This window comes from Netta rufina, assembly GCF_964035555.1.
Source record: "Netta rufina genome assembly, chromosome: 20".
NCBI classification, from domain to species: Eukaryota; Metazoa; Chordata; class Aves; order Anseriformes; family Anatidae; genus Netta; species Netta rufina.
Genome location: NC_140144.1, coordinates 400,087 through 544,265, shown reverse-complemented (window position 1 = coordinate 544,265; position 144,179 = coordinate 400,087).

Below are 144,179 nucleotides of genomic sequence, written 5' to 3'. Positions count from 1 at the left end.
TTGTACACCTCCGCATCCCATGTCTTGGGGGGGGGTGGGGGGAGTGGGACCGGTCTCTGAAGGGGCGGGTTGTGAGCTGCTTGTACACCTGTGTCAGGGGGAGGGTAGGGGGGTTGGCGGGGGTCGGGTCCGGGTCTTGGGCCAGTGTCTGGGTGGAGTCCAGTTCTTGGGAGGGGGTGGTGGGGTAGGAGCTGCTTGTTGGCAGTTGGGGTCTGCATCTGGGTGTGGTTGGTGCCTGCTTCTGTTGGCAGTTTGGGGCCTGCTTGTAGACTTGTGCAGCCTGGGTTTGGGGGCTTTTCTGTAACGTTTGGGGCCTGCATTTTTGCTTTGGGATGCATCTTGAGCTTTTGAGGCCTAGCAGTAGCATTTGGGGCCTGCATCTGGGGCTTTTCTGTTGCATTTTGGTTGCGTATTTGTGATTTGGGGCCTGTATCCAGGGTTTTGCCTTTTTTGTAGTTTCCATCTTTTTGTGTGTGTGTTTCGTTGTTGGTTGTCTGGGGTTAGGGGCAGTTTGGGGTTTGGATTAAGGTCAGTGTCATTAGCGTTAGGGGGTTGATAATAAGGGTTAGGGTTGTGGTTAGAGTTGTTAGGTTTAAGGGGAATAAGGACTTCAGGGTAAGGGGATCAAGGTTGTGGCAATAAAAATGTTGTTTTTGCGCAGTTACATCCTGTAGAGGGAAGGAAGGTGGTATTGAGATATGCTTGCAGTGATAAGACAGCTTAACAGTGTGAAATGAGTTCATCTGATTCGTGTCAATATGGACCAATGCTAGGGCCGCATGATATGATGAAAAGTCTGAGAAAACCAGAGTGGTTAATGTATATAGTTCTTGTATCTTGCAAAGGAATGGTCCAGCAATTCGGGTCAATAGGGGATAAGAGAACAAAGGGGTTTCAGAATAACTGCTAACTATTACAACTGTTGCATGGGACACTATGCAAGTGTCTGCCATCCAGCCAAGATGGACAAAGGAGAAGGACAAGAGAAAAGCCTGGGAGGAAGACTACGAGCCTTCAGTACGAGCGGCCCCCAGAGGGACCACCGGAGACTGATAACGCCTGCACCAGTGGGAGGGTTTGGATTCTGGGAACTAATTAGAATAACCCTGCCTTTTGTAGAAGTAGTAATGAATATGTATTAGCCTAGCAGCATAAAAGCCAGCCGCCTGATGTAACTTGTGTGCGTCTTGGTGGAGCAGAGACTCCTGGCGCACCCAGCGCTGCTTGCTTACCTCTATTCCTTTAATAAATCATAAACATTAATTGTAAGCCTATTTGGGACCCGGTCATTTATTACAAGTGGGCGCTCGTCCGGGAGGGCTTTGGTTCCTGATTTCTGGTTTGATCTAGGAGAGGCACCCCCACCATTTGGTGGCTGCTGTTTGAGTCAGGTCGGAACTAATGGCATCTTGAACCTGAATAAAGGTAAGCAAAGTTTCTGATTCTTTTTTTCAGCTCCCTTGCCAGCTGCAGCACTATATTTTGCCCGTAATTGTGTGTGTGAAGATCCGAACGAAGATGACGGAGTCGTAAGCATTTAAAGCGTATACCGGTCGGTTGGGTGGGGTTCGGTTGCCTGTGTGTGTAAGAGTGTGACTGAGATGGAACTTAGTTCCGAAGCAATTGTGAAGGTCTTCTAACCGCGTTTTCAATCTCCCACGAGGGACGTGGCCGGTGAAGGACCGAAGGGATTCCTATAGGATTTGTGGGTGTGTGATAGGTCCTCGACCCCCTGCAAGACACTCTTACTAAGGTAACCAAGGGCTGTGGGAATTGCCATAGTAAAATTTCTAGATGGGTCAGACAAAATCGAAGACCAGAGACCAGAAGAAAGGGAGCAAATTACCAGTCATACCACCAGAAAGTCCATTAGGAATAACGATTAGAAATTGGAATGATAGGGACCCCAGAAAAGGAAAAAGTAAATTAAAAATGGTCCAGTATTGTGTGACAGAATGGCCAAAGGAGCCTTTAAGACTACATGTCTTTTGGCCTGTTTTTGGATCCTTCGAAGACTGGATTTGCCAGGCCTTAAATATCCATGTTAATTCAAAGGAACCTTTTAGCCAGGAAGAAAGTGATTATGCAGAATTATGGATCAGGAGGACTTCACGTCCTTTTCCAGCCTCAATATTTACACTAAAAGCAGGTAAGAAATTTGAAGAACAAGAAGAACATGAAAAAGAAAAAGAAGATAAACATGAGCCGTTGGATAAGCTACCACCTCCATATCCTAACAATCCACTCCCGGCGGCTCCCCCTCCGGTGGCTGTGGTATCGCCACCAGTACCACCGTTGCCCCAGCTTCCACCACCAACAGCACCAGAATTAGACCGACCTCCGGCCGCATGCAGGAGAAGTAGGACGGACGTATCTGAGAGGGCTTCTCTATATCCCTTAAGGGAGGTAACTGGTGTATAACTGGTGCGCGTCTTGGTGGAGCAGAGACTCCCGGCATACCCAGCACTGTTTGCTTACCTCTATTCATTCAGTGAATTGTAAACTTTGATTGTAATCCTATTTGGGACTTTTATTTATTATAACAGACAACCTTGTAAAACGCAGACAACCAGAATCCTTACAGCAATTAGGTGGAAATCACGGCGTAAGAAACATTACCACCTCAAAGAGTAAAAACCTCAAAAGAAATGTGACTTGTAACAGGCCAGCAGCTGTGTATTTTCTGTGAAGCACCAGCTAGATTATGAACCTTGAATAGCACAGTTAAAGGGGAAACAGGGGAGGGTCCCGGTCCTCGGCAGAAAAAAAAAGTGTGTAAACCGTGTATGGAATTAGTATGCACCCTCCTGCTTGTGGGACACCCGCCATTGTAATCTCGAATAATAATGCTACTGTACTGAGATCCTCGACTCAGCCTATGCTATTTGCTACAGATTGATTCAGGGTTTTAAGGTTTCAGGGATTGGGCAGTAGGGTTGGGTTTCAGGGTAAGGGGTTTCAGGGTTTATGTTTAGGATTTTAAGGTTTTTAGGGTTGGAGTTTTAACAATGGTTAGGGTTTTAAGGATTTGGGGGTTAGGGTTTTAAGGGTTTCAGGGTTAGCGTGTTAGGGTATTAGAGTTTTTTGGGTTGTAGTGTTGATATGTTTTTTAGGGTTAGAGTCTTAAGGTTTTATTTTTGGTCAGTTATTTACGGTTAGGGTTTTAAGATCTTTTTTTTTTTTTTTTTTTTTTTTTTTCAGGTTAGGTTCTCCAGGGCCAGGGTTTTGAGTATCCTAATTTTGGGGGTTTGGATTTTGAGCATCTTAATTTTGGGGGTTAGGCTTTTGTGTGCCCTAATTTTTTGGGATCGGCTTTCAAGCATCCTAAGTAGTTGGGTTAGGGTTTTGAGCATCTTAATATTTTGGGTCTGGGTAATGAGCGTCCTCAGTTTTCAGGATAGGGTTCTGAGCATCTCAGTGTTTCCAGGATAGGGTTTTGAGCGTCCTAAGTTTTTGGGATAGGTCTTTGAGCTTCCTAATGTTTTCCGGATAGGGTTTGGAGCATCTTAATGTTTTGGGTTAGGGCTTTGAGCGCCCTGTTTTCGGGATAGGGTTTGGAGCGTCCTAGTGTTTTCGGGATAGGGTTTTGAGCGTCCAAAGTTTTTGGGTTTGGGTTTTGAGCATCCAAAGTGTTATAAGTTTCCCCCTTAATTAATTTTCAGAAAGCATTGTATTAATCATAAAAAGGAATTTATTGAGTAAGCAAACATCAAGCAAAACAGCACTGGGCAGCCGGGGAGTCTCAGCTCCGCCAACGGCACGCACCTCACGCCTGCCAGGGTCCCTTTTTATACCTTGCTAATTCCGGGATTACGCAGCACATCCTGGTATATTGTGTGACTGCGCGCACTCTTGCGCGCAAAAAAATTTTAAGAATTTAAGTCTCTTTAAAAAGAAAATTAAGCAAAAGAATTTTCATAGTGTGTAGGCAAGCATTATGCAGCTCCTTACTTCAGTAGGGAGCTTTCACAACTCCCGCTCCTCAAACAGAACTCCTTGTTTTTATAATACAAAAGACAATGAACAAACATTTATGGTGTATTACCCTAAGTTTTTGGGTTAGGGCTTTTTGCGTCTTAATGTTTTGGGGTTAGGGTTTGGAGCGCCCCAAGTTTTTGGGCTAGGGCTTTGAGCATTCCTAACGTTTTGGGTTGGGTTTGGGTTTTGAGCATCCCAAGATTTTGGGTTAGGGGTTTTAGGCATAGGTCTTCAGGGGTTTAGTGTGGTAAATAGTTTGGGTTAGGTCTGTAGGGGTTTCGAGGTTTTTTTGGATGTTAGGGCTTGAGGCTTTTTTTGTAAGGGCGGTGAGGGTTCCAGTGAGTGCTGGTAAATGCAGTTCTCGAGCACTCGGCCTGTGATTGGCCATGCTGGCTGTGCGGGGAATGCTGGTAGGTGTAGTTTTCCGGCACTGGGAGGCCATGTTGTGTGCCCAGAGCATGCCGGGAGATGTAGTTCTCGGGACTCCGGACTTCCGGGAGGCCATGTTGCGTACCCAGAGCATGCCGGGAAATGTAGTTGTCGGATTCGGGACTTCCGGGAGGCCATGTTGAATGCCCAGAGCATACCGGGAGATGTAGTTCTCGGGAACTAGGGTTAGGGTTAGGGGCTAGGGCTGGGGCTAGAGTTAGGGTTTCGGGTGAGGGTTGGGGTTGGGGGTTATTGTTAGGGTTAGTGGTTTAGGGTTAGGCTTAGAGGGTTATGGTTAGGGATAGGTTAGGGGTAGGTTTAGAGGGTTAGGGTAAGGGTTAGGGGTTGGGACTGTGGTTAGGCTTAGGGTAAGGGTTAGGGTGAGAGTATTAGGGTTAGGGTTCGGGTTCAGATTAGGGTAAGGGTAAGGGTTAGGGCAAAGGTAAGTGTTAGGGTAAGGCTAAGGGTAAGGCTTAGGGTGAGGCTAAGGCTTAGGGAAAGGGTTAGGTTTAGGGTAAGAATAAGGGTAAGCTAATGGTTAGGATAAGGGTAAGGGTTAGGGTAAAGGTTTTCATTTGTTAAAGCTGAAACGCAGTATGCAATCTGGGACGTCACAGCCAGAGCTGCCTATGGCAAGGTGAGAGAGGAAAAGATGGAGCAGATGTTCTACTCCTAGTTTTTTCTTTATACGTAAATAAAAGTTTGAGCTAATTCCAGTTGGAAGAGTTCCAATTACTTGCTTGGTCATAATGTCTTTTAATATTGAAAGCTGCAGCAAAAGCATGGGGATTTTTGCTTCTAGAAACACCCTAGTTCTCTTGTCTGCACTATGCATGCTTTTGAGCTAAAACTGATTAAAAAATGAAAAGAAAAATCACACACGCACAAAACAAAACAAAACAAAACACCACAGCTGCTGCTGCTCTCTTCCTACTTCCTTGTGCTTTGCCCCTACCCTTCCCAGGTGATTGGGTTTGGGTGCTAGAAGGGGCCAAATGGTATATGAGTCCCAGGCATCCCCTCAGAGAGCTCATTCTGCTTTGGGGTGTTTGTTTTTCCTTCGGTCAGTTGCAGGCTTCTTCAGGTGGATGAGAGTTTATGGACTGATGCGTTTCCAAGTAGCGAGGGGTACGCACATCTTATTGAGGTAACAGCTAGTAGGATGTGTTAGAATAAACTGATGTAGTACTTGGTGCCTTTATTGCATGCAGTTCGTTATCAGGTGAGTAACTGTTGCGAGTAACTGAAGTCAATGTTACTTGGTGTGTTTGCTATGCAGTGCCTGTGCGGACTATTGCACGAGACACAGCTTTCTGACATCTGTCCCAGCAACTACTAAATAAGGGGAGGGGAGAAGCTGAAGAACGACCAAAGGACAAAGCCTGGGAGGAAGACTACGAGCCTTCAGTGCGAGCGGCCCCCAGAGGGACCACCGGAGACTGATAACGCCTGCACCAGTGGGAGGGTTTGGATTCTGGGAACTAATTAGAATAACCCTGCCTTTTGTAGAAGTAGTAATGAATATGTATTAGCCTAGCAGCATAAAAGCCAGCCGCCTGATGTAACTTGTGTGCGTCTTGGTGGAGCAGAGACTCCTGGCGCACCCAGCGCTGCTTGCTTACCTCTATTCATTTAATAAATTGTAAATTTCAATTGCAATCCTATTTGGGACTCGGTCATTTATTACAAGTGGGACCTCCCGATGGGTGGAAGCTGTCGGGATAGCTCGGGATGCTGAGGCGTGGTGCTGCAAGGAGGTTGGTGGTCGGTGGCGCCCTGGGGCAGGCCGAATTGGGAGGGGGCGAGGCGGCGGGTGGTCGGTGGCTTCTGTGGAAAAGGCGCTTGTATGGGGGGCTGCGCATTCAGAGGAACCTTGACAGGCTGCAGATAGGGGCAGGCAGGAACCTTTTGAAGTTCAGGAGAGGGAAATGCCAAGCCCTACCCCTAGGGAGAAACACCTCTGTTTACCAGCACTGGCTAGCTCGATACTGAATAAGCATTTCTTCATGGAAGGAGTGCTTTGATATTAGAACAGGCTGCCCGGGGAAGTGGTAAGAGACCCGATCCTTAAAAGTATTGAAGAGACGTTCACATAGCCCGGGAGTCCGGCCTCCGGCAGGGCGGGAGCTGGCTCTTCCGAGCCCCTGTGCTCCGGTCTTGTGCGACGCGTTTGCAAGCAGCACCGGGTGCCGGGTCCGACATCGGCCGGTTCGGGGACGGCGATTCCGGGGCCGTCGGCTAGCGGGGGCCGGCTATCTCGTGTCCCGGGGATCCGAATTCAGGGGGCGTGGGGGCCGGCCGTGCAGTGAAGCGGGGGGCTGGCGTCCGCCGGCTTCCCAGAGAGCGGGCTTTCGGTGCCGTGCGGTTCGGTGGCCGGCCGTCCCGAAACCCTGGGCACCGGTCTTGTGCTAGACTCAGCGGGGTCCGGGGCCGAACTCGGCTTCTCGGGACCGGCGGTCCCGCTGTCCAGGTGTCCCGCCTCGGGCGGCGCGGGGCCGGCTGTCCCTAGCAGCTGGGCTCCCAAGAGCTTCTGGGCTCCCAAGCGTCGCCCAAGACCGGATCCCAGAGAATCGGGACGGCCGGCCACACCGCTGCGACTAGCACAAGCGTCTCCCGACAACGGAGCCCAGGGGCTTGCGAGGGTCAGATTCCGCGCCCCGGGATAGAGAAACGGGGAGCGCGGGTCGGCCGGCCACAGCTTCGCACGGGACCGAACCCCCTGTCTCCGAGACGGCCAGACCCCGAGCCGGCAGACAGCAGCCTCCCGCTTCACGGCACAGTCGGCCCCCAACCCGCCCGAGTTCTGATCGCCGGGACACGGGACAGCCGGCCGCGCCGCCCGAGGCCGGACACCTGGAGCCCGGGACCACCGTCCCTGACAAAGCCAAAGTCGGACCCGGACCCCGGTGCGGCTAGCACACGCGTCGCCCAGGACCGCAGCCTAGGACCTCGGGACGGTCGCATCCCGCGCCTCCGGCAGGAGCTACCCGGGAGGGCAGGACGGCCTGCCGCAGCTCCGCAAGAGACCGAACCTGCTGGATTCCGGGACGGCCAGAGCCCGAGCCGGTGGGCAGCAGCCTCCCGCTTCACGGCTCGGCAGGCACCCACGTCGCCCGACTTCGGACCCACGGGACAGCCGGCACCCGCGCCGCCGGAGGCCGGACACACGGGCCTCGGGACCACCGTCCCCGAGCATCCCGAGGTCGGACCCGGACCCCGTGTGTTGGTGCAGCAGTGCCAGACATGATAGATCTCCAGTACGAACTAGAGTCAAAGGCAGCCAAGTGGAATGCTATTATCGATACTGCTAATGCATTTTTCTCTATCCGTCTAGCAGCAGCATGCAGGCCACAATTTGCTTTCACTTGGAGGGGCATTCAGTATACTTGGAATCGACTGCCCCAGGGGTGGAAACACAGCCCTGCCATCTGCCATGGACTGATCCAGACGACACTGGAACAGGGGAACGCTCCTGAACACCTGCAGTATATCGATGATATCATCGTATGGGTTAACACAGCAGAAGAAGTTTTTGTGTCAGCTTGGCACATTCCTCTATATTGAGTGACTCGAAAGAGGAACTGACCATTGAGGCCATCACACAGGTTACCCATCAGTGTGAGAGCTGTGCTGCAATCAAACGAGCCATGAGGGTAAAGTCTCCCTGGAATAGGGGGAGATGGCTTGGATTTCGATATGGTGAGGTCTGGCAGATTGACTACATCGGACCACTACCACAAACCCACCAAGGCAAACGGTACATACTCACCATGGAAGAAGCAACTACTGGGTGGCTGGAAACATACCCTGTAAACCATGCCACGGCCCGAAACACTATCTTGGGCCTGGAAAGACAAGTGCTGTGGCGACATGGTCCACCAGAAAGAATTGAGTCCGACAATGGGAGTCACTTCCGAAACAATTTGGTCACTTTCTGGGCCAAGAGATGGGTGTATCTGGGCCATTGAATGGGTGTATCACATCCCTTATCACCCACAAGCCTCTGGGAAGGTTGAGAGGTACAATGGACTGTTAAAAACTATGCTGCGAGCATTGGGTGCTGCGACATGGAAACATTGGGATATAAATCTACCAGAGGCCACTTGGCTAGTTAACAACACGGGGTCTGAAAGCTGTGCTGGTCCTGCTGAAACAAAACCCCTACACACTGTGGGAGAAGGTAAAGTCCCTGTAGTGCATGTGGAGAAGTGGATGGGGAAGGCGGTGTGGGTTGCCCCTGCCATGGGAAAAGGCAAACCCATTCGTGGGATTGTCTTTGCCCAAGGTCCAGGGTATACCTGGTGGGTGATGCAGAAAGATGGGGATATCAAGTGTGTGTCTCAAGGAGATTTAACACTGGGAGAAAATTAATCTGTCATCCAAGTTATGTGTTGTAGGAGGACACTGCAGAACCAATGAAAGGTCAACTTTGCAAGGAACCAGGCAAGTGCAACAGTGATGTGAGCTAAGCTGGTGCTGGTGTCAAGAAAACCAACTTCGCCTGCCCTGAGTGACCACTTTGACAGATGATGGTGAAACAATCAACAGTTTTTATGAGCATTTTGGGTAAAGACCTATAAAATAAAGAGAAGTACAGACATGAAAATGCTTCAATGGACAGAAAACTATGGTGATGAGACCATCTATATACTAAACTGTACCTGATTGTGACACAAATGTTATGAAATAAGGGGTGGAAGTTGTGTTGGGTCTGTCTGAGCGGGAGTCACCTTTTCCCTGCAGCAGCCCGCACAGTGCTGTACTCTGCACTCGTAGCTGGAACAACACTGAAATCACTCCAGTGTTGTGTCTATTGCTGCATAGTGCTGGCACAGCATCAGGACTCCTTCCAAGTCCCCAAGAGCCAGGCACGGGTGCTGGCTGTCCCGTGTCCCGTGGGTCCGAACTCGGGCTGGGCTGCGTGAGGCACGACCATCACGCTTCCCAGGGCTCCGGTCTTTGGCGACGCATGTGCCAAGGGCACCGGGTTCCCGGTCCGACCTCGGGCGGCGCGGGGCTGGCTGATCCTATAATCTAGGCTCCGGTCTTTGCGATGCGTGTGCTGGACGCACCGGAGACCGTGTGTGACTTCGTGCGCTTCGGGGACGGCGATCCCGAGGCCCGTGTGTCCGGCCTCGGGCGGCGCGGGTGCCGGCTGTCCCGTGGGTCCGAAGTCGGGCGACGAACCGTGAGCCGAGCGATGAACCGTGAGCTTCACTGCCGAGCCGTGAAGCGGGAGGCTGCTGCCCACCGGCTCGGGCTCTGGCCGTCCCGGAATCCAGCAGGTTCGGTCTCTTGCGGAGCTGCGGCAGGCCGTCCTGCCCTCCCGGGTAGCTCCTGCCGGAGGCGCGGGATGCGACCGTCCCGAGGTCCTAGGCTGCGGTCCTGGGCGACCCGTGTGCTAGCCGCACCGGGGTCCGGGTCCGACTTTGGCTTTGTCAGGGACGGTGGTCCCGGGCTCCAGGTGTCCGGCCTCGGGCGGCGCGGCCGGCTGTCCCGTGTCCCGGCGATCAGAACTCGGGCGGGTTGGGGGCCGACTGTGCCGTGAAGCGGGAGGCTGCTGTCTGCCGGCTCGGGGTCTGGCCGTCTCGGAGACAGGGGTTCGGTCCCGTGCGAAGCTGTGGCCGGCCGACCCGCGCTCCCCGTTTCTCTATCCCGGGGCGCGGAATCTGACCCTCGCAAGCCCCTGGGCTCCGTTGTCGGGAGACGCTTGTGCTAGTCGCAGCGGTGTGGCCGGCCGTCCCGATTCTCTGGGATCCGGTCTTGGGCGACGCTTGGGAGCCCAGCAGCTCTTGGGAGCCCAGCTGCTAGGGACAGCCGGCCCCGCGCCGCCCGAGGCGGGACACCTGGACACCGGGACCGCCGGCCCCGAGAAGCCGAGATCGGCCCCGGACCCCGCTGAATCTAGCACAAGACCGGTGCCCAGGGTTTCGGGACGGCCGGCCACCGAACCGCACGGCACCGAAAGCCCGCTCTCTGGGAAGCCGGCGGACGCCAGCCCCCCGCTTCACTGCACGGCCGGCCCCCACGCCCCCTGAATTCGGATCCCCGGGACACGACATAGCCGGCCCCCGCTAGCCGACGGCCCCGGAATCGCCGTCCCCGAACCGGCCGATGTCGGACCCGGCACCCGGTGCTGCTTGCAAACGCGTCGCACAAGACCGGAGCACAGGGGCTCGGAAGAGCCAGCTCCCGCCCTGCCGGAGGCCGGACTCCCGGGCTATGTGAACGTCTCTTCAATACTTTTAAGGATCGGGTCTCTTACCACTTCCCCGGGCAGCCTGTTCTAATATCAAAGCACTCCTTCCATGAAGAAATGCTTATTCAGTATCGAGCTAGCCAGTGCTGGTAAACAGAGGTGTTTCTCCCTAGGGGTAGGGCTTGGCATTTCCCTCTCCTGAACTTCAAAAGGTTCCTGCCTGCCCCTATCTGCAGCCTGTCAAGGTTCCTCTGAATGCGCAGCCCCCCATACAAGCGCCTTTTCCACAGAAGCCACCGACCACCCGCCGCCTCGCCCCCTCCCAATTCGGCCTGCCCCAGGGCGCCACCGACCACCAACCTCCTTGCAGCACCACGCCTCAGCATCCCGAGCTATCCCGACAGCTTCCACCCATCGGGAGGTCCCACTTGTAATAAATGACCGAGTCCCAAATAGGATTGCAATTGAAATTTACAATTTATTAAATGAATAGAGGTAAGCAAGCAGCGCTGGGTGCGCCAGGAGTCTCTGCTCCACCAAGACGCACACAAGTTACATCAGGCGGCTGGTTTTTATGCTGCTAGGCTAATACATATTCATTACTACTTCTACAAAAGGCAGGGTTATTCTAATTAGTTCCCAGAATCCGAACCCTCCCACTGGTGCAGGCGTTATCAGTCTCCGGTGGTCCCTCTGGGGGCCGCTCGTACTGAAGGCTCGTAGTCTTCCTCCCAGGCTTTGTCCTTTGGTCGTTCTTCAGCTTCTCCCCTCCCCTTATTTAGTAGTTGCTGGGACAGATGTCAGAAAGCTGTGTCTCGTGCAATAGTCCACACAGGCACTGCATAGCAAACACACCAAGTAACATTGACTTCAGTTACTCGCAACAGTTACTCACCTGATAAAGAACTGCATGCAATAAAGGCACCAAGTACTACATCAGTTTATTCTAACAGATCCTACTAGCTGTTACCTCAAAAAGATGTGCGTACCCCTCGCTACTTGGAAACGCATCAGTCCATAAACTCTCATCCACCTGAAGAAGCCTGCAACTGACCGAAGGAAAAACAAACACCCCAAAGAGCAGCCCAAGCAGAATGAGCTCTCTGAGGGGATGCCTGGGACTCATATACCATTTGGCCTTGCCTAGCACCCAAACCCAATCACCTGGGAAGGGTAGGGGCAAAGCACAAGGAAGTAGGAAGAGAGCAGCAGCAGCTGTGGTGTGTGGTTTTTTTTTTTTTTTTTTGTGTGTGTGTGATTTTTCTTTTCATTTTTTAATCAGTTTTAGCTCAAAAGCATGCATAGTGCAGACAAGAGAACTAGGGTGTTTCTAGAAGCAAAAATCCCCATGCTTTTGCTGCAGCTTTCAATATTAAAAGACATTATGACCAAGCAAGTAATTGGAACTCTTCCAACCGGAATTAGCTCAAACTTTTATTTACGTATAAAGAAAAAACTAGGAGTAGAACATCTGCTCCATCTTTTCCTCTCTCACCTTGCCATAGGCAGCTCTGGCTGTGACGTCCCAGATTGCATACTGCGTTTCAGCTTTAACAAATGAAAACCTTTACCCTAACCCTTACCCTTATCCTAACCATTAGCTTACCCTTATTCTTACCCTAAACCTAACCCTTTCCCTAAGCCTTAGCCTCACCCTAAGCCTTACCCTTAGCCTTACCCTAACACTTACCTTTGCCCTAACCCTTACCCTTACCCTAATCTGAACCCGAACCCTAACCCTAATACTCTCACCCTAACCCTTACCCTAAGCCTAACCACAGTCCCAACCCCTAACCCTTACCCTAACCCTCTAAACCTACCCCTAACCTATCCCTAACCATAACCCTCTAAGCCTAACCCTAAACCACTAACCCTAACAATAACCCCCAACCCCAACCCTCACCCGAAACCCTAACTCTAGCCCCAGCCCTAGCCCCTAACCCTAACCCTAGTTCCCGAGAACTACATCTCCCGGTATGCTCTGGGCATTCAACATGGCCTCCCGGAAGTCCCGAATCCGACAACTACATTTCCCGGCATGCTCTGGGTACGCAACATGGCCTCCCGGAAGTCCGGAGTCCCAAGAACTACATCTCCCGGCATGCTCTGGGCACACAACATGGCCTCCCAGTGCCGGAAAACTACACCTACCAGCATTCCCCGCACAGCCAGCATGGCCAATCACAGGCCGAGTGCTCGAGAACTGCATTTACCAGCACTCACTGGAACCCTCACCGCCCTTACAAAAAAAGCCTCAAGCCCTAACATCCAAAAAAACCTCGAAACCCCTACAGACCTAACCCAAACTATTTACCACACTAAACCCCTGAAGACCTATGCCTAAAACCCCTAACCCAAAATCTTGGGATGCTCAAAACCCAAACCCAACCCAAAACGTTAGGAATGCTCAAAGCCCTAGCCCAAAAACTTGGGGCGCTCCAAACCCTAACCCCAAAACATTAAGACGCAAAAAGCCCTAACCCAAAAACTTAGGGTAATACACCATAAATGTTTGTTCATTGTCTTTTGTATTATAAAAACAAGGAGTTCTGTTTGAGGAGCGGGAGTTGTGAAAGCTCCCTACTGAAGTAAGGAGCTGCATAATGCTTGCCTACACACTATGAAAATTCTTTTGCTTAATTTTCTTTTTAAAGAGATTTAAATTCTTAAAAATTCTTTTGCGCGCAAGAGTGCGCGCAGTCACACAATATACCAGGATGTGCTGCGTAATCCCGGAATTAGCAAGGTATAAAAAGGGACCCTGGCAGGGGTGAGGTGCGTGCCGTTGGCGGAGCTGAGACTCCCCGGCTGCCCAGTGCTGTTTTGCTTGATGTTTGCTTACTCAATAAATTCCTTTCTATGATTAATACAATGCTCTCTGAAAATTAATTAAGGGGGCAACTTATAAAACTTTGGATGCTCAAAACCCAAACCCAAAAACTTTGGACGCTCAAAACCCTATCCCGAAAACACTAGGACGCTCCAAACCCTATCCCGAAAACACGACGCTCAAAGCCCTTACCCAAAAACATTAGGATGCTCCAAGCCCTAACCCAAAAACATTCGGACGCTCAAAACCCAAACCCAAAACATTAAGATGCTCCAAACCCTATCCGGAAAACATTAGGAAGCTCAAAGACCTATCCCAAAAACTTAGGACGCTCAAAACCCTATCCTGGAAACACTGAGATGCTCAGAACCCTATCCTGAAAATTTAGGACGCTCCAAACCCTAACCCAAAAACATTAGGACGCTCCAAACCCTATCCTGGAAACACTGAGATGCTCAGAACCCTATCCTGAAAACTGAGGATGCTCATTACCCAGACCCAAAATATTAAGATGCTCAAAACCCTAACCCAACTACTTAGGATGCTTGAAAGCCGATCCCAAAAAATTAGGGCACACAAAAGCCTAACCCCCAAAATTAAGATGCTCGAAATCCAAACCCCCAAAATTAGGATACTCAAAACCCTGGCCCTGGAGAACCTAACCTGAAAAAAAAAAAAAACAAAAAAAACCAAAAAAAAGATCTTAAAACCCTAACCGTAAATAACTGACCAAAAATAAAACCTTAAGACTCTAACCCTAAAAAACATATCAACACTACAACCCCAAAAACTCTAATACCCTAACACACTAACCCTGAAACCCTTAAAACCCTAACCCCCAAATCCTTAAAACCCTAACCGTTAAAACTCCAACCCTAAAAACCTTAAAATCCTAAACATAAACCCTGAAACCCCTTACCCTGAAACCCAACCCTAGTGCCCAATCCCTGAAACCTTAAAACCCTGAATCAATCTGTAGCAAATAGCATAGGCTGAGTCGAGGATCTCAGTACAGTAGCATTATTATTCGAGATTACAATGGCGGGTGTCCCACAAGCAGGAGGGTGCCTACTAATTCCATACACAGTTTATACACTTTTTTTTTCTGCCGAGGACCGGGACCCTCCCCTGTTTCCCCTTTAACTGTGCTATTCAAGGTTCATAATCTAGCTGGTGCTTCACAGAAAATACACAGCTGCTGGCCTGTTACAAGTCACATTTCTTTTGAGGTTTTTACTCTTTGAGGTGGTAATGTTTCTTACGCCGTGATTTCCACCTAATTGCTGTAAGGATTCTGGTTGTCTGCGTTTTACAAGGTTGTCTGTTATAATAAATAAAAGTCCCAAATAGGATTACAATCAAAGTTTACAATTCACTGAATGAATAGAGGTAAGCAAACAGTGCTGGGTATGCCGGGAGTCTCTGCTCCACCAAGACGCGCACCAGTTATACACCAGTTACCTCCCTTAAGGGATATAGAGAAGCCCTCTCAGATACGTCCGTCCTACTTCTCCTGCATGCTGCCGGAGGTCGGTCTAATTCTGGTGCTGTTGGTGGTGGAAGCTGGGGCAACGGTGGTACTGGTGGCGATACCACAGCCACCGGAGGGGGAGCCGCCGGGAGTGGATTGTTAGGATATGGAGGTGGTAGCTTATCCAACGGCTCACGTTTATCTTCTTTTTCTTTTTCATGTTCTTCTTGTTCTTCAAATTTCTTACCTGCTTTTAGTGTAAATATTGAGGCTGGAAAAGGACGTGAAGTCCTCCTGATCCATAATTCTGCATAATCACTTTCTTCCTGGCTAAAAGGTTCCTTTGAATTAACATGGATATTTAAGGCCTGGCAAATCCAGTCTTCGAAGGATCCAAAAACAGGCCAAAAGACATGTAGTCTTAAAGGCTCCTTTGGCCATTCTGTCACACAATACTGGACCATTTTTAATTTACTTTTTCCTTTTCTGGGGTCCCTATCATTCCAATTTCTAATCGTTATTCCTAATGGACTTTCTGGTGGTATGACTGGTAATTTGCTCCCTTTCTTCTGGTCTCTGGTCTTCGATTTTGTCTGACCCATCTAGAAATTTTACTATGGCAATTCCCACAGCCCTTGGTTACCTTAGTAAGAGTGTCTTGCAGGGGGTCGAGGACCTATCACACACCCACAAATCCTATAGGAATCCCTTCGGTCCTTCACCGGCCACGTCCCTCGTGGGAGATTGAAAACGCGGTTAGAAGACCTTCACAATTGCTTCGGAACTAAGTTCCATCTCAGTCACACTCTTACACACACAGGCAACCGAACCCCACCCAACCGACCGGTATACGCTTTAAATGCTTACGACTCCGTCATCTTCGTTCGGATCTTCACACACACAATTACGGGCAAAATATAGTGCTGCAGCTGGCAAGGGAGCTGAAAAAAAGAATCAGAAACTTTGCTTACCTTTATTCAGGTTCAAGATGCCATTAGTTCCGACCTGACTCAAACAGCAGCCACCAAATGGTGGGGGTGCCTCTCCTAGATCAAACCAGAAATCAGGAACCAAAGCCCTCCCGGACGAGCGCCCACTTGTAATAAATGACCGGGTCCCAAATAGGCTTACAATTAATGTTTATGATTTATTAAAGGAATAGAGGTAAGCAAGCAGCGCTGGGTGCGCCAGGAGTCTCTGCTCCACCAAGACGCACACAAGTTACATCAGGCGGCTGGCTTTTATGCTGCTAGGCTAATACATATTCATTACTACTTCTACAAAAGGCAGGGTTATTCTAATTAGTTCCCAGAATCCAAACCCTCCCACTGGTGCGGGCGTTATCAGTCTCCGGTGGTCCCTCTGGGGGCCGCTCGTACTGAAGGCTCGTAGTCTTCCTCCCAGGCTTTTCTCTTGTCCATCTCCTTTGTCCATCTTGGCTGGATGGCAGACACTTGCATAGTGTCCCATGCAACAGTTGTAATAGTTAGCAGTTATTCTGAAACCCCTTTGTTCTCTTATCCCCTATTGACCCGAATTGCTGGACCATTCCTTTGCAAGATACAAGAACTATATATATTAACCACTCTGGTTTTCTCAGACTTTTCATCATATCATGCGGCCCTAGCATTGGTCCATATTGACACGAATCAGATGAACTCATTTCACACTGTTAAGCTGTCTTATCACTGCAAGCATATCTCAATACCACCTTCCTTCCCTCTACAGGATGTAACTGCGCAAAAACAACATTTTTATTCCCACAACCTTGATCCCCTTACCCTGAAATCCTTATTCCCCTTAAACCTAACAACTCTAACCACAACCCTAACCCTTATTATCAACCCCCTAACGCTAATGACACTGACCTTAATCCAAACCCCAAACTGCCCCTAACCCCAGACAACCAACAACGAAACACACACACACAAAGATGGAAACTACAAAAAAGGCAAAACCCTGGATACAGGCCCCAAATCACAAATACGCAACCAAAATGCAACAGAAAAGCCCCAGATGCAGGCCCCAAATGCTACTGCTAGGGCTCAAAAGCTCAAGATGCATCCCAAAGCAAAAATGCAGGCCCCAAACGTTACAGAAAAGCCCCCAAACCCAGGCTGCACAAGTCTACAAGCAGGCCCCAAACTGCCAACAGAAGCAGGCACCAACCACACCCAGATGCAGACCCCAACTGCCAACAAGCAGCTCCTACCCCACCAACCCCTCCCAAGAACTGGACTCCACCCAGACACTGGCCCAAGACCCGGATCCGACCCCCGCCAACCTCCCTACCCTTCCCCCGACACAGGTGTACAAGCAGCTCACAACCCGCCCCTTCAGAGACCGGTCCCACTCCCCCCACCCCCCCCAAGACATGGGATGCGGAGGTGTACAACCAACTCCCAACTCCCTCCCCCTCAAAGGGAGGCCCCAAAGACCCCCAAATGGAGGCTCCTAGAGTGAACAAACACCTCCCAACTTCCCCAGGCACAGGCCCACCCCCCCCCCCCAAACACAGGCCACAAAGGTGTATAAACAGCCCAGACCCCCCTCCAAGACCATGGCCCCTATAGTGTACAAGCAGCTCCCAACCACTCACAGATGCAGGCCCCAACCCTTCTCAAAAGGGAGGCACCTAGAATGCATGAGCAACTCCCAACCCCCCTAAACCTAGGTCCAAAAGTGCACAAGCAGCTCCCAACCCCCCTCAAATACAGACCCCAAAAGTGTACAAGTAGCTCCCCACCAGAGACAGGACCCAAAGGTGTACAACCAGTTCCCAACACCCCTGAGACACAGGCCCCAACCACCCCCCCAGACACAGCGACCCAAATTCTACAAGCAGCTCCCAACCCCTGCCAGGCAGGCCCCCTACCCTATACAAGCAGCTCCCAACCCTCCCCCCACCCCCCGAGGGAGGCCCCCAAGCCCCCCACAAACACAGGCCCCTACAGTGTACAGGCAGCTCCCAGCCACCCCCAGATGCTGGCCCCAAAGTTGTACAAACAGCTCCCAGCCACCCTGCAGAAACAGATTCCTACATTGTACAAGCAGTTCTCAGCCCGCTAGACACAGGCCCTGACCCCCCACAGATGCAGGCCCCAAAGGTGTACAAGCAGCTCCCACCCCTCCCCCAGACGCAGGTCCCAAGCCCCCCCACAAAACACAGGCCCCTACAACCAGCACCCAACCCCTACCCCCGATGCCAGGCCCAAAGGTGTAGAAGCAGCTCCAAACCTCCTCCCTCAACCCAGGCTCCAACAGTGTACAAGCAGCTCCCAACCAACCCTCCCCTTGCCCCCCCCCCGACACAGGCTCCAAAGGAATACAAAGAGCTCCCACCCCTCCCCCAGATGCTGGTCTCAACCCCCCCCCGCCCCCAGAAGCAGGCCCCAAAGGTGTAGAGTCAGCTCCCAACCCCCTCAATGCTGGCCCCAAGGGTCTACAAGCAGCTCCCCCCTTGCCCCCAGATACCGGCCCCCAGACACAGACCCCAAAAGCCTAATCACAGGCCCTGAATTCTAGAGGCAGGCTCCAAAACCCAGGACAAAGCCCCAGTGGTTCGAGACAGGGCCCAAATCCCAGACACAGGCCCCAAACGCTAAACATATGCCAAAAAAAGTATTAGTGCTGGTGCCAAATGTTACAGACAGGCCCAAAAGCCCGAGATGCTCAAGGCTGAGACGTAACTTGGCTTTCTGAATTACTGGAAAGCAGCTTTCATTCTCAGATAATTGTGTGCAGGCTAGATAGGATGGGGCTTCAGGCACCTCTTCACCTGAGGAAACACACTGCCATCAGGCACCGCTGTGCCAGACAAGCTTGTTCTGCTAGAACACCCTACTCAGATGCACTGTGGCATTCAAGTGAACTGCTTTCATGCAAATATAACGACTGATGTGACAACCCACCTTGCCTGTGGCACCTGATGAACAGAAGAGTAAGCCACCGCAGCGCTTCAAAACCATCCCTGCACGTGCCGCTCCTTGTCGCTCTCTGGCCTTATCTCATATCCTTATCCACTTCTGTGGAGAGCCTGCCACGGCACCTGCAAAGCAAGACGGACACCTTTCATAGTCACCTTGTGCTACTTGGTCGTTCTGCTCCAACCCAGCTCATGACCAGCCCCTCTTCTTACACAGCTCTTCGGAGTGCAGTTTGCTCCTTTGAGCCTGTGCGCGACAACTGTGAAAGAAAAAGAAACGCATAGGCCGATGCAGCATCCAAAGACACAGCACAACTAGGTAAGTTACTCCCATCTGCTCCCTTACCTCTGCCGCTTACCAGCCCCCGAGGCAGATGCTTCAATCTACCCTCTTCAAACAGCTACAACACCTCTAAAAGACAAAGAGGGGATGCTTAGAGGAACAGTGAGACCTACAACACAACAACTGCTACATCTGTTCCTCACTCACCTTGCCAGAGGCAGCTCTGCGTGTGACGTCCCAGGTTGTACACTGCGTTACCTAACCCTTACCGTAACCCTTACCCTAACCCTTCTCACCCTTACCATTACCCAAATCCTTACCTTTACTTTTTCCTTACCCTTACTCTTTCCTTTAACCATAACCTTACCCTTACCCTATACCTTACTCCAACCCTTCCCCTTACCTTCCCCTTCCCCTTACACTTAACCTAACCCTTACCCTTCTGCTTCCCCTAAAACATATCCTAACACTTTCCCTTACCCTTACACTTACCCTAACCCTTTCTATTACCCTTACACTTACTCTTGCCCTAATCCTTGCTTGCACCCTTACACTTATCCTAACCCTTACCCATGCTCAAACCCTTACTCTAACCCTTACCCTGACCCGTACCCTTACCCTTACCCTTACCCTTAACCTAACCCTAAACCTTAAACCTTACCGTAAACCTTACCCTTTCTGCTACACTTACCCTTAGCCTAAATCTAAACCTTACACTTACCCTTAGCCTAACCCTTAACCTTTACCATTACCCATACCCTTATTCTTACCCTTACCGTAACCCTTACCTTTACACTTACAGTTACCATTAACCTTACCCTTACCCTAACACTTATCCTTAACCTAACCCTTACCCTAAACCTTACCCCAACCCTTACCCTGACCCTTACATTAACCCTAACCCTTACCCTAAACTTTACACTTACTCTTAACCTTAACCTTACCCTTAACCTTTAGCTAATACTAAATCTTACGTTTTTCTCACCCTAACCCTATAATTAACCATAACCATTACGCTAACACTTAACCTTACCCTTAAAATAAGCCATACAACAACACTTAAATGTACACTTAAGCTTAAACTTACCCTAGCAATTACTCGTACAATTAAAATATTAATTAATTAAATTAAAAAATTTTAATTTAAAATTAATTGAATTAAAAAATTAAAATACCCTTATCCTTATACCTTATCCTTAACCCTCACCCTTATCATTACCAATACCCTTACTCTTACACTTATTCTTATACATACAACTTACCCTTTTCCTAACACTTAACCCTAACCTAACTCTAACCCTAAACCTTACCTGAACCCTTTCCAGGACCCTTACATTAACCCTTACCCTTAACCTAAACCTTACACTTGCTCTTAACCTTAACCTTACTTACCTTTACGTTTTCCTCACACTAACCCTAAAATTAACCCTAACCATTACCCTAACAGTTACCCCTAACGTAACCCTTACTCTAACACTTACAGTGACCCGTACACTTACACATACCCTTACACTTACTCTTACCCTAACCCTTACCCTTACCATAACCCATACTCTAACACATACTTCTACCCGTACCCTTACCCTTACCGTTACCCTAACCCTTACCCTTACCTTACCCTATCCCTATCCCTTACCCTATCCCTTACCCTATCCCTTACCCTATCCCTTACCCTTAACCTAACCCTAAACCTTACCCTTATCCTAACACTTACCCTTACCGTAAACCTTACCCTTTCTGCTACACTTACCCTTAGCCTAAATCTAAACCTTACACTTACCCTTAGCCTAACCCTCACCCTTACCCTTACCCATACCCTTATTCTTACCCTTACCCTAACCCTTACCTTTACACTTACGGTTACCATTAACCTTACCCTTACCCTAACACTTACCCTTAACCTAACCCTTACCCTAAACCTTACCCCAACCCTTACCCTGACCCTTAAATTAACCCTAACCCTTACCCTAAACCTTACACTTACTCTTAACCTTAACCTTAGCTGTAACCTAATACTTACCCTTACGTTTCCCTCACCCTAACCCTAAAATTAACCCTAACCATTACCCTAACACTTAACCTTACCCTAACCCTAAAATGATTCGTACAATTACCCTTACCCTTACCCTTAACCTAAGCCGAAACCTTACAGTAAACCTTACCCTTTCTGCTACACTTACCCTTAGCCTAAATCTAAACCTTACACTTACCCCTACTGTAACCCTCACCCTTATCATTACCAATACCCTTACTCTTACCCTTACCCTAAGCCTTCTCCTTACACTTACTGTTACCTTTAACATTACCCTTACCCTAACACTTACACTTATCCTTATCCATGCCCTTACCCTTGCCCTAATCTTTACCCTTAACCTAACCCTAACCCTAAACTTTACCCCAATCTTTACCATGACCCTTACATTAACCTTAAACCTTACCCTAAAACTTACACTTACTCTTAACCTTAACCTTGCCCTTAACATTAACCTAATACTTACGCATACGTTTTCCTGACTTTAACCCTAAAACTAACCCTAACCCTAACCGTAACCCTTACCCTTACCCTAACCCTAACCGTAACTCTAACCCTTACTCTAACCCTTACCCTGACCCGTACCCTTACACTTACCCTTACCCTAACCCTTACCCTTACCCTTACCATAACCCATACCCTAACACGTACTTGTAGCCTTAACCTTACCGTTCCCCTTACCCTTACCTTTACTGTCTCCGTTACCCTTACACTTACACTTAACATAAACCTTAACCTTAACCTAAACCTTATCATAAGCCATACAACAACACTTACATGTACACTTACGCTTGCACTTACCCTAGCAATTACTCGTACAATTACCCTTAACCTTACTATTAAGCTAACCCTAAACCTTACCCTTATCCTAACACTTACCCTTATCCTAAACCTTACCCTTTCTGCTACACTTACCCTTTGCCTAATTCTAAACCTTACCCTAACCCTCACCCTTACCTAAATCTAACCATTACCCTAACCTTCACTCTTACCCTTACCATTATACTTACTTTTACCCTTAACCTAAACCTAACCCCAACCCTTACCCTGACCCTTACATTAACCCTAACCCTTACCCTAACCCTAACCCTAACCCTTACTCTAACCCTAACCCTTAACCTAAACCTTACACTTAATCTTAACTTTAACCTTACCCTTAAACTAATACATACCCTTACGTTTCCCTCACCATAACCCTAAAATTAACTGTAACCATTACCCTAACACTTATCCTTACCGAACCCTAACCCTAACCCTTACTCTAACTTTTACCCTGACCCGGACCCTTAGACTTCCCCTTCCCCTTCCCCTTACTCTTCCCCTTACCCTAACCCTTACCCTTACACTTACGGTTACCATTAACCTTACCCTTACCCTAACACTTACCCTTACCCTATCCCTTACACTTATCCTTATCCATACAACTTACGCCTACCCTAACACTTAACCTTAACCTAACCCTAACCCTAAACCTTACCTGAACCCTTACCCTGACCCTTACATTAACCCTTACCCTAAAACTTACACTTAACCTTAACCTTACCCTTAACCTTAACCTAATACTTACCCTTACTTTTCCCTCACCCTAACCCTAAAATTAACCCTAACCATTACCCCAACACTTACCCTTACCCTAACCCTTACCCTTACCATAACCCATACTCTAACACATACTTCTACCCGTACCCGTACCCTTACCATAACTCTTACCCTTACCCTTACCTTACCCTATCCCTATCCCTTACCCTTACCCTTACCCGATCCCATACCCTTAACCTAACCCTAAACCTTACCCTTATCCTAACACTTACCCTTACCGTAAACCTTACCCTTTCTGCTACACTTACCCTTAGCCTAAATCTATACCTTACACTTACCCTTAGCCTAACCCTCACCCTTACCATTACCCATACCCTTATTCTTATCCTTACCGTAACCCTTAGGGGGTAACGGATAGGGTAAGGGTAAGGGTAACGGTAAGGTTAAGGGTACAAATATGTGTTAGGGTATGGGTTATGGTATGGGTAAGAGTTATGGTAATGTAAGGGTAAGGGTGAGTGTAAGGGTATGGGTCAGGGTAAGGGTTAGAATAATGTTTAGGGTTAATTTTAGGGTTAGGGTGAGGGAAACGTAAGGGTAAGTATTCGGTTCAGGTAAGGGTAAGTGTAAGATTTAGATTTAGGCTAATGGTAAATGTAGCACAAAGGGTAAGGTTTATGATAAGGGTAAGTGTTTAGGGTAAGAGTAAGTGTAAGTGTATGTGTAAGGCTACGGGTCATTGTAAGGTTTAGAGTAAGGGTTAGGGTAAGGGTGTTAGGGTAATGGTTAGGGTAAATTTTAGGCTTATGGTGAGGGAAACGTAAGGGTAAGGATTAGGTTAAGGTTAAGGGTAAGGTTTAGGTTAAGAGTAAGTGTAAGGTTTAGGATAAGGGTTAGGGTTAATGTAAGGGTCAGGGTAAGGTTTAGGTTTAGAGTTAGGTTAAGTGTAAGTGTTAGGGTAAGGGTAAGTTGTATGGACAAGGATAATTGTAAGGGATAGGGTAAGGTTAAGGTTAATGATAACGGTAAAAGGAAGGGTAAGGGTTAGGGTAAGGGTAAGAATAAGGGTATGGGTAATGGTAAGGGTGAGGGTTAGGCTAAGGGTAAGTGTAAGGTTTAGATTTAGGCTAAGGGTAAGTGTAGGTTTAAGGTTTAGGGTTAGGTTAAGGGTAAGGGTAAGGGTACGGGTCAGGGTAAGGGTTAGAGTAAGGGTTTGAGCATGGGTAAGGGTAAGGGTTAGGATAAGTGTAAGGGTGCAAGCAAGGATTAGGGCAAGAGTAAGTGTACGGGTAATAGTAAGGGTTAGGGTAAGTGTAAGGGTAAGGGAAAGTGTTAGGATATGTTTTAGGGGAAGCAGAAGGGTAAGGGTTAGGTTAAGTGTAAGGGGAAGGGGAAGGTAAGGGGAAGGGTTGGAGTAAGGTATAGGGTAAGGGTAAGGTTATGGTTAAAGGAAAGAGTAAGGGTAAGGAAAAAGTAAAGGTAAGGATTTGGGTAATGGTAAGGGTGAGAAGGGTTAGGGTAAGGGTTACGGTAAGGGTTAGGTAACGCAGTGTACAACCTGGGACGTCACACGCAGAGCTGCCTCTGGCAGGTGAGTGAGGAACAGATGTAGCAGTTGTTGTGTTGTAGGTCTCACTGTTCCTCTAAGCATCCCCTCTTTGTCTTTTAGAGGTGTTGTAGCTGTTTGAAGAGGGTAGATTGAAGCATCTGCCTCGGGGGCTGGTAAGCGGCAGAGGTAAGGGAGCAGATGAGAGTAACTTACCTAGTTGTGCTGTGTCTTTGGATGCTGCATCGGCCTATGCGTTTCTTTTTCTTTCACAGGTGTCTCGCACAGGCTCAAAGGAGCAAACTGCACTCTGAAGAGCTGTGTAAGAAGAGGGGCTGGTCATGAGCTGGGTTGGAGCAGAACGACCAAGTAGCACAAGGTGACTATGAAAGGTGTCCGTCTTGCTTTGCAGGTGCCGTGGCAGGCTCTCCACAGAAGTGGATAAGGATATGAGATAAGGCCAGAGAGCGACAAGGAGCGGCACGTGCAGGGATGGTTTTGAAGCGCTGCGGTGGCTTACTCTTCTGTTCATCAGGTGCCACAGGCAAGGTGGGTTGTCACATCAGTCGTTATATTTGCATGAAAGCAGTTCACTTGAATGCCACAGTGCATCTGAGTAGGGTGTTCTAGCAGAACAAGCTTGTCTGGCACAGCGGTGCCTGATAGCAGTGTGTTTCCTCAGGTGAAGAGGTGCCTGAAGCCCCATCCTATCTAGCCTTGATTCAAAGATGGAAGCCGAAATTCCTTTAAGTGGTATATTCTTTATTGCAGCGCTGGATGCACGGGGGATCTCTCCACCTATCGTGCATACCCAAAGCAGAAAGCAGTCTTGAATTTATACAATCAATCTATCAATATTCTACAAGCACCTATATATATGCATTACCTGTCCCTGCCTTCCCTCGCTTCTCATGCTAATTAGCCTTTTGGCACCTTGCGCCTGCGCAGAACCTTCCAAGAATTGTGGGCAGGGGTCTTTGGGACATGGGCAGGGGTCTTTGGGAGGAAGACCCCAAGTCTTCCTCACAGTGTACTTTTCACCTTTGGTCAGGAATCTGCTGAATTGGCATGTTTCTTAATTGCAAGAGCTGGTTGTTGCTAATTCTCCCGTTTGTTGTATCTTTATAATGAATTCCAATGTCCAGTTTCGAGATTTATAGTCCTTACATTCGTTTCTCTGTCCTCCTGCCGCTTCCTTATCATGAGTTCCAGTGTCTTGTTTCGAGATATACAGTCCTTGTCTGGGGATTGTCCTTGCCTCCCCAATACCTCCTTAATCAATCCCCCCTTTTCTTTTCCCATGCAAATTCTTTTGCATCAGATACTTTCATTATTTACAGTAACACAACAAAGCAGGCATCTAAACAACATGCACACAAATATTCCTAACACTACTAATACGATTAGAGCAATGAATACTTGTTTCAACCATTGGAAATTGGGCAACCAGGAGGTTCACTTATTCCATAGTTCACTAAAACTCCATGAAAGATCATCTTTACTGATCTCATGTAGGATCCTTGTCTGCTTCCATATTTCTTCCAGGTCGGTAGAGATCCTTCCACTCTGATCTACATACATACAACAACTTGTGTTTATTACTGTACAGACTCCCCCTTGAGTGGCCAGTAACAAGTCTAGGGCCATCCGATTTTGTAATACTACCTGTGATAAACTAGATATCTCTTCTTGTTGAGCCTTTATAGCATCCAGAATTTTGTTTTCTAACTTCTCTATAATTGCAGAAATATTAACTATTGCCTTTTCCAATTCACTCACTCCTAACCATGGGATAAACCATCGCACAAAACTATGAAAAGGGGTGTGTCTCTCTACCAATGGATTGTTAATTTTTCATCTGATTCTCCGGATATGATTTCTCAAGTAACCTCGAGGCACTACATCATGTACTGTCATATTGGGGACTACCGCTCCAAGAGTGCAAGTTCCCTTCCAATTCTCAGGCAAGACCTTACGGGCTGTATCATTGCATAGCCAATAGCACCCTTTTCCTTCTGGAACCGTCCAGCTGGTTGAATTTGCCCAGCCGCTAGTCGTACTAATATCAATTGTTCAATTACAAGATGTCTGATTTCCCACATAAGTAGTATCCGTATTTATACAATGCTGTTTTCCTATACCCTTAGGCAGGTTACACCTTTGTACACATACATAATAGGATTCTAACGGCACGAAGCTACTCACTTCTAGTTCCAAAACTGCTTAATATTTTCGACCCCAAGATGTGTTTTCCCACAAATTAGTCCAAGATAAGTTTGCAGGCAAGGGAATCCCAATTAACGATACACCCTTATTCCCATGCTGTGGCACATGGGTGCATACCCAACAGTTCGTCTTCTGAGTTACTTGAGAAATTGTTTGTATTAAGGTCAGGTGTAAGTTCTCATCCCAAGTTGCCCACCCCAAATCCGAGAACCGCACCCCTGCAATCATTAGGATCTGGAAAACCGTAATTTTGTTGGTCCAATTGGAGTGGTGGTCCATATCCTCGCCGGGGCCTTCTTCACCCTTGAATTGTGGATCCAAGCTGCTTGCTTGATCTTCATGGCGGTGTGTGTTGTCAGTAATACTTGGTATGGTCCCATCCACTTTCCTTCCATTTTTCCTGCACGGGTTGTCCTGAAAAAGTCTTTATATATATATAATCCCCGAGCTTAAAGGGGTGGATTGGTTGATCCAACCCTCTAGCCCTGGTCCCTAAAACAAATTTATGTACTTTATTTAATTGTTTCTGAAGTTCAGTTATATAAGCATATAAATATTCTGATCCTAACTGCGTTAGGTCCTCTCCACTAAATAGAAATTGCTATGGCCTTGCATATAAGATTTTGAAGGGACTCAAATTTCCTTTTATTCTAGGTTTAACTCTAATTCCAAGTAATGCTAAAGGGAGGGATTGAGGCCATGACAAATTAGCTTCTTATCCAATTTTAGCTATTTATTGTTTAATTAAATGGTTCATTTTTTCTACCTGTCCACTTGCCTGTGGTCTATAAGGAGTATGCAGTTGCCAATCTATCTTTAGAATCTTACTTATCTGTTCTACCACTTGTGCACAAAAATGTGAAACTCTATCAGAAGACATTGCTACTAGAATCCCAAAGCATGGTATTATTTCATTTAACAAGACTTTAACCACTTCTCTTGCTTTGTTTGTTCGACAGGGAAAGGCTTCAGGCCTTCCTGAAAATGCGTCAGTCAGAACCAGTAAATAATGATACCCCCCTTTTCTAGGGAGTTCTGAAAAATCAATTTGCCACTGTTGCCCCGAATAATTCCCTTTACCGATTATTCCAAATTTTATTCTATCCTTGGTATTGGGGTTATTGTGTAAGCAAATGCTACATTGTTGAGTTACTTGTTTTATCATATCGTCCCACTAATGTCTGACTCAGGCTCTTATGCAGTGTGCCAGCTCCCCAATGCGTTTTATTGTGTTCTGTAAGAACTATGGGCCATGTCAAACTAGAGAGTATTAATATGTGATTATCTTTTAAATATACTCATCCATCTGGTTTCATTTTACCTTTCAAATCTTCAATTAATTTTAAGTCTTCTTTTGTATAATTTGGATATAGTTTGGATTTTACCGTCTGGTATCAAAGACAATGCCTTCACCTCAGTTATTTCAGCTGCCTGCTTAGCCTCTGCCAATCGATTTTCCAGTTTCAAAATCGGTGTTCCCCTTTTGGTGTCCCTGACAATGCATGATAGCTACCTTTTCTGGTTGTTTTACAGCCTCTAACAATTCTAAAATTTCTTCAGCATACTTTGTGTTTTCACTGAGCGGTCAGCAATCCAGGGTCTTTCCAAATTGCTCCATGAGCATGTACCACGCCGAATGTATATTTAGAATCTGTCCAAATATTTACCCTTTTTCCCGCTGCCAGTTCCAATGCTCTCGTGAGAGCAACTATCTCCGCCTTTTGAGCTGATGTTCCAGGGGGTAAAGGCTTAGACTCGATTACCTGCTGAGTAGTTGTTATAGCATATCCAGCTTTACGTTGTCTTTGCGTAACAAAACTGCTCCCATCCGTGAACCAAGTTTCTTCCGCATCTTCCATGGGCTCCTCCTTAAGGTCTGGTCGGCTGGAATACACAGTCTCTATAGTTTCTAAACAATCGTGAATCACAGGTTGTGCCGGAGCATCACTAAGAAAAGAGGCTAGATTCACAATCTTAATGATCACAATTTCCACGTCGTCCTGTTCTACCAATATTGCTTGATATTTCAAAATCATCAATTCTTGTTTAAGTTGTTTAAAGACTTTTTGTGCTTCTCCAGTCCAGACTAACTTTGACTGGTTAATCTTTATCAATTCACATAGAGGCTTTACCAATAGTCCATCATTATAAATCCAAAGGCGACACCAACCTGTCATTCCTAAAAAGGTTTGTAGCTCCTTTACCATTTGAGGTTCTGGAGTCCGGCAAATGACTTCCTTATGTTCAGTTCCTAGTTCTCGTTGTCCTTCCGAAATGTCAAATCCCAGATAGGTCACACTTTGTTGAGCCAGCTGGACTTTCTGTCAAGAGACTTGATATCCATTTAAACCCAGAAAATTAAGATGACTTATAGTCCATTGAATACAACTCCCTTTAGTCTCGGTAGCTATTAAGAGATCACCTACATATTGTAACAAAGCACCTTCAGTGTCCGGAGGTATCCATGTTTCGAGTTCCCTTGCTAATTGGTTTCCAAAAATAGTGGGGCTGTTCTTGAATCCTTGAGGTAGTAATGTCCACGTAAGCTGCGTCTGTCTGCCTGAATCGGGATTTTCCCATTCAAAGGCGAATAGGTTTTGGCTTTCTGTGGCTAAGCCTAGACAGAAGAAGGCATCTTTTAAATCCAGTACGGTAAACCAGACTTGACTATTCTTTAATTTAGTCAGCAAAGTATAAGGGTTTGCCACTACTGGATGTATATCCTCAGTGATTTTATTTATGGCCCTCAAATCCTGAACTAGCCTATAGCTTTTTCATCTGCCTTTTTAATTGGCAATATGGGTGCACTGTATTCTGATTCGCATTCAAGCAATAATCCATACTGTAAAAATTTATCAATTATCTCTTTAATTCCTTTCCTATCTTCTATCCTCAAAGGATATTACTTAACCTTAACGGGTTTCTCTCCTGGCTTTAATTTAATAAGTATTAAGGTCACATTTTTAGCTCTTCCAGGGACTTCGGTAGCCCAAACTCCTGGACATACTTGATCTGTGATCTCTAAAGCTATTTCACTTTTAGGGTCAGTTTGTATTAGTGCCAAGCTTAACACATTTATTAGTTGATCTTCTCCTGTTCTTAATTCCATTTTCCCTTTTTCAAAGACAATTTCTGCTCCTACTTGCTCTAATAAATCTCTACCTAAGAGTGCCCATGAGGAGCTAGGCATAGATAAAAACCTGTGTATGCCCCATTGTTTCCCTAACTTGTACTTCAAAGGTTCACAAAAATAAGCCTTTTCGGTTACACCTTGTCCTGGTTTCAGTTAGAACTGAGTTAATTTTCTTCCTAGTAGCTGGTAGAATGCTATGTTTTGGCTTAGGATGAGAAGAGTGCTGATAACACCCCGATGTTTTAATTGTTGCAGAGCAATGCTTATACCAAGCCAAGGACGTCTCAGCTTCTTGCTCTGTCCTGCCAACAGGCAGGCTGGGGGTGCAGTAAGAGCTGGGAGGGGACACACCCAGGACAGGTGACCCAAACTAGCCAAAGGGGTATTCCATAGCACCTGACGTCAGGCTAAACAATACATAGGGATGGCTAGCCAGGGGGAGGGGGCCGGACTGCTCGGGGTTAGGCTGGGCATCGGTCAGCGGGTGGTGAGCAATTGCATTGTGCATCACTTGTTTGTACACATTATTAGTAGTGGTACTATTATCATCATTGTATTATTATTATTATTATTATTATTATTATTATTATTATTATTATTATTATTATTATTATTATTATTATTATTATTATTATTTTCCATTATTATAATTATCCATTATTATAATTATCCAGATAATTATTATAATTATCCATTATAATTATCCAAATTATTATTATAATTATCCCTCATTATCCATGAAGAACTGGTTGGTGACCTGCTACTGCACTTAGATGTGCACAAGTCGATGGGGCCGGATGGGATCCACCCAAGGGTACTGAGGGAACTGGCAGAGGAGCTGGCCAAGCCACTGTCCATCATTTATCAACAGTCCTGGCTATCAGGGGAGGTTCCAATCGACTGGCGGCTAGGAAACGTGACGCCCATCTACAAGAAGGGCCGGAGGGCAGACCCGGGAAACTACAGGCCTGTCAGTTTGACCTCAGTGCCAGGAAAGCTCATGGAGCAGATCCTCCTGAGAGTCATCATGCAGCACTTGCAGGGGAAGCAGGCGATCAGGCCCAGTCAGCATGGCTTTATGAAAGGCAGGTCATGCCTGACGAACCTGATCTCCTTCTATGACAGAGTGACGCGCTGGGTGGATGAGGGAAAGGCTGTGGATGTGGTCTACATTGACTTCAGCAAGGCTTTTGACACCGTCTCTCACAGCATTCTCCTCAAGAAACTGGCTGCTCTCGGCTTGGACTGGCGCACGCTTTGTTGGGTTAGAAACTGGCTGGATAGCTGGGCCCAAAGAGTCGTGGTGAATGGAGCCAAGTCCAGTTGGAGGCCAGTCACTAGTGGCGTCCCCCAGGGCTCGGTGCTGGGGCCGGTCCTCTTTAATATCTTCATCGATGATCTGGACGAGGGCATTGAGTGCACCCTCAGTAAGTTCGCAGATGACACCAAGTTAGGTGCATGTGTCGATCTGCTCGAGGGTAGGAAGGCTCTGCAGGAGGATCTGGATAGGCTGCACCGATGGGCTGAGGTCAACTGCATGAAGTTCAACAAGGCCAAGTGCCGGGTCCTGCACCTGGGGCGCAATAACCCCAAGCAGAGCTACAGGCTGGGAGAGGAATGGTTGGAGAGCTGCCAGGCAGAGAAGAACCTGGGAGTGATGGTGGATAGTCGGCTGAATATGAGCCAGCAGTGTGCTCAGGTGGCCAAGAAGGCCAACGGCATCCTGGCTTGTATCAGGAACGGTGTGACCAGCAGGGCTAGGGAGGTGATTGTCCCCCTGTACTCAGCTGTGGTGAGGCCGCACCTCGAGTACTGTGTTCAGTTTTGGGCCCCTCGCTACAAGAAGGACATCGAGGTGCTTGAGCGGGTGCAGAGAAGGGCGACGAAGCTGGTGAGGGGCCTGGAGAACAAGTCCTACGAGGAGCGGCTGAGGGAGCTGGGCTTGTTCAGCCTGGAGAAGAGGAGGCTCAGGGGTGACCTTATCGCTCTTTTTAGGTACCTCAAGGGAGGCTGTAGCGAGGTGGGGGTTGGCCTGTTCTCCCACGTGCCTGGTGACAGGACGAGGGGGAATGGGCTTAAGTTGAGCCAGGGGAGTTTTAGGTTAGATGTTAGGAAGAACTTCTTCACTGAAAGGGTTGTGAGGCACTGGAACAGGCTGCCCAGGGAAGTGGTGGAGTCACCATCCCTGGAAGTCTTCAAAAGACGTTTAGATGTAGAGCTTAGGGATATGGTTTAGTGGAGGGCTGTTAGCATTAGGTTGGATGTTGGACTCGATGACCTTGAGGTCTCTTCCAACCTAGAAAATTCTGTGATTCTGTGATTATTATTATTATTATTATTATTATTCTTTTGTCTTATTAAACTGTCTTTATCTCAACTCACGGGCTTCACTTTCCATTTCTCTCCCCCGTCCCAGAGAGGGAGGGGGAGGGTGAGCGAACAGCTGCGTGGTGTTTAGCTGCCGGCCAGGTTAAACCACGACACACCTTTTACCCTAACATAATAATTCTGTGAAGGCATTAATGCTTGATTTAGAACTGAATACGTTGCCCCATAGCAATAAGAAATTTCACTTCCATTCCTCCCCTAGCTTCATTATAACCAGTGGAGGATCCGCTAGGGTAGATTCCCCAGGTCCCCGTTATTCCTGTTGAAATCAGGGGTTGATTACCCTAGGAAAAGGCTAGTCAATTTGTCCTCCAAAGCCAGGTCCAAACCGTTTTGTTTTATTTATTTATTTATTTATTTATTTATTTTCATTACATCTCAGAGTTGGTCCAAAAATTCCATAGGGCTTTCTTTTAGACCTTGTTGGAAGCATATTCTCAATTCCCAATTCATCCAGGTTTTAGTATTTACTTAACCGTTCATAATTTTCAGGATGATTCGGGTCTTAGTGGGGGTCGGTCAGGGGAATGCAATTGTCCACAGTTCCCTGAACGGTCCCATCAGCAATCCGAGCTCGCACATGAACTCAGGTTGTTTTAAGAGTTGACTGCTTTTCTGTTTCTGTGACAACTCTCTCGGACCGGACCGATCATGGTCCCTTTGCCCTAAAGGGCTAACACCCATGATTTTAAGATCTCTGCCTCGGGCAGAGGCAGAACTATTAACATTCCTACATCCTCTTTCCCTGCTCATTCAACTTCAAACACCTTTAACACTTTCAACAACCCTTTTAACACTTCCTTTATCTTTCTCCAGCCTGGACTTCTCTAATGCCAACATCAAAGGTTCAGTCAGGGGCCAACTTAATTCCGTACCTTTTCCCACCAAGATGCTGAAACATCAGTATACAACATTTCATCCTGTTCTGCTTCTCAAAAAACAACATTAACTGTAGCAAAATATTAGAGTTTAAAGTTCCATTTAGGGGCCACTTTTCTCCACATTCCAGCTTATAAAGCGGCCACCACTGATTACGATATTTTATCAATGTTTTCCTGTTCACACTTCCACCGGCAGATCCTCCAATATCCTTCCAGTGACTTAAAACACAGCCTAACACACTTTTCTTTAAAATTTCACTGCTTGTTTGCCCCCCCAGTTTCCAGTTTACACTTTCAGAATACACATGTTACTTACAAAAGCGTATCACAAAACGTATCACTCACAAAAATACGGGCACGCAATATCTTTCAGTTGCGATGTCACAAAACTACTATTACCAGCAATATTGCCAAAATCACAGTAACAATAGTCAGAGTCAAATTCCACATGCGATAAGTCAGAAAACCGAACTGTGTAACACCGTAACGATATCTTTCTTATAACAATGCCACGAACCTACTATTACCACCAGGAAAATAGCCAAAATCGCAGTAACAATAACCAGAGTTAAATACCATACTCCATGAGTCAGAAAACCGAAATAGACAACACAATTCCAGATGGACCTTAAAGCGAGCTCCTTCCTTAAGGTCCCCAAACATGTACTTATGGTGCTAACCACAAAGTATATACCAAACACTGCCTCGCAGAAGATCACCTTCTGACTTACAGACAGTTCCAGATGACCGGTCTACCAGAAAACCAAACCAGAATAAAGAATATACTCACTTACAATGATGGGGTCCTTGCCTGCCTCCACAGTGATCCGGTGAGTCGAGGAGTCCCTCCGGGAAATCCCGGGGGTACCCTAGGGAGTCCTGTTCCCAGCAGGTCCTGCAGTCTGGCAGAGAGGTTGTCCCGTCTGGGTCGCCAAATTGATTCAAAGATCGAAGCCGAAATTCCTTTAAGTGGTATATTCTTTATTGCAGCGCTGGATGCACGGGGGATCTCTCCACCTATCGTGCATACCCAAAGCAGAAAGCAGTCTTGAATTTATACAATCAATCTATCAATATTCTACAAGCACCTATACATATGCATTACTTATTTGTTGAGCCAGCTGGACTTTCTGTCAAGAGACTTGATATCCATTTAAACCCAGAAAATTAAGACGACTTATAGTCCATTGAATACAACTGCCTTTAGTCTCGGTAGCTATTAAGAGATCATCTACATATTGTAACAAAGCACCTTCAGTGTCCGGAGGTATCCATGTTTCGAGTTCCCTTGCTAATTGGTTTCCAAAAATAGTGGGGCTATTCTTGAATCCTTGAGGTAGTAATGTCCACGTAAGCTGCGTCTTTCTGCCTGAATCGGGATTTTCCCATTCAAAGGCAAATAGGTTTTGGCTTTCTGTGGCTAAGCCTAGGCAGAAGGAGGCATCTTTTAAATCCAGTACGGTAAACCAGACTTGACTATTCTTTAATTTAGTCAGCAAAGTATAAGGGTTTGCCACTACTGGATGTATATCCTCAGTGATTTTATTTATGGCCCTCAAATCCTGAACTAGCCTATAGCTTTTTCATCTGCCTTTTTAATTGGCAATATGGGTGCATTGTATTCTGATTCGCATTCAAGCAATAATCCATACTGTAAAAATTTATCAATTATCTCTTTAATTCCTTTCCTATCTTCTATCCTCAAAGGATATTACTTAACCTTAACGGGTTTCTCTCCTGGCTTTAATTTAATAAGTATTAAGGTCACATTTTTAGCTCTTCCAGGGACTTCGGTAGCCCAAACTCCTGGACATACTTGATCTGTGATCTCTAAAGCTATTTCACTTTTAGGGTCAGTTTGTATTAGTGCCAAGCTTAACACATTTATTAGTTGATCTTCTCCTGTTCTTAATTCCATTTTCCCTTTTTCAAAGACAATTTCTGCTCCTACTTGCTCTAATAAATCTCTACCTAAGAGTGCCCATGAGGAGCTAGGCATAGATAAAAACCTGTGTATGCCCCATTGTTTCCCTAACTTGTACTTCAAAGGTTCACAAAAATAAGCCTTTTTGGTTACACCTTGTCCTGGTTTCAGTTAGAACAGAGTTAATTTTCTTCCTAGTAGCTGGTAGAATGCTATGGTTTGGCTTAGGATGAGAAGAGTGCTGGTAACACCCCGATGTTTTAATTGTTGCAGAGCAATGCTTATACCAAGCCAAGGACGTCTCAGCTTCTTGCTCTGTCCTGCCAACAGGCAGGCTGGGGGTGCAGTAAGAGCTGGGAGGGGACACACCCAGGACAGGTGACCCAAACTAGCCAAAGGGGTATTCCATAGCACCTGACGTCAGGCTAAACAATACATAGGGGTGGCTAGTCAGGGGGAGGGGGCCGGACTGCTCGGGGTTAGGCTGGGCATCGGTCAGCGGGTGGTGAGCAATTGCATTGTGCATCACTTGTTTGTACACATTATTAGTAGTGGTACTATTATCATCATTGTATTATTATTATTATTATTATTATTATTATTATTATTATTATTATTATTATTATTTTTATTATTCTTTTGTCTTATTAAACTGTCTTTATCTCAACTCACGGGCTTCACTTTCCATTTCTCTCCCCCGTCCCAGAGAGGGAGGGGGAGGGTGAGCGAACAGCTGCATGGTGTTTAGCTGCCGGCAGGGTTAAACCACGACACACCTTTTACCCTAACATAATAATTCTGTGAAGGCATTAATGCTTGATTTAGAACTGAATACGTTGCCCCATAGCAATAAGAAATTTCACTTCCATTCCTCCCCTAGCTTCATTATAACCAGTGGAGGATCCGCTAGGGTAGATTCCCCAGGTCCCCGTTATTCCTGTTGAAATCAGGGGTTGATTACCCTAGGAAAAGGCTAGTCAATTTGTCCTCCAAAGCCAGGTCCAAACCGTTTTGTTTTATTTATTTATTTATTTATTTATTTATTTATTTTCATTACATCTCAGAGTTGGTCCAAAAATTCCATAGGGCTTTCTTTTAGACCTTGTTGGAAGCATATTCTCAATTCCCAATTCATCCAGGTTTTAGTATTTACTTAACCGTTCATAATTTTCAGGATGATTCGGGTCTTAGTGGGGGTCGGTCAGGGGAATGCAATTGTCCACAGTTCCCTGAACGGTCCCATCAGCAATCCGAGCTCGCACATGAACTCAGGTTGTTTTAAGAGTTGACTGCTTTTCTGTTTCTGTGATAACTCTCTCGGACCGGACCGATCATGGTCCCTTTGCCCTAAAGGGCTAACACCCCTGATTTTAAGATCTCTGCCTCGGGCAGAGGCAGAACTATTAACATTCCTACATCCTCTTTCCCTGCTCATTCAACTTCAAACACCTTTAACACTTTCAACAACCCTTTTAACACTTCCTTTATCTTTCTCCAGCCTGGACTTCTCTAATGCCAACATCAAAGGTTCAGTCAGGGGCCAACTTAATTCCGTACCTTTTCCCACCAAGATGCTGAAACATCAGTATACAACATTTCATCCTGTTCTGCTTCTCAAAAAACAACATTAACTGTAGCAAAATATTAGAGTTTAAAGTTCCATTTAGGGGCCACTTTTCTCCACATTCCAGCTTATAAAGCGGCCACCACTGATTACGATATTTTATCAATGTTTTCCTGTTCACACTTCCACCGGCAGATCCTCCAATATCCTTCCAGTGACTTAAAACACAGCCTGACACACTTTTCTTTAAAATTTCACTGCTTGTTTGCCCCCCCAGTTTCCAGTTTACACTTTCAGAATACACATGTTACTTACAAAAGCGTATCACAAAACGTATCACTCACAAAAATACGGGCACGCAATATCTTTCAGTTGCGATGTCACAAAACTACTATTACCAGCAATATTGCCAAAATCACAGTAACAATAGTCAGAGTCAAATTCCACATGCGATAAGTCAGAAAACCGAACTGTGTAACACCGTAACGATATCTTTCTTATAACAATGCCACGAACCTACTATTACCACCAGGAAAATAGCCAAAATCGCAGTAACAATAACCAGAGTTAAATACCATACTCCATGAGTCAGAAAACCGAAATAGACAACACAATTCCAGATGGACCTTAAAGCGAGCTCCTTCCTTAAGGTCCCCAAACATGTACTTATGGTGCTAACCACAAAGTATATACCAAACACTGCCTCGCAGAAGATCACCTTCTGACTCACAGACAGTTCCAGATGACCGGTCTACCAGAAAACCAAACCAGAATAAAGAATATACTCACTTACAATGATGGGGTCCTTGCCTGCCTCCACAGTGATCCGGTGAGTCGAGGAGTCCCTCCGGGAAATCCCGGGGGTACCCTAGGGAGTCCTGTTCCCAGCAGGTCCTGCAGTCTGGCAGAGAGGTTGTCCCGTCTGGGTCGCCAAATTGATTCAAAGATCGAAGCCGAAATTCCTTTAAGTGGTATATTCTTTATTGCAGCGCTGGATGCACGGGGGATCTCTCCACCTATCGTGCATACCCAAAGCAGAAAGCAGTCTTGAATTTATACAATCAATCTATCAATATTCTACAAGCACCTATACATATGCATTACCTATTTGTTGAGCCAGCTGGACTTTCTGTCAAGAGACTTGATATCCATTTAAACCCAGAAAATTAAGACGACTTATAGTCCATTGAATACAACTGCCTTTAGTCTCGGTAGCTATTAAGAGATCATCTACATATTGTAACAAAGCACCTTCAGTGTCCGGAGGTATCCATGTTTCGAGTTCCCTTGCTAATTGGTTTCCAAAAATAGTGGGGCTATTCTTGAATCCTTGAGGTAGTAATGTCCACGTAAGCTGCGTCTTTCTGCCTGAATCGGGATTTTCCCATTCAAAGGCGAATAGGTTTTGGCTTTCTGTGGCTAAGCCTAGGCAGAAGAAGGCATCTTTTAAATCCAGTACGGTAAACCAGACTTGACTATTCTTTAATTTAGTCAGCAAAGTATAAGGGTTTGCCACTACTGGATGTATATCCTCAGTGATTTTATTTATGGCCCTCAAATCCTGAACTAGCCTATAGCTTTTTCAGCTGCCTTTTTAATTGGCAATATGGGTGCATTGTATTCTGATTCGCATTCAAGCAATAATCCATACTGTAAAAATTTATCAATTATCTCTTTAATTCCTTTCCTATCTTCTATCCTCAAAGGATATTACTTAACCTTAACGGGTTTCTCTCCTGGCTTTAATTTAATAAGTATTAAGGTCACATTTTTAGCTCTTCCAGGGACTTCGGTAGCCCAAACTCCTGGACATACTTGATCTGTGATCTCTAAAGCTATTTCACTTTTAGGGTCAGTTTGTATTAGTGCCAAGCTTAACACATTTATTAGTTGATCTTCTCCTGTTCTTAATTCCATTTTCCCTTTTTCAAAGACAATTTCTGCTCCTACTTGCTCTAATAAATCTCTACCTAAGAGTGCCCATGAGGAGCTAGGCATAGATAAAAACCTGTGTATGCCCCATTGTTTCCCTAACTTGTACTTCAAAGGTTCACAAAAATAAGCCTTTTTGGTTACACCTTGTCCTGGTTTCAGTTAGAACAGAGTTAATTTTCTTCCTAGTAGCTGGTAGAATGCTATGTTTTGGCTTAGGATGAGAAGAGTGCTGGTAACACCCCGGTGTTTTAATTGTTGCAGAGCAATGCTTATACCAAGCCAAGGACGTCTCAGCTTCTTGCTCTGTCCTGCCAACAGGCAGGCTGGGGGTGCAGTAAGAGCTGGGAGGGGACACACCCAGGACAGGTGACCCAAACTAGCCAAAGGGGTATTCCATAGCACCTGACGTCAGGCTAAACAATACATAGGGGTGGCTAGCCAGGGGGAGGGGGCCGGACTGCTCGGGGTTAGGCTGGGCATCGGTCAGCGGGTGGTGAGCAATTGCATTGTGCATCACTTGTTTGTACACATTATTAGTAGTGGTACTATTATCATCATTGTATTATTATTATTATTATTATTATTATTATTATTATTATTATTATTATTATTATTATTATTATTCTTTTGTCTTATTAAACTGTCTTTATCTCAACTCACGGGCTTCACTTTCCATTTCTCTCCCCCGTCCCAGAGAGGGAGGGGGAGGGTGAGCGAACAGCTGCATGGTGTTTAGCTGCCGGCCGGGTTAAACCACGACACACCTTTTACCCTAACATAATAATTCTGTGAAGGCATTAATGCTTGATTTAGAACTGAATACGTTGCCCCATAGCAATAAGAAATTTCACTTCCATTCCTCCCCTAGCTTCATTATAACCAGTGGAGGATCCGCTAGGGTAGATTCCCCAGGTCCCCGTTATTCCTGTTGAAATCAGGGGTTGATTACCCTAGGAAAAGGCTAGTCAATTTGTCCTCCAAAGCCAGGTCCAAACCGTTTTGTTTTATTTATTTATTTATTTATTTATTTATTTATTTATTTTCATTACATCTCAGAGTTGGTCCAAAAATTCCATAGGGCTTTCTTTTAGACCTTGTTGGAAGCATATTCTCAATTCCCAATTCATCCAGGTTTTAGTATTTACTTAACCGTTCATAATTTTCAGGATGATTCGGGTCTTAGTGGGGGTCGGTCAGGGGAATGCAATTGTCCACAGTTCCCTGAACGGTCCCATCAGCAATCCGAGCTCGCACATGAACTCAGGTTGTTTTAAGAGTTGACTGCTTTTCTGTTTCTGTGATAACTCTCTCGGACCGGACCGATCATGGTCCCTTTGCCCTAAAGGGCTAACACCCATGATTTTAAGATCTCTGCCTCGGGCAGAGGCACAACTATTAACATTCCTACATCCTCTTTCCCTGCTCATTCAACTTCAAACACCTTTAACACTTTCAACAACCCTTTTAACACTTCCTTTATCTTTCTCCAGCCTGGACTTCTCTAATGCCAACATCAAAGGTTCAGTCAGGGGCCAACTTAATTCCGTACCTTTTCCCACCAAGATGCTGAAACATCAGTATACAACATTTCATCCTGTTCTGCTTCTCAAAAAACAACATTAACTGTAGCAAAATATTAGAGTTTAAAGTTCCATTTAGGGGCCACTTTTCTCCACATTCCAGCTTATAAAGCGGCCACCACTGATTACGATATTTTATCAATGTTTTCCTGTTCACACTTCCACCGGCAGATCCTCCAATATCCTTCCAGTGACTTAAAACACAGCCTGACACACTTTTCTTTAAAATTTCACTGCTTGTTTGCCCCCCCAGTTTCCAGTTTACACTTTCAGAATACACATGTTACTTACAAAAGCGTATCACAAAACGTATCACTCACAAAAATACGGGCACGCAATATCTTTCAGTTGCGATGTCACAAAACTACTATTACCAGCAATATTGCCAAAATCACAGTAACAATAGTCAGAGTCAAATTCCACATGCGATAAGTCAGAAAACCGAACTGTGTAACACCGTAACGATATCTTTCTTATAACAATGCCACGAACCTACTATTACCACCAGGAAAATAGCCAAAATCGCAGTAACAATAACCAGAGTTAAATACCATACTCCATGAGTCAGAAAACCGAAATAGACAACACAATTCCAGATGGACCTTAAAGCGAGCTCCTTCCTTAAGGTCCCCAAACATGTACTTATGGTGCTAACCACAAAGTATATACCAAACACTGCCTCGCAGAAGATCACCTTCTGACTCACAGACAGTTCCAGATGACCGGTCTACCAGAAAACCAAACCAGAATAAAGAATATACTCACTTACAATGATGGGGTCCTTGCCTGCCTCCACAGTGATCCGGTGAGTCGAGGAGTCCCTCCGGGAAATCCCGGGGGTACCCTAGGGAGTCCTGTTCCCAGCAGGTCCTGCAGTCTGGCAGAGAGGTTGTCCCGTCTGGGTCGCCAAATTGATTCAAAGATCGAAGCCGAAATTCCTTTAAGTGGTATATTCTTTATTGCAGCGCTGGATGCACGGGGGATCTCTCCACCTATCGTGCATACCCAAAGCAGAAAGCAGTCTTGAATTTATACAATCAATCTATCAATATTCTACAAGCACCTATACATATGCATTACCTATTTGTTGAGCCAGCTGGACTTTCTGTCAAGAGACTTGATATCCATTTAAACCCAGAAAATTAAGACGACTTATAGTCCATTGAATACAACTCCCTTTAGTCTCGGTAGCTATTAAGAGATCATCTACATATTGTAACAAAGCACCTTCAGTGTCCGGAGGTATCCATGTTTCGAGTTCCCTTGCTAATTGGTTTCCAAAAATAGTGGGGCTATTCTTGAATCCTTGAGGTAGTAATGTCCACGTAAGCTGCGTCTTTCTGCCTGAATCGGGATTTTCCCATTCAAAGGCGAATAGGTTTTGGCTTTCTGTGGCTAAGCCTAGGCAGAAGAAGGCATCTTTTAAATCCAGTACGGTAAACCAGACTTGACTATTCTTTAATTTAGTCAGCAAAGTATAAGGGTTTGCCACTACTGGATGTATATCCTCAGTGATTTTATTTATGGCCCTCAAATCCTGAACTAGCCTATAGCTTTTTCAGCTGCCTTTTTAATTGGCAATATGGGTGCATTGTATTCTGATTCGCATTCAAGCAATAATCCATACTGTAAAAATTTATCAATTATCTCTTTAATTCCTTTCCTATCTTCTATCCTCAAAGGATATTACTTAACCTTAACGGGTTTCTCTCCTGGCTTTAATTTAATAAGTATTAAGGTCACATTTTTAGCTCTTCCAGGGACTTCGGTAGCCCAAACTCCTGGACATACTTGATCTGTGATCTCTAAAGCTATTTCACTTTTAGGGTCAGTTTGTATTAGTGCCAAGCTTAACACATTTATTAGTTGATCTTCTCCTGTTCTTAATTCCATTTTCCCTTTTTCAAAGACAATTTCTGCTCCTACTTGCTCTAATAAATCTCTACCTAAGAGTGCCCATGAGGAGCTAGGCATAGATAAAAACCTGTGTATGCCCCATTGTTTCCCTAACTTGTACTTCAAAGGTTCACAAAAATAAGCCTTTTTGGTTACACCTTGTCCTGGTTTCAGTTAGAACAGAGTTAATTTTCTTCCTAGTAGCTGGTAGAATGCTATGGTTTGGCTTAGGATGAGAAGAGTGCTGGTAACACCCCGATGTTTTAATTGTTGCAGAGCAATGCTTATACCAAGCCAAGGACGTCTCAGCTTCTTGCTCTGTCCTGCCAACAGGCAGGCTGGGGGTGCAGTAAGAGCTGGGAGGGGACACACCCAGGACAGGTGACCCAAACTAGCCAAAGGGGTATTCCATAGCACCTGACGTCAGGCTAAACAATACATAGGGGTGGCTAGCCAGGGGGAGGGGGCCGGACTGCTCGGGGTTAGGCTGGGCATCGGTCAGCGGGTGGTGAGCAATTGCATTGTGCATCACTTGTTTGTACACATTATTAGTAGTGGTACTATTATCATCATTGTATTATTATTATTATTATTATTATTATTATTATTATTATTATTATTCTTTTGTCTTATTAAACTGTCTTTATCTCAACTCACGGGCTTCACTTTCCATTTCTCTCCCCCGTCCCAGAGAGGGAGGGGGAGGGGGAGCGAACAGCTGCATGGTGTTTAGCTGCCGGCCGGGTTAAACCACGACACACCTTTTACCCTAACATAATAATTCTGTGAAGGCATTAATGCTTGATTTAGAACTGAATACGTTGCCCCATAGCAATAAGAAATTTCACTTCCATTCCTCCCCTAGCTTCATTATAACCAGTGGAGGATCCGCTAGGGTAGATTCCCCAGGTCCCCGTTATTCCTGTTGAAATCAGGGGTTGATTACCCTAGGAAAAGGCTAGTCAATTTGTCCTCCAAAGCCAGGTCCAAACCGTTTTGTTTTATTTATTTATTTATTTATTTATTTATTTTCATTACATCTCAGAGTTGGTCCAAAAATTCCGTAGGGCTTTCTTTTAGACCTTGTTGGAAGCATGTTCTCAATTCCCAATTCATCCAGGTTTTAGTATTTACTTAACCGTTCATAATTTTCAGGATGATTCGGGTCTTAGTGGGGGTCGGTCAGGGGAATGCAATTGTCCACAGTTCCCTGAACGGTTCCATCAGCAATCCGAGCTCGCACATGAACTCAGGTTGTTTTAAGAGTTGACTGCTTTTCTGTTTCTGTGATAACTCTCTCGGACCGGACCGATCATGGTCCCTTTGCCCTAAAGGGCTAACACCCATGATTTTAAGATCTCTGCCTCGGGCAGAGGCAGAACTATTAACATTCCTACATCCTCTTTCCCTGCTCATTCAACTTCAAACACCTTTAACACTTTCAACAACCCTTTTAACACTTCCTTTATCTTTCTCCAGCCTGGACTTCTCTAATGCCAACATCAAAGGTTCAGTCAGGGGCCAACTTAATTCCGTACCTTTTCCCACCAAGATGCTGAAACATCAGTATACAACATTTCATCCTGTTCTGCTTCTCAAAAAACAACATTAACTGTAGCAAAATATTAGAGTTTAAAGTTCCATTTAGGGGCCACTTTTCTCCACATTCCAGCTTATAAAGCGGCCACCACTGATTACGATATTTTATCAATGTTTTCCTGTTCACACTTCCACCGGCAGATCCTCCAATATCCTTCCAGTGACTTAAAACACAGCCTGACACACTTTTCTTTAAAATTTCACTGCTTGTTTGCCCCCCCAGTTTCCAGTTTACACTTTCAGAATACACATGTTACTTACAAAAGCGTATCACAAAACGTATCACTCACAAAAATACGGGCACGCAATATCTTTCAGTTGCGATGTCACAAAACTACTATTACCAGCAATATTGCCAAAATCACAGTAACAATAGTCAGAGTCAAATTCCACATGCGATAAGTCAGAAAACCGAACTGTGTAACACCGTAACGATATCTTTCTTATAACAATGCCACGAACCTACTATTACCACCAGGAAAATAGCCAAAATCGCAGTAACAATAACCAGAGTTAAATACCATACTCCATGAGTCAGAAAACCGAAATAGACAACACAATTCCAGATGGACCTTAAAGCGAGCTCCTTCCTTAAGGTCCCCAAACATGTACTTATGGTGCTAACCACAAAGTATATACCAAACACTGCCTCGCAGAAGATCACCTTCTGACTTACAGACAGTTCCAGATGACCGGTCTACCAGAAAACCAAACCAGAATAAAGAATATACTCACTTACAATGATGGGGTCCTTGCCTGCCTCCACAGTGATCCGGTGAGTCGAGGAGTCCCTCCGGGAAATCCCGGGGGTACCCTAGGGAGTCCTGTTCCCAGCAGGTCCTGCAGTCTGGCAGAGAGGTTGTCCCGTCTGGGTCGCCAAATTGATTCAAAGATCGAAGCCGAAATTCCTTTAAGTGGTATATTCTTTATTGCAGTGCTGGATGCACGGGGGATCTCTCCACCTATCGTGCATACCCAAAGCAGAAAGCAGTCTTGAATTTATACAATCAATCTATCAATATTCTACAAGCACCTATACATATGCATTACCTATTTGTTGAGCCAGCTGGACTTTCTGTCAAGAGACTTGATATCCATTTAAACCCAGAAAATTAAGACGACTTATAGTCCATTGAATACAACTCCCTTTAGTCTCGGTAGCTATTAAGAGATCATCTACATATTGTAACAAAGCACCTTCAGTGTCCGGAGGTATCCATGTTTCGAGTTCCCTTGCTAATTGGTTTCCAAAAATAGTGGGGCTATTCTTGAATCCTTGAGGTAGTAATGTCCACGTAAGCTGCATCTTTCTGCCTGAATCGGGATTTTCCCATTCAAAGGCGAATAGGTTTTGGCTTTCTGTGGCTAAGCCTAGGCAGAAGAAGGCATCTTTTAAATCCAGTACGGTAAACCAGACTTGACTATGCTTTAATTTAGTCAGCAAAGTATAAGGGTTTGCCACTACTGGATGTATATCCTCAGTGATTTTATTTATGGCCCTCAAATCCTGAACTAGCCTATAGCTTTTTCAGCTGCCTTTTTAATTGGCAATATGGGTGCATTGTATTCTGATTCGCATTCAAGCAATAATCCATACTGTAAAAATTTATCAATTATCTCTTTAATTCCTTTCCTATCTTCTATCCTCAAAGGATATTACTTAACCTTAACGGGTTTCTCTCCTGGCTTTAATTTAATAAGTATTAAGGTCACATTTTTAGCTCTTCCAGGGACTTCGGTAGCCCAAACTCCTGGACATACTTGATCTGTGATCTCTAAAGCTATTTCACTTTTAGGGTCACTTTGTATTAGTGCCAAGCTTAACACATTTATTAGTTGATCTTCTCCTGTTCTTAATTCCATTTTCCCTTTTTCAAAGACAATTTCTGCTCCTACTTGCTCTAATAAATCTCTACCTAAGAGTGCCCATGAGGAGCTAGGCATAGATAAAAACCTGTGTATGCCCCATTGTTTCCCTAACTTGTACTTCAAAGGTTCACAAAAATAAGCCTTTTCGGTTACACCTTGTCCTGGTTTCAGTTAGAACAGAGTTAATTTTCTTCCTAGTAGCTGGTAGAATGCTATGTTTTGGCTTAGGATGAGAAGAGTGCTGATAACACCCCGATGTTTTAATTGTTGCAGAGCAATGCTTATACCAAGCCAAGGACGTCTCAGCTTCTTGCTCTGTCCTGCCAACAGGCAGGCTGGGGGTGCAGTAAGAGCTGGGAGGGGACACACCCAGGACAGGTGACCCAAACTAGCCAAAGGGGTATTCCATAGCATCTGACGTCAGGCTAAACAATACATAGGGGTGGCTAGCCAGGGGGAGGGGGCCGGACTGCTCGGGGTTAGGCTGGGCATCGGTCAGCGGGTGGTGAGCAATTGCATTGTGCATCACTTGTTTGTACACATTATTAGTAGTGGTACTATTATCATCATTGTATTATTATTATTATTATTATTATTATTATTATTATTATTATTATTATTATTATTATTTTTATTATTCTTTTGTCTTATTAAACTGTCTTTATCTCAACTCACGGGCTTCACTTTCCATTTCTCTCCCCCGTCCCAGAGAGGGAGGGGGAGGGTGAGCGAACAGCTGCATGGTGTTTAGCTGCCGGCAGGGTTAAACCACGACACACCTTTTACCCTAACATAATAATTCTGTGAAGGCATTAATGCTTGATTTAGAACTGAATACGTTGCCCCATAGCAATAAGAAATTTCACTTCCATTCCTCCCCTAGCTTCATTATAACCAGTGGAGGATCCGCTAGGGTAGATTCCCCAGGTCCCCGTTATTCCTGTTGAAATCAGGGGTTGATTACCCTAGGAAAAGGCTAGTCAATTTGTCCTCCAAAGCCAGGTCCAAACCGTTTTGTTTTATTTATTTATTTATTTATTTATTTATTTATTTTCATTACATCTCAGAGTTAGTCCAAAAATTCCATAGGGCTTTCTTTTAGACCTTGTTGGAAGCATGTTCTCAATTCCCAATTCATCCAGGTTTTAGTATTTACTTAACCGTTCATAATTTTCAGGATGATTCGGGTCTTAGTGGGGGTCGGTCAGGGGAATGCAATTGTCCACAGTTCCCTGAACGGTTCCATCAGCAATCCGAGCTCGCACATGAACTCAGGTTGTTTTAAGAGTTGACTGCTTTTCTGTTTCTGTGATAACTCTCTCGGACCGGACCGATCATGGTCCCTTTGCCCTAAAGGGCTAACACCCATGATTTTAAGATCTCTGCCTCGGGCAGAGGCAGAACTATTAACATTCCTACATCCTCTTTCCCTGCTCATTCAACTTCAAACACCTTTAACACTTTCAACAACCCTTTTAACACTTCCTTTATCTTTCTCCAGCCTGGACTTCTCTAATGCCAACATCAAAGGTTCAGTCAGGGGCCAACTTAATTCCGTACCTTTTCCCACCAAGATGCTGAAACATCAGTATACAACATTTCATCCTGTTCTGCTTCTCAAAAAACAACATTAACTGTAGCAAAATATTAGAGTTTAAAGTTCCATTTAGGGGCCACTTTTCTCCACATTCCAGCTTATAAAGCGGCCACCACTGATTACGATATTTTATCAATGTTTTCCTGTTCACACTTCCACCGGCAGATCCTCCAATATCCTTCCAGTGACTTAAAACACAGCCTGACACACTTTTCTTTAAAATTTCACTGCTTGTTTGCCCCCCCAGTTTCCAGTTTACACTTTCAGAATACACATGTTACTTACAAAAGCGTATCACAAAACGTATCACTCACAAAAATACGGGCACGCAATATCTTTCAGTAGCGATGCCACAAAACTACTATTACCAGCAGTATTGCCAAAATCACAGTAACAATAGTCAGAGTCAAATTCCACATGCGATAAGTCAGAAAACCGAACTGTGTAACACCGTAACGATACCTTTCTTATAACAATGCCACGAACCTACTATTACCACCAGGAAAATAGCCAAAATCGCAGTAACAATAACCAGAGTTAAATACCATACTCCATGAGTCAGAAAACCGAAATAGACAACACAATTCCAGATGGACCTTAAAGCGAGCTCCTTCCTTAAGGTCCCCAAACATGTACTTATGGTGCTAACCACAAAGTATATACCAAACACTGCCTCGCAGAAGATCACCTTCTGACTCACAGACAGTTCCAGATGACCGGTCTACCAGAAAACCAAACCAGAATAAAGAATATACTCACTTACAATGATGGGGTCCTTGTCTGCCTCCGCAGTGATCCGGTGAGTCGAAGAGTCCCTCCGGGAAATCCCGGGGGTACCCTAGGGAGTCCTGTTCCCAGCGGGTCCTGCGGTCCGGCAGAGAGGTTGTCCCATCTGGGTCGCCAAATTGATTCAAAGATCGAAGCCGAAATTCCTTTAAGTGGTATATTCTTTATTGCAGCGCTGGATGCACGGGGGATCTCTCCACCTATCGTGCACACCCAAAGCAGAAAGCAGTCTTGAATTTATACAATCAATCTATCAATATTCTACAAGCACCTATACATATGCATTACCTATCCCCGCCTTCCCTCGCTTCTCATGCTAATTAGCCTTTTGGCACCTTGCGCCTGCGCAGAGCCTTCCAAGAATTGTGGGCAGGGGTCTTTGGGAGGAAGACCCCGAGTCTTCCTCACAGTGTACTTTTCACCTTTGGTCAGGAATCTGCTGAATTGGCATGTTTCTTAATTGCAAGAGCTGGTTGTTGCTAATTCTCCCGTTTGTTGTATCTTTATAATGAATTCCAATGTCCAGTTTTGAGAGTTATAGTCCTTACATTCGTTTCTCTGTCCTCCTGCCGCTTCCTTATCATGAGTTCCAGTGTCTTGTTTCGAGATATACAGTCCTTGTCTGGGGATTGTCCTTGCCTCCCCAATACCTCCTTAATCAATCCCCCCTTTTCTTTTCCCATGCAAATTCTTTTGCATCAGATACTTTCATTATTTACAGTAACACAACAAAGCAGGCATCTAAACAACATGCACACAAATATTCCTAACACTACTAATACGATTAGAGCAATGAATACTTGTTTCAACCATTGGAAATTGGGCAACCAGGAGGTTCACTTATTCCATGGTTCACTAAAACTCCAGGAAAGATCATCTTTACTGATCTCATGTAGGATCCTTGTCTGCTTCCATATTTCTTCCAGGTCGGTAGAGATCCTTCCACTCTGATCTACATACATACAACAACTTGTGTTCATTACTGTACAGACTCCCCCTTGAGTGGCCAGTAACAAGTCTAGGGCCATCCGATTTGGTAATACTACCTGTGATAAACTAGATATCTCTTCTTGTTGAGCCTTTATAGCATCCAGAATTTTGTTTTCTAACTTCTCTATAATTGCAGAAATATTAACTATTGCCTTTTCCAATTCACTCACTCCTAAGCATGGGATAAACCATCGCACAAAACTATGAAAAGGGGTGTGTCTCTCTACCAATGGATTGTTAATTTTTCATCTGATTCTCCGGATATGATTTCTCAAGTAACCTCGAGGCACTACATCATGTACTGTCATATTGGGGACTACCGCTCCAAGAGTGCAAGTTCCCTTCCAATTCTCAGGCAAGACCTTACGGGCTGTATCATTGCATAGCCAATAGCACCCTTTTCCTTCTGGAACCGTCCAGCTGGTTGAATTTGCCCAGCCGCTAGTCGTACTAATATCAATTGTTCAATTACAAGATGTCTGATTTCCCACAGAAGTAGTATCCGTATTTATACAATGCTGTTTTCCTATACCCTTAGGCGGGTTACACCTTTGTACACATACATAATAGGATTCTAACGGCACGAAGCTACTCACTTCTAGTTCCAAAACTGCTTAATATTTTCGACCCCAAGATGTGTTTTCCCACAAATTAGTCCAAGATAAGTTTGCAGGCAAGGGAATCCCAATTAACGATACACCCTTATTCCCATGCTGTGGCACATGGGTGCATACCCAACAGTTCGTCTTCTGAGTTACTTGAGAAATTGTTTGTATTAAGGTCAGGTGTAAGTTCTCATCCCAAGTTGCCCACCCCAAATCCGAGAACCGCACCCCTGCAATCATTAGGATCTGGAAAACCGTAATTTTGTTGGTCCAATTGGAGTGGTGGTCCATATCCTCGCCGGGGCCTTCTTCACCCTTGAATTGTGGATCCAAGCTGCTTGCTTCTTAATCTTCATGGCGGTGTGTGTTGTCAGTAATACTTGGTATGGTCCCATCCACTTTCCTTCCATTTTTCCTGCACGGGTTGTCCTGAAAAAGTCTTTATATATATATAATCCCCGAGCTTAAAGGGGTGGATTGGTTGATCCAACCCTCTAGCCCTGGTCCCTAAAACAAATTTATGTACTTTATTTAATTGTTTCTGAAGTTCAGTTATATAAGCATATAAATATTCTGATCCTAACTGCGTTAGGTCCTCTCCACTAAATAGAAATTGCTATGGCCTTGCATATAAGATTTTGAAGGGACTCAAATTTCCTTTTATTCTAGGTTTAACTCTAATTCCAAGTAATGCTAAAGGGAGGGATTGAGGCCATGACAAATTAGCTTCTTATCCAATTTTAGCTATTTATTGTTTAATTAAATGGTTCATTTTTTCTACCTGTCCACTTGCCTGTGGTCTATAAGGAGTATGCAGTTGCCAATCTATCTTTAGAATCTTACTTATCTGTTCTACCACTTGTGCACAAAAATGTGAAACTCTATCAGAAGACATTGCTACTAGAATCCCAAAGCATGGTAGTATTTCATTTAACAAGACTTTAACCGCTTCTCTTGCTTTGTTTGTTCGACAGGGAAAGGCTTCAGGCCTTCCTGAAAACGTCTCAGTCAGAACCAGTAAATAATGATACCCCCCTTTTCTAGGGAGTTCTGAAAAATCAATTTGCCACTGTTGCCCCGAATAATTCCCTTTACCGATTATTCCAAATTTTATTCTATCCTTGGTATTGGGGTTATTGTGTAAGCAAATGCTACATTGTTGAGTTACTTGTTTTATCATATCGTCCCACTAATGTCTGACTCAGGCTCTTATGCAGTGTGCCAGCTCCCCAATGCGTTTTATTGTGTTCTGTAAGAACTATGGGCCATGTCAAACTAGAGGGTATTACTATGTGCTTATCTTTTAAATATACTCATCCATCTGGTTTCATTTTACCTTTCAAATCTTCAATTAATTTTAAGTCTTCTTTTGTATAATTTGGATATAGTTTGGATTTTACCGTCTGGTATCAAAGACAATGCCTTCACCTCAGTTATTTCAGCTGCCTGCTTAGCCTCTGCCAATCGATTTTCCAATTTCAAAATCGGTGTTCCCCTTTTGGTGTCCCTGACAATGCATGATAGCTACCTTTTCTGGTTGTTTTACAGCCTCTAACAATTCTAAAATTTCTTCAGCATACTTTGTGTTTTCACTGAGCGGTCAGCAATCCATGGTCTTTCCAAATTGCTCCATGAGCATGTACCACGCCGAATGTATATTTAGAATCTGTCCAAATATTTACCCTTTTTCCCGCTGCCAGTTCCAATGCTCTCGTGAGAGCAACTATCTCCGCCTTTTGAGCTGATGTTCCAGGGGGTAAAGGCTTAGACTCGATTACCTGCTGAGTAGTTGTTATAGCATATCCAGCTTTACGTTGTCTTTGCGTAACAAAACTGCTCCCATCCGTGAACCAAGTTTCTTCCGCATCTTCCACGGGCTCCTCCTTAAGGTCTGGTCGGCTGGAATACACAGGCTCTATAGTTTCTAAACAATCGTGAATCACAGGTTGTGCCGGAGCACCACTAAGAAAAGAGGCTAGATTCACAATATTAATGATCACAATTTCCACGTCGTCCTGTTCTACCAATATTGCTTGATATTTCAAAATCATCAGTTCTTGTTTAAGTTGTTTAAAGACTTTTTGTGCTTCTCCAGTCCAGACTAACTTTGACTGGTTAATCTTTATCAATTCACATAGAGGCTTTACCAATAGTCCATCATTATAAATCCAAAGGCGACACCAACCTGTCATTCCTAAAAAGGTTTGTAGCTCCTTTACCATTTGAGGTTCTGGAGTCCGGCAAATGACTTCCTTATGTTCAGTTCCTAGTTCTCGTTGTCCTTCCGAAATGTCAAATCCCAGATAGGTCACACTTTGTTGAGCCAGCTGGACTTTCTGTCAAGAGACTTGATATCCATTTAAACCCAGAAAATTAAGACGACTTATAGTCCATTGAATACAACTGCCTTTAGTCTCGGTAGCTATTAAGAGATCATCTACATATTGTAACAAAGCACCTTCAGTGTCCGGAGGTATCCATGTTTCGAGTTCCCTTGCTAATTGGTTTCCAAAAATAGTGGGGCTATTCTTGAATCCTTGAGGTAGTAATGTCCACGTAAGCTGCGTCTTTCTGCCTGAATCGGGATTTTCCCATTCAAAGGCGAATAGGTTTTGGCTTTCTGTGGCTAAGCCTAGGCAGAAGAAGGCATCTTTTAAATCCAGTACGGTAAACCAGACTTGACTATGCTTTAATTTAGTCAGCAAAGTATAAGGGTTTGCCACTACTGGATGTATATCCTCAGTGATTTTATTTATGGCCCTCAAATCCTGAACTAGCCTATAGCTTTTTCAGCTGCCTTTTTAATTGGCAATATGGGTGCACTGTATTCTGATTCGCATTCAAGCAATAATCCATACTGTAAAAATTTATCAATTATCTCTTTAATTCCTTTCCTATCTTCTATCCTCAAAGGATATTACTTAACCTTAACGGGTTTCTCTCCTGGCTTTAATTTAATAAGTATTAAGGTCACATTTTTAGCTCTTCCAGGGACTTCGGTAGCCCAAACTCCTGGACATACTTGATCTGTGATCTCTAAAGCTATTTCACTTTTAGGGTCACTTTGTATTAGTGCCAAGCTTAACACATTTATTAGTTGTTCTTCTCCTGTTCTTAATTCCATTTTCCCTTTTTCAAAGACAATTTCTGCTCCTACTTGCTCTAATAAATCTCTACCTAAGAGTGCCCATGAGGAGCTAGGCATAGATAAAAACCTGTGTATGCCCCATTGTTTCCCTAACTTGTACTTCAAAGGTTCACAAAAATAAGCCTTTTCGGTTACACCTTGTCCTGGTTTCAGTTAGAACTGAGTTAATTTTCTTCCTAGTAGCTGGTAGAATGCTATGTTTTGGCTTAGGATGAGAAGAGTGCTGATAACACCCCGATGTTTTAATTGTTGCAGAGCAATGCTTATACCAAGCCAAGGACGTCTCAGCTTCTTGCTCTGTCCTGCCAACAGGCAGGCTGGGGGTGCAGTAAGAGCTGGGAGGGGACACACCCAGGACAGGTGACCCAAACTAGCCAAAGGGGTATTCCATAGCATCTGACGTCAGGCTAAACAATACATAGGGGTGGCTAGCCAGGGGGAGGGGGCCGGACTGCTCGGGGTTAGGCTGGGCATCGGTCAGCGGGTGGTGAGCAATTGCATTGTGCATCACTTGTTTGTACACATTATTAGTAGTGGTACTATTATCATCATTGTATTATTATTATTATTATTATTATTATTATTATTATTATTATTATTATTATTATTATTATTTTGTCTTATTAAACTGTCTTTATCTCAACTCACGGGCTTCACTTTCCATTTCTCTCCCCTGTCCCAGAGAGGGAGGGGGAGGGGGAGCGAACAGCTGCGTGGTGTTTAGCTGCCGGCCGGGTTAAACCACGACACACCTTTTACCCTAACATAATAATTCTGTGAAGGCATTAATGCTTGATTTAGAACTGAATACGTTGCCCCATAGCAATAAGAAATTTCACTTCCATTCCTCCCCTAGCTTCATTATAACCAGTGGAGGATCCGCTAGGGTAGATTCCCCAGGTCCCCGTTATTCCTGTTGAAATCAGGGGTTGATTACCCTAGGAAAAGGCTAGTCAATTTGTCCTCCAAAGCCAGGTCCAAACCGTTTTGTTTTATTTATTTATTTATTTATTTATTTATTTATTTATTTTCATTACATCTCAGAGTTGGTCCAAAAATTCCATAGGGCTTTCTTTTAGACCTTGTTGGAAGCATATTCTCAATTCCCAATTCATCCAGGTTTTAGTATTTACTTAACCGTTCATAATTTTCAGGATGATTCGGGTCTTAGTGGGGGTCGGTCAGGGGAATGCAATTGTCCACAGTTCCCTGAACGGTCCCATCAGCAATCCGAGCTCGCACATGAACTCAGGGTGTTTTAAGAGTTGACTGCTTTTCTGTTTCTGTGACAACTCTCTCGGACCGGACCGATCATGGTCCCTTTGCCCTAAAGGGCTAACACCCATGATTTTAAGATCTCTGCCTCGGGCAGAGGCACAACTGTTAACATTCCTACATCCTCTTTCCCTGCTCATTCAACTTCAAACACCTTTAACACTTTCAACAACCCTTTTAACACTTCCTTTATCTTTCTCCAGCCTGGACTTCTCTAATGCCAACATCAAAGGTTCAGTCAGGGGCCAACTTAATTCCGTACCTTTTCCCACCAAGATGCTGAAACATCAGTATACAACATTTCATCCTGTTCTGCTTCTCAAAAAACAACATTAACTGTAGCAAAATATTAGAGTTTAAAGTTCCATTTAGGGGCCACTTTTCTCCACATTCCAGCTTATAAAGCGGCCACCACTGATTACGATATTTTATCAATGTTTTCCTGTTCACACTTCCACCGGCAGATCCTCCAATATCCTTCCAGTGACTTAAAACACAGCCTAACACACTTTTCTTTAAAATTTCACTGCTTGTTTGCCCCCCCCAGTTTCCAGTTTACACTTTCAGAATACACATGTTACTTACAAAAGCGTATCACAAAACGTATCACTCACAAAAATACGGGCACGCAATATCTTTCAGTTGCGATGCCACAAAACTACTATTACCAGCAATATTGCCAAAATCACAGTAACAATAGTCAGAGTCAAATTCCACATGCGATAAGTCAGAAAACTGAACTGTGTAACACCGTAACGATATCTTTCTTATAACAATGCCACGAACCTACTATTACCACCAGGAAAATAGCCAAAATCGCAGTAACAATAACCAGAGTTAAATACCATACTCCATGAGTCAGAAAACCGAAATAGACAACACAATTCCAGATGGACCTTAAAGCGAGCTCCTTCCTTAAGGTCCCCAAACATGTACTTATGGTGCTAACCACAAAGTATATACCAAACACTGCCTCGCAGAAGATCACCTTCTGACTTACAGACAGTTCCAGATGACCGGTCTACCAGAAAACCAAACCAGAATAAAGAATATACTCACTTACAATGATGGGGTCCTTGTCTGCCTCCGCAGTGATCCGGTGAGTCGAGGAGTCCCTCCGGGAAATCCCGGGGGTACCCTAGGGAGTCCTGTTCCCAGCGGGTCCTGCAGTCCGGCAGAGAGGTTGTCCCATCCGGGTCGCCAAATTGATTCAAAGATCGAAGCCGAAATTCCTTTAAGTGGTATATTCTTTATTGCAGCGCTGGATGCACGGGGGATCTCTCCACCTATCGTGCATACCCAAAGCAGAAAGCAGTCTTGAATTTATACAATCAATCTATCAATATTCTACAAGCACCTAGACATATGCATTACCTATCCCCGCCTTCCCTCGCTTCTCATGCTAATTAGCCTTTTGGCACCTTGCGCCTGCGCAGAGCCTTCCAAGAATTGTGGGCAGGGGTCTTTGGGACGTGGGCAGGGGTCTTTGGGAGGAAGACCCCGAGTCTTCCTCACAGTGTACTTTTCACCTTTGGTCAGGAATCTGCTGAATTGGCATGTTTCTTAATTGCAAGAGCTGGTTGTTGCTAATTCTCCCGTTTGTTGTATCTTTATAATGAATTCCAATGTCCAGTTTTGAGAGTTATAGTCCTTACATTTGTTTCTCTGTCCGCCTGCCGCTTCCTTATCATGAGTTCCAGTGTCTTGTTTCGAGATATACAGTCCTTGTCTGGGGATTGTCCTTGCCTCCCCAATACCTCCTTAATCAATCCCCCCTTTTCTTTTCCCATGCAATTCTTTTGCATCAGATACTTTCATTATTTACAGTAACACAACAAAGCAGGCATCTAAACAACATGCACACAAATATTCCTAACACTACTAATACGATTAGAGCAATGAATACTTGTTTCAACCATTGGAAATTGGGCAACCAGGAGGTTCACTTATTCCATAGTTCACTAAAACTCCAGGAAAGATCATCTTTACTGATCTCATGTAGGATCCTTGTCTGCTTCCATATTTCTTCCAGGTCGGTAGAGATCCTTCCACTCTGATCTACATACATACAACAACTTGTGTTCATTACTGTACAGACTCCCCCTTGAGTGGCCAGTAACAAGTCTAGGGCCATCCGATTTGGTAATACTACCTGTGATAAACTAGATATCTCTTCTTGTTGAGCCTTTATAGCATCCAGAATTTTGTTTTCTAACTTCTCTATAATTGCAGAAATATTAACTATTGCCTTTTCCAATTCACTCACTCCTAACCATGGGATAAACCATCGCACAAAACTATGAAAAGGGGTGTGTCTCTCTACCAATGGATTGTTAATTTTTCATCTGATTCTCCGGATATGATTTCTCAAGTAACCTCGAGGCACTACATCATGTACTGTCATATTGGGGACTACCGCTCCAAGAGTGCAAGTTCCCTTCCAATTCTCAGGCAAGACCTTACGGGCTGTATCATTGCATAGCCAATAGCACCCCTTTCCTTCTGGAACCGTCCAGCTGGTTGAATTTGCCCAGCCGCTAGTCGTACTAATATCAATTGTTCAATTACAAGATGTCTGATTTCCCACAGAAGTAGTATCCGTATTTATACAATGCTGTTTTCCTATACCCTTAGGCGGGTTACACCTTTGTACACATACATAATAGGATTCTAACGGCACGAAGCTACTCACTTCTAGTTCCAAAACTGCTTAATATTTTCGACCCCAAGATGTGTTTTCCCACAAATTAGTCCAAGATAAGTTTGCAGGCAAGGGAATCCCAATTAACGATACACCCTTATTCCCATGCTGTGGCACATGGGTGCATACCCAACAGTTCGTCTTCTGAGTTACTTGAGAAATTGTTTGTATTAAGGTCAGGTGTAAGTTCTCATCCCAAGTTGCCCACCCCAAATCCGAGAACCGCACCCCTGCAATCATTAGGATCTGGAAAACCGTAATTTTGTTGGTCCAATTGGAGTGGTGGTCCATATCCTCGCCGGGGCCTTCTTCACCCTTGAATTGTGGATCCAAGCTGCTTGCTTCTTAATCTTCATGGCGGTGTGTGTTGTCAGTAATACTTGGTATGGTCCCATCCACTTTCCTTCCATTTTTCCTGCACGGGTTGTCCTGAAAAAGTCTTTATATATATATAATCCCCGAGCTTAAAGGGGTGGATTGGTTGATCCAACCCTCTAGCCCTGGTCCCTAAAACAAATTTATGTACTTTATTTAATTGTTTCTGAAGTTCAGTTATATAAGCATATAAATATTCTGATCCTAACTGCGTTAGGTCCTCTCCACTAAATAGAAATTGCTATGGCCTTGCATATAAGATTTTGAAGGGACTCAAATTTCCTTTTATTCTAGGTTTAACTCTAATTCCAAGTAATGCTAAAGGGAGGGATTGAGGCCATGACAAATTAGCTTCTTATCCAATTTTAGCTATTTATTGTTTAATTAAATGGTTCATTTTTTCTACCTGTCCACTTGCCTGTGGTCTATAAGGAGTATGCAGTTGCCAATCTATCTTTAGAATCTTACTTATCTGTTCTACCACTTGTGCACAAAAATGTGAAACTCTATCAGAAGACATTGCTACTAGAATCCCAAAGCATGGTATTATTTCATTGAACAAGACTTTAACCACTTCTCTTGCTTTGTTTGTTCGACAGGGAAAGGCTTCAGGCCTTCCTGAAAACGTCTCAGTCAGAACCAGTAAATAATGATACCCCCCTTTTCTAGGGAGTTCTGAAAAATCAATTTGCCACTGTTGCCCCGAATAATTCCCTTTACCGATTATTCCAAATTTTATTCTATCCTTGGTATTGGGGTTATTGTGTAAGCAAATGCTACATTGTTGAGTTACTTGTTTTATCATATCATCCCACTAATGTCTGACTCAGGCTCTTATGCAGTGTGCCAGCTCCCCAGTGCGTTTTATTGTGTTCTGTAAGAACTATGGGCCATGTCAAACTAGAGGGTATTACTATGTGCTTCTCTTTTAAATATACTCATCCATCTGGTTTCATTTTACCTTTCAAATCTTCAATTAATTTTAAGTCTTCTTTTGTATAATTTGGATATAGTTTGGATTTTACCGTCTGGTATCAAAGACAATGCCTTCACCTCAGTTATTTCAGCTGCCTGCTTAGCCTCTGCCAATCGATTTTCCAATTTCAAAATCGGCGTTCCCCTTTTGGTGTCCCTGACAATGCATGATAGCTACCTTTTCTGGTTGTTTTACAGCCTCTAACAATTCTAAAATTTCTTCAGCATACTTTGTGTTTTCACTGAGCGGTCAGCAATCCAGGGTCTTTCCAAATTGCTCCATGAGCATGTACCACGCCGAATGTATATTTAGAATCTGTCCAAATATTTACCCTTTTTCCCGCTGCCAGTTCCAATGCTCTCGTGAGAGCAACTATCTCCGCCTTTTGAGCTGATGTTCCAGGGGGTAAAGGCTTAGACTCGATTACCTGCTGAGTAGTTGTTATAGCATATCCAGCTTTACGTTGTCTTTGCGTAACAAAACTGCTCCCATCCGTGAACCAAGTTTCTTCCGCATCTTCCATGGGCTCCTCCTTAAGGTCTGGTCGGCTGGAATACACAGTCTCTATAGTTTCTAAACAATCGTGAATCACAGGTTGTGCCGGAGCACCACTAAGAAAAGAGGCTAGATTCACAATATTAATGATCACAATTTCCACGTCGTCCTGTTCTACCAATATTGCTTGATATTTCAAAATCATCAATTCTTGTTTAAGTTGTTTAAAGACTTTTTGTGCTTCTCCAGTCCAGACTAACTTTGACTGGTTAATCTTTATCAATTCACATAGAGGCTTTACCAATAGTCCATCATTATAAATCCAAAGGCGACACCAACCTGTCATTCCTAAAAAGGTTTGTAGCTCCTTTACCATTTGAGGTTCTGGAGTCCGGCAAATGACTTCCTTATGTTCAGTTCCTAGTTCTCGTTGTCCTTCCGAAATGTCAAATCCCAGATAGGTCACACTTTGTTGAGCCAGCTGGACTTTCTGTCAAGAGACTTGATATCCATTTAAACCCAGAAAATTAAGACGACTTATAGTCCATTGAATACAACTCCCTTTAGTCTCGGTAGCTATTAAGAGATCATCTACATACTACATATTGTAACAAAGCACCTTCAGTGTCCGGAGGTATCCATGTTTCGAGTTCCCTTGCTAATTGGTTTCCAAAAATAGTGGGGCTATTCTTGAATCCTTGAGGTAGTAATGTCCACGTAAGCTGCGTCTTTCTGCCTGAATCGGGATTTTCCCATTCAAAGGCGAATAGGTTTTGGCTTTCTGTGGCTAAGCCTAGGCAGAAGAAGGCATCTTTTAAATCCAGTACGGTAAACCAGACTTGACTATGCTTTAATTTAGTCAGCAAAGTATAAGGGTTTGCCACTACTGGATGTATATCCTCAGTGATTTTATTTATGGCCCTCAAATCCTGAGCTAGCCTATAGCTTTTTCAGCTGCCTTTTTAATTGGCAATATGGGTGCACTGTATTCTGATTCGCATTCAAGCAATAATCCATCCTGTAAAAATTTATCAATTATCTCTTTAATTCCTTTCCTATCTTCTATCCTCAAAGGATATTACTTAACCTTAACGGGTTTCTCTCCTGGCTTTAATTTAATAAGTATTAAGGTCACATTTTTAGCTCTTCCAGGGACTTCGGTAGCCCAAACTCCTGGACATACTTGATCTGTGATCTCTAAAGCTATTTCACTTTTAGGGTCACTTTGTATTAGTGCCAAGCTTAACACATTTATTAGTTGTTCTTCTCCTGTTCTTAATTGCATTTTCCCTTTTTCAAAGACAATTTCTGCTCCTACTTGCTCTAATAAATCTCTACCTAAGAGTGCCCATGAGGAGCTAGGCATAGATAAAAACCTGTGTATGCCCCATTGTTTCCCTAACTTGTACTTCAAAGGTTCACAAAAATAAGCCTTTTCGGTTACACCTTGTCCTGGTTTCAGTTAGAACTGAGTTAATTTTCTTCCTAGTAGCTGGTAGAATGCTATGTTTTGGCTTAGGATGAGAAGAGTGCTGATAACACCCCGATGTTTTAATTGTTGCAGAGCAATGCTTATACCAAGCCAAGGACGTCTCAGCTTCTTGCTCTGTCCTGCCAACAGGCAGGCTGGGGGTGCAGTAAGAGCTGGGAGGGGACACACCCAGGACAGGTGACCCAAACTAGCCAAAGGGGTATTCCATAGCATCTGACGTCAGGCTAAACAATACATAGGGGTGGCTAGCCAGGGGGAGGGGGCCGGACTGCTCGGGGTTAGGCTGGGCATCGGTCAGCGGGTGGTGAGCAATTGCATTGTGCATCACTTGTTTGTACACATTATTAGTAGTGGTACTATTATCATCATTGTATTATTATTATTATTATTATTATTATTATTATTATTATTATTATTATTATTATTCTTTTGTCTTATTAAACTGTCTTTATCTCAACTCACGGGCTTCACTTTCCATTTCTCTCCCCTGTCCCAGAGAGGGAGGGGGAGGGTGAGCGAACAGCTGCGTGGTGTTTAGCTGCCGGCCGGGTTAAACCGCGACACACCTTTTACCCTAACATAATAATTCTGTGAAGGCATTAATGCTTGATTTAGAACTGAATACGTTGCCCCATAGCAATAAGAAATTTCACTTCCATTCCTCCCCTAGCTTCATTATAACCAGTGGAGGATCCGCTAGGGTAGATTCCCCAGGTCCCCGTTATTCCTGTTGAAATCAGGGGTTGATTACCCTAGGAAAAGGCTAGTCAATTTGTCCTCCAAAGCCAGGTCCAAACCGTTTTGTTTTATTTATTTATTTATTTATTTATTTTCATTACATCTCAGAGTTGGTCCAAAAATTCCATAGGGCTTTCTTTTAGACCTTGTTGGAAGCATATTCTCAATTCCCAATTCATCCAGGTTTTAGTATTTACTTAACCGTTCATAATTTTCAGGATGATTCGGGTCTTAGTGGGGGTCGGTCAGGGGAATGCAATTGTCCACAGTTCCCTGAACGGTCCCATCAGCAATCCGAGCTCGCACATGAACTCAGGGTGTTTTAAGAGTTGACTGCTTTTCTGTTTCTGTGACAACTCTCTCGGACCGGACCGATCATGGTCCCTTTGCCCTAAAGGGCTAACACCCATGATTTTAAGATCTCTGCCTCGGGCAGAGGCAGAACTATTAACATTCCTACATCCTCTTTCCCTGCTCATTCAACTTCAAACACCTTTAACACTTTCAACAACCCTTTTAACACTTCCTTTATCTTTCTCCAGCCTGGACTTCTCTAATGCCAACATCAAAGGTTCAGTCAGGGGCCAACTTAATTCCGTACCTTTTCCCACCAAGATGCTGAAACATCAGTATACAACATTTCATCCTGTTCTGCTTCTCAAAAAACAACATTAACTGTAGCAAAATATTAGAGTTTAAAGTTCCATTTAGGGGCCACTTTTCTCCACATTCCAGCTTATAAAGCGGCCACCACTGATTACGATATTTTATCAATGTTTTCCTGTTCACACTTCCACCGGCAGATCCTCCAATATCCTTCCAGTGACTTAAAACACAGCCTAACACACTTTTCTTTAAAATTTCACTGCTTGTTTGCCCCCCCCAGTTTCCAGTTTACACTTTCAGAATACACATGTTACTTACAAAAGCGTATCACAAAACGTATCACTCACAAAAATACGGGCACGCAATATCTTTCAGTAGCGATGCCACAAAACTACTATTACCAGCAATATTGCCAAAATCACAGTAACAATAGTCAGAGTCAAATTCCACATGCGATAAGTCAGAAAACCGAACTGTGTAACACCGTAACGATATCTTTCTTATAACAATGCCACGAACCTACTATTACCACCAGGAAAATAGCCAAAATCGCAGTAACAATAACCAGAGTTAAATACCATACTCCATGAGTCAGAAAACCGAAATAGACAACACAATTCCAGATGGACCTTAAAGCGAGCTCCTTCCTTAAGGTCCCCAAACATGTACTTATGGTGCTAACCACAAAGTATATACCAAACACTGCCTCGCAGAAGATCACCTTCTGACTTACAGACAGTTCCAGATGACCGGTCTACCAGAAAACCAAACCAGAATAAAGAATATACTCACTTACAATGATGGGGTCCTTGTCTGCCTCCGCAGTGATCCGGTGAGTCGAGGAGTCCCTCCGGGAAATCCCGGGGGTACCCTAGGGAGTCCTGTTCCCAGCGGGTCCTGCAGTCCGGCAGAGAGGTTGTCCCATCCGGGTCGCCAAATTGATTCAAAGATCGAAGCCGAAATTCCTTTAAGTGGTATATTCTTTATTGCAGCGCTGGATGCACGGGGGATCTCTCCACCTATCGTGCATACCCAAAGCAGAAAGCAGTCTTGAATTTATACAATCAATCTATCAATATTCTACAAGCACCTAGACATATGCATTACCTATCCCCGCCTTCCCTCGCTTCTCATGCTAATTAGCCTTTTGGCACCTTGCGCCTGCGCAGAGCCTTCCAAGAATTGTGGGCAGGGGTCTTTGGGACGTGGGCAGGGGTCTTTGGGAGGAAGACCCCGAGTCTTCCTCACAGTGTACTTTTCACCTTTGGTCAGGAATCTGCTGAATTGGCATGTTTCTTAATTGCAAGAGCTGGTTGTTGCTAATTCTCCCGTTTGTTGTATCTTTATAATGAATTCCAATGTCCAGTTTTGAGAGTTATAGTCCTTACATTTGTTTCTCTGTCCGCCTGCCGCTTCCTTATCATGAGTTCCAGTGTCTTGTTTCGAGATATACAGTCCTTGTCTGGGGATTGTCCTTGCCTCCCCAATACCTCCTTAATCAATCCCCCCTTTTCTTTTCCCATGCAAATTCTTTTGCATCAGATACTTTCATTATTTACAGTAACACAACAAAGCAGGCATCTAAACAACATGCACACAAATATTCCTAACACTACTAATACGATTAGAGCAATGAATACTTGTTTCAACCATTGGAAATTGGGCAACCAGGAGGTTCACTTATTCCATAGTTCACTAAAACTCCAGGAAAGATCATCTTTACTGATCTCATGTAGGATCCTTGTCTGCTTCCATATTTCTTCCAGGTCGGTAGAGATCCTTCCACTCTGATCTACATACATACAACAACTTGTGTTTATTACTGTACAGACTCCCCCTTGAGTGGCCAGTAACAAGTCTAGGGCCATCCGATTTTGTAATACTACCTGTGATAAACTAGATATCTCTTCTTGTTGAGCCTTTATAGCATCCAGAATTTTGTTTTCTAACTTCTCTATAATTGCAGAAATATTAACTATTGCCTTTTCCAATTCACTCACTCCTAACCATGGGATAAACCATCGCACAAAACTATGAAAAGGGGTGTGTCTCTCTACCAATGGATTGTTAATTTTTCATCTGATTCTCCGGATATGATTTCTCAAGTAACCTCGAGGCACTACATCATGTACTGTCATATTGGGGACTACCGCTCCAAGAGTGCAAGTTCCCTTCCAATTCTCAGGCAAGACCTTACGGGCTGTATCATTGCATAGCCAATAGCACCCTTTTCCTTCTGGAACCGTCCAGCTGGTTGAATTTGCCCAGCCGCTAGTCGTACTAATATCAATTGTTCAATTACAAGATGTCTGATTTCCCACAGAAGTAGTATCCGTATTTATACAATGCTGTTTTCCTATACCCTTAGGCGGGTTACACCTTTGTACACATACATAATAGGATTCTAACGGCACGAAGCTACTCACTTCTAGTTCCAAAACTGCTTAATATTTTCGACCCCAAGATGTGTTTTCCCACAAATTAGTCCAAGATAAGTTTGCAGGCAAGGGAATCCCAATTAACGATACACCCTTATTCCCATGCTGTGGCAGATGGGTGCATACCCAACAGTTCGTCTTCTGAGTTACTTGAGAAATTGTTTGTATTAAGGTCAGGTGTAAGTTCTCATCCCAAGTTGCCCACCCCAAATCCGAGAACCGCACCCCTGCAATCATTAGGATCTGGAAAACCGTAATTTTGTTGGTCCAATTGGAGTGGTGGTCCATATCCTCGCCGGGGCCTTCTTCACCCTTGAATTGTGGATCCAAGCTGCTTGCTTCTTAATCTTCATGGCGGTGTGTGTTGTCAGTAATACTTGGTATGGTCCCATCCACTTTCCTTCCATTTTTCCTGCACGGGTTGTCCTGAAAAAGTCTTTATATATATATAATCCCCGAGCTTAAAGGGGTGGATTGGTTGATCCAACCCTCTAGCCCTGGTCCCTAAAACAAATTTATGTACTTTATTTAATTGTTTCTGAAGTTCAGTTATATAAGCATATAAATATTCTGATCCTAACTGCGTTAGGTCCTCTCCACTAAATAGAAATTGCTATGGCCTTGCATATAAGATTTTGAAGGGACTCAAATTTCCTTTTATTCTAGGTTTAACTCTAATTCCAAGTAATGCTAAAGGGAGGGATTGAGGCCATGACAAATTAGCTTCTTATCCAATTTTAGCTATTTATTGTTTAATTAAATGGTTCATTTTTTCTACCTGTCCACTTGCCTGTGGTCTATAAGGAGTATGCAGTTGCCAATCTATCTTTAGAATCTTACTTATCTGTTCTACCACTTGTGCACAAAAATGTGAAACTCTATCAGAAGACATTGCTACTAGAATCCCAAAGCATGGTATTATTTCATTGAACAAGACTTTAACCGCTTCTCTTGCTTTGTTTGTTCGACAGGGAAAGGCTTCAGGCCTTCCTGAAAACGTGTCAGTCAGAACCAGTAAATAATGATACCCCCCTTTTCTAGGGAGTTCTGAAAAATCAATTTGCCACTGTTGCCCCGAATAATTTCCTTTACCGATTATTCCAAATTTTATTCTATCCTTGGTATTGGGGTTATTGTGTAAGCAAATGCTACATTGTTGAGTTACTTGTTTTATCATATCGTCCCACTAATGTCTGACTCAGGCTCTTATGCAGTGTGCCAGCTCCCCAATGCGTTTTATTGTGTTCTGTAAGAACTATGGGCCATGTCAAACTAGAGGGTATTACTATGTGCTTCTCTTTTAAATATACTCATCCATCTGGTTTCATTTTACCTTTCAAATCTTCAATTAATTTTAAGTCTTCTTTTGTATAATTTGGATATAGTTTGGATTTTACCGTCTGGTATCAAAGACAATGCCTTCACCTCAGTTATTTCAGCTGCCTGCTTAGCCTCTGCCAATCGATTTTCCAATTTCAAAATCGGTGTTCCCCTTTTGGTGTCCCTGACAATGCATGATAGCTACCTTTTCTGGTTGTTTTACAGCCTCTAACAATTTTAAAATTTCTTCAGCATACTTTGTGTTTTCACTGAGCGGTCAGCAATCCATGGTCTTTCCAAATTGCTCCATGAGCATGTACCACGCCGAATGTATATTTAGAATCTGTCCAAATATTTACCCTTTTTCCCGCTGCCAGTTCCAATGCTCTCGTGAGAGCAACTATCTCCGCCTTTTGAGCTGATGTTCCAGGGGGTAAAGGCTTAGACTCGATTACCTGCTGAGTAGTTGTTATAGCATATCCAGCTTTACGTTGTCTTTGCGTAACAAAACTGCTCCCATCCGTGAACCAAGTTTCTTCCGCATCTTCCATGGGCTCCTCCTTAAGGTCTGGTCGGCTGGAATACACAGTCTCTATAGTTTCTAAACAATCGTGAATCACAGGTTGTGCCGGAGCATCACTAAGAAAAGAGGCTAGATTCACAATATTAATTACCACAATTTCCACGTCGTCCTGTTCTACCAATATTGCTTGATATTTCAAAATCATCAATTCTTGTTTAAGTTGTTTAAAGACTTTTTGTGCTTCTCCAGTCCAGACTAACTTTGATTGGTTAATCTTTATCAATTCACATAGAGGCTTTACCAATAGCCCATAATTATAAATCCAAAGGCGACACCAACCTGTCATTCCTAAAAAGGTTTGTAGCTCCTTTACCATTTGAGGTTCTGGAGTCCGGCAAATGACTTCCTTATGTTCAGTTCCTAGTTCTCGTTGTCCTTCCGAAATGTCAAATCCCAGATAGGTCACACTTTGTTGAGCCAGCTGGACTTTCTGTCAAGAGACTTGATATCCATTTAAACCCAGAAAATTAAGACGACTTATAGTCCATTGAATACAACTCCCTTTAGTCTTGGTAGCTATTAAGAGATCATCTACATATTGTAACAAAGCACCTTCAGTGTCCGGAGGTATCCATGTTTCGAGTTCCCTTGCTAATTGGTTTCCAAAAATAGTGGGGCTATTCTTGAACCCTTGAGGTAGTAATGTCCACGTAAGCTGCGTCTTTCTGCCTGAATCGGGATTTTCCCATTCAAAGGCAAATAGGTTTTGGCTTTCTGTGGCTAAGCCTAGGCAGAAGAAGGCATCTTTTAAATCCCGTACGGTAAACCAGACTTGACTATTCTTTAATTTAGTCAGCAAAGTATAAGGGTTTGCCACTACTGGATGTATATCCTCAGTGATTTTATTTATGGCCCTCAAATCCTGAACTAGCCTATAGCTTTTTCAGCTGCCTTTTTAATTGGCAATATGGGTGCATTGTATTCTGATTCGCATTCAAGCAATAATCCATCCTGTAAAAATTTATCAATTATCTCTTTAATTCCTTTCCTATCTTCTATCCTCAAAGGATATTACTTAACCTTAACGGGTTTCTCTCCTGGCTTTAATTTAATAAGTATTAAGGTCACATTTTTAGCTCTTCCAGGGACTTCGGTAGCCCAAACTCCTGGACATACTTGATCTGTGATCTCTAAAGGTATTTCACTTTTAGGGTGCTAAGACTGCAAGGCAGTCTTGAATTTATACAATCAATCTATCAATATTCTACAAGCACCTATACATACGCATTACCTATCCCCGCCTTCCCTCGCTTCTCATGCTAATTAGCCTTTTGGCACCTTGCGCCTGCGCAGAGCCTTCCAAGAATTGTGGGCAGGGGTCTTTGGGACGTGGGCAGGGGTCTTTGCCTCGGGGGCTGGTAAGCAGCAGAGGTAAGGGAGCAGATGAGAGTAACTTACCTAGTTGTGCTGTGTCTTTGGATGCTGCATCGGCCTATGCGTTTCTTTTTCTTTCACAGGTGTCTCGCACAGGCTCAAAGGAGCAAACTGCACTCTGAAGAGCTGTGTAAGAAGAGGGGCTGGTCATGAGCTGGGTTGGAGCAGAACGACCAAGTAGCACAAGGTGACTATGAAAGGTGTCCGTCTTGCTTTGCAGGTGCCGTGGCAGGCTCTCCACAGAAGTGGATAAGGATATGAGATAAGGCCAGAGAGCGACAAGGAGCGGCACGTGCAGGGATGGTTTTGAAGCGCTGCGGTGGCTTACTCTTCTGTTCATCAGGTGCCACAGGCAAGGTGGGTTGTCACATCAGTCGTTATATTTGCATGAAAGCAGTTCACTTGAATGCCACAGTGCATCTGAGTAGGGTGTTCTAGCAGAACAAGCTTGTCTGGCACAGCGGTGCCTCATGGCAGTGTGTTTCCTCAGGTGAAGAGGTGCCTGAAGCCCCATCCTATCTAGCCTGCACACAATTATCTGAGAATGAAAGCTGCTTTCCAGTAATTCAGAAAGCCAAGTTACGTCTCAGCCTTGAGCATCTCGGGCTTTTGGGCTTTTTTTTTTTACAGACACTGTAACATTTGGCACCAGCACTAATACTTTTTTTGGCATATGTTTAGCGTTTGGGGCCTGTGTCTGGGATTTGGGCCCTGTCTCAAACCACTGGGGCTTTGTCCTGGGTTTTGGAGCCTGCCTCTAGAATTCAGGGCCTGTGATTAGGCTTTTGGGGTCTGTGTCTGGGGGCCGGTATCTGGGGGCAAGGGGGGAGCTGCTTGTAGACCCTTGGGGCCAGCATTGAGGGGGTTGGGAGCTGACTCTACACCTTTGGGGCCTGCTTCTGGGGGCGGGGGGGGGTTGAGACCAGCATCTGGGGGAGGGGTGGGAGCTCTTTGTATTCCTTTGGAGCCTGTGTCGGGGGGGGGGGGGGCGGAAGGGGAGGGTTGGTTGGGAGCTGCTTGTACACTGTTGGAGCCTGGGTTGAGGGAGGAGGTTTGGAGCTGCTTCTACACCTTTGGGCCTGGCATCGGGGGTAGGGGGTTGGGTGCTGGTTGTAGGGGCCTGTGTTTGGGGGGGGGGCTTGGGACCTGCGTCTGGGGGAGGGGTGGGAGCTGCTTGTACACCTTTGGGGCCTGCATCTGTGGGGGGTCAGGGCCTGTGTCTAGCGGGCTGGGAACTGCTTGTACAATGTAGGAATCTGTTTCTGCAGGGTGGCTGGGAGCTGTTTGTACAACTTTGGGGCCAGCATCTGGGGGTGGCTGGGAGCTGCCTGTACACTGTAGGGGCCTGTGTTTGTGGGGGGCTTGGGGGCCTCCCTCGGGGCGGGGGGGAAGGGTTGGGAGCTGCTTGTATAGGGTAGGGGGCCTGCCTGGCAGGGGTTGGGAGCTGCTTGTAGAATTTGGGGCCCTGTGTCTGGGGGGGGGTTGGGGCCTGTGTCTCAGGGGTGTTGGGAACTGGTTGTACACCTTTGGGTCCTGTCTCTTGGGGGGGAGCTACTTGTACCCTTACCATAAGCCGTACTCTAACACATACTTCTACCAGTACCCTTACCCTTACCGTAACCCTTACCTTTACCCTTACTCTTACCCTTACGAAAGCATTACCCTTACCCTTAACGTAAGCCTAAACCTTAACCTTATCCTAACACTTACCCTTACCGTAACCCTTACCCTTTCTGCTACACTTACCCTTAGCCTAAATCTAAACCTTACACTTACCCTAACCCTAACACTTACCCTTACCATTACCCATATACTTACTCTTACCCTAACCCTAAATCTTACCCAAACACTTACCCTGACCCTTACATTAACCCTAAACCGTACCCTAAAACTTACACTTACTCTTAACCTTAACCTTACGCTTAACCTTAACCTACTACTTACCCTTTCTTATCCGTCACCCTACACCTAAAATTAACCCTAACCATTACCCTAACACTTACCCTTACACTTATCCTTATACATATAGCTTACCCTTACCCTAAAACTTAACCTTAACCTAACTCTAACCCTAAACCTTACCTTAACCCTTACTCTGACCCTTACATTAACCCTTACCCTTACCCTAAAACTTACTCTTAACCTTAACCTTACCCTTATCCTTAACCTAATACTTACCCTTCCGTTTCCCTCACCCTAACCCTAAAATTTACCCTAACCATTACCCTAACACCTACCCTTAACCTAACCCTTACTCTAACCCTTACAATGACCCGTACCCTTACACATACACTTACCCTTACTCTTACCCTACACCTTACCCTTACCATAAGCCATATTCTAACAAATTCTACCCGTACCCTTACCCTTACCGTAATCCTTACCCTTTATTTTACCCTAAACCTTACCCTTACCCTAACACTTACCCTTATCGTAAACCTTACCCTTTGTGCTACATTTACCATTAGCCTAAATCTAAACCTTACACTTACCCTTACCTTAACCCAATACTTACCCTTACGTTTCCCTCACCCTAACCCTAAAATTAACCCTAACCATTATTCTAACACTTACCCTTACCCTAACCCTAACCCTTACTCTAACCCTTACCCTGACCCATACCCTTACACTCACCCTTACCCTTACATTACCATAACTCTTACCCATACCATAACCCATACCCTAACACATATTTGTACCCTTAACCTTACCGTTACCCTTACCCTTACCCTTACACTATCCGTTACCCTTACGCTTATCCTTAACATAAACATTACCATTAATCTTACCCTTACGCTAACCCTTACCCTTACCCTATCCCTTACACTTATCCTTATCCATACCCTTAACCTTACCCCAACCCTTACCCTTAAGCTGAACCTAACCCTAAACCTTACCCCAAACCTTTCCCTGAACCTTACATTAACACTAACCCTTAACCTAAACCTTACACTTACTCTTAACCTTAACCTTACCCTTAACCTTAAGCTAGTACTTAACCTTACATTTTTCTCATCCTAATCCTAAAATTAACCCTAACCATTACCCTAACACTTAACCGTTACACTTACCCTTATTGTATCCGTTACTCTTACGCTTTCCCTTAACATAAACCTTACCTTTTACCTTACCCTTACCATAAGCCATACATCAACACTTACATGTACACTTACACTTACACTTATCCTAGTAATTACTCGTACAATTACCCTTAACCTAACTATAATCATTAAGGATAAGCTTAAGGGTCACCCTTAAGGTTAACGTTATCCTAACACTTACACTTAAGTTCAGGGTAAGGGTTAGAGTAAGGGTAAGTGTTAGGGTAATGGTTAGGCTAATTTTAGGTTTAGGGTGAGGGAAACGGAAGGGTAAGTATTAGGTTAAGTTTAAGGATAAGGTTAAGAGTTATGGTAAGGGTTAGGTTTAATGTAAGGGTAAGGGTTTGGGAAATGTTTAGGATAAGGGTAAGAGAAGGGATAATGGTAAGGGTAAGGATGATGTTTAGTGTAAGGGTTAGATTTAGTTAAGGGTAAGGGTTAGTGTAAGTTTAAGAGTAAGGGTAAGTGTAAGGGTATGTGTAAAAGTACGGGTAATTGTAAGGGTTTGAGTAAGGGTTAGGGTAAGGGTAAGTGTTAGGGTAATGGTTAGGGTTAATTTTAGGGTTATGGTGAGGGAAACGTAAGAGTAAGTATTAGGTTACAGCTAAGGTTAAGGTTAAGAGTAAGTGTAAGGTTTAGTGTAAGGATTAGGGTTAATGTAAGGGTCAAGGTAAGGGTTGGGGTAAGGTTTAGGTAAAGGGAAAAATATGTATATTATAAGGGTGAGGGGTAAGGGTAATGGTTAGATTTTAGTTAGATTTAGGTAAGGGTGAGGGTTCGGGTAAGGTTTAGAATTAGGCAAAGGGTAAGTGTAGCAGAAAGGGTAAGGTTTAGGATAAGGGTAAGTGTTAGGATAAGGGTAAGGTTTAGGGTTAGCTTAATAGTAAGGTTAAGGGTAATTGTACGAGTAATTGCTAGGGTAAGTGCAAGCGTAAGTGTACATGTAAGTGTTGTTGTATGGCTTATGATAAGGGTTAGGTTAAGGTTAAGGTTTATGTTAAGTGTAAGTGTAAGGCTAACAGAGACAGTAAAGGTAAGGGTAAGGGGAACGGTAAGGTTAAGGCTACAAGTACGTGTTAGGGTATGGGTTATGGTAAGGGTAAGGGTTAGGGTAAGGGTAAGTGTAAGGGTACGGGTCAGGGTAAGGGTTAGAGTAAGGGTTAGAGTAAGGGTTAGGGTAAGGGTAAGGGTTACGGTTAGGGTTAGTTTTAGGGTTAAAGTCAGGAAAACGTATGCGTAAGTATTAGGTTAATGTTAAGGGTAAGGTTAAGGTTAAGAGTAAGTGTAAGTTTTAGGGTAAGGGTTAGGGTTAATGTAAGGGTCAGGGTAAGGGCTGGGGTAAGGTTTAGGGTTAGGGTTAGGTTAAGGGTAAGGATTAGGGTAAGGGTAAGGGTATGGATAAGGATAAGTGTTAGGGTAAGGGTAATGTTAAAGGTAACAGTAAGTGTAAGGAGAAGGGTTAGGGTAAGGGTAAGAGTAAGGGTATTGGTAATGATAAGGGTGAGGGTTACAGTAAGGGTAAGTGTAAGGTTTAGATTTAGGCTAAGGGTAAGTGTAGCAGAAAGGGTAAGGTTTACTGTAAGGTTTAAGGTTTCGGCTTAGGTTAAGGGTAAGGGTAAGGGAAATTGTACGAGTAATTGCTAGGGTTAGTGTAAGCGTAAGTGTACATGTAAGTGTTGTTGTATGGCTTATGGTAAGGGTAAGGTCAAGGGTAAGGTTTATGTTAAGGGTAAGCGTAAGGGTAACGGATAGAGTAAGGGTAAGGGTAAGGTTAAGGGTAACAGTAAGGTTAAGGGTACAAATATGTGTTAGGGTATGGGTTATGGTATGGGTAAGAATTAGGGTGAGTATAAGGGTAAGGGTCAAGGTAAGGGTTAGAGTAAGGGTTAGGGTTAGGGTTAGGGTAAGGTTAAGTGTTAGGGTAATGGTTAGGGTTAGTTTTAGGGTTAAAGTCAGGAAAACGTATGCGTGAGTATTAGGTTAATGTTAAGGGTAAGGTTAAGGTTAAGAGTAAGTGTAAGTTTTAGGGTAAGGGTTAGGGTTAATGTAAGGGTCAGGGTAAGGGTTGGGGTAAGGTTTAGGGTAAGGGTTAGGTTAAGGATAAGTGTTAGGGTAAGGGTAAGGTTAATGGTAACCGTAAGTGTAAAGGTAAGGGTTATGGTAAGGGTAAGAATAAGGGTATGGGTAATGGTAAGGGTGAGGGTTAGGCTAAGGGTAAGTGTAAGGTTTAGATTTAGGCTAAGGGTAAGTGTAGCAGAAAGGGTAAGGTTTACGGTAAGGGTAAGTGTTAGGATAAGGGTAAGGTTTAGGGTTAGGTTAAGGGTAAGGGATAGGGTAAGGGTAAAGGTAACGGTAAGGGTAACGGTAACGGTAAGGGTAAGGGTAACGGTAACGGTAAGGGTAAGGGTTACGGTAAGGGTACGGGTATGGGTAGAAGTATGTGTTAGAGTATGGGTTATGGTAAGGGTAAGGGTTAGAGTAAGGGTTAGGGTAAGGGTAATGGTTAGGGTTAATTTTAGGGTTAGGGTGAGGGAAAATTAAGGGTAAGTATTAGGTTAAGGTTAAGAGTAAGGTTAAGGTTAAGTGTAAGTTTTAGGGTAAGGGTTAATGTAAGGGTCAGGGTAAGGGTTCAGGTAAGGTTTAGGGTTAACGTTAGGTTAAGGTTAAGTGTTAGGGTAAGCGTAAGTTGTATGGATAAGGATAAGTGTAAGGGATAGGGTAAGGGTAAGTGTTAGGGTAAGGGTAAGGTTAATGGTAACCGTAAGTGTAAGGGTAAGGGTTAGGGTAAGGGGAAGAGTAAGCGTAAGGGTAAGGGGAAGTCTAAGGGTTCGGGTCAGGGTAAAAGTTAGAGTAAGGGTTAGGGTTAGGTAAGGATAAGTGTTAGGGTAATGGTTACGGTTAATTTTAGGGTTATGGTGAGGGAAACGTAAGGGTATGTATTAGTTTAAGGGTAAGGTCAAAGTTAAGATTAAGTGTAAGGTTTAGGTTAAGGGTTAGGATTAGAGTTAGGGTAAGGGTTAGGGTTAATGTAAGGGTCAGGGTAAGGGTTGGGGTAAGGTTTAGGTTAAGGGTAAAAGTAAGTATAATGGTAAGGGTAAGGGTGAGGGTTAGGGTAATGGTTAGATTTAGGTAAGGGTGAGGGTTAGGGTAAGGTTTAGAATTAGGCAAAGGGTAAGTGTAGCAGAAAGGGTAAGGTTTAGGATAAGGGTAAGTGTTAGGATAAGGGTAAGGTTTAGGGTTAGCTTAATAGTAAGGTTAAGGGTAATTGTACGAGTAATTGCTAGGGTAAGTGCAAGCGTAAGTGTACATGTAAGTGTTGTTGTATGGCTTATGATAAGGGTGTGAGGAATGTTTTAACAATTCGTGTCCATAAAGAACAATTCTGTTTGAATCCTGTCTGCCTCTGGGCCCTGCACTGGCAATTTAATTCTTGAACCACAGCTGCAGTGTGTCCCAGTCTCCCCCTCATTCTAGTCAATTTATCACTCCTTAAATTTATGAACCTGTTTGCTTTTGTTATTCCAGACTTCTATTTCTAACACTGCTATAGATGTGTCTGTGAATGGCTGGGGAAGAATGTTTTAATTACTCGTGAAGCTGTTTGTGTTTGATGTCTGGGAGTTTCAGAACAACTGATAACAACTAGTGACTGTTATGGGATACTATGCGGATCTTTGGTATCTGGTTAGGGGGGCCGAGGGATTAAGAGGAAGGAAAAAGAAGCTGAAGGACGGCTGGGAGACAAGACTTGAAGAGAATGTTCTATAAACTTGGTATGGTGCCAAGTAAGTACAAAGGGGGAGAGGAAGACTACGAGCCTTCAGCATGAAAGACCCCTAGAGACCCCCAGAAGAGACCCCAGAGGAGACTGCGCATGCTCCAGTAGGACAGACTGCACCCCGGAAGCTAATTTTAATAATCTATTTTTTTTAGAAGTAGTAATGAATATGTATTAGTCTAGGAGCATAAAAATCAGCTGCTTGATGTAACTGGTGTGCGTCCTGGTGGAGCGGAGACTCCCGGTGCACCCAGCGCTGTTTGCTTACCTCTATTCCTTTATATTCTTTCAATAAATCCTATTTTTTTATTTAATCCTAATTTGAATCCTGAGCCATTTATAACAATTTGGGGGCTTGTCCGGGATGGCTATAGTTCCTGAATTCTGATTTAATCTAGGAGAGCCGCCCCACCATTTGGTGGCTCCTGTTTGAGTCAGATCGGGACTAATGCCATCCTGAACCTGAATAAAGGTAAGCAAAGAATTTGTTTTGTTGGTTTTTTTTTGAGCTCCCTTGCTGGCTGTTTTTTGCCTGTAATTCTGCGCACGAAGATCCGGACGAAGACGACAGGGTCGTTTGGATACCGTTCGGTTGGATTCCAGTGTCCAGAATCGAACCAGATGAAGACGACAGTCGTTTGTGGATACCGTCTGGTTCGATCCCAGACGAAGACAGCAGAGATGCTTGTGGATACCGTCCAGTTGGATTCTGGATGAAGATGACTGATTCGTAAGATACCGTCCGGTTGGGTAAAGGTGCGGTTGCTAGTGTTTGTGTGTGAGAGTGTAACTGAGACTTCTAAAGTCCGCGTGGAGGTCTTTTTGTTTTCTCACCAGTTCTAATCTCCTGTCGGGGGCGCTGGGCTGGTGAAGAGAGGGATACATGGGTGGGTGATAGGTCCTAAACCCCCTGCAAGACACTCTCACTAGGGGCAACCAAGGGCTGTGGGATTTGCCACTAGTAAAATTCCCGGATGGGTCAGATAAAATCGAAGACCAAGGACCAGAAAGGGAGCAAATTACCAGATATATGACCAAAAAGTCCATTACGAATAATGATTAGAAATTGGAACAATAGGGGCCCCAGAAAATTAAAGAGTAAATTAAAAATGATCCTGTATTATATGATAGAATGACCAAAAGAACTCTTAAGACCCCATGTATTTTGATCCACGGAGGACGGGGTCTGTCAGGCTTTGAACATTAATAGTAGAATACCCATGGATCCAGAAAAGAGCAAGCTGAAACATTGGAATTAGAAATTAGAGAGCAATTGATTAAGAATGAATATGTGCTACATTTGTGCCTGTGCTGCACTTATACCACCAGATAACAGGAGCCTCTCGGACCCCGAGAACCAGATCAAAAACAACCTCATGGTTCGGACTTTAATCAAGGGGTCTGAGATAAGGAGGACTGCTCACAAAGGGACAGGTTAGGAATATGTATATGTATAGGAATGTTCATGTATATGTAACTCTTTACTAGAGCAATTTGCCACGTTAGGCGTGCACGACTTTGGTGGGACTACCCGCCCCGTGCTGCATGGAACTGAGTAAACATACCTACTTTACAATCTTACTGATTGTGGAGTCAGCTTTCTGTGAGTCATTTTGGTGAGCCAGGCAGGAGACACTCTGCTCGGCTGCGGGATCGGCTGCAGCGCGGACGCCCCTAGGTGCACCCTGAGCGTTTTTGCTCGGAGGGGACTCCACTCTCAGCTGCTCACCGCAGGAGCAAAGATCTCCTGAAACTGCAGACAAACGGTATGTTTTCAGCTGCTGGAGGGATACTAACTGGAGTGTTAATAATTGTATGTGTTTTTATGTATGTATTTTGTGTTGACATTTTGTATATTGTAATATTTGCATATTGTATGTATTTTGTGTTGAAAGTATTTGTGTAAATGTAAGGGTTTGAAACAAAGTGTTACAAGTCACTTCACGAAGAACACAGTCAGAGACAATACTTGTTTGGTTGGTTATCATTCTAAATTATATTCCTGTGGTATGAATGAGATGTGCTGGAGGCCTCCGTGTGCGATTGTGCTGTGTGAGTGAGACGCAGCGTTGCTGCAAAGCGAGTGCAGAGTTCCGATCTGTTGTTCCGTACTCTCCACAAGGGGAGTGGGCAGAGACGAACGAAGTGCTTGACAGACTGAAAAGAAGTGCTGTTTTATCCAAGTTTTGAGTGGTGGTGCCCGGTGTATCTTGTGTATCTTGTGTATCCTATTTTTGCTCCTAAATGTTTTGACTGTGACAAGAAAAAGGCAGGAGCATGATATGACATGCTTTCTGCAACATATGAGGCCTGCACAGGCCGAGACCTGGACTCGCTGAGACCTGAACAGGCCGAGAGACTGGAGCGGCGCCGAGAGACTGGAGTGGCGCTGGGAGACCCGAGACACTACGGAGGGACTACCGCTGGACGGAGAGAGCTCTGAGAGACGCTGCAGAGCCACGGACGGCTCTGAGAGACACAGAATAGACCGGACAGAAGCCGGAAAACGCGGGGAATTGAAGTAATTGCGGGACATCCGAGATCGAGTTGCTACGGGAGACCAGAGGCGTCAGTGGACACCGGTAGCCGACCCTCACCGTGTGGCCAGTCGGCACAGAGCAGAGGGGCGGACATCAGGACCCTGCAGCCTGTCTGACGTAACCATGGAGGCAGCGGCAGCAGCGGCTGTGCTGCTTCACTCTAGCATTCTTTTTATAAAAGGTTTATCTTGCAATGCAAAAAAGACTATTAGTCCCCAGATCGGTGTTATAACTGTTACTAATGACGACTTAGCTCTATTGCAGGGCAGGAGTGCAGAGACGCAGATTACACTGCCAAATGACCACCAGCAGGCTCTTTCACAAACCTAAGGTTGCAGCTGGCACTGCCTGCAGCCGTATAGCAGACGTTACACTCTCTTTCCTAACTAGTAATCATGTGTCTCATCCATTTGTGGTGAATGGTCAGTGGGTCAGTGGCAAAAAGAAAAGGAGGATGCCACTGACACTAACAGCATGGGTAATAGGAGTAGTATAAGTGACACAGGTGACGGTGCGAGGCGAGGCGCTCTGCCTGCTGCTCGCCTTCGCCTGACTGTGCACTGCTGCCGACGGTGCTAGAGTAAAATGTGAAGACTGCTCAGATGGCAGTGATGAGAGTGCTTGTGTGAAGAAGATGTGTGAAGAAGATGTGTGCTGAATCTGACTTTGTGTGCAACAGTGGTCAGTGTGTGCCAAACAGATGGCAGTGTGATGGGGATCTGGATTGTGAAGATGGGTCTGACGAAAGTGCTGAGCTGTGTCATATGAGAACAGTGTCATGGAAATGTGATGGTGAAAAAGACTGTGACAGTGGAGAAAATGAAGAGAATTGTGGCGATGTGATAGAGATCCTTATTGTAAGGATGGAAGTGATGAAATTAACTGCCCTTCCTGGACCTGTAGGCCAGACCAGTTCAGATGTGAACTGTGTCCATGGGAGTAGGCAGTGCAGTGGTGTGAGAGACTGTCTGGATGGCACTGATGAAGCAAACTGTAACAATGTTATTCAGTGCTCTGGACCTGGCAAATTCAAGTGCAGAAGTGGAGAATGCATAGATATCAATAAAGTGTGTAACCAGCAGAGAGACTGCAAGGACTGGGGTGATGAGCCCCTGAAGGAATGCAACATAAATGAATGTGACTGTCCAGCTGTGAAACTGTGGAGATAGTGATGAATGCCAAAACCCTGTAGTCAAATCTGTATCAACCTGAAAGGCTATCAGATGAATCCTGCTACAGGAACCTGGAAAGGGCCATACGGCAAAGCAAATTAAATAACTGTTATTTAACTTGTCAGAAGATAAAAAATAAAGTGTTTCAACAAGCAGCCACGGGAGGGAAGAATCACTGAACCCTCGATGTGAGGGACTGTACCTTGTTTTACTGACTACTGAAACAGCTGTGAGAACTGCAGAAAGGGACCCACGCATCCAGAATAAAAGGACCAGTAACTACTGAAACTTGGAGGGTTGAGTCCGCTCCTGGGAAACTGAAACTCAAGCTAAGGGAGAACTAATATTCTGGCAACGAGGCTCTGCATGAATTAAGGATGCCAAATAAAGGGGACAAGCCTAAAGGGAGAAAAGGGAGAAGGCAAGACCGGGGCAGGACCCTCCACTGCGGTGTGTATGGTCTACCGAGGGAGGCAACCCCTATCGGTATTGACTGCCGAATGAGAGGGCCTCGACCGGACTTCTCCCACACTAAGATCAGGTTGTCCCAAGAAAATAACATAAAAAACCTCTTTTTTAAACCTATATAAAATTGTGATTCGTTTTACAGGAGCTGGATCACCCTGACAGGCCGAACGGTAACACAAGCCTGAATCGACCCTGAAGGCATTTGCCTATTATGATCCAGCTACATGGGCAGAAGACAGATCCTGGGGCTATAGGACCTCAGTATATATACTTAATAGAATAATTAGGTTATTAGCTGTAATAGAAATAGTTATAAATGATGAGAACTGATCTAAATGAGTTATAAAGATGAGAACTGCTTTGTATCAAAATTGCCTAGCTTTGGATTGTTTGCTAGCACAAGAAGGAGAAGTCTGTGGAAAATTTAACTTTAGTAATTACTGTTTAAAGATTGATGAAAAGGTGTTTCTTCCTAGTAACTGATAGAATGTTATGTTCTGGTTTAGGATGAGAAGAATGTTAATAATATGCTGATGTTTTAATTGTTTTTAATTGTTACAGAGCAGTGCTTACACCAAGCCAAGGACCAAGCCAAATTCAGCTTCTCACTGTCCTGCCAGCAGGCAGGCTGGGAGGAGGGCCGGACTGCTCGGGGTTAGGTTGGGCATCGGACAGCAGGTGGTGAGCAATTGCATTGTGCATCACTTGTTTCGTACACATTATTACTAGTAGTACTATTATCATCATTATTGTTATTATCTTCTTGTTTTTAACTCAACTCACAGGCTTCACTTTCCCATTTCTCTCTCCCATCCCAGAGAAGGAGGGGGGAGGTGAGCGAGCAAACACAAACCTGGAAGGATATGGAATGGGATTTATTTTCATGGCTGCCTGGTGGACCATGGGTCAAAAGAGTGTTATTTTTATTGTTATGTGGTGTAATTACGTTATTATTTGTACCTTGTATGATACCTTGTCTTACATTATTAATACACCGGGTGATAAATAGTACATTTGTAATAACTTCATTAAAAAAAGAAGGGAATATGTCAATTATGATGCTTAAGAGTTGGACCCTCCAAGAACAAACTGATGAAATCCAATTATTAATAACAGAAGAGACACGAATTGGGGATGTTAAAAAGAAGATAAGGGATTGTGAGGAATGTTTTAACAATTCGTGTCCATAAAGAACAATTCTGTTTGAATCCTTTCTGCCTCTGGGCCCTGCACTGGCAATTTAATTCTTGAACCTCAGCTGCAGTGTGTCCCAGTCTCCCCCTCATTCTAGTCAATTTATCACTCCTTAAATTTATGAACCTGTTTGCTTTTGTTATTCCGGACTTCTATTTCTAACACTGCTATAGATGTGTTTGTGAATGGCTGGGGAAGAACGTTTTAATTACTCGTGAAGCTGTTTGTGTTTGATGTCTGGGAGTTTCAGAACAACTGATAACAACTAGTGACTGTTACGGGATACTATGCGGATCTTTGGTACCTGGTTAGGGGGGCCGAGAGATTAAGAGGAAGGAAAAAGAAGCTGAAGGACGGCTGGGAGACAAGTCTTGAAGAGAATGTTCTATAAACTTGGTATGGTGCCAAGTAAGTACAAAGGGGGAGAGGAAGACTACGAGCCTTCAGCATGAAAGACCCCTAGAGACCCCCAGAAGAGACCCCAGAGGAGACTGCGCATGCTCCAGTAGGAGAGACTGCACCCCGGAAGCTAATTTTAATAATCTATTTTTTTTAGAAGTAGTAATGAATATGTATTAGTCTAGGAGCATAAAAATCAGCTGCTTGATGTAACCGGTGTGCGTCCTGGTGGAGCGGAGACTCCCGGTGCACCCAGCGCTGTTTGCTTACCTCTATTCCTTTATATTCTTTCAATAAATCCTATTTTTTTATTTAATCCTAATTTGAATCCTGAGCCATTTATAACAAGGGTTAGGTTAACTTTAAGGTTTATGTTAAGTGTAAGTGTAAGGGTAACGGAGACAGTAAAGGTAAGGGTAAGGGGAATGGTAAGGTTAAGGCTACAAGTACGTGTTAGGGTATGGGTTATGGTAAGGGTAAGGGTTAGGGTAAGGGTAAGGGTTAGGGTAATGGTTAGGGTTAATTTTAGGGTTAGAGTGAGGGAAACATAAGGGTAATTGTTAGGGTAATAGTTAAGGGTAAGGTTAAGGTTAAGAGTAAGTGTAAGTTTTAGGGTAAGGGTTAGGGTTAATGTAAGGGTCAGGGTAAGGGCTGGGGTAAGGTTTAGGGTTAGGGTTAGGTTAAGGGTAAGGATTAGGGTAAGGGTATGGATAAGGATAAGTGTAAGTGTTAGGGTAAGGGTAATGTTAAAGGTAACAGTAAGTGTAAGGAGAAGGGTTAGGGTAAGAGTAAGGGTATTGGCAACGGTAAGGGTGAGGGTTACAGCAAGGGTAAGTGTAAGGTTTAGATTTAGGCTAAGGGGAAGTGTAGCAGAAAGGGTAAGGTTTACTGTAAGGTTTAAGGTTTCGGCTTAGGTTACAGGTAAGGGTAAGGGTAATTGTACGAGTAATTGCTAGGGTAAGTGTAAGCGTAAGTGTACATATAAGTGTTGTTGTATGGCTTATGGTAAGGGTAAGGTCAAGGGTAAGGTTTATGATACGGGTAAGCGTAAGGGTAACGGATAGAGTAAGGGTAAGGGTAAGGTTAAGGGTACAAATATGTATTAGGGTATGGGTTATGGTATGGGTAAGAATTAGGGTAAGTATAAGGGTAAGGGTAAGTGTAAGGATACAGGTCAGGGTAAGGGTTAGAGTAAGGGTTAGGGTTAGGGTTAGGGTAAGGGTAAGGGTTAGGGTAAGGGTTAGTTTTAGGGTTAAAGTCAGGAAAACGTATGCGTGAGTATTAGGTGAATGTTAAGGGTAAGGTTAAGGTTAAGAGTAAGTGTAAGGTTTAGGGTAAGGGTTAGGGTTAATGTAAGGGTCAGGGTAAGGGTTGGGGTAAGGTTTAGGGTAAGGGTTAGGTTAAGGATAAGTGTTAGGGTAAGGGTAAGGTTAATGGTAACCGTAAGTGTAAAGGTAAGGGTTAGGGTAAGGGTAAGAATAAGGGTATGGGTAATGGTAAGGGCGAGGGTTAGGCTAAGGGTAAGTGTAAGGTTTAGATTTAGGCTAAGGGTAAGTGTAGCAGAAAGGGTAAGGTTTACGGTAAGGGTAAGTGTTAGGATAAGGGTAAGGTTTAGGGTTAGGTTAAGGGTAAGGGATAGGGTAAGGGTAAGTGTTCGGGTAAGGGTAAGGTTAATGTTAACCGTAAGTGTAAGGGTAAGGGTTAGGGTAAGGGGAAGAGTAAGGGTAAGGGTAAGGGGAAGTCTAAGGTTATGGGTCAGGGTTAAAAGTTAGAGTAAGGGTTAGGGTTAGGGTTAGGTAAGGATAAGTGTTAGGGTAAGCGGAAGTTGTATGGATTAGGATAAGTGTAAGGGATAGGGTAAGGGTAAGTGTTCGGGTAAGGGTAAGGTTAATGTTAACCGTAAGTGTAAGGGTAAGGGTTAGGGTAAGGGGAAGAGTAAGGGTAAGGGTAAGGGGAAGTCTAAGGTTATGGGTCAGGGTTAAAAGTTAGAGTAAGGGTTAGGGTTAGGGTTAGGTAAGGATAAGTGTTAGGGTAATGGTTACGGTTAATTTTAGGGTTATGTTAAGGGAACATAGCAACAGTGCGCGCAGTCGCAGAATATACCAGGATGTGCTGCGTAATCCCAGAATTAGCAAGGTATAAAAAGGGACCCTGGCAGGGGTGAGGTGCGTGCCGTTGGCGGAGCTGAGACTCCCCGGCTGCCCAGTGCTGTTTTGCTTGATGTTTGCTTACTCAATAAATTCCTTTCTATGATTAATACAATGCTCTCTGAAAATTAATTAAGGGGGCAACTTATAACACTTTGGACGCTCAAAACCCAAACCCAAAAACTTTGGACGCTCAAAACCCTATCCCGAAAACACTAGGACGCTCCAAACCCTATCCGGAAAACAGGACGCTCAAAGCCCTAGCCCAAAAACATTAGGATGCTCCAAGCCCTAACCCAAAAACATTCGGACGCTCAAAACCCAAACCCAAAACATTAAGATGCTCCAAACCCTATCCGGAAAACATTAGGAAGCTCAAAGACCTATCCCAAAAACTTAGGACGCTCAAAACCCTATCCTGGAAACACTGAGATGCTCAGAACCCTATCCTGAAAATTTAGGACGCTCCAAACCCTAACCCAAAAACATTAGGACGCTCAAAGCCCCAACCCAAAACATTAGGACGCTCCAAACCCTAACCCAAAAACATTAGGACGCTCAAAGCCCCGACCCAAAACATTAGGACGCTCCAAACCCTAACCCAAAAACATTAGGACGCTCAAAGACCTATCCCAAAAACTTAGGACGCTCCAAACCCTATCCTGGAAACATTAAGATGCTCAAAACCCTATCCTGAAAACTGAGGATGCTCATTACCCAGACCCAAAATATTAAGATGCTCAAAACCCTAACCCAACTACTTAGGATGCTTGAAAGCCGATCCCAAAAAATTAGGGCACACAAAAGCCTAACCCCCAAAATTAAGATGCTCAAAATCCAAACCCCCAAAATTAGGATACTCAAAACCCTGGCCCTGGAGAACCTAACCTGAAAAAAAAAAAAAAAAAAAAAAAAAAAGATCTTAAAACCCTAACCGTAAATAACTGACCAAAAATAAAACCTTAAGACTCTAACCCTAAAAAACATATCAACACTACAACCCAAAAAACTCTAATACCCTAACACGCTAACCCTGAAACCCTTAAAACCCTAACCCCCAAAACCTTAAGACCCTAACCATTAAAACTCCAACCCTAAAAACCTTAAAATCCTAAACATAAACCCTGAAACCCCTTACCCTGAAACCCAACCCTAGTGCCCAATCCCTGAAACCTTAAAACCCTGAATCAATCTGTAGCAAATAGCATAGGCTGAGTCGAGGATCTCAGTACAGTAGCATTATTATTCGAGATTACAATGGCGGGTGTCCCACAAGCAGGAGGGTGCCTACTAATTCCATACACAGTTTATACACTTTTTTTTTCTGCCGAGGACCGGGACCCTCCCCTGTTTCCCCTTTAACTGTGCTATTCAAGGTTCATAATCTAGCTGGTGCTTCACAGAAAATACACAGCTGCTGGCCTGTTACAAGTCACATTTCTTTTGAGGTTTTTACTCTTTGAGGTGGTAATGTTTCTTACGCCGTGATTTCCACCTAATTGCTGTAAGGATTCTGGTTGTCTGCGTTTTACAAGGTTGTCTGTTATAATAAATAAAAGTCCCAAATAGGATTACAATCAAAGTTTACAATTCACTGAATGAATAGAGGTAAGCAAACAGTGCTGGGTACGCCGGGAGTCTCTGCTCCACCAAGACGCGCACCAGTTATACACCAGTTACCTCCCTTAAGGGATATAGAGAAGCCCTCTCAGATACGTCTGTCCTACTTCTCCTGCATGCGGCCGGAGGTCGGTCTAATTCTGGTGCTGTTGGTGGTGGAAGCTGGGGCAACGGTGGTACTGGTGGCGATACCACAGCCACCGGAGGGGGAGCCGCCGGGGGTGGATTGTTAGGATATGGAGGTGGTAGCTTATCCAACGGCTCACGTTTATCTTCTTTTTCTTTTTCATGTTCTTCTTGTTCTTCAAATTTCTTACCTGCTTTTAGTGTAAATATTGAGGCTGGAAAAGGACGTGAAGTCCTCCTGATCCACAATCCTGCATAATCACTTTCTTCCTGGCTAAAAGGTTCCTTTGAATTAACATGGATATTTAAGGCCTGGCAAATCCAGTCTTCGAAGGATCCAAAAACAGGCCAAAAGACATGTAGTCTTAAAGGCTCCTTTGGCCATTCTGTCACACAATACTGGACCATTTTTAATTTACTTTTTCCTTTTCTGGGGTCCCTATCATTCCAATTTCTAATCGTTATTCCTAATGGACTTTCTGGTGGTATGACTGGTAATTTGCTCCCTTTCTTCTGGTCTCTGGTCTTCGATTTTGTCTGACCCATCTAGGAAGTTTACTATGGCAATTCCCACAGCCCTTGGTTACCTTAGTAAGAGTGTCTTGCAGGGGGTCGAGGACCTATCACACACCCACAAATCCTATAGGAATCCCTTCGGTCCTTCACCGGCCAAGTCCCTCGCGGGAGACTGGAACCGCGGTTAGAAGACCTCCACAATCGCTTCGGAACTAAGTTCCATCTCAGTCACACTCTTACACACACAGGCAACCAAACCCCACCCAACCGAACGGTATACGCTTTAAATGCTTACGACTCCGTCATCTTTGTTCGGATCTTCACACACACAATTACGGGCAAAATACAGTGCTGCAGCTGGCAAGGGAGCTGAAAAAAAGAATCAGAAACTTTGCTTACCTTTATTCAGGTTCAAGATGCCATTAGTTCTGACCTGAATCAAAGAGCAGCCACCAAATGGTGGGGGTGCCTCTCCTAGATCAAACCAGAAATCAGGAACCAAAGCCCTCCCGGACAAGCCCCCACTTGTAATAAATGACTGGGTCCCAAATAGGATTGCAATTGAAATTTACAATTTATTAAATGAATAGAGGTAAGCAAGCAGCGCTGGGTGCGCCAGGAGTCTCTGCTCCACCAAGACGCACACAAGTTACATCAGGCGGCTGGTTTTTATGCTGCTAGGCTAATACATATTCATTACTACTTCTACAAAAGGCAGGGTTATTCTAATTAGTTCCCAGAATACAAACCCTCCCACTGGTGCAGGCGTTATCAGTCTCCGGTGGTCCCTCTGGGGGCCGCTTGTACTGAAGGCTCGTAGTCTTCCTCCCAGGCTTTTCTCTTGTCCTTCTCCTTTGTCCATCTTGGCTGGATGGCAGACACTTGCATAGTGTCCCATGCAACAGTTGTAATAGTTAGCAGTTATTCTGAAACCCCTTTGTTCTCTTATCCCCTATTGACCCGAATTGCTGGACCATTCCTTTGCAAGATACAAGAACTATATACATTAACCACTCTGGTTTTCTCAGACTTTTCATCATATCATGCGGCCCTAGCATTGGTCCATATTGACACGAATCAGATAAACTCATTTCACACTGTTAAGCTGTCTTATCATTGCAAGCATATCTCTATACCACCTTCCTTCCCTCTACAGGATGTAGCTGCGCAAAAACAACATTTTTATTCCCACAACCTTGATCCCCTTACCCTGAAATCCTTATTCCCCTTAAACCTAACAACTCTAACCACAACCCTAACCCTTATTATCAACCCCCTAACGCTAATGACACTGACCTTAATCCAAACCCCAAACTGCCCCTAACCCCAGACAACCAACAACGAAACACACACACACAAAGATGGAAACTACAAAAAAGGCAAAACCCTGGATACAGGCCCCAAATCACAAATACGCAACCAAAATGCTACAGAAAAGCCCCAGATGAAGGCCCCAAATGCTACTGCTAGGCCTCAAAAGCTCAAGATGCATCCCAAAGCAAAAATGCAGGCCCCAAACGTTACAGAAAAGCCCCCAAACCCAGGCTGCACAAGTCTACAAGCAGGCCCCAAACTGCCAACAGAAGCAGGCACCAACCACACCCAGATGCAGATCCCAACTGCCCACAAGCAGCTCCTACCCTACCACCCCCTCCCAAGAACTGGACTCCACCCAGACACTGGCCCAAGACCCAGGCCCGTCCCCCGCCAACCCCCCTACCCTCCCCCCGACACAGGTGTACAAGCAGCTCACAACCCGCCCCTTCAGAGACCGGTCCCACTCCCCCCACCTCCCCCAAGACATGGGATGCGGAGGTGTACAACCAACTCCCAACTCCCTCCCCCTCAAAGGGAGGCCCCAAAGACCCCCAAATGGAGGCTCCTAGAGTGAACAAGCACCTCCCAACTCCCCCAGGCACAGGCCCACCCATCGCCCCCCCAAACACAGGCCACAAAGGTGTATAAACAGCCCAGACCCCCCTCCAAGACCATGGCCCCTATAGTGTACAAGCAGCTCCCAACCACCCACAGATGCAGGCCCCAACCCTTCTCAAAAGGGAGGAACCTAGAATGCATGAGCAGCTCCCAACCCCCCTAAACATAGGTCCAAAAGTGCACAAGCAGCTCCCAACCCCCCTCAAATACAGACCCCAAAAGTGTACAAGTAGCTCCCCCCCCCAGAGACAGGACCCAAAGGTGTACAACCAGTTCCCAACACCCCTGAGACACAGGCCCCAACCCCCCCCCAGACACAGGGCCCCAAATTCTACAAGCAGCTCCCAACCCCTGCCAGGCAGGCCCCCTACCCTATACAAGCAGCTCCCAACCCTCCTCCCCCGCCCCCCCCGAGTGAGGCCCCCAAGCCCCCCACAAACACAGGCCCCTACAGTGTACAGGCAGCTCCCAGCCACCCCCAGATGCTGGCCCCAAAGTTGTACAAACAGCTCCCAGCCACCCTGCAGAAACAGATTCCTACATTGTACAAGCAGTTCCCAGCCCGCTAGACACAGGCCCTGACCCCCCACAGATGCAGGCCCCAAAGGTGTACAAGCAGCTCCCACCCCTCCCCCAGACGCAGGTCCCAAGCCCCCCCCCCCAAACACAGGCCCCTACAACCAGCACCCAACCCCCTACCCCCGATGCCAGGCCCAAAGGTGTAGAAGCAGCTCCAAACCTCCTCCCTCAACCCAGGCTCCAACAGTGTACAAGCAGCTCCCAACCAACCCTCCCCTTCCGCCCCCCCCCCCCCCCCCCCCCCCCCCCCCCCCGACACAGGCTCCAAAGGAATACAAAGAGCTCCCACCCCTCCCCCAGATGCTGGTCTCAACCCCCCCCCACCCCCAGAAGCAGGCCCCAAAGGTGTAGAGTCAGCTCCCAACCCCCTCAATGCTGGCCCCAAGGGTATACAAGCAGCTCCCCCCTTGCCCCCAGATACCGGCCCCCAGACACAGACCCCAAAAGCCTAATCACAGGCCCTGAACTCTAGAGGCAGGCTACTGATTAAGGAGGTATTGGGGAGGCATTGGGGAGGCAAGGACAATCCCCAGACATGGACTGTATATCTCGAAACAAGACACTGGAACTCATGATAAGGAAGCGGCAGACGGACAGAGAAACAAACGTAAGGACTATAAATCTCAAAACTGGACATTGGAATTCATTATAAAGATACAACAAACGGGAGATTTAGCAACAACCAGCTCTTGCAATTAAGAAACATGCCAATTCAGCAGATTCCTGACCAAAGGTGAAAAGTACACTGTGAGGAAGACTCGGGGTCTTCCTCCCAAAGACCCCTGCCCACGTCCCAAAGACCCCTGCCCACAATTCTTGGAAGGCTCTACGCAGGCGCAAGGTGCCAAAAGGCTAATTAGCATGAGAAGCGAGGGAAGGTGGGGATAGGTAATGCATATGTATAGGTGCTTGTAGAATATTGATAGATTGATTGTATAAATTCAAGACTGCTTTCTGCTTTGGGTATGCACGATAGGTGGAGAGATCCCCCGTGCATCCAGCGCTGCAATAAAGAATATACCACTTAAAGGAATTTCGGCTTCGAACTTTGAATCAATCTGGCACCCCAGATGGGACAACCTCTCTGCCGGACCGCAGGACCCGCTGGGAACAGGACTCCCTAGGGTACCCCCTGAATTTCCCGGAGGGACTCCTCGACTCACTGGATCACTGCGGAGGCAGACAAGGACCCCATCATTGTAAGTGAGTATATTCTTTATTCTGGTTTGGTTTTCTGGTAGACCGGTCATCTGGGACTGTCCAGTAAGTCGGAAGGTGACTTCTGCAGGACAGTATTTGGTATATACTTTGTGGTTAGTACCACAAGTATATCTGGGGACCTTGGGGTCCATCTGTATCTGGAACTGTCTGTAAGTCAGAAGGTGATCTTCTGCGAGGCAGTGTTTGGTATATACTTTGTGGTAAGCACCATAAGTATATTTGGGGACCTTAAGGAAAGAGCTCGCTTTAAGGTCCATCTGGAATTGTGTTGTCTATTTCGGTTTTCTGACTCATGGAGTATGGTATTTAACTCTGGTTATTGTTACTGCGATTTTGGCTATTTTCCTGGTGGTAATAGTAGGTTCGTGGCATTGTTATAAGAAAGATATCTTTACAGTGTTACACAGTTCGGTTTTCTGACTTATCGCACGTGGAATTTGACTCTGACTATTGTTATTGTGATTTTGGCAATATTGCTGGTAATAGTAGTTTTGTGACATCGCTACTGAAAGATATTGCGTGCCCGTATTTTTGTGAGTGATACGTTTTGTGATACGCTTTTGTAAGTAACATGTGTATTCTGAAAGTGTAAACTGGAAACTGGGGGGGCAAACAAGCAGTGAAATTTTAAAGAAAAGTGTGTTAGGATGTGTTTTAAGTCACTGGAAGGATATTGGAGGATCTGCCGGTGGAAGTGTGAACAGGAAAACATTGATAAAATATCGTAATCAGTGGTGGCCGCTTTATAAGCTGGAATGTGGAGAAAAGTGGCCCCTAAATGGAACTTTAAACTCTAATATTTTGCTACAGTTAATGTTGTTTTTGGAGAAGCAGAACAGGATGAAATGTTGTATACTGATGTTTCAGCATCTTGGTGGGAAAAGGTACGGAATTAAGTTGGCCCCTGACTGAGCCTTTGATGATGGCATTAGAGAAGTCCAGGCTGGAGAAAGATAAAGGAAGTGTTAAAAGGGTTGTTGAAAGTGTTAAAGGTGTTTGAAGTTGAATGAGCAGGGAAAGAGGATGTAGGAATGTTAATAGTTGTGCCTCTGCCCGAGGCAGAGATCTTAAAATCATGGGTGTTAGCCCTTTAGGGCAAAGGGACCACGATGGGTCCGAGAGAGTTGTCACAGAAACAGAAAAGCAGTTAACTCTTAAAACAACCTGAGTTCATGTGCGAGCTCAGATTGCCGATGGGACCGCTCAGGGAACTGTGGACAATTGCATTCCCCTGACCGACCCCCACTAAGACCCGAATCATCCTGAAAATTATGAACGGTTAAGTAAATACTAAAACCTGGATGAATTGGGAATTGAGAATATGCTTCCAACAAGGTCTAAAAGAAACCCCTATGGAATTTTTGGACCAACTCTGAAATGTAATGAAAATAAATAAATAAATAAATAAATAAAACAAAACGGTTTGGACCTGGCTTTGGAGGACAAATTGACTAGCCTTTTCCTAGGGTAATCAACCCCTGATTTCAACAGGAATAACGGGGACCTGGGGAATCTACCCTAGCGGATCCTCCACTGGTTATAATGAAGCTAGGGGAGGAATGGAAGTGAAATTTCTTATTGCTATGGGGCAACGTATTCAGTTCTAAATCAAGCATTAATGCCTTCACAGAATTATTATGTTAGGGTAAAAGGTGTGTCGTGGTTTAACCTGGCCGGCAGCTAAACACCATGCAGCTGTTCGCTCCCCCTCCCCCTCCCTCTCTGGGACGGGGGAGAGAAATGGAAAGTGAAGCCCGTGAGTTGAGATAAAGACAGTTTAATAAGACAAAATAATAATAATAATAATAATAATACAATGATGATAATAGTACTACTACTAATAATATGTACAAACAAGTGATGCACAATGCAATTGCTCACCACCCGCTGACCGATGCCCAGCCTAACCCCGAGCAGTCCGGCCCCCTCCCCCGGCTAGCCACCCCTATATATTGTTTAGCATGACGTCAGATGGTATGGAATACCCCTTTGGCTAGTTTGGGTCACCTGTCCTGGGTCTGTCCCTTGCCAGCTCTTACTGCACCCCCAGCATGCCTGTTGGCAGGACAGAGCAAGAAGCTGAGATGTCCTTGGCTTGGTATAAGCACTGCTCTGCAACTATTAAAACATCAGGGTGTTATCAGCACTCTTCTCATCCTAAGCCAAAACATAGCATTCTACCAGCTACTAGGAAGAAAATTAACTCTGTTCTAACTGAAACCAGGACAAGGTGTAACTGAAAAGGCTTATTTTTGTGAACCTTTGAAGTACAAGTTAGGGAAACAATGGGGCATACACAGATTTTTATATATGCCTAACTCCTCATGGGCACTCTTAGGTAGAGATTTATTAGAGCAAGTAGGAGCAGAAATTGTCTTTGAAAAAGGGAAATGGAATTAAGAATAGGAGAAGAACAACTAACAAATGTGTTAAGCTTGGCACTAATACAAACTGACCCTAAAAGTGAAATACCTTTAGAGATCACAGATCAAGTATGTCCAGGAGTTTAGGCTACTGAAACCCCTGAAAGAGCTAAAAATGTGACCTTAATAATTATTAAATTAAAGCCAGGAGAGAAACCCGTTAAGGTTAAGTAATATCCTTTGAGGATAGAAGATAGGAAAGGAATTAAAGAGATAATTAATAATTTTTTACAGTATGGATTATTGCTTGAATGCGAATCAGAATAAAATACACCCATATTGCCAATTAAAAAGGCAGATGAAAAAGCTATAGGCTAGTTCAGGATTTGAGGGCCATAAATAAAATCACTGAGGATATACATCCAGTAGTGGCAAACCCTTATACTTTGCTGACTAAATTAAAGAATAGTCAAGTCTGGTTTACCGTACTGGATTTAAAGATGCCTTCTTCTGCCTAGGCTTAGCCACAGAAAGCCAAAACCTATTCGCCTTTGAATGGGAAAATCCCGATTCAGGCAGAAAGACGCAGCTTACGTGGACATTACTACCTCAAGGATTCAAGAATAGCCCTACTATTTTTGGAAACCAATTAGCAAGGGAACTCGAAACATGGATACCTCCGGACACTGAAGGTGCTTTGTTACAATATGTAGATGATCTCTTAATAGCTACCGAGACTAAAGGCAGTTGTATTCAATGGACTATAAGTCGTCTTAATTTTCTGGGTTTAAATGGATCTCAAGTCTCTTGACAGAAAGTCCAGCTGGCTCAACAAAGTGTGACCTATCTGGGATTTGACATTTCGGAAGGACAACGAGAACTAGGAACTGAACATAAGGAAGTCATTTACCGGACTCCAGAACCTCAAATGGTAAAGGAGCTACAAACCTTTTTAGGAATGACAGGTTGGTGTCGCCTTTGGATTTATAATGATGGACTATTGGTAAAGCCTCTATGTGAATTGATAAAGATTAACCAGTCAAAGTCAGTCTGGACTGGAGAAGCACAAAAAGTCTTTAAACAACTTAAACAAGAATTGATGATTTTGAAATATCAAGCAATATTGGTAGAACAGGACGACGTGGAAATTGTGATCATTAAGATTGTGAATCTAGCCTCTTTTCTTAGTGATGCTCCGGCACAACCTGTGATTCACGATTGTTTAGAAACTATAGAGACTGTGTATTCCAGCCGACCAGACCTTAAGGAGGAGCCCATGGAAGATGCGGAAGAAACTTGGTTCACGGATGGGAGCAGTTTTGTTACGCAAAGACAACGTAAAGCTGGATATGCTATAACAACTACTCAGCAGGTAATCGAGTCTAAGCCTTTACCCCCTGGAACATCAGCTCAAAAGGCGGAGATAGTTGCTCTCACGAGAGCATTGGAACTGGCAGCGGGAAAAAGGGTAAATATTTGGACAGATTCTAAATATACATTCGGCGTGGTACATGCTCATGGAGCAATTTGGAAAGACCATGGATTGCTGACCGCTCAGTGAAAACACAAAGTATGCTGAAGAAATTTTAGAATTGTTAGAGGCTGTAAAACAACCAGAAAAGGTAGCTATCATGCATTGTCAGGGACACCAAAAGGGGAACACCGATTTTGAAATTGGAAAATCGATTGGCAGAGGCTAAGCAGGCAGCTGAAATAACTGAGGTGAAGGCATTGTCTTTGATACCAGACGGTAAAATCCAAACTATATCCAAATTATACAAAAGAAGACTTAAAATTAATTGAAGATTTGAAAGGTAAAATGAAACCAGATGGATGAGTATATTTAAAAGAGAAGCACATAGTAATACCCTCTAGTTTGACATGGCCCATAGTTCTTACAGAACACAATAAAACGCACTGGGGAGCTGGCACACTGCATAAGAGCCTGAGTCAGACATTAGTGGGACGATATGATAAAACAAGTAACTCAACAATGTAGCATTTGCTTACACAATAACCCCAATACCAAGGATAGAATAAAATTTGGAATAATCGGTAAAGGAAATTATTCGGGGCAACAGTGGCAAATTGATTTTTCAGAACTCCCTAGAAAAGGGGGGTATCATTATTTACTGGTTCTGACTGACACGTTTTCAGGAAGGCCTGAAGCCTTTCCCTGTCGAACAAACAAAGCAAGAGAAGTGGTTAAAGTCTTGTTAAATGAAATAATACCATGCTTTGGGATTCTAGTAGCAATGTCTTCTGATAGGGTTTCACATTTTTGTGCACAAGTGGTAGAACAGATAAGTAAGATTCTAAAGATAGCTTGGCAACTGCATACTCCTTATAGACCACAGGCAAGTGGACAGGTAGAAAAAATGAACCATTTAATTAAACAATAAATAGCTAAAATTGGATAAGAAGCTAATTTGTCATGGCCTCAATCCCTCCCTTTAGCATTACTTGGAATTAGAGTTAAACCTAGAATAAAAGGAAATTTGAGTCCCTTCAAAATCTTATATGCAAGGCCATAGCAATTTCTATTTAGTGGAGAGGACCTAACGCAGTTAGGATCAGAATATTTATATGCTCATATAACGGAACTTCAGAAACAATTAAATAAAGTACATACATTTGTTTTAGGGACCAGGGCTAGAGGGTTGGATCAACCAATCCACCCCTTTAAGCTCGGGGATTATATATATATAAAGACTTTTTCAGGACAACCCCTACAGGAAAAATGGAAGGAAAGTGGACAGAACCATACCAAGTATTACTCACAACACATACCACCATTAAAACTAAGGAGCAAGCAGCTTGGATCCACAATTCAAGGGTGAAGAAGGCCCCGGCGAGGATATGGACCACCACTCCAATTGGACCAACAAAATTACGGTTTTCCAGATCCTAATGATTGCAGGGGTGCGGTTCTCGGATTCGGGGTGTACAACTTGGGATGAGAACTTACACCTGACCTTAATACAAACAATTTCTCAAGTAACTAATAAGACGAACTGTTGGGTATGCACCCATCTGCCACAGCATGGGAATAAGGGTGTATCGTTAATCGGGATTCCCTTGCCTGCAAACTTATCTTGGACTAATTTGTGGGAAAACACATCTTGGGGTCGAAAATATTAAGCAGTTTTGGAACTAGAAGTGAGTAGCTTCGTGCCATTGGAATCTTACTATGTATGTGTACAAAGGTGTAACCCGCCTAAGGGTATAGGAAAAGAGCATTGTATAAATACAGGTACTACTTATGTGGGGAATCAGACATCTTGTAATCGAACAATTGATATTAGTACAACTAGCAGTTGGGCAAATTCAACCAGCTGGCCAGTACCAGAAGGAAAAGGGTGGTATTGGCTATGCAATGATACAGCCTGTAAGGTCTTGCCTGAGAATTGGAAGGGAACTTGCACTCTTGGAGCGGTAGTCCCCAATATGACAGTACATGATGTAGTGCCTCGAGCCTACTTGAGAAATCATATGCGGAGAATCAGACGAAAAATTAACAATCCATTGATAGAGAGACACACCGCTTTTCATAGTTTTGTTTGATGGTTTATCCCATGGTTAGGAGTGAGTGAATTGGAAAAGGCAATAGTTAATATTTCTGCAATTATAGAGAAGTTAGAAAACAAAACTCTGGATGCTATAAAGGCTCAACAAGAAGAGATATCTAGTTTATCACAGGTAGTATTACAAAATCGGATGGCCCTAGATTTGTTACTGGCCACTCAAGGGGAGTCTGTACAGTAATAGACACAAGTTGTTGTGTGTATGTAGATCAGAGTGGAAGGATCTCTACCGACCTGGAAGAAATATGGAAGCAGACAAGGGTCCTACATGATATCAGTAAAGATGATCTTTCGTGGAGTTTTAGTGAAATATGGAATAAGTTAACCTCCTGGTTGCCCAATTTTCAATGGTTGAAACAAGTGTTCATTGCTCTAATCGCATTAGTAGTATTAGGAATATTTGTGTGCATGTTGTTTAGATGCCTGCTTTGTTGTGTTACTGTAAATAATGAAAGTATCGGATGCAAAAGAATTTGCATGGGAAAAGAAAAGGGGGGATTGATTAAGGAGGTATTGGGGAGGCATTGGGGAGGCAAGGACAATCCCCAGACATGGACTGTATATCTCGAAACAAGACACTGGAACTCATGATAAGGAAGCGGCAGACGGACAGAGAAACAAACGTAAGGACTATAAATCTCAAAACTGGACATTGGAATTCATTATAAAGATACAACAAATGGAAGCATTAGCAACAACCAGCTCTTGCAATTAAGAAACCTGACAATTCAGCAGATTCCTGACCAAAGGTGAAAAGTACACTGTGAGGAAGACTCGGGGTCTTCCTCCCAAAGACCCCTGCCCACGTCCCAAAGACCCCTGCCCACAATTCTTGGAAGGCTCTACGCAGGCGCAAGGTGCCAAAAGGCTAATTAGCATGAGAAGCGAGGGAAGGTGGGGATAGGTAATGCATATGTATAGGTGCTTGTAGAATATTGATAGATTGATTGTATAAATTCAAGACTGCTTTCCGCTTTAGGTATGCACGATAAGTGGAGAGATCCCCCGTGCATCCAGCGCTGCAATAAAGAATATACCACTTAAAGGAATTTCGGCTTCGAACTTTGAATCAATCTGGCACCCCAGATGGGACAACCTCTCTGCCAGACCGCAGGACCCGCTGGGAACAGGACTCCCTAGGGTACCCCCTGAATTTCCCGGAGGGACTCCTCGACTCACTGGATCACTGCGGAGGCAGACAAGGACCCCATCATTGTAAGTGAGTATATTCTTTATTCTGGTTTGGTTTTCTGGTAGACCGGTCATCTGGGACTGTCCAGTAAGTCGGAAGGTGACTTCTGCAGGACAGTATTTGGTATATACTTTGTGGTTAGTACCACAAGTATATCTGGGGACCTTGGGGTCCATCTGTATCTGGAACTGTCTGTAAGTCAGAAGGTGATCTTCTGCGAGGCAGTGTTTGGTATATACTTTGTGGTAAGCACCATAAGTATATTTGGGGACCTTAAGGAAAGAGCTCGCTTTAAGGTCCATCTGGAATTGTGTTGTCTATTTCGGTTTTCTGACTCATGGAGTATGGTATTTAACTCTGGTTATTGTTACTGCGATTTTGGCTATTTTCCTGGTGGTAATAGTAGGTTCGTGGCATTGTTATAAGAAAGATATCATTACAGTGTTACACAGTTCGGTTTTCTGACTTATCGCACGTGGAATTTGACTCTGACTATTGTTATTGTGATTTTGGCAATATTGCTGGTAATAGTAGTTTTGTGACATCGCTACTGAAAGATATTGCGTGCCCGTATTTTTGTGAGTGATACGTTTTGTGATACGCTTTTGTAAGTAACATGTGTATTCTGAAAGTGTAAACTGGAAACTGGGGGGGCAAACAAGCAGTGAAATTTTAAAGAAAAGTGTGTTAGGATGTGTTTTAAGTCACTGGAAGGATATTGGAGGATCTGCCGGTGGAAGTGTGAACAGGAAAACATTGATAAAATATCGTAATCAGTGGTGGCCGCTTTATAAGCTGGAATGTGGAGAAAAGTGGCCCCTAAATGGAACTTTAAACTCTAATATTTTGCTACAGTTAATGTTGTTTTTGGAGAAGCAGAACAGGATGAAATGTTGTATACTGATGTTTCAGCATCTTGGTGGGAAAAGGTACGGAATTAAGTTGGCCCCTGACTGAGCCTTTGATGATGGCATTAGAGAAGTCCAGGCTGGAGAAAGATAAAGGAAGTGTTAAAAGGGTTGTTGAAAGTGTTAAAGGTGTTTGAAGTTGAATGAGCAGGGAAAGAGGATGTAGGAATGTTAATAGTTCTGCCTCTGCCCGAGGCAGAGATCTTAAAATCATGGGTGTTAGCCCTTTAGGGCAAAGGGACCACGATGGGTCCGAGAGAGTTGTCACAGAAACAGAAAAGCAGTTAACTCTTAAAACAACCTGAGTTCATGTGCGAGCTCAGATTGCCGATGGGACCGCTCAGGGAACTGTGGACAATTGCATTCCCCTGACCGACCCCCACTAAGACCCGAATCATCCTGAAAATTATGAACGGTTAAGTAAATACTAAAACCTGGATGAATTGGGAATTGAGAATATGCTTCCAACAAGGTCTAAAAGAAAGCCCTATGGAATTTTTGGACCAACTCTGAAATGTAATGAAAATAAATAAATAAATAAATAAATAAAACAAAACGGTTTGGACCTGGCTTTGGAGGACAAATTGACTAGCCTTTTCCTAGGGTAATCAACCCCTGATTTCAACAGGAATAACGGGGACCTGGGGAATCTACCCTAGCGGATCCTCCACTGGTTATAATGAAGCTAGGGGAGGAATGGAAGTGAAATTTCTTATTGCTATGGGGCAACGTATTCAGTTCTAAATCAAGCATTAATGCCTTCACAGAATTATTATGTTAGGGTAAAAGGTGTGTCGTGGTTTAACCTGGCCGGCAGCTAAACACCATGCAGCTGTTCGCTCCCCCTCCCCCTCCCTCTCTGGGACGGGGGAGAGAAATGGAAAGTGAAGCCCGTGAGTTGAGATAAAGACAGTTTAATAAGACAAAATAATAATAATAATAATAATAATACAATGATGATAATAGTACTACTACTAATAATATGTACAAACAAGTGATGCACAATGCAATTGCTCACCACCCGCTGACCGATGCCCAGCCTAACCCCGAGCAGTCCGGCCCCCTCCCCCGGCTAGCCACCCCTATATATTGTTTAGCATGACGTCAGATGGTATGGAATACCCCTTTGGCTAGTTTGGGTCACCTGTCCTGGGTCTGTCCCTTGCCAGCTCTTACTGCACCCCCAGCATGCCTGTTGGCAGGACAGAGCAAGAAGCTGAGATGTCCTTGGCTTGGTATAAGCACTGCTCTGCAACTATTAAAACATCAGGGTGTTATCAGCACTCTTCTCATCCTAAGCCAAAACATAGCATTCTACCAGCTACTAGGAAGAAAATTAACTCTGTTCTAACTGAAACCAGGACAAGGTGTAACTGAAAAGGCTTATTTTTGTGAACCTTTGAAGTACAAGTTAGGGAAACAATGGGGCATACACAGATTTTTATATATGCCTAACTCCTCATGGGCACTCTTAGGTAGAGATTTATTAGAGCAAGTAGGAGCAGAAATTGTCTTTGAAAAAGGGAAATGGAATTAAGAATAGGAGAAGAACAACTAACAAATGTGTTAAGCTTGGCACTAATACAAACTGACCCTAAAAGTGAAATACCTTTAGAGATCACAGATCAAGTATGTCCAGGAGTTTAGGCTACTGAAACCCCTGAAAGAGCTAAAAATGTGACCTTAATAATTATTAAATTAAAGCCAGGAGAGAAACCCGTTAAGGTTAAGTAATATCCTTTGAGGATAGAAGATAGGAAAGGAATTAAAGAGATAATTAATAATTTTTTACAGTATGGATTATTGCTTGAATGCGAATCAGAATAAAATACACCCATATTGCCAATTAAAAAGGCAGATGAAAAAGCTATAGGCTAGTTCAGGATTTGAGGGCCATAAATAAAATCACTGAGGATATACATCCAGTAGTGGCAAACCCTTATACTTTGCTGACTAAATTAAAGAATAGTCAAGTCTGGTTTACCGTACTGGATTTAAAGATGCCTTCTTCTGCCTAGGCTTAGCCACAGAAAGCCAAAACCTATTCGCCTTTGAATGGGAAAATCCCGATTCAGGCAGAAAGACGCAGCTTACGTGGACATTACTACCTCAAGGATTCAAGAATAGCCCCACTATTTTTGGAAACCAATTAGCAAGGGAACTCGAAACATGGATACCTCCGGACACTGAAGGTGCTTTCTTACAATATGTAGATGATCTCTTAATAGCTACCGAGACTAAAGGGAGTTGTATTCAATGGACTATAAGTCGTCTTAATTTTCTGGGTTTAAATGGATCTCAAGTCTCTTGACAGAAAGTCCAGCTGGCTCAACAAAGTGTGACCTATCTGGGATTTGACATTTCGGAAGGACAACGAGAACTAGGAACTGAACATAAGGAAGTCATTTGCCGGACTCCAGAACCTCAAATGGTAAAGGAGCTACAAACCTTTTTAGGAATGACAGGTTGGTGTCGCCTTTGGATTTATAATGATGGACTATTGGTAAAGCCTCTATGTGAATTGATAAAGATTAACCAGTCAAAGTCAGTCTGGACTGGAGAAGCACAAAAAGTCTTTAAACAACTTAAACAAGAATTGATGATTTTGAAATATCAAGCAATATTGGTAGAACAGGACGACGTGGAAATTGTGATCATTAAGATTGTGAATCTAGCCTCTTTTCTTAGTGATGCTCCGGCACAACCTGTGATTCACGATTGTTTAGAAACTATAGAGACTGTGTATTCCAGCCGACCAGACCTTAAGGAGGAGCCCATGGAAGATGCGGAAGAAACTTGGTTCACGGATGGGAGCAGTTTTGTTACGCAAAGACAACGTAAAGCTGGATATGCTATAACAACTACTCAGCAGGTAATCGAGTCTAAGCCTTTACCCCCTGGAACATCAGCTCAAAAGGCGGAGATAGTTGCTCTCACGAGAGCATTGGAACTGGCAGCGGGAAAAAGGGTAAATATTTGGACAGATTCTAAATATACATTCGGCGTGGTACATGCTCATGGAGCAATTTGGAAAGACCATGGATTGCTGACCGCTCAGTGAAAACACAAAGTATGCTGAAGAAATTTTAAAATTGTTAGAGGCTGTAAAACAACCAGAAAAGGTAGCTATCATGCATTGTCAGGGACACCAAAAGGGGAACACCGATTTTGAAATTGGAAAATCGATTGGCAGAGGCTAAGCAGGCAGCTGAAATAACTGAGGTGAAGGCATTGTCTTTGATACCAGACGGTAAAATCCAAACTATATCCAAATTATACAAAAGAAGACTTAAAATTAATTGAAGATTTGAAAGGTAAAATGAAACCAGATGGATGAGTATATTTAAAAGAGAAGCACATAGTAATACCCTCTAGTTTGACATGGCCCATAGTTCTTACAGAACACAATAAAACGCACTGGGGAGCTGGCACACTGCATAAGAGCCTGAGTCAGACATTAGTGGGACGATATGATAAAACAAGTAACTCAACAATGTAGCATTTGCTTACACAATAACCCCAATACCAAGGATAGAATAAAATTTGGAATAATCGGTAAAGGAAATTATTCGGGGCAACAGTGGCAAATTGATTTTTCAGAACTCCCTAGAAAAGGGGGGTATCATTATTTACTGGTTCTGACTGACACGTTTTCAGGAAGGCCTGAAGCCTTTCCCTGTCGAACAAACAAAGCAAGAGAAGTGGTTAAAGTCTTGTTAAATGAAATAATACCATGCTTTGGGATTCTAGTAGCAATGTCTTCTGATAGGGTTTCACATTTTTGTGCACAAGTGGTAGAACAGATAAGTAAGATTCTAAAGATAGCTTGGCAACTGCATACTCCTTATAGACCACAGGCAAGTGGACAGGTAGAAAAAATGAACCATTTAATTAAACAATAAATAGCTAAAATTGGATAAGAAGCTAATTTGTCATGGCCTCAATCCCTCCCTTTAGCATTACTTGGAATTAGAGTTAAACCTAGAATAAAAGGAAATTTGAGTCCCTTCAAAATCTTATATGCAAGGCCATAGCAATTTCTATTTAGTGGAGAGGACCTAACGCAGTTAGGATCAGAATATTTATATGCTCATATAACGGAACTTCAGAAACAATTAAATAAAGTACATACATTTGTTTTAGGGACCAGGGCTAGAGGGTTGGATCAACCAATCCACCCCTTTAAGCTCGGGGATTATATATATATAAAGACTTTTTCAGGACAACCCCTACAGGAAAAATGGAAGGAAAGTGGACAGAACCATACCAAGTATTACTCACAACACATACCACCATTAAAACTAAGGAGCAAGCAGCTTGGATCCACAATTCAAGGGTGAAGAAGGCCCCGGCGAGGATATGGACCACCACTCCAATTGGACCAACAAAATTACGGTTTTCCAGATCCTAATGATTGCAGGGGTGCGGTTCTCGGATTCGGGGTGTACAACTTGGGATGAGAACTTACACCTGACCTTAATACAAACAATTTCTCAAGTAACTAATAAGACGAACTGTTGGGTATGCACCCATCTGCCACAGCATGGGAATAAGGGTGTATCGTTAATCGGGATTCCCTTGCCTGCAAACTTATCTTGGACTAATTTGTGGGAAAACACATCTTGGGGTCGAAAATATTAAGCAGTTTTGGAACTAGAAGTGAGTAGCTTCGTGCCATTGGAATCTTACTATGTATGTGTACAAAGGTGTAACCCGCCTAAGGGTATAGGAAAAGAGCATTGTATAAATACAGGTACTACTTATGTGGGGAATCAGACATCTTGTAATCGAACAATTGATATTAGTACAACTAGCAGTTGGGCAAATTCAACCAGCTGGCCAGTACCAGAAGGAAAAGGGTGGTATTGGCTATGCAATGATACAGCCTGTAAGGTCTTGCCTGAGAATTGGAAGGGAACTTGCACTCTTGGAGCGGTAGTCCCCAATATGACAGTACATGATGTAGTGCCTCGAGCCTACTTGAGAAATCATATGCGGAGAATCAGACGAAAAATTAACAATCCATTGATAGAGAGACACACCGCTTTTCATAGTTTTGTTTGATGGTTTATCCCATGGTTAGGAGTGAGTGAATTGGAAAAGGCAATAGTTAATATTTCTGCAATTATAGAGAAGTTAGAAAACAAAACTCTGGATGCTATAAAGGCTCAACAAGAAGAGATATCTAGTTTATCACAGGTAGTATTACAAAATCGGATGGCCCTAGATTTGTTACTGGCCACTCAAGGGGAGTCTGTACAGTAATAGACACAAGTTGTTGTGTGTATGTAGATCAGAGTGGAAGGATCTCTACCGACCTGGAAGAAATATGGAAGCAGACAAGGGTCCTACATGATATCAGTAAAGATGATCTTTCGTGGAGTTTTAGTGAAATATGGAATAAGTTAACCTCCTGGTTGCCCAATTTTCAATGGTTGAAACAAGTGTTCATTGCTCTAATCGCATTAGTAGTATTAGGAATATTTGTGTGCATGTTGTTTAGATGCCTGCTTTGTTGTGTTACTGTAAATAATGAAAGTATCGGATGCAAAAGAATTTGCATGGGAAAAGAAAAGGGGGGATTGATTAAGGAGGTATTGGGGAGGCATTGGGGAGGCAAGGACAATCCCCAGACATGGACTGTATATCTCGAAACAAGACACTGGAACTCATGATAAGGAAGCGGCAGACGGACAGAGAAACAAACGTAAGGACTATAAATCTCAAAACTGGACATTGGAATTCATTATAAAGATACAACAAATGGAAGAATTAGCAACAACCAGCTCTTGCAATTAAGAAACCTGACAATTCAGCAGATTCCTGACCAAAGGTGAAAAGTACACTGTGAGGAAGACTCGGGGTCTTCCTCCCAAAGACCCCTGCCCACGTCCCAAAGACCCCTGCCCACAATTCTTGGAAGGCTCTACGCAGGCGCAAGGTGCCAAAAGGCTAATTAGCATGAGAAGCGAGGGAAGGTGGGGATAGGTAATGCATATGTATAGGTGCTTGTAGAATATTGATAGATTGATTGTATAAATTCAAGACTGCTTTCCGCTTTAGGTATGCACGATAAGTGGAGAGATCCCCCGTGCATCCAGCGCTGCAATAAAGAATATACCACTTAAAGGAATTTCGGCTTCGAACTTTGAATCAATCTGGCACCCCAGATGGGACAACCTCTCTGCCAGACCGCAGGACCCGCTGGGAACAGGACTCCCTAGGGTACCCCCTGAATTTCCCGGAGGGACTCCTCGACTCACTGGATCACTGCGGAGGCAGACAAGGACCCCATCATTGTAAGTGAGTATATTCTTTATTCTGGTTTGGTTTTCTGGTAGACCGGTCATCTGGGACTGTCCAGTAAGTCGGAAGGTGACTTCTGCAGGACAGTATTTGGTATATACTTTGTGGTTAGTACCACAAGTATATCTGGGGACCTTGGGGTCCATCTGTATCTGGAACTGTCTGTAAGTCAGAAGGTGATCTTCTGCGAGGCAGTGTTTGGTATATACTTTGTGGTAAGCACCATAAGTATATTTGGGGACCTTAAGGAAAGAGCTCGCTTTAAGGTCCATCTGGAATTGTGTTGTCTATTTCGGTTTTCTGACTCATGGAGTATGGTATTTAACTCTGGTTATTGTTACTGCGATTTTGGCTATTTTCCTGGTGGTAATAGTAGGTTCGTGGCATTGTTATAAGAAAGATATCATTACAGTGTTACACAGTTCGGTTTTCTGACTTATCGCACGTGGAATTTGACTCTGACTATTGTTATTGTGATTTTGGCAATATTGCTGGTAATAGTAGTTTTGTGACATCGCTACTGAAAGATATTGCGTGCCCGTATTTTTGTGAGTGATACGTTTTGTGATACGCTTTTGTAAGTAACATGTGTATTCTGAAAGTGTAAACTGGAAACTGGGGGGGCAAACAAGCAGTGAAATTTTAAAGAAAAGTGTGTTAGGATGTGTTTTAAGTCACTGGAAGGATATTGGAGGATCTGCCGGTGGAAGTGTGAACAGGAAAACATTGATAAAATATCGTAATCAGTGGTGGCCGCTTTATAAGCTGGAATGTGGAGAAAAGTGGCCCCTAAATGGAACTTTAAACTCTAATATTTTGCTACAGTTAATGTTGTTTTTGGAGAAGCAGAACAGGATGAAATGTTGTATACTGATGTTTCAGCATCTTGGTGGGAAAAGGTACGGAATTAAGTTGGCCCCTGACTGAGCCTTTGATGATGGCATTAGAGAAGTCCAGGCTGGAGAAAGATAAAGGAAGTGTTAAAAGGGTTGTTGAAAGTGTTAAAGGTGTTTGAAGTTGAATGAGCAGGGAAAGAGGATGTAGGAATGTTAATAGTTCTGCCTCTGCCCGAGGCAGAGATCTTAAAATCATGGGTGTTAGCCCTTTAGGGCAAAGGGACCACGATGGGTCCGAGAGAGTTGTCACAGAAACAGAAAAGCAGTTAACTCTTAAAACAACCTGAGTTCATGTGCGAGCTCAGATTGCCGATGGGACCGCTCAGGGAACTGTGGACAATTGCATTCCCCTGACCGACCCCCACTAAGACCCGAATCATCCTGAAAATTATGAACGGTTAAGTAAATACTAAAACCTGGATGAATTGGGAATTGAGAATATGCTTCCAACAAGGTCTAAAAGAAAGCCCTATGGAATTTTTGGACCAACTCCGAAATGTAATGAAAATAAATAAATAAATAAATAAATAAATAAATAAAACAAAACGGTTTGGACCTGGCTTCGGAGGACAAATTGACTAGCCTTTTCCTAGGGTAATCGACCCCTGATTTCAACAGGAATAACGGGGACCTGGGGAATCTACCCTAGCGGATCCTCCACTGGTTATAATGAAGCTAGGGGAGGAATGGAAGTGAAATTTCTTATTGCTATGGGGCAACGTATTCAGTTCTAAATCAAGCATTAATGCCTTCACAGAATTATTATGTTAGGGTAAAAGGTGTGTCGTGGTTTAACCTGGCCGGCAGCTAAACACCACGCAGCTGTTCGCTCCCCCTCCCCCTCCCTCTCTGGGACGGGGGAGAGAAATGGAAAGTGAAGCCCGTGAGTTGAGATAAAGACAGTTTAATAAGACAAAATAATAATAATAATAATAATAATACAATGATGATAATAGTACTACTACTAATAATATGTACAAACAAGTGATGCACAATGCAATTGCTCACCACCCGCTGACCGATGCCCAGCCTAACCCCGAGCAGTCCGGCCCCCTCCCCCGGCTAGCCACCCCTATGTATTGTTTAGCATGACGTCAGATGGTATGGAATACCCCTTTGGCTAGTTTGGGTCACCTGTCCTGGGTCTGTCCCCTCCCAGCTCTTACTGCACCCCCAGCATGCCTGTTGGCAGGACAGAGCAAGAAGCTGAGATGTCCTTGGCTTGGTATAAGCACTGCTCTGCAACTATTAAAACATCAGGGTGTTATCAACACTCTTCTCATCCTAAGCCAAAACACAGCATTCTACCAGCTACTAGGAAGAAAATTAACTCTGTTCTAACTGAAACCAGGACAAGGTGTAACTGAAAAGGCTTATTTTTGTGAACCTTTGAAGTACAAGTTAGGGAAACAATGGGGCATACACAGATTTTTATATATGCCTAACTCCTCATGGGCACTCTTAGGTAGAGATTTATTAGAGCAAGTAGGAGCAGAAATTGTCTTTGAAAAAGGGAAATGGAATTAAGAATAGGAGAAGAACAACTAACAAATGTGTTAAGCTTGGCACTAATACAAACTGACCCTAAAAGTGAAATACCTTTAGAGATCACAGATCAAGTATTTCCAGGAGTTTAGGCTACTGAAACCCCTGAAAGAGCTAAAAATGTGACCTTAATAATTATTAAATTAAAGCCAGGAGAGAAACCCGTTAAGGTTAAGTAATATCCTTTGAGGATAGAAGATAGGAAAGGAATTAAAGAGATAATTGATAATTTTTTACAGTATGGATTATTGCTTGAATGCGAATCAGAATACAATGCACCCATATTGCCAATTAAAAAGGCAGATGAGAAAGCTATAGGCTAGTTCAGGATTTGAGGGCCATAAATAAAATCACTGAGGATATACATCCAGTAGTGGCAAACCCTTATACTTTGCTGACTAAATTAAAGAATAGTCAAGTCTGGTTTACCGTACTGGATTTAAAGATGCCTTCTTCTGCCTAGGCTTAGCCACAGAAAGCCAAAACCTATTCGCCTTTGAATGGGAAAATCCCGATTCAGGCAGAAAGACGCAGCTTACGTGGACATTACTACCTCAAGGATTCAAGAATAGCCCCACTATTTTTGGAAACCAATTAGCAAGGGAACTCGAAACATGGATACCTCCGGACACTGAAGGTGCTTTCTTACAATATGTAGATGATCTCTTAATAGCTACCGAGACTAAAGGGAGTTGTATTCAATGGACTATAAGTCGTCTTAATTTTCTGGGTTTAAATGGATCTCAAGTCTCTTGACAGAAAGTCCAGCTGGCTCAACAAAGTGTGACCTATCTGGGATTTGACATTTCGGAAGGACAACGAGAACTAGGAACTGAACATAAGGAAGTCATTTGCCGGACTCCAGAACCTCAAATGGTAAAGGAGCTACAAACCTTTTTAGGAATGACAGGTTGGTGTCGCCTTTGGATTTATAATGATGGACTATTGGTAAAGCCTCTATGTGAATTGATAAAGATTAACCAGTCAAAGTCAGTCTGGACTGGAGAAGCACAAAAAGTCTTTAAACAACTTAAACAAGAATTGATGATTTTGAAATATCAAGCAATATTGGTAGAACAGGACGACGTGGAAATTGTGATCATTAAGATTGTGAATCTAGCCTCTTTTCTTAGTGATGCTCCGGCACAACCTGTGATTCACGATTGTTTAGAAACTATAGAGACTGTGTATTCCAGCCGACCAGACCTTAAGGAGGAGCCCATGGAAGATGCGGAAGAAACTTGGTTCACGGATGGGAGCAGTTTTGTTACGCAAAGACAACGTAAAGCTGGATATGCTATAACAACTACTCAGCAGGTAATCGAGTCTAAGCCTTTACCCCCTGGAACATCAGCTCAAAAGGCGGAGATAGTTGCTCTCACGAGAGCATTGGAACTGGCAGCGGGAAAAAGGGTAAATATTTGGACAGATTCTAAATATACATTCGGCGTGGTACATGCTCATGGAGCAATTTGGAAAGAACATGAATTGCTGACCGCTCAGTGAAAACACAAAGTATGCTGAAGAAATTTTAAAATTGTTAGAGGCTGTAAAACAACCAGAAAAGGTAGCTATCATGCATTGTCAGGGACACCAAAAGGGGAACACCGATTTTGAAATTGGAAATCGATTGGCAGAGGCTAAGCAGGCAGCTGAAATAACTGAGGTGAAGGCATTGTCTTTGATACCAGACGGTAAAATCCAAACTATATCCAAATTATACAAAAGAAGACTTAAAATTAATTGAAGATTTGAAAGGTAAAATGAAACCAGATGGATGAGTATATTTAAAAGAGAAGCACATAGTAATACCCTCTAGTTTGACATGGCCCATAGTTCTTACAGAACACAATAAAACGCATTGGGGAGCTGGCACACTGCATAAGAGCCTGAGTCAGACATTAGTGGGACGATATGATAAAACAAGTAACTCAACAATGTAGCATTTGCTTACACAATAACCCCAATACCAAGGATAGAATAAAATTTGGAATAATCGGTAAAGGAAATTATTCGGGGCAACAGTGGCAAATTGATTTTTCAGAACTCCCTAGAAAAGGGGGGTATCATTATTTACTGGTTCTGACTGACACGTTTTCAGGAAGGCCTGAAGCCTTTCCCTGTCGAACAAACAAAGCAAGAGAAGTGGTTAAAGTCTTGTTAAATGAAATAATACCATGCTTTGGGATTCTAGTAGCAATGTCTTCTGATAGGGTTTCACATTTTTGTGCACAAGTGGTAGAACAGATAAGTAAGATTCTAAAGATAGCTTGGCAACTGCATACTCCTTATAGACCACAGGCAAGTGGACAGGTAGAAAAAATGAACCATTTAATTAAACAATAAATAGCTAAAATTGGATAAGAAGCTAATTTGTCATGGCCTCAATCCCTCCCTTTAGCATTACTTGGAATTAGAGTTAAACCTAGAATAAAAGGAAATTTGAGTCCCTTCAAAATCTTATATGCAAGGCCATAGCAATTTCTATTTAGTGGAGAGGACCTAACGCAGTTAGGATCAGAATATTTATATGCTCATATAACGGAACTTCAGAAACAATTAAATAAAGTACATACATTTGTTTTAGGGACCAGGGCTAGAGGGTTGGATCAACCAATCCACCCCTTTAAGCTCGGGGATTATATATATATAAAGACTTTTTCAGGACAACCCCTACAGGAAAAATGGAAGGAAAGTGGACAGAACCATACCAAGTATTACTCACAACACATACCACCATTAAAACTAAGGAGCAAGCAGCTTGGATCCACAATTCAAGGGTGAAGAAGGCCCCGGCGAGGATATGGACCACCACTCCAATTGGACCAACAAAATTACGGTTTTCCAGATCCTAATGATTGCAGGGGTGCGGTTCTCGGATTCGGGGTGTACAACTTGGGATGAGAACTTACACCTGACCTTAATACAAACAATTTCTCAAGTAACTAATAAGACGAACTGTTGGGTATGCACCCATCTGCCACAGCATGGGAATAAGGGTGTATCGTTAATCGGGATTCCCTTGCCTGCAAACTTATCTTGGACTAATTTGTGGGAAAACACATCTTGGGGTCGAAAATATTAAGCAGTTTTGGAACTAGAAGTGAGTAGCTTCGTGCCATTGGAATCTTACTATGTATGTGTACAAAGGTGTAACCCGCCTAAGGGTATAGGAAAAGAGCATTGTATAAATACAGGTACTACTTATGTGGGGAATCAGACATCTTGTAATCGAACAATTGATATTAGTACAACTAGCAGTTGGGCAAATTCAACCAGCTGGCCAGTACCAGAAGGAAAAGGGTGGTATTGGCTATGCAATGATACAGCCTGTAAGGTCTTGCCTGAGAATTGGAAGGGAACTTGCACTCTTGGAGCGGTAGTCCCCAATATGACAGTACATGATGTAGTGCCTCGAGGTTACTTGAGAAATCATATGCGGAGAATCAGACGAAAAATTAACAATCCATTGATAGAGAGACACACCGCTTTTCATAGTTTTGTTTGATGGTTTATCCCATGGTTAGGAGTGAGTGAATTGGAAAAGGCAATAGTTAATATTTCTGCAATTATAGAGAAGTTAGAAAACAAAACTCTGGATGCTATAAAGGCTCAACAAGAAGAGATATCTAGTTTATCACAGGTAGTATTACAAAATCGGATGGCCCTAGATTTGTTACTGGCCACTCAAGGGGAGTCTGTACAGTAATAAACACAAGTTGTTGTGTGTATGTAGATCAGAGTGGAAGGATCTCTACCGACCTGGAAGAAATATGGAAGCAGACAAGGGTCCTACATGATATCAGTAAAGATGATCTTTCGTGGAGTTTTAGTGAAATATGGAATAAGTTAACCTCCTGGTTGCCCAATTTTCAATGGTTGAAACAAGTGTTCATTGCTCTAATCGCATCAGTAGTATTAGGAATATTTGTGTGCATGTTGTTTAGATGCCTGCTTTGTTGTGTTACTGTAAATAATGAAAGTATCGGATGCAAAAGAATTTGCATGGGAAAAGAAAAGGGGGGATTGATTAAGGAGGTATTGGGGAGGCATTGGGGAGGCAAGGACAATCCCCAGACATGGACTGTATATCTCGAAACAAGACACTGGAACTCATGATAAGGAAGCGGCAGACGGACAGAGAAACAAACGTAAGGACTATAAATCTCAAAACTGGACATTGGAATTCATTATAAAGATACAACAAATGGAAGAATTAGCAACAACCAGCTCTTGCAATTAAGAAACCTGCCAATTCAGCAGATTCCTGACCAAAGGTGAAAAGTACACTGTGAGGAAGACTCGGGGTCTTCCTCCCAAAGACCCCTGCCCACGTCCCAAAGACCCCTGCCCACAATTCTTGGAAGGCTCTACGCAGGCGCAAGGTGCCAAAAGGCTAATTAGCATGAGAAGCGAGGGAAGGTGGGGATAGGTAATACATATGTATAGGTGCTTGTAGAATATTGATAGATTGATTGTATAAATTCAAGACTGCTTTCCGCTTTAGGTATGCACGATAGGTGGAGAGATCCCCCGTGCATCCAGCGCTGCAATAAAGAATATACCACTTAAAGGAATTTCGGCTTCGAACTTTGAATCAATCTGGCACCCCAGATGGGACAACCTCTCTGCCGGACAGCAGGACCCGCTGGGAACAGGACTCCCTAGGGTACCCCCTGAATTTCCCGGAGGGACTCCTCGACTCACTGGATCACTGCGGAGGCAGACAAGGACCCCATCATTGTAAGTGAGTATATTCTTTATTCTGGTTTGGTTTTCTGGTAGACCGGTCATCTGGGACTGTCCAGTAAGTCGGAAGGTGACTTCTGCAGGACAGTATTTGGTATATACTTTGTGGTTAGTACCACAAGTATATCTGGGGACCTTGGGGTCCATCTGTATCTGGAACTGTCTGTAAGTCAGAAGGTGATCTTCTGCGAGGCAGTGTTTGGTATATACTTTGTGGTAAGCACCATAAGTATATTTGGGGACCTTAAGGAAAGAGCTCGCTTTAAGGTCCATCTGGAATTGTGTTGTCTATTTCGGTTTTCTGACTCATGGAGTATGGTATTTAACTCTGGTTATTGTTACTGCGATTTTGGCTATTTTCCTGGTGGTAATAGTAGGTTCGTGGCATTGTTCTAAGAAAGATATCGTTACGGTGTTACACAGTTCGGTTTTCTGACTTATCGCATGTGGAATTTGACTCTGACTATTGTTACTGTGATTTTGGCAATATTGCTGGTAATAGTAGTTTTGTGACATCGCTACTGAAAGATATTGCGTGCCCGTATTTTTGTGAGTGATACGTTTTGTGATACGCTTTTGTAAGTAACGTGTATTCTGAAAGTGTAAACTGGAAACTGGGGGGGCAAACAAGCAGTGAAATTTTAAAGAAAAGTGTGTTAGGATGTGTTTTAAGTCACTGGAAGGATATTGGAGGATCTGCCGGTGGAAGTGTGAACAGGAAAACATTGATAAAATATCGTAATCAGTGGTGGCTGCTTTATAAGCTGGAATGTGGAGAAAAGTGGCCCCTAAATGGAACTTTAAACTCTAATATTTTGCTACAGTTAATGTTGTTTTTGGAGAAGCAGAACAGGATGAAATGTTGTATACTGATGTTTCAGCATCTTGGTGGGAAAAGGTACGGAATTAAGTTGGCCCCTGACTGAGCCTTTGATGATGGCATTAGAGAAGTCCAGGCTGGAGAAAGATAAAGGAAGTGTTAAAAGGGTTGTTGAAAGTGTTAAAGGTGTTTGAAGTTGAATGAGCAGGGAAAGAGGATGTAGGAATGTTAATAGTTGTGCCTCTGCCCGAGGCAGAGATCTTAAAATCATGGGTGTTAGCCCTTTAGGGCAAAGGGACCACGATGGGTCCGAGAGAGTTGTCACAGAAACAGAAAAGCAGTTAACTCTTAAAACAACCTGAGTTCATGTGCGAGCTCAGATTGCCGATGGGACCGCTCAGGGAACTGTGGACAATTGCATTCCCCTGACCGACCCCCACTAAGACCCGAATCATCCTGAAAATTATGAACGGTTAAGTAAATACTAAAACCTGGATGAATTGGGAATTGAGAATATGCTTCCAACAAGGTCTAAAAGAAACCCCTATGGAATTTTTGGACCAACTCTGAAATGTAATGAAAATAAATAAATAAATAAATAAATAAAACAAAACGGTTTGGACCTGGCTTCGGAGGACAAATTGACTAGCCTTTTGCTAGGGTAATCGACCCCTGATTTCAACAGGAATAACGGGGACCTGGGGAATCTACCCTAGCGGATCCTCCACTGGTTATAATGAAGCTAGGGGAGGAATGGAAGTGAAATTTCTTATTGCTATGGGGCAACGTATTCAGTTCTAAATCAAGCATTAATGCCTTCACAGAATTATTATGTTAGGGTAAAAGGTGTGTCGTGGTTTAACCTGGCCGGCAGCTAAACACCACGCAGCTGTTCGCTCCCCCTCCCCCTCCCTCTCTGGGACGGGGGAGAGAAATGGAAAGTGAAGCCCGTGAGCTGAGATAAAGACAGTTTAATAAGACAAAATAATAATAATAATAATAATAATACAATGATGATAATAGTACTACTACTAATAATATGTACAAACAAGTGATGCACAATGCAATTGCTCACCACCCGCTGACCGATGCCCAGCCTAACCCCGAGCAGTCCGGCCCCCTCCCCCGGCTAGCCACCCCTATATATTGTTTAGCATGACGTCAGATGGTATGGAATACCCCTTTGGCTAGTTTGGGTCACCTGTCCTGGGTCTGTCCCTTGCCAGCTCTTACTGCACCCCCAGCATGCCTGTTGGCAGGACAGAGCAAGAAGCTGAGATGTCCTTGGCTTGGTATAAGCACTGCTCTGCAACTATTAAAACATCAGGGTGTTATCAGCACTCTTCTCATCCTAAGCCAAAACATAGCATTCTACCAGCTACTAGGAAGAAAATTAACTCTGTTCTAACTGAAACCAGGACAAGGTGTAACTGAAAAGGCTTATTTTTGTGAACCTTTGAAGTACAAGTTAGGGAAACAATGGGGCATACACAGATTTTTATATATGCCTAACTCCTCATGGGCACTCTTAGGTAGAGATTTATTAGAGCAAGTAGGAGCAGAAATTGTCTTTGAAAAAGGGAAATGGAATTAAGAATAGGAGAAGAACAACTAACAAATGTGTTAAGCTTGGCACTAATACAAACTGACCCTAAAAGTGAAATACCTTTAGAGATCACAGATCAAGTATTTCCAGGAGTTTAGGCTACTGAAACCCCTGAAAGAGCTAAAAATGTGACCTTAATAATTATTAAATTAAAGCCAGGAGAGAAACCCGTTAAGGTTAAGTAATATCCTTTGAGGATAGAAGATAGGAAAGGAATTAAAGAGATAATTGATAATTTTTTACAGTATGGATTATTGCTTGAATGCGAATCAGAATACAATGCACCCATATTGCCAATTAAAAAGGCAGATGAAAAAGCTATAGGCTAGTTCAGGATTTGAGGGCCATAAATAAAATCACTGAGGATATACATCCAGTAGTGGCAAACCCTTATACTTTGCTGACTAAATTAAAGAATAGTCAAGTCTGGTTTACCGTACTGGATTTAAAGATGCCTTCTTCTGCCTAGGCTTAGCCACAGAAAGCCAAAACCTATTCGCCTTTGAATGGGAAAATCCCGATTCAGGCAGAAAGACGCAGCTTACGTGGACATTACTACCTCAAGGATTCAAGAATAGCCCCACTATTTTTGGAAACCAATTAGCAAGGGAACTCGAAACATGGATACCTCCGGACACTGAAGGTGCTTTCTTACAATATGTAGATGATCTCTTAATAGCTACCGAGACTAAAGGGAGTTGTATTCAATGGACTATAAGTCGTCTTAATTTTCTGGGTTTAAATGGATCTCAAGTCTCTTGACAGAAAGTCCAGCTGGCTCAACAAAGTGTGACCTATCTGGGATTTGACATTTCGGAAGGACAACGAGAACTAGGAACTGAACATAAGGAAGTCATTTGCCGGACTCCAGAACCTCAAATGGTAAAGGAGCTACAAACCTTTTTAGGAATGACAGGTTGGTGTCGCCTTTGGATTTATAATGATGGACTATTGGTAAAGCCTCTATGTGAATTGATAAAGATTAACCAGTCAAAGTCAGTCTGGACTGGAGAAGCACAAAAAGTCTTTAAACAACTTAAACAAGAATTGATGATTTTGAAATATCAAGCAATATTGGTAGAACAGGACGACGTGGAAATTGTGATCATTAAGATTGTGAATCTAGCCTCTTTTCTTAGTGATGCTCCGGCACAACCTGTGATTCACGATTGTTTAGAAACTATAGAGACTGTGTATTCCAGCCGACCAGACCTTAAGGAGGAGCCCATGGAAGATGCGGAAGAAACTTGGTTCACGGATGGGAGCAGTTTTGTTACGCAAAGACAACGTAAAGCTGGATATGCTATAACAACTACTCAGCAGGTAATCGAGTCTAAGCCTTTACCCCCTGGAACATCAGCTCAAAAGGCGGAGATAGTTGCTCTCACGAGAGCATTGGAACTGGCAGCGGGAAAAAGGGTAAATATTTGGACAGATTCTAAATATACATTCGGCGTGGTACATGCTCATGGAGCAATTTGGAAAGACCATGGATTGCTGACCGCTCAGTGAAAACACAAAGTATGCTGAAGAAATTTTAAAATTGTTAGAGGCTGTAAAACAACCAGAAAAGGTAGCTATCATGCATTGTCAGGGACACCAAAAGGGGAACACCGATTTTGAAATTGGAAAATCGATTGGCAGAGGCTAAGCAGGCAGCTGAAATAACTGAGGTGAAGGCATTGTCTTTGATACCAGACGGTAAAATCCAAACTATATCCAAATTATACAAAAGAAGACTTAAAATTAATTGAAGATTTGAAAGGTAAAATGAAACCAGATGGATGAGTATATTTAAAAGAGAAGCACATAGTAATACCCTCTAGTTTGACATGGCCCATAGTTCTTACAGAACACAATAAAACGCATTGGGGAGCTGGCACACTGCATAAGAGCCTGAGTCAGACATTAGTGGGACGATATGATAAAACAAGTAACTCAACAATGTAGCATTTGCTTACACAATAACCCCAATACCAAGGATAGAATAAAATTTGGAATAATCGGTAAAGGAAATTATTCGGGGCAACAGTGGCAAATTGATTTTTCAGAACTCCCTAGAAAAGGGGGGTATCATTATTTACTGGTTCTGACTGACACGTTTTCAGGAAGGCCTGAAGCCTTTCCCTGTCGAACAAACAAAGCAAGAGAAGTGGTTAAAGTCTTGTTAAATGAAATAATAGCATGCTTTGGGATTCTAGTAGCAATGTCTTCTGATAGAGTTTCACATTTTTGTGCACAAGTGGTAGAACAGATAAGTAAGATTCTAAAGCTAGATTGGCAACTGCATACTCCTTATAGACCACAGGCAAGTGGACAGGTAGAAAAAATGAACCATTTAATTAAACAATAAATAGCTAAAATTGGATAAGAAGCTAATTTGTCATGGCCTCAATCCCTCCCTTTAGCATTACTTGGAATTAGAGTTAAACCTAGAATAAAAGGAAATTTGAGTCCCTTCAAAATCTTATATGCAAGGCCATAGCAATTTCTATTTAGTGGAGAGGACCTAACGCAGTTAGGATCAGAATATTTATATGCTCATATAACGGAACTTCAGAAACAATTAAATAAAGTACATACATTTGTTTTAGGGACCAGGGCTAGAGGGTTGGATCAACCAATCCACCCCTTTAAGCTCGGGGATTATATATATATAAAGACTTTTTCAGGACAACCCCTACAGGAAAAATGGAAGGAAAGTGGACAGAACCATACCAAGTATTACTCACAACACATACCACCATTAAAACTAAGGAGCAAGCAGCTTGGATCCACAATTCAAGGGTGAAGAAGGCCCCGGCGAGGATATGGACCACCACTCCAATTGGACCAACAAAATTACGGTTTTCCAGATCCTAATGATTGCAGGGGTGCGGTTCTCGGATTTGGGGTGGGCAACTTGGGATGAGAACTTACACCTGACCTTAATACAAACAATTTCTCAAGTAACTAATAAGACGAACTGTTGGGTATGCACCCATCTGCCACGGCATGGGAATAAGGGTGTATCGTTAATTGGGATTCCCTTGCCTGCAAACTTATCTTGGACTAATTTGTGGGAAAACACGGCTTGGGGTCGAAAATATTAAGCAGTTTTGGAACTAGAAGTGAGTAGCTTCATGCCGTTAGAATCCTATTATGTATGTGTACAAAGGTGTAACCCGCCGAAGGGTATAGGAAAACAGCATTGTATAAATACGGATACTACTTCTGTGGGAAATCAGACATCTTGTAATTGAACAATTGATATTAGTATGACTAGCGGCTGGGCAAATTCAACCAGCTGGACGGTTCCAGAAGGAAAAGGGTGCTATTGGCTATGCAATGATACAGCCCGTAAGGTCTTGCCTGAGAATTGGAAGGGAACTTGCACTCTTGGAGCGGTAGTCCCCAATATGACAGTACATGATGTAGTGCCTCGAGGTTACTTGAGAAATCATATCCGGAGAATCAGATGAAAAATTAACAATCCATTGGTAGAGAGACACACCCCTTTTCATAGTTTTGTGCGATGGTTTATCCCATGGTTAGGAGTGAGTGAATTGGAAAAGGCAATAGTTAATATTTCTGCAATTATAGAGAAGTTAGAAAACAAAATTCTGGATGCTATAAAGGCTCAACAAGAAGAGATATCTAGTTTATCACAGGTAGTATTACAAAATCGGATGGCCCTAGACTTGTTACTGGCCACTCAAGGGGGAGTCTGTACAGTAATAAACACAAGTTGTTGTATGTATGTAGATCAGAGTGGAAGGATCTCTACCGACCTGGAAGAAATATGGAAGCAGACAAGGATCCTACATGAGATCAGTAAAGATGATGTTTCATGGAGTTTTAGTGAACTATGGAATGAGTTAACCTCTTGGTTGCCCAATTTCCAATGGTTGAAACAAGTATTCATTGCTCTAATCGTATTAGTAGTGTTAGGAATATTTGTGTGCATGTTGTTTAGATGCCTGCTTTGTTGTGTTACTGTAAATAATGAAAGTATCTGATGCAAAAGAATTTGCATGGGAAAAGAAAAGGGGGGATTGTGGTTGAAACAAGTATTCATTGCTCTAATCATATTAGTAGTGTTAGGAATATTTGTGTGCATGTTGTTTAGATGCCTGCTTTGTTGTGTTACTGTAAATAATGAAAGTATCTGATGCAAAAGAATTTGCATGGGAAAAGAAAAGGGGGGATTGATTAAGGAGGTATTGGGGAGGCAAGGACAATCCCCAGACAAGGACTGTATATCTCGAAACAAGACACTGGAACTCATGAAAAGGAAGCGGCAGGCGGACAGAGAAACGAATGTAAGGACTATAAATCTCAAAACTGGACATTGGAATTCATTATAAAGATACAACAAACGGGAGAATTAGCAAAAACCAGCTCTTGCAATTAAGAAACATGCCGATTCAGCAGATTCCTGACCAAAGGTGAAAAGTACACTGTGAGGAAGACTCGGGGTCTTCCTCCCAAAGACCCCTGCCCACGTCCCAAAGACCCTGCCCACAATTCTTGGAAGGCTCTGCGCAGGCACAAGGTGCCAAAAGGCTAATTAGCATGAGAAGCGAGGGAAGGCGGGGAGAGGTAATGCATATGTATAGGTGCTTGTAGAATATTGATAGATTGATTGTATAAATTCAAGACTGCTTTCTGCTTTGGGTATGCATGATAGGTGGAGAGATCCCCCGTGCATCCAGCGCTGCAATAAAGAATATACCACTTAAAGGAATTTCGGCTTCGATCTTTGAATCAAGGGTAGATAGGATGGGGCTTCAGGCACCTCTTCACCTGAGGAAACACACTGCCATCAGGCACCGCTGTGCCAGACAAGCTTGTTCTGCTAGAACACCCTACTCAGATGCACTGTGGCATTCAAGTGAACTGCTTTCATGCAAATATAACGACTTGCAAATGTTACAACCCACCTTGCCTGTGGCACCTGATGAACAGAAGAGTAAGCCACCGCAGCGCTTCAAAACCATCCCTGCACGTGCCGCTCCTTGTCGCTCTCTGGCCTTATCTCATATCCTTATCCACTTCTGTGGAGAGCCTGCCACGGCACCTGCAAAGCAAGACGGACACCTTTCATAGTCACCTTGTGCTACTTGGTCGTTCTGCTCCAACCCAGCTCATGACCAGCCCCTCTTCTTACACAGCTCTTCAGAGTGCAGTTTGCTCCTTTGAGCCTGTGCGAGACACCTGGGAAAGAAAAAGAAACGCATAGGCCGAGGCAGCATCCAAAGACAGAGCACAACTAGGTAAGTTACTCTCATCTGCTCCCTTACCTCTGCCGCTTACCAGCCCCCGAGGCAGATGCTTCAATCTACCCTCTTCAAACAGCTACAACACCTCTAAAAGACAAAGAGGGGATGCTTAGAGGAACAGTGAGACCTACAACACAACAACTGCTACATCTGTTCCTCATCTGTACCCTTGCCAGAGGCAGCTCTGCGTGTGACGTCCCAGGTTGTACACTGCGTTACCTAACCCTTACCGTAACCCTTACCCTAACCCTTCTCACCCTTACCATTACCCAAATCCTTACCTTTACTTTTTCCTTACCCTTACTCTTTCCTTTAACCATAACCTTACCCTTACCCTATACCTTACTCCAACCCTTCCCCTTACCTTCCCCTTCCCCTTACACTTAACCTAACCCTTACCCTTCTGCTTCCCCTAAAACATATCCTAACATTTTCCCTTACCCTTATACTTACCCTAACCCTTTCTATTACCCTAACACTTACTCTTGCCCTAATCCTTGCTTGCACCCTTACACTTATCCTAACCCTTACCCTTACCCTTACTCAAACCCTTACTCTAACCCTTACCCTGACCCCGTACCCTTACCCTTACCCTTACCCTTAACCTAACCCTAAACCTTAAACCTTACCGTAAACCTTACCCTTTCTGCTACACTTACCCTTAGCCTAAATCTAAACCTTACACTTACCCTTAGCCTAACCCTCACCCTTACCATTACCCATACCGTAACCCTTACCTTTACACTTACGGTTACCATTAACCTTACCCTTACCCTAACACTTATCCTTAACCTAACCCTAACCCTAAACCTTACCCCAACCCTTACCCTGACCCTTACATTAACCCTAACCCTTACCCTAAAACTTACACTTACTCTTAACCTTAACCTTACCCTTAACATTAACCTAATACTTACACATGCGTTTTCCTGACTTTAACCCTAAAACTAACCCTAACCATTACCCTAACACTTACCCTTACCCTAACCCTAACCCTAACCCTTACTCTAACCCTTACCCTGACCTGTACCCTTACACTTACCCTTACCCTTATACTTACCCTAATTCTTACCCATACCATAACCCATACCCTAACACATATTTGTACCCTTAACCTTACCGTTACTCTTAACCTTACCCTTACTTTTACTCTATCCGTTACCCTTACGCTTACCCTTAACATAAACCTTACCCTTGACCTTACCCTTACCATAAGCCATACAACAACACTTACATGTACACTTACGCTTACACTTACCCTAGCAATTACTCGTACAATTACCCTTACCCTTACCCTTACCCTTAACCTAAGCCGAAACCTTAAACCTTATAGTAAACCTTACCCTTTCTGCTAAACTTACCCTTAGCCTAAATCTAAACCTTACACTTAACCTTACTGTAACCCTCACCCTTACCATTACCAATACCCTTACTCTTCCCCTTACCCTAACCCTTACTCTAACCCTTACAATTAGCCGTACTTTTACAAATACCCTTACACTTACCCTTACTCTTAAACTTACACTAACCCTTACCCTTAATTAAATCTAACCCTTACACTAAACATCATCCTTATCCTTACTATTATCCCTTCTCTTACCCTTATCCTAAACGTTTCCCAAACCCTTACCCTTACATTAAACCTAACCCTTACCATAACTCTTAACCTTATCCTGAAACTTAACCTAATACTTATCCTTATGTTTCCCTCACCCTAAACCTAAAATTAGCCTAACCATTACCCTAACATTTACCCTTACTCTAACCCTTACCCTGAACTGTACCCTTACACTTCCAATAACCCACTTAAGTGTAAGAGTTAGGATAACTTTAACCTTAAGGGTGACCCTTTAGCTTATCTTTAATGTTTATGGTTAGGTTAAGGGTAAGGGTAATGGTTTGGTAAGGGTAAGGTTAAGGGTAATTGTACGAGTAATTGCTAGGATAAGTGCAAGCGTAAGTGTACATGTAAGTGTTGTTGTATGGCTTATGGTAAGGGTAAGGTCAAGGGTAAGGTTTATGTTAAGGGTAAGCGTAAGGGTAATGGATAGAGTAAAAGTAAGGGTAAGGTTAAGAGTAACGGTAAGGTTAAGGGTACAAATATGTGTTAGGGTATGGGTTATGGTATGGGTAAGAATTAGGGTAAGTATAAGGGTAAGGGTAAGTGTAAGGGTACAGGTCAGGGTAAGGGTTAGAGTAAGGGTTAGGGTTAGGGTAAGGGTAAGTGTTAGGGTAATGGTTAGGGTTAGTTTTAGGGTTAAAGTCAGGAAAACGCATGTGTAAGTATTAGGTTAATGTTAAGGGTAAGGTTAAGGTTAAGAGTAAGTGTAAGTTTTAGGGTAAGGGTTAGGGTTAATGTAAGGGTCAGGGTAAGGGTTGGGGTAAGGTTTAGGGTTAGGGTTAGGTTAAGGGTAAGGATTAGGTTAAGGGTAAGGGTATGGATAAGGATAAGTGTAAGTGTTAGGGTAAGGGTAATGTTAAAGGTAACAGTAAGTGTAAGGAGAAGGGTTAGGGTAAGGGTAAGAGTAAGGGTATTGTTAATGATAAGGGTGAGGGTTACAGTAAGGGTAAGTGTAAGGTTTAGATTTAGGCTAAGGGTAAGTGTAGCAGAAAGGGTAAGGTTTACTGTAAGGTTTAAGGTTTCGGCTTAGGTTAAGGGTAAGGGTAAGGGTAAGGGTAATTGTACGAGTAATTGCTAGGGTAAGTGTAAGTGTAAGTGTACATGTAAGTGTTGTTGTATGGCTTATGGTAAGGTCAAGGGTAAGGTTTATGTTAAGGGTAAGCGTAAGGTTAACGGATAGAGTAAGGGTAAGGGTAAGGGTAAGGGTAAGGTTAATTGTAAGGGTAAGGTTAAGGGTACAAATATGTGTTAGGGTATGGGTAAGAATTAGGGTAAGTATAAGGGTAAGGGTAAGTGTAAGGGTACAGGTCAGGGTAAGGGTTAGAGTAAGGGTTAGGGTTAGGGTAAGGGTAAGTGTTAGGGTAATGGTTAGGGTTAGTTTTATGTTCAGGGTGAGGGATATATAAGGGTAAGTGTTAGGGTAATGATTAAGGGTAAGGTTAAGGTTAAGAGTAAGTGTAAGTTTTAAGGTAAGGGTTAGGGTTAATGTAAGGGTCAAGGTAAGGGCTGGGGTAAGGTTTAGGGTTAGGGTTAGGTTAAGGGTAAGGATTAGGTTAAGGGTAAGGGTATGGATAAGGATAAGTGTAAGTGTTAGGGTAAGGGTAATGTTAAAGGTAACAGTAAGTGTAAGGAGAAGGGTTAGGGAAAGGGTAAGAGTATGGGTATTGAAAATGGTAAGGGTGAGGGTTACAGTAAGGGTAAGTGTAAGGTTTAGATTTAGGCTAAGGGTAAGTGTAGCAGAAAGGGTAAGGTTTACTGTAAGGTTTAAAGTTTCGGCTTAGGTTAAGGTTAAGGGTAAGGGTAAGGGTAATTGTACGAGTAATTGCTAGGGTAAGTGTAAGTGTAAGTGTACATGTAAGTGTTGTTGTATGGCTTATGGTAAGGTCAAGGGTAAGGTTTATGTTAAGGGTAAGCGTAAGGTTAACGGATAGAGTAAGGGTAAGGGTAAGGGTAAGGTTAATTGTAACGGTATGGTTAAGGGTACAAATATGTGTTAGGGTATGGGTAAGAATTAGGGTAAGTATAAGGGTAAGGGTAAGTGTAAGGGTACAGGTCAGGGTAAGGGTTAGAGTAAGGGTTAGGGTTAGGGTAAGGTTAAGTGTTAGGGTAATGGTTAGGGTTAGTTTTAGGGTTAAAGTCAGGAAAACGTATGCATAAGTACTAGGTTAATGTTAAGGGTAAGGTTAAGGTTAAGAGTAAGTGTAAGGTTTAGGGTAAGGTTTAGGGTTAATGTAAGGGTCAGGGTAAGGGTTGGGTAAGTTTTAGGGTAAGGGTTAAAGTAAGCATAATGATAAGGGTAAGGGTGAGGTTTAGGGTAAGGTTTAGAATTAGGCAAAGCGTAAGTGTAGCAGAAAGGGTAAGGATTAGGTAAGGGTAAGTGTTAGGATAAGGGTACGGTTGAGGGTTAGGTTAAGGGTAAGGGTAATGGTTTGGTAAGGGTAAGGGTAAGGTTAATTGTACGAGTAGTTGCTAGGGTAAGTGGAAACATAAGTGAACATGTAAGTGTTGTTCTATGGCTTACGGTAAGGGTAAGGTTAAGAGTAAGTTTTATGTTAAGGATAAGTGTAAGAGTAACAGTTAGAGGAAGGGTAAGGCTAACAGTAAGGTTAAAAGTAGAACTATGTGTTAGGGTATGAGCTATGGTAAGGGGTAGAGTAAGGGTAAGAGTAAGGGTAAGGGTATGTGTAAGTGTATGGGTCATTGTAAGGGTTAGAGTAAGGGTTCGGGTAAGGGTAAGTGTTAGGGTAATGGTTAGGGTTAATTTTAGGGTTAGGGTGAGGGAAACATAAGGGTAAGTATTAGGTTACAGCTAAGGTTAACGTTAAGAGTAAGTGTAAGGTTTAGGGTAAGGGTTAGGGTTAATGTAAGGGTCAGGGTAAGGGTTGGGGTAAGGTTTAGGTTAAGGGTAAAAGTAAGTATAATGGTAAGGGTGAGGGTGAGGGTAATGGTTAGGTTTAGGTAAGGGTGAGGGTTAAGGTAAGGTTTAGAATTAGGCAAAGGGTAAGTGTAGCAGAAAGGGTAAGGTTTAGGATAAGGGTAAGTGTTAGGATAAGGGTAAGGTTTAGGGTTAGCTTAATAGTAAGGTTAAGGGTAATTGTACGAGCATTTGCAAGGGTAAGTGCAAGTGTAAGTGTACATGTAAGTGTTGTTGTATAGCTTATGATAAGGGTAAGGTTAAGGTTAAGGTTTATGTTAAGTGTAAGTGTAAGGGTAACGGAGACAGTAAACGTAAGGGTAAGGGGAACGGTAAGGTTAAGGCTACAAATACGTGTTAGGGTATGGGTTATGGTAAGGGTAAGGGTTAGGGTAAGGGTAAGTGTTAGGGTAATGGTTAGGGTTAATTTTAGGGTTAGGGTGAGGGTAAGGTAAGGGTAAGTGTTAGGGTAATGGTTAAGGGTAAGGTTAAGGTTAAGAGTAAGTGTAAGTTTTAAGGTAAGGGTTAGGGTTAATGTAAGGGTCAAGGTAAGGGCTGGGGTAAGGTTTAGGGTTAGGGTTAGGTTAAGGGTAAGGATTAGGGTAAGGGTAAGGGTATGGATAAGGATAAGTGTAAGTGTTAGGGTAAGGGTAATGTTAAAGGTAACAGTAAGTGTAAGGAGAAGGGTTAGGGTAAGGGTAAGAGTAAGGGTATGGGTAATGATAAGGGTGAGGGTTAGGCTAAGGGTAAGTGTAAGGTTTAGATTTAGGCTAAGGGTAAGTGTAGCCGAAAGGTCAGGGTTTACGGTAATGGTAAGTGTTAGGATAAGGGTAAGGTTTAGGGTTAGGTTAAGGGTAAGTGATAGGGATAGGGAAAGGGTAAGGGTAAGGGTAACGGTAACAGTAAGGGTAACAGTAACAGTAAGGGTAAGGGTTACGGTAAGGGTAAGGGTACGGGTAGAAGTATGTGTTAGAGTATGGGTTATGGTAAGGGTAAGGGTTAGAGTAAGGGTTAGGGTAAGGGTAAGTGTTGTGGTAATGGTTAGGGTTAATTTTAGGGTTAGGGTGAGGGAAAAGTAAGGGTAAGTATTAGGTTAAGGTTAAGGGTAAGGTTAAGGTTAAGTGTAAGTTTTAGGGTAAGGGTTAACGTAAGGGTCAGGGTAAGGGTTCAGGTAAGGTTTAGGCTTCGGGTTAGGTTAAGGTTAAGTGTTAGGGTAAGCGTAAGTTGTATGGATAAGGATAAGTGTAAGGGATAGGGTAAGGGTGTTAGGGTAAGGGTAAGGTTAATGGTAACCGTTAGTGTAAGAGTAAGGGTTAGGATAAGGGTAAGAGTAAGGGGAAGGGGAAGGGGAAGTCTAAGGGTCCGGGTCAGGGTAAAAGTTAGAGTAAGGGATCGGGTTAGGTAAGGATAAGTGTTAGGATAAAGGTTACGGTTAATTTTAGGGTTATGGTGAGGGAAACGTAAGGGTATGTATTAGTTTAAGGGTAAGGTTAAAGTTAAGATTAAGTGTAAGGTTTAGGTTAAGGGTTAGGGTTAGAGTAAGGGTTACGGTTAGGGTTAGGGTTAGGGTTAGGGTAAGGGTTAGGGTTAATGTAAGGGTCAGGGTAAGGGTTGGGGTAAGGTTTAGGTTAAGGGTAAAAGTTAGTATAATGGTAAAGGTAAGAGTGAAGGTTAGGGTAATGGTTAGATTTAGGTAAGGGTGAGGGTTAGGGTAAGGTTTAGAATTAGGCAAAGGGTAAGTGTAGCAGAAAGGGTAAGGTTTAGGATAAGGGTAAGTGTTAGGATAAGGGTAAGGTTTAGGGTTAGCTTAATAGTAAGGTTAAGAGTAATTGTATGAGTAATTGCTAGGGTAAGTGCAAGTGTAAGTGTACATGTAAGTGTTGTTGTATGGCTTATGATAAGGTTTAGGTTAAGGTTAAGGTTTATGTTAAGTGTAAGTGTAAGGGTAACGGAGACAGTAAACGTAAGGGTAAGGGGAACGGTAAGGTTAAGGCTACAAGTACGTGTTAGGGTATGGGTTATGGTAAGGGTAAGGGTTAGGGCAAGGGTAAGTGTTGGGGTAATGGTTAGGGTTAATTTTAGGGTTAGGGTGAGGGAAACCTAAGGGTAAGTATTAGGTTAAGGTTAAGGGTATGGTTAAGGTTAAGAGTAAGTGTAAGTTTTAGGGTAAGAGTTAGGGTTAATGTAAGGGTCATGGTAAGGGTTGGGGTAAGGTTTAGGGTTAGGGTTAGGGTAAGGGTAAAGATTAGGGCAAGGGTAAGGGCACGGATAAGGATAAGTGTAAGTGTTAGGGTAAGGGTAATGTTAAAGGTAACAGTAAGTGTAAGGAGAAGGGTTAGGGTAAGGGTAAGTGTAAGGGTATTGGTAATGATAAGGGTGAGGGTTACAGTAGGGGTAAGTGTAAGGTTTAGATTTAGGCTAAGGGTAAGTGTAGCAGAAAGGGTAAGGTTTACTGTAAGGTTTCGGCTTAGGTTAAGGGTAAGGGTAAGGGTAATTGTACGAGTAATTTTAGGGTTAGGGTAAGGTTAAGTGTTAGGGTAATGGTTAGGGTTAATTTTAGGGTTAGGGTGAGGGAATCGTAAGGGTAAGTATTAGGTTACAGCTAAGGTTAAGGTTAAGAGTAAGTGTAAGGTTTAGGGTAAGGGTTAGGGTTAATTTAAGGGTAAGGGTAAGGGTTAGGGTAACGGTAAGGGTAAGGGTACGGGTAGAAGTATGTGTTAGAGTATGGGTTATGGTAAGGGTAAGGGTTAGGGTAAGAGTAAGTGTAAGGGTATGTGTAAGTGTACGGGTCACTGTAAGTGTTGGAGTAAGGGTTATGTTAGGGGTAACTGTTAGGGTAATGGTTAGGGTTAATTTTAGGGTTAGTGTGAGGAAAACGTAAAGGTAAGTATTAGGTTAAGGTTAAGAGCAAGTGTAAGGTTTAGGTTAAGGGTAAGGGTTAATGTAAGGGTCCTGGAAAGGGTTCAGGTAAGGTTTAGGGTTAGAGTTAGGTTAGGGTTAAGTTTTAGGAAAAGGGTAAGTTGTATGTATAAGAATAAGTGTAAGAGTAAGGGTATTGGTAATGATAAGGGTGAGGGTTAAGGATAAGGTATAAGGATAAGGGTATTTTAATTTTTTAATTCAATTAATTTTAAATTAATTTTTTTTAATTTAATTAATGAATATTTTAATTGTACGAGTAATTGCTAGGGTAAGTTTAAGCTTAAGTGTACATTTAAGTGTTGTTGTATGGCTTATTTTAAGGATAAGGTTAAGTGTTAGCGTAACGGTTATGGTTAATTATAGGGTTAGGGTGAGAAAAACGTAAGATTAAGTATTAGCTAAAGGTTAAGGGTAAGGTTAATGTTAAGAGTAAGTGTAAGGTTTAGGGTAAGGGTTAGGGTTAATGTAAGGGTCAGGGTAAGGGTTGGGGTAAGGTTTAGGGTAAGGGTTAGGTTAAGGATAAGTGTTAGGGTAAGGGTAAGGTTAATGGTAACCGTAAGTGTAAAGGTAAGGGTTACGGTAAGGGTAAGAATAAGGGTATGGGTAATGGTAAGGGTGAGGGTTAGGCTAAGGGTAAGTGTAAGGTTTAGATTTAGGCTAAGGGTAAGTGTAGCAGAAAGGGTAAGGTTTACGGTAAGGTTTAAGGTTTAGGGTTAGGTTAAGGGTAAGGATAAGGGTAAGGGTACGGGTCAGGGTAAGGGTTAGAGTAAGGGTTTGAGTAAGGGTAAGGGTAAGGGTTAGGATAAGTGTAAGGGTGCAAGCAAGGATTAGGGCAAGAGTAAGTGTTAGGGTAATAGAAAGGGTTAGGGTAAGTATAAGGGTAAGGGAAAATGTTAGGATATGTTTTAGGGGAAGCAGAAGGGTAAGGGTTAGGTTAAGTGTAAGGGGAAGGGGAAGGTAAGGGGAAGGGTTGGAGTAAGGTATAGGGTAAGGGTAAGGTTATGGTTAAAGGAAAGAGTAAGGGTAAGGAAAAAGTAAAGGTAAGGATTTGGGTAATGGTAAGGGTGAGAAGGGTTAGGGTAAGGGTTACGGTAAGGGTTAGGTAACGCAGTGTACAACCTGGGACGTCACACGCAGAGCTGCCTCTGGCAAGGGTACAGATGAGGAACAGATGTAGCAGTTGTTGTGTTGTAGGTCTCACTGTTCCTCTAAGCATCCCCTCTTTGTCTTTTAGAGGTGTTGTAGCTGTTTGAAGAGGGTAGATTGAAGCATCTGCCTCGGGGGCTGGTAAGCGGCAGAGGTAAGGGAGCAGATGAGAGTAACTTACCTAGTTGTGCTCTGTCTTTGGATGCTGCCTCGGCCTATGCGTTTCTTTTTCTTTCCCAGGTGTCTCGCACAGGCTCAAAGGAGCAAACTGCACTCTGAAGAGCTGTGTAAGAAGAGGGGCTGGTCATGAGCTGGGTTGGAGCAGAACGACCAAGTAGCACAAGGTGACTATGAAAGGTGTCCGTCTTGCTTTGCAGGTGCCGTGGCAGGCTCTCCACAGAAGTGGATAAGGATATGAGATAAGGCCAGAGAGCGACAAGGAGCGGCACGTGCAGGGATGGTTTTGAAGCGCTGCGGTGGCTTACTCTTCTGTTCATCAGGTGCCACAGGCAAGGTGGGTTGTCACATCAGTTGTTATATTTGCATGAAAGCAGTTCACTTGAATGCCACAGTGCATCTGAGTAGGGTGTTCTAGCAGAACAAGCTTGTCTGGCACAGCGGTGCCTGATGGCAGTGTGTTTCCTCAGGTGAAGAGGTGCCTGAAGCCCCATCCTATCTAGCCTTGATTCAAAGATCAAAGCCGAAATTCCTTTAAGTGGTATATTCTTTATTGCAGCGCTGGATGCACGGGGGATCTCTCCGCCTATCGTGCATACAAAGAGGCTAGATTCATAATATTAATGATCACAATTTCCACGTCGTCCTGTTCTACCAATACTGCTTGATATTTCAAAATCATCAATTCTTGTTTAAGTTGTTTAAAGACTTTTTGTGCTTCTCCAGTCCAGACTGACTTTGACTGGTTAATCTTTATCAATTCACATAGAGGCTTTACCAATAGTCCATCATTATAAATCCAAAGGCGACACCAACCTGTCATTCCTAAAAAGGTTTGTAGCTCCTTTACCATTTGAGGTTCTGGAGTCCGGCAAATGACTTCCTTATGTTCAGTTCCTAGTTCTCGCTGTCCTTCCGAAATTTCAAATCCCAGATAGGTCACACTTTGTTGAGCCAGCTGGACTTTCTGTCAAGAGACTTGATATCCATTTAAACCCAGAAAATTAAGACGACTTATAGTCCATCGAATACAACTGCCTTTAGTCTCGGTAGCTATTAAGAGATCATCTACATATTGTAACAAAGCACCTTCAGTGTCCGGAGGTATCCATGTTTCGAGTTCCCTTGCTAATTGGTTTCCAAAAATAGTGGGGCTATTCTTGAATCCTTGAGGTAGTAATGTCCACGTAAGCTGCGTCTTTCTGCCTGAATCGGGATTTTCCCATTCAAAGGCAAATAGGTTTTGGCTTTCTGTGGCTAAGCCTAGGCAGAAGAAGGCATCTTTTAAATCCAGTACGGTAAACCAGACTTGACTATTCTTTAATTTAGTCAGCAAAGTATAAGGGTTTGCCACTACTGGATGTATATCCTCAGTGATTTTATTTATGGCCCTCAAATCCTGAACTAGCCTATAGCTTTTTCATCTGCCTTTTTAATTGGCAATATGGGTGCATTGTATTCTGATTCGCATTCAATCAATAATCCATACTGTAAAAAATTATCAATTATCTCTTTAATTCCTTTCCTATCTTCTATCCTCAAAGGATATTACTTAACCTTAACGGGTGTCTCTCCTGGCTTTAATTTAATAATTATTAAGGTCACATTTTTAGCTCTTCCAGGGACTTCGGTAGCCCAAACTCCTGGACATACTTGATCTGTGATCTCTAAAGGTATTTCACTTTTAGGGTCAGTTTGTATTAGTGCCAAGCTTAACACATTTATTAGTTGTTCTTCTCCTCTTCTTAATTCCATTTTCCCTTTTTCAAAGACAATTTCTGCTCCTACTTGCTCTAATAAATCTCTACCTAAGAGTGCCCATGAGGAGCTAGGCATAGATAAAAATCTGTGTATGCCCCATTGTTTCCCTAACTTGTACTTCAAAGGTTCACAGAAATAAGCCTTTTCGGTTACACCTTGTCCTGGTTTCAGTTAGAACAGAGTTAATTTTCTTCCTAGTAGCTGGTAGAATGCTATGTTTTGGCTTAGGATGAAAAGAGTGCTGATAACACCCCGATGTTTCAATTGTTGCAGAGCAGTGCTTATACCAAGCCAAGGACATCTCAGCTTCTTGCTCTGTCCTGCCAACAGGCAGGCTGGCGGTGCAGTAAGAGCTGGGAGGGGACAGACCCAGGACAGGTGACCCAAACTAGCCAAAGGGGTATTCCATAGCATCTGACGTCAGGCTAAACAATACATAGAGGTGGCTAGCCAGGGGGAGGGGGCCGGACTGCTCGGGGTTAGGCTGGGCATCGGTCAGCGGGTGGTGAGCAATTGCATTGTGCATCACTTGTTTGTACACATTATTAGTAGTGGTACTATTATCATCATTGTATTATTATTATTATTATTATTATTATTATTATTATTATTATTATTATTATTATTTTGTCTTATTAAACTGTCTTTATCTCAACTCACGGGCTTCACTTTCCATTTCTCTCCCCCGTCCCAGAGAGGGAGGGGGAGGGGGAGCGAACAGCTGCGTGGTGTTTAGCTGCCGGCCGGGTTAAACCACGACACACCTTTTACCCTAACATAATAATTCTGTGAAGGCATTAATGCTTGATTTAGAACTGAATGCGTTGCCCCATAGCAATAAGAAATTTCACTTCCATTCCTCCCCTAGCTTCATTATAACCAGTGGAGGATCCGCTAGGGTAGATTCCCCAGGTCCCCGTTATTCCTGTTGAAATCAGGGGTTGATTACCCTAGGAAAAGGCTAGTCAATTTGTCCTCCAAAGCCAGGTCCAAACCGTTTTGTTTTATTTATTTATTTATTTATTTATTTATCTATTTTCATTACATTTCGGAGTTGGTCCAAAAATTCCATAGGGCTTTCTTTTAGACCTTGTTGGAAGCATATTCTCAATTCCCAATTCATCCAGGTTTTAGTATTTACTTAACCGTTCATAATTTTCAGGATGATTCGGGTCTTAGTGGGGGTCGGTCAGGGGAATGCAATTGTCCACAGTTCCCTGAACGGTCCCATCAGCAATCTGAGCTCGCACATGAACTCAGGGTGTTTTAAGAGTTGACTGCTTTTCTGTTTCTGTGACAACTCTCTCGGACCGGACCAATCATGGTCCCTTTGCCCTAAAGGGCTAACACCCATGATTTTAAGATCTCTGCCTCGGGCAGAGGCAGAACTATTAACATTCCTACATCCTCTTTCCCTGCTCATTCAACTTCAAACACCTTTAACACTTTCAACAACCCTTTTAACACTTCCTTTATCTTTCTCCAGCCTGGACTTCTCTAATGCCAACATCAAAGGTTCAGTCAGGGGCCAACTTAATTCCGTACCTTTTCCCACCAAGATGCTGAAACATCAGTATACAACATTTCATCCTGTTCTGCTTCTCAAAAAACAACATTAACTGTAGCAAAATATTAGAGTTTAAAGTTCCATTTAGGGGCCACTTTTCTCCACATTCCAGCTTATAAAGCGGCCACCACTGATTACGATATTTTATCAATGTTTTCCTGTTCACACTTCCACCGGCAGATCCTCCAATATCCTTCCAGTGACTTAAAACACAGCCTAACACACTTTTCTTTAAAATTTCACTGCTTGTTTGCCCCCCTTCATTTTCCAGTTTACACTTTCAGAATACACGTTACTTACAAAAGCGTATCACAAAACGTATCACTCACAAAAATACGGGCACGCAATATCTTTCAGTAGCGATGCCACAAAACTACTATTACCAGCAATATTGCCAAAATCACAGTAACAATAGTCAGAGTCAAATTCCACATGCGATAAGTCAGAAAACCGAACTGTGTAACACCGTAACGATATCTTTCTTAGAACAATGCCACGAACCTACTATTACCACCAGGAAAATAGCCAAAATCGCAGTAACAATAACCAGAGTTAAATACCATACTCCATGAGTCAGAAAACCGAAATAGACAACACAATTCCAGATGGACCTTAAAGCGAGCTCCTTCCTTAAGGTCCCCAAACATGTACTTATGGTGCTAACCACAAAGTATATACCAAACACTGCCTCGCAGAACATCACCTTCTGACTTACAGACAGTTCCAGATGACCGGTCTACCAGAAAACCAAACCAGAATAAAGAATATACTCACTTACAATGATGGGGTCCATGTCTGCCTCCGCAGTGATCCGGCGAGTCGAGGAGTCCCTCCGGGAAATCCCGGGGGTACCCTAGGGAGTCCTGTTCCCAGCGGGTCCTGCGGTCCGGCAGAGAGGTTGTCCCATCTGGGTCGCCAAATTGATTCAAAGATCGAAGCCGAAATTCCTTTAAGTGGTATATTCTTTATTGCAGCGCTGGATGCACGGGGGATCTCTCCACCTATCGTGCATACCCAAAGCAGAAAGCAGTCTTGAATTTATACAATCAATCTATCAATATTCTACAAGCACCTAGACATATGCATTACCTATCCCCGCCTTCCCTCGCTTCTCATGCTAATTAGCCTTTTGGCACCTTGCGCCTGCGCAGAGCCTTCCAAGAATTGTGGGCAGGGGTCTTTGGGACGTGGGCAGGGGTCTTTGGGAGGAAGACCCCGAGTCTTCCTCACAGTGTACTTTTCACCTTTGGTCAGGAATCTGCTGAATTGGCATGTTTCTTAATTGCAAGAGCTGGTTGTTGCTAATTCTCCCGTTTGTTGTATCTTTATAATGAATTCCAATGTCCAGTTTCGAGAGTTATAGTCCTTACATTCGTTTCTCTGTCCGTCTGCCGCTTCCTTATCATGAGTTCCAGTGTCTTGTTTCGAGATATACAGTCCTTGTCTGGGGATTGTCCTTGCCTCCCCAATACCTCCTTAATCAATCCCCCCTTTTCTTTTCCCATGCAATTCTTTTGCATCAGATACTTTCATTATTTACAGTAACACAACAAAGCAGGCATCTAAACAACATGCACACAAATATTCCTAACACTACTAATACGATTAGAGCAATGAATACTTGTTTCAACCATTGGAAATTGGGCAACCAGGAAGTTCACTTATTCCATAGTTCACTAAAACTCCATGAAAGATCATCTTTACTGATCTCATGGAGGATCCTTGTCTGCTTCCATATTTCTTCCAGGTCGGTAGAGATCCTTCCACTCTGATCTACATACATACAACAACTTGTGTTTATTACTGTACAGACTCCCCCTTGAGTGGCCAGTAACAAGTCTAGGGCCATCCGATTTTCACAGAATCACAGAATCAGAGAATTTTCTAGGTTGGAAGAGACCTCAAGGTCATCGAGTCCAACCTCCAACCCAACGCTAACAGTCCCCACTAAACCATGTCCCTAAGCTCCACATCTAAACGTCTCTTGAAGACTTCCAGGGATGGCGACTCCACCACTTCCCTGGGCAGCCTGTTCCAGTGTCTCACAACCCTTTCAGTGAAGAAGTTCTTCCTAACATCTAACCTAAAACTCCCCTGGCTCAACTTACCCCATTCCCCCTCATCCTGTCACCAGGCACGTGTGAGAACAGGCCAACCCCCACCTCGCTACAGCCTCCCTTGAGGTACCTAAAAAGAGCGATAAGGTCACCCCTGAGCCTCCTCTTCTCCAGGCTGAACAAGCCCAGCTCCCTCAGCCGCTCCTCGTAGGACTTGTTCTCCAGGCCCCTCACCAGCTTCGTCACCCTTCTCTGCACCCGCTCAAGCACCTCGATGTCCTTCTTGTAGCGAGGGGCCCAAAACTGAACACAGTACTCGAGGTGCGGCCTCACCAGAGCTGAGTACAGGGGGACGATCACCTCCCTAGCCCTGCTGGTCACGCTGTTCCTGATACAAGCCAGGATGCCGTTGGCCTTCTTGGCCACCTGAGCACACTGCTGGCTCATATTCAGCCGACTATCCACCATCACTCCCAGGTCCTTCTCTGCCTGGCAGCTTTCCAACCATTCCTCTCCCAGCCTGTAGCTCTGCTTGGGGTTATTGCGCCCCAGGTGCAGGACCCGGCACTTGGCCTTGTTAAACTTCATGCAGTTGACCTCAGCCCATCGGTGCAGCCTATCCAGATCCTCCTGCAGAGCTTTCCTACCCTCAAGCAGATCGACACACGCACCTAACTTGGTGTCATCTGCGAACTTACTGAGGGTGCACTCGATGCCCTCGTCCAGATCATCGATGAAGATATTAAAGAGGACCGGCCCCAGCACTGAGCCCTGGGGGACGCCACTAGTGACTGGCCTCCAACTGGACTTGGCTCCATTTACCACGACTCTTTGGGCCCAGCTATCCAGCCAGTTTCTAACCCAACGAAGCGTGCGCCAGTCCAAGCCAAGAGCAGCCAGTTTCTTGAGGAGAATGCTGTGGGAGACGGTGTCAAAAGCCTTGCTGAAGTCAAGGTAGACCACATCCACAGCCTTTCCCTCATCCACCCAGCGCGTCACTCTGTCATAGAAGGAGATCAGGTTCGTCAGGCATGACCTGCCTTTCATAAAGCCATGCTGACTGGGCCTGATCGCCTGCTTCCCCTGCAAGTGCTGCATGATGACTCTCAGGAGGATCTGCTCCATGAGCTTTCCTGGCACTGAGGTCAAACTGACAGGCCTGTAGTTTCCCGGGTCTGCCCTCCGGCCCTTCTTGTAGATGGGCGTCACGTTTGCTAGCCGCCAGTCGATTGGGACCTCCCCCAATAACCAGGACTGTTGAGAAATGATGGATAGTGGCTTGGCCAGCTCCTCTGCCAGTTCCCTCAGTACCCTTGGGTGGATCCCATCCGGCCCCATCGACTTGTGCACATCTAAGTGCCGTAGCAGGTCACCAACCAGTTCTTCATGGATAATGAGGGCCGCATCCTGCTCCCCATCCCCTTCCACCAGCTCAGGGTACTGAGTATCCAGAGAACAACCGGTATTGCCGCTAAAGACTGAGGCAAAGAAGGCATTGAGCACCTCCGCCTTTTCCTCATCTCTTGTAACTAAGTTTCCCCCCGCATCCAGTAAAGGATGGAGATTCTCCTTAGTCCTCCTTTTTGTGTTGATGTATTTATAGAAACGTTTTTTGTTATCTTTAACGGCAGTAGCCAGATTGAGCTCCAGATGAGCTTTGGCCTTCCTAATTTTGTCCCTGCACAGCCTCGCTACTTCTTTAAAGTCCTCCTTAGTGGCCTGCCCACTTTTCCAAAGCTTATAAACCCTCTTTTTCCTCCTAAGATCAAGCCACAATTCTCTGTTGAGCCAGGCCGGTCTTCTTCCCCGCCAGCTCGTCTTTGGGCACGTGGGGACAGACCGTTCCTGCGCCATTAAGACTTCCCTCTTGAAGAGCGCCCAGCCTTCCTGGACCCCTCTGCCCTTCAGAACCACCTCCCAAGGGACTCCACCAACTAGTGTCCTGAGCAGCTCAAAGTCAGCCTTCCGAAAGTCCAATACAGCGGTTTTACTGGTCCCCTTCCTGGCCTTGCCAAGAATAGTGAACTCCACCATTGCGTGGTCACTCTGCCCAAGACAGCTCCCGACGATCACGTCCTCCACCAGTCCTTCTCTGTTTGTGAAGAGAAGGTCTAGCGGGGCGCCACCCCTGGTAGGTTCACTAACCAGCTGCGTCAGGAAGCTATGTTCCACGCTCTCCAGAAACCTCCTAGACTGCTTTCTCAGGGCTGTGTTGTGCTTCCAGGATATGTCAGGGAAGTTGAAGTCCCCCACGAGTACAAGAGCTGATGATTTTGCAACCTCTGTCAGCTGCCTGTAGAATTCCTCATCCGTCTCCTCATCCTGGTTCTGCGGTCTATAGCAGACCCCGACCAGGACACTAGCCTTGTTGTCCCTGCCGATCCTAACCCAAAGGGACTCGACCTTGTCATTCCCAACCTCGAGTTCTACAACCTCGAAAGACTCTCTAATATAGAGAGCCACACCACCACCCCTTCTATGCTGCCTGTCCCTTCTATAGAGCTTATAGCCAGGCATTGCAGCACTCCAGTCATGAGACTGGTCCCACCACGTCTCCGTGATGGCAACCAAGTCGCAGCCTGCCTGCCACACGATGGCTTCCAGCTCCTCCTGTTTGTTACCCATGCTGCGTGCATTGGTGTAGATGCACTTCAGCTGGGCCATTGCCTTATCCTCCGGCCTTACCATTGTTCCCCCTGGCACAGCCCCAACAATCCTAGCCTCAGCCCCATCCCCCTTCCTACCTAGTTTAAAGCCCTCTCAATGAGCCCTGCCAGTTCCTGGCCCAGGATCCTTTTTCCCCTAAAAGATAGGGACCCGTCTGTGGCCATCAGGCCAGGTGCTGAGTAAAGTGCCCCAAGATCAAAAAACTCAAGATTTCTGCGTAATTTTGTAATACTACCTGTGATAAACTAGATATCTCTTCTTGTTGAGCCTTTATAGCATCCAGAATTTTGTTTTCTAACTTCTCTATAATTGCAGAAATATTAACTATTGCCTTTTCCAATTCACTCACTCCTAAGCATGGGATAAACCATCGCACAAAACTATGAAAAGGGGTGTGTCTCTCTACCAATGGATTGTTAATTTTTCATCTGATTCTCCGGATATGATTTCTCAAGTAACCTCGAGGCACTACATCATGTACTGTCATATTGGGGACTACCGCTCCAAGAGTGCAAGTTCCCTTCCAATTCTCAGGCAAGACCTTACGGGCTGTATCATTGCATAGCCAATAGCACCCTTTTCCTTCTGGAACCGTCCAGCTGGTTGAATTTGCCCAGCCGCTAGTCGTACTAATATCAATTGTTCAATTACAAGATGTCTGATTTCCCACATAAGTAGTATCCGTATTTATACAATGCTCTTTTCCTATACCCTTAGGCGGGTTACACCTTTGTACACATACATAATAGGATTCTAACGGCACGAAGCTACTCACTTCTAGTTCCAAAACTGCTTAATATTTTCGACCCCAAGACGTGTTTTCCCACAAATTAGTCCAAGATAAGTTTGCAGGCAAGGGAATCCCAATTAACGATACACCCTTATTCCCATGCTGTGGCACATGGGTGCATACCCAACAGTTCGTCTTCTGAGTTACTTGAGAAATTGTTTGTATTAAGGTCAGGTGTAAGTTCTCATCCCAAGTTGCCCACCCCAAATCCGAGAACCGCACCCCTGCAATCATTAGGATCTGGAAAACCGTAATTTTGTTGGTCCAATTGGAGTGGTGGTCCATATCCTCGCCGGGGCCTTCTTCACCCTTGAATTGTGGATCCAAGCTGCTTGCTTCTTAATCTTCATGGCGGTGTGTGTTGTCAGTAATACTTGGTATGGTCCCATCCACTTTCCTTCCATTTTTCCTGCACGGGTTGTCCTGAAAAAGTCTTTATATATATATAATCCCCGAGCTTAAAGGGGTGGATTGGTTGATCCAACCCTCTAGCCCTGGTCCCTAAAACAAATGTATGTACTTTATTTAATTGTTTCTGAAGTTCAGTTATATGAGCATATAAATATTCTGATCCTAACTGCGTTAGGTCCTCTCCACTAAATAGAAATTGCTATGGCCTTGCATATAAGATTTTGAAGGGGCTCAAATTTCCTTTTATTCTAGGTTTAACTCTAATTCCAAGTAATGCTAAAGGGAGGGATTGAGGCCATGACAAATTAGCTTCTTATCCAATTTTAGCTATTTATTGTTTAATTAAATGGTTCATTTTTTCTACCTGTCCGCTTGCCTGTGGTCTATAAGGAGTATGCAGTTGCCAATCTATCTTTAGAATCTTACTTATCTGTTCTACCACTTGTGCACAAAAATGTGAAACTCTATCAGAAGACATTGCTACTAGAATCCCAAAGCATGGTATTATTTCATTTAACAAGACTTTAACCACTTCTCTTGCTTTGTTTGTTCGACAGGGAAAGGCTTCAGGCCTTCCTGAAAACGTGTCAGTCAGAACCAGTAAATAATGATACCCCCCTTTTCTAGGGAGTTCTGAAAAATCAATTTGCCACTGTTGCCCCGAATAATTTCCTTTACCGATTATTCCAAATTTTATTCTATCCTTGGTATTGGGGTTATTGTGTAAGCAAATGCTACATTGTTGAGTTACTTGTTTTATCATATCGTCCCACTAATGTCTGACTCAGGCTCTTATGCAGTGTGCCAGCTCCCCAATGCGTTTTATTGTGTTCTGTAAGAACTATGGGCCATGTCAAACTAGAGGGTATTACTATGTGCTTCTCTTTTAAATATACTCATCCATCTGGTTTCATTTTACCTTTCAAATCTTCAATTAATTTTAAGTCTTCTTTTGTATAATTTGGATATAGTTTGGATTTTACCGTCTGGTATCAAAGACAATGCCTTCACCTCAGTTATTTCAGCTGCCTGCTTAGCCTCTGCCAATCGATTTTCCAATTTCAAAATCGGCGTTCCCCTTTTGGTGTCCCTGACAATGCATGATAGCTACCTTTTCTGGTTGTTTTACAGCCTCTAACAATTTTAAAATTTCTTCAGCATACTTTGTGTTTTCACTGAGCGGTCAGCAATCCATGGTCTTTCCAAATTGCTCCATGAGCATGTACCACGCCGAATGTATATTTAGAATCTGTCCAAATATTTACCCTTTTTCCCGCTGCCAGTTCCAATGCTCTCGTGAGAGCAACTATCTCCGCCTTTTGAGCTGATGTTCCAGGGGGTAAAGGCTTAGACTCGATTACCTGCTGAGTAGTTGTTATAGCATATCCAGCTTTACGTTGTCTTTGCGTAACAAAACTGCTCCCATCCGTGAACCAAGTTTCTTCCGCATCTTCCATGGGCTCCTCCTTAAGGTCTGGTCGGCTGGAATACACAGTCTCTATAGTTTCTAAACAATCGTGAATCACAGGTTGTGCCGGAGCACCACTAAGAAAAGAGGCTAGATTCACAATCTTAATGATCACAATTTCCACGTCGTCCTGTTCTACCAATATTGCTTGATATTTCAAAATCATCAATTCTTGTTTAAGTTGTTTAAAGACTTTTTGTGCTTCTTCAGTCCAGACTAACTTTGACTGGTTAATCTTTATCAATTCACATAGAGGCTTTACCAATAGTCCATCATTATAAATCCAAAGGCGACACCAACCTGTCATTCCTAAAAAGGTTTGTAGCTCCTTTACCATTTGAGGTTCTGGAGTCCGGCAAATGACTTCCTTATGTTCAGTTCCTAGTTCTCGCTGTCCTTCCGAAATTTCAAATCCCAGATAGGTCACACTTTGTTGAGCCAGCTGGACTTTCTGTCAAGAGACTTGATATCCATTTAAACCCAGAAAATTAAGACGACTTATAGTCCATTGAATACAACTGCCTTTAGTCTCGGTAGCTATTAAGAGATCATCTACATATTGTAACAAAGCACCTTCAGTGTCCGGAGGTATCCATGTTTCGAGTTCCCTTGCTAATTGGTTTCCAAAAATAGTGGGGCTATTCTTGAATCCTTGAGGTAGTAATGTCCACGTAAGCTGCGTCTTTCTGCCTGAATCGGGATTTTCCCATTCAAAGGCAAATAGGTTTTGGCTTTCTGTGGTTAAGCCTAGGCAGAAGAAGGCATCTTTTAAATCCAGTACGGTAAACCAGACTTGACTATTCTTTAATTTAGTCAGCAAAGTATAAGGGTTTGCCACTACTGGATGTATATCCTCAGTGATTTTATTTATGGCCCTTAAATCCTGAACTAGCCTATAGCTTTTTCATCTGCCTTTTTAATTGGCAATATGGGTGCATTGTATTCTGATTCGCATTCAAGCAATAATCCATACTGTAAAAATTTATCAATTATCTCTTTAATTCCTTTCCTATCTTCTATCCTCAAAGGATATTACTTAACCTTAACGGGTGTCTCTCCTGGCTTTAATTTAATAATTATTAAGGTCACATTTTTAGCTCTTCCAGGGACTTCGGTAGCCCAAACTCCTGGACATACTTGATCTGTGATCTCTAAAGGTATTTCACTTTTAGGGTCAGTTTGTATTAGTGCCAAGCTTAACACATTTATTAGTTGTTCTTCTCCTCTTCTTAATTCCATTTTCCCTTTTTCAAAGACAATTTCTGCTCCTACTTGCTCTAATAAATCTCTACCTAAGAGTGCCCATGAGGAGCTAGGCATAGATAAAAATCTGTGTATGCCCCATTGTTTCCCTAACTTGTACTTCAAAGGTTCACAAAAATAAGCCTTTTCGGTTACACCTTGTCCTGGTTTCAGTTAGAACAGAGTTAATTTTCTTCCTAGTAGCTGGTAGAATGCTATGTTTTGGCTTAGGATGAGAAGAGTGCTGATAACACCCCGATGTTTTAATTGTTGCAGAGCAATGCTTATACCAAGCCAAGGACATCTCAGCTTCTTGCTCTGTCCTGCCAACAGGCAGGCTGGGGGTGCAGTAAGAGCTGGGAGGGGACACACCCAGGACAGGTGACCCAAACTAGCCAAAGGGGTATTCCATAGCATCTGACGTCAGGCTAAACAATACATAGGGGTGGCTAGCCAGGGGGAGGGGGCCGGACTGCTCGGGGTTAGGCTGGGCATCGGTCAGCGGGTGGTGAGCAATTGCATTGTGCATCACTTGTTTGTACACATTATTAATAGTGGTACTATTATCATCATTGTATTATTATTATTATTATTATTATTATTATTATTATTATTATTATTATTATTATTATTATTATTATTTTGTCTTATTAAACTGTTTTTAACTTACAGGCTTCACTTTCCATTTCTCTCCCCCGTCCCAGAGAGGGAGGGGGAGGGGGAGCAAACAGCTGCGTGGTGTTTAGCTGCCGGCCGGGTTAAACCACGACACACCTTTTACCCTAACATAATAATTCTGTGAAGGCATTAATGCTTGATTTAGAACTGAATACGTTGCCCCATAGCAATAAGAAATTTCACTTCCATTCCTCCCCTAGCTTCATTATAACCAGTGGAGGATCCGCTAGGGTAGATTCCCCAGGTCCCCGTTATTCCTGTTGAAATCAGGGGTTGATTACCCTAGGAAAAGGCTAGTCAATTTGTCCTCCAAAGCCAGGTCCAAACCGTTTTGTTTTATTTATTTATTTATTTATTTATTTTCATTACATTTCAGAGTTGGTCCAAAAATTCCGTAGGGCTTTCTTTTAGACCTTGTTGGAAGCATATTCTCAATTCCCAATTCATCCAGGTTTTAGTATTTACTTAACCGTTCATAATTTTCAGGATGATTCGGGTCTTAGTGGGGGTCGGTCAGGGGAATGCAATTGTCCACAGTTCCCTGAACGGTCCCATCAGCAATCTGAGCTCGCACATGAACTCAGGTTGTTTTAAGAGTTGACTGCTTTTCTGTTTCTGTGACAACTCTCTCGGACCGGACCAATCATGGTCCCTTTGCCCTAAAGGGCTAACACCCATGATTTTAAGATCTCTGCCTCGGGCAGAGGCAGAACTATTAACATTCCTACATCCTCTTTCCCTGCTCATTCAACTTCAAACACCTTTAACACTTTCAACAACCCTTTTAACACTTCCTTTATCTTTCTCCAGCCTGGACTTCTCTAATGCCAACATCAAAGGTTCAGTCAGGGGCCAACTTAATTCCGTACCTTTTCCCACCAAGATGCTGAAACATCAGTATACAACATTTCATCCTGTTCTGCTTCTCAAAAAACAACATTAACTGTAGCAAAATATTAGAGTTTAAAGTTCCATTTAGGGGCCACTTTTCTCCACATTCCAGCTTATAAAGCGGCCACCACTGATTACGATATTTTATCAATGTTTTCCTGTTCAAACTTCCACCGGCAGACCCTCCAATATCCTTCCAGTGACTTAAAACACAGCCTAACACACTTTTCTTTAAAATTTCACTGCTTGTTTGCCCCCCCCATTTTCCAGTTTACACTTTCAGAATACACGTTACTTACAAAAGCGTATCACAAACCGTATCACTCACAAAAATACGGGCACGCAATATCTTTCAGTAGCGATGTCACAAAACTACTATTACCAGCAATATTGCCAAAATCACAGTAACAATAGTCAGAGTCAAATTCCACATGCGATAAGTCAGAAAACCGAACTGTGTAACACCGTAACGATATCTTTCTTATAACAATGCCACGAACCTACTATTACCACCAGGAAAATAGCCAAAATTGCAGTAACAATAACCCGAGTTAAATACCATACTCCATGAGTCAGAAAACCGAAATAGACAACACAATTCCAGATGGACCTTAAAGCGAGCTCCTTCCTTAAGGTCCCCAAACATGTACTTATGGTGCTAACCACAAAGTATATACCAAACACTGCCTCGCAGAAGATCACCTTCTGACTTACAGACAGTTCCAGATGACCGGTCTACCAGAAAACCAAACCACAATAAAGAATATACTCACTTACAATGATGGGGTCCTTGTCTGCCTCCGCAGTGATCCGGTGAGTCGAGGAGTCCCTCCGGGAAATCCCGGGGGTACCCTAGGGAGTCCTGTTCCCAGCGGGTCCTGCGGTCCGGCAGAGAGGTTGTCCCATCTGGGTCGCCAAATTGATTCAAAGATCGAAGCCGAAATTCCTTTCAGTGGTATATTCTTTATTGCAGCGCTGGATGCACGGGGGATCTCTCCACCTATCGTGCATACCCAAAGCAGAAAGCAGTCTTGAATTTATACAATCAATCTATCAATATTCTACAAGCACCTAGACATATGCATTACCTATCCCCGCCTTCCCTCGCTTCTCATGCTAATTAGCCTTTTGGCACCTTGCGCCTGCGCAGAGCCTTCCAAGAATTGTGGGCAGGGGTCTTTGGGACGTGGGCAGGGGTCTTTGGGAGGAAGACCCCGAGTCTTCCTCACAGTGTACTTTTCACCTTTGGTCAGGAATCTGCTGAATTGGCATGTTTCTTAATTGCAAGAGCTGGTTGTTGCTAATTCTCCCGTTTGTTGTATCTTTATAATGAATTCCAATGTCCAGTTTCGAGAGTTATAGTCCTTACATTCGTTTCTCTGTCCGCCTGCCGCTTCCTTATCATGAGTTCCAGTGTCTTGTTTCGAGATATACAGTCCTTGTCTGGGGATTGTCCTTGCCTCCCCAATACCTCCTTAATCAATCCCCCCTTTTCTTTTCCCATGCAAATTCTTTTGCATCCGATACTTTCATTATTTACAGTAACACAACAAAGCAGGCATCTAAACAACATGCACACAAATATTCCTAACACTACTAATACGATTAGAGCAATGAATACTTGTTTCAACCATTGGAAATTGGGCAACCAGGAGGTTCACTTATTCCATAGTTCACTAAAACTCCATGAAAGATCATCTTTACTGATCTCATGGAGGATCCTTGTCTGCTTCCATATTTCTTCCAGGTCGGTAGAGATCCTTCCACTCTGATCTACATACATACAACAACTTGTGTTTATTACTGTACAGACTCCCCCTTGAGTGGCCAGTAACAAGTCTAGGGCCATCCGATTTTGTAATACTACCTGTGATAAACTAGATATCTCTTCTTGTTGAGCCTTTATAGCATCCAGAATTTTGTTTTCTAACTTCTCTATAATTGCAGAAATATTAACTATTGCCTTTTCCAATTCACTCACTCCTAAGCATGGGATAAACCATCGCACAAAACTATGAAAAGCGGTGTGTCTCTCTACCAATGGATTGTTAATTTTTCATCTGATTCTCCGGATATGATTTCTCAAGTAACCTCGAGGCACTACATCATGTACTGTCATATTGGGGACTACCGCTCCAAGAGTGCAAGTTCCCTTCCAATTCTCAGGCAAGACCTTACGGGCTGTATCATTGCATAGCCAATAGCACCCTTTTCCTTCTGGAACCGTCCAGCTGGTTGAATTTGCCCAGCCACTAGTCGTACTAATATCAATTGTTCAATTACAAGATGTCTGATTTCCCACAGAAGTAGTATCCGTATTTATACAATGCTCTTTTCCTATACCCTTAGGCGGGTTACACCTTTGTACACATACATAATAGGATTCTAACGGCACGAAGCTACTCACTTCTAGTTCCAAAACTGCTTAATATTTTCGACCCCAAGATGTGTTTTCCCACAAATTAGTCCAAGATAAGTTTGCAGGCAAGGGAATCCCAATTAACGATACACCCTTATTCCCATGCTGTGGCACATGGGTGCATACCCAACAGTTCGTCTTCTGAGTTACTTGAGAAATTGTTTGTATTAAGGTCAGGTGTAAGTTCTCATCCCAAGTTGCCCACCCCAAATCCGAGAACCGCACCCCTGCAATCATTAGGATCTGGAAAACCGTAATTTTGTTGGTCCAATTGGAGTGGTGGTCCATATCCTCGCCGGGGCCTTCTTCACCCTTGAATTGTGGATCCAAGCTGCTTGCTTCTTAATCTTCATGGCGGTGTGTGTTGTCAGTAATACTTGGTATGGTCCCATCCACTTTCCTTCCATTTTTCCTGCACGGGTTGTCCTGAAAAAGTCTTTATATATATATAATCCCCGAGCTTAAAGGGGTGGATTGGTTGATCCAACCCTCTAGCCCTGGTCCCTAAAACAAATGTATGTACTTTATTTAATTGTTTCTGAAGTTCAGTTATATAAGCATATAAATATTCTGATCCTAACTGCGTTAGGTCCTCTCCACTAAATAGAAATTGCTATGGCCTTGCATATAAGATTTTGAAGGGACTCAAATTTCCTTTTATTCTAGGTTTAACTCTAATTCCAAGTAATGCTAAAGGGAGGGATTGAGGCCATGACAAATTAGCTTCTTATCCAATTTTAGCTATTTATTGTTTAATTAAATGGTTCATTTTTTCTACCTGTCCACTTGCCTGTGGTCTATAAGGAGTATGCAGTTGCCAAGCTATCTTTAGAATCTTACTTATCTGTTCTACCACTTGTGCACAAAAATGTGAAACTCTATCAGAAGACATTGCTACTAGAATCCCAAAGCATGGTATTATTTCATTTAACAAGACTTTAACCGCTTCTCTTGCTTTGTTTGTTCGACAGGGAAAGGCTTCAGGCCTTCCTGAAAACGTGTCAGTCAGAACCAGTAAATAATGATACCCCCCTTTCCTAGGGAGTTCTGAAAAATCAATTTGCCACTGTTGCCCCGAATAATTTCCTTTACCGATTATTCCAAATTTTATTCTATCCTTGGTATTGGGGTTATTGTGTAAGCAAATGCTACATTGTTGAGTTACTTGTTTTATCATATCGTCCCCCTAATGTCTGACTCAGGCTCTTATGCAGTGTGCCAGCTCCCCAGTGCGTTTTATTGTGTTCTGTAAGAACTATGGGCCATGTCAAACTAGAGGGTATTACTATGTGCTTCTCTTTTAAATATACTCATCCATCTGGTTTCATTTTACCTTTCAAATCTTCAATTAATTTTAAGTCTTCTTTTGTATAATTTGGATATAGTTTGGATTTTACCGTCTGGTAGCAAAGACAATGCCTTCACCTCAGTTATTTCAGCTGCCTGCTTAGCCTCTGCCAATCGATTTTCCAATTTCAAAATCGGTGTTCCCCTTTTGGTGTCCCTTGACAATGCATGATAGCTACCTTTTCTGGTTGTTTTACAGCCTCTAACAATTTTAAAATTTCTTCAGCATACTTTGTGTTTTCACTGAGCGGTCAGCAATCCATGGTCTTTCCAAATTGCTCCATGAGCATGTACCACGCCGAATGTATATTTAGAATCTGTCCAAATATTTACCCTTTTTTCCCGCTGCCAGTTCCAATGCTCTCGTGAGAGCAACTATCTCCGCCTTTTGAGCTGATGTTCCAGGGGGTAAAGGCTTAGACTCGATTACCTGCTGAGTAGTTGTTATAGCATATCCAGCTTTACGTTGTCTTTGTGTAACAAAACTGCTCCCATCCGTGAACCAAGTTTCTTCCGCATCTTCCATGGGCTCCTCCTTAAGGTCTGGTCGGCTGGGATACACAGTCTCTATAGTTTCTAAACAATCGTGAATCACAGGTTGTGCCGGAGCACCACTAAGAAAAGAGGCTAGATTCACAATCTTAATGATCACAATTTCCACGTCGTCCTGTTCTACCAATATTGCTTGATGTTTCAAAATCATCAATTCTTGTTTAAGTTGTTTAAAGACTTTTTGTGCTTCTCCAGTCCAGACTGACTTTGACTGGTTAATCTTTATCAATTCACATAGAGGCTTTACCAATAGTCCATCATTATAAATCCAAAGGCGACACCAACCTGTCATTCCTAAAAAGGTTTGTAGCTCCTTTACCATTTGAGGTTCTGGAGTCCGGCAAATGACTTCCTTATGTTCAGTTCCTAGTTCTCGTTGTCCTTCCGAAATGTCAAATCCCAGATAGGTCACACTTTGTTGAGCCAGCTGGACTTTCTGTCAAGAGACTTGAGATCCATTTAAACCCAGAAAATTAAGACGACTTATAGTCCATTGAATACAACTGCCTTTAGTCTCGGTAGCTATTAAGAGATCATCTACATATTGTAACAAAGCACCTTCAGTGTCCGGAGGTATCCATGTTTCGAGTTCCCTTGCTAATTGGTTTCCAAAAATAGTGGGGCTATTCTTGAATCCTTGAGGTAGTAATGTCCACGTAAGCTGCGTCTTTCTGCCTGAATCGGGATTTTCCCATTCAAAGGCGAATAGGTTTTGGCTTTCCGTGGCTAAGCCTAGGCAGAAGAAGGCATCTTTTAAATCCAGTACGGTAAACCAGACTTGACTATTCTTTAATTTA